The sequence below is a fragment of the Gossypium raimondii genome, chromosome 6 (genome assembly GCF_025698545.1).
Source record: "Gossypium raimondii isolate GPD5lz chromosome 6, ASM2569854v1, whole genome shotgun sequence".
Lineage (NCBI taxonomy): Eukaryota > Viridiplantae > Streptophyta > Magnoliopsida > Malvales > Malvaceae > Gossypium > Gossypium raimondii.
In genome coordinates this window covers 8,767,761-8,911,939 of record NC_068570.1, presented here as the reverse complement: position 1 = coordinate 8,911,939, position 144,179 = coordinate 8,767,761, and the positions used below count along the sequence as shown (strand labels likewise).

Here is a 144,179-nt window from a genome sequence, read left to right as displayed (position 1 = left end):
ATTTGACTTTGTGAGTTGATGAACTCATACTCTTAATTCAGAGATGTAATAAATACTGAAAATTAGGAATTGAATTGCTTGGGTTCATAACTCACGGGTCTTGACAAAGCTAACACCGACCTAAAGCTGAAATGGATTTAGTTGACTAAGGTTTGGGGCATGTTGGAGGTGGGCATATTTGGAGAAGGTTGGATAAATGAAAAAGAAATGTAGGTGGGTGGGTATGGGTGACGCAAGATTTGACTGCTAGTGTTATATTTCCAAGGCTGGAAATTAATAAATGGGAAAATATTAAGAACTAATAACAACAAATAAATTTGCAAGAAGGAAAGAAATATTGTATTCAAAAGATGAGAGCTTGATGAAAAACTTGATTAAAAACTTGATGATTAAATGAACATAGTAGCCCCCTATTTATACTAGTGGCTTTGAACAAACTTGTCAAATTAAAGGCCACTAGCCATAGAAAATCAAGGAAACAAAATATTCCCATGATATCAAAATCCCTACATAATCTCCCACTAAGTCAAAATAAAATTTCAACTAATTACATATTGGAAAAATTCGGTTTTGGCCCGCCTTCTTTGCTCCTTTCTTCAATCTTGCCCAATTATTTCTTTTTTCTTCTATTTAGCCTCAAATTGCACCCCTGTATAAAATTCAATATAAACATGGAAAAATCAGTGGTGTGTTCTCATAAATTGACCAATTAAATTATAGAAAATATGTACTTTTTGCATTTAATCAAGATGTTAAAGATCTTTGTCGGATAATCCACTCTGCAGTTTGTGCAATTTGGAGACTGAATCTTGTTTACGTGATTGTCTCCCTATAGTAAATGCTCAATCAAGCTTCTTCTCTCATGGATTGAAGGAGTGGATAAGTGATAACCAATGTGGGGGACTTGCTCAAGTCAGAAAATGTATTAGAGAATCGTAGTATTAAACATATGTGCTGTCAGGATTGGATGGTTAACTTCCAAGCAGTGCAGATTTCTTGGCCTACTTTGGAAGCGTTAATGATTTACTGCTCCATATACAGGATACACCTCCGGAGGGCTTCAATTGTTTGCTGTCAAGGGACTATATGGCCTAAGCTGTTTTCTCTATTGTATTAGGCTTTGGCCTCTTTCTTTATCAAAAAAATCAATCAATTAGTACGCCCACCTCGTTCGTGGAAGAATTTTTATGCTCGTGAAGTTTATTGTAAAAGAAAAAAAACATATTTATTTTATATTTAATGCATTATTCTTATAAAATTGAAAAAACATATTTTATTAATAATTTCAATATATATATGTATTATCTTTTTCTTGATTAAATGCATTATCATTTTAACTCATATGCATTATAAATTACTGTAACTCAAAAAAACAAAAGAACCGTCTGAAATTGAATGAACTATGAAAATGCGAAAGTACTACGAAACTCTTTCTCCCATAATTCACATGGCAACATTGTCCTTAAGACGCTTTATTTAATCCATTAAAAATTAATATATTTTATAATTCATTCAATTACTATTATATTTACTAACATCATCGCATCGCATTGAAACATTCAAGGACATTATATCTAATAAGATTATCACGGTTAAGGAATTTGTGGTCGATATTGACAAGAAATTTGTTAAAAATGAAAAGGTTGAAATTAATACATTCTTAACAAATTTAATTTCAATTACGTATATAAAGAAAAATAACACGACACTACAAAAGAAATTAATTAAGGATGGTTGTTTCTCTTGTGGTACAACATGTGCGCTTCTTAATTTTATTTGTTATAAGGATAATTTGATTTCGACACTTAGATACACTTGGTGAATAGCTTCTGATGCAACAATTCACATCAGCGTGTCTATGCAAGGTTGTTAGAACTACCGAAAGTCAAATGATGGTGACTTTTTTTTATTAAGAACTTGATTTTATTTAGATTTGAATGTGACTTTTGTTGTGTTGTATTTTAGGTGGAACTTGATTTTTATTTTAGTATTAGACAAATTCGGTTATTCTTGTTCATTTGGAAATGGAAAAATTAGTCTTTTTCATGGTTGGTTTCGTTTCTTTATCAGGTTAGGATGAATTCTTGCATGTTACCGTAATAGGTAAGAAATGAAAATTAACCACCAAGAATTCAACTTGGTTATGGAACAAGAAGGTCATATCTCCAAAAGGAGAATTGAGAGAATTGTGTTCGACGATATCCTCAATTTCCTCAAGAGATTTGGTGCCAATAAAAATTTAGAAGTCTTAGAACTAAAATATAGAGATATTTGTGGACACATTCTCTGTGGCCTCTTGGAATGATTAACAATATTTCATAATGTTCATAGACGCTTTTTTGTGATATGATTACTTTTATCTTATTAATGAGAAATTGCAATCACTGAATATGTTAAAAATTTATAAGGATGAAGTTGAGAATCAACTCGACAAAAGAATTAGAAGTGTTAGGTCTAACTGTGGTTTTGAATATTCCGCCAAATATGATGGTTCAGATGAACAATATCTAGAACCATTTGCGAAATTCTTAGAAGAAAGCGGTATCGTCTTACAATACACTCTACCGGGTTCACCCACTATGAAGGGTGTTGCTGAAAGATGAAATAGAACATTTAAGGGCATGGTAAAGAGTATGATTAGTCATTCTACCTTGCTTAAATTACTTTGGGGAGAAGCTTTAATGATCCTTTATGGAAAGATAATATTTCTAGCTTAAAGCATTTGCCTACTTCGGGATGTCCAACTGAGGCTAGGTAAGCTCAAATAAACTTTATATTTGAAGTACAAAAGAATTTCAGACAAAAGATATGAAATCAATTTAAAAATAAAATGGTACTAAAATAGTAATTTACCCAAATTGTAAATAGAATGTTATGAGTAAAAAAAAAGTAATATGAACATGACTATTTTGTAATCTCATATGGCTATAGTGTTATTTTTTGAAGCTGAGTTGAATTTTTATGGGTATTGGGTATTGAATATTTATTTTTATTTGGGCCTGGATATGATATGTGTTTTGGGTTTAATAATTAATCTTATTCAAATCCATCGAATAAATTAATTAAACCTAACATTAATTTATTTTGTTTATTTAGATTTAAGAATTTTTTACTTAATTTAAAAAAGATTATTATATTTCCAAATAATTGTTGGAACATTGTGAAGGGCACTAGATTAGTTTCAACTAAATAGCAAACGTACTACACACATACACGTTTTCATTTTGGCTAATGAATTCCACAAACAAATAGGAGTGCTAAATGAAGTCCATAATCAAATTATATTTTACTTCTGTATCCTTGGCAAAGTCAATACATGATCAATCAAAATCCTTTTGTTAGACCTTTCCACCAAAGATTTGGACCTACCTAATATTTTCCTTTCTAGCAATCTAATTGATTGAAGCTACAAATTGTTACTTCAGAAGAAGAAGAAAAAGATAACACAATCTTAGAATAAAACTTAACAAATTAGGATCCATCATATAAAATCATTGAGGATAAAATTATATGCGGAAGAGTATCTGAATTTATTGTTGGAGATTGCCCACAAGGTTTTAATCTTCCAAGAAAATAGTTTTTCTCTTAGTAAAACTCTGATGGGGATAGAAAGGAAATACGAAATATATATTATTTATTGGGGACCACTGCTCCTTTTTAAATAATTTATTATTAAATCAATTTTGGGTATTTATAATTTGACCACTCATCAAATTATAAATACAACTTATGGTATCTACACATTATTTTCATTCATTATATATAGATTTTAATCCAACACCCAGGCTTCAAGTCCTTCTCTAATTTGTTTCATTATCTTTAGTCTTCCTTTTCTTGGACCAAAATGGTAAGTGGACTGGGAAGCAACACCTGCAATAGTGTGACATTCCATGTTTGTTTTGCAATGCGCGCATGGGCATGTTTTTTGTTAGAAATCTACAGTGTGATATGGTGAAGCTATTAGTAAACCTATAATCTTTCAAATAATGGAAAAAACCTGGGACAAAAAAGTCAAGCATGCTTAGTTCGAATAAATACACTTTCTGTTTTCAGCATAAGCGGATTGACTAGTAAAGATGAACTTGTATGATGCATGGCTTGAGCATTTCAGTTGAACAACGGCTTCCATTCACATTTAGAAAGTCATATTTTTCTCTCTTTAATTTTATGATTCTCTACCTTTCTTATTGCTCTTAGAGCTACCCATGAAAATGACAAGGAGCTGGATTGATTGTTGGTACAGTTGTTGTGTCATCTCATTATGCAAACATACATGGTTGGATGCTTGAGTAAAACTTCTTTCCATTCTCTTTGGGAACATTTTTTAATAAAGACAAGAGAAAATTTTGGCGTGGGTTGGTTGACTTGTCCAGAGAAACATTAACTGACATGGGTCGCGGTCGTAGATAAAAGAACATGGCACATAAAAGAAATGGAAAACACTTGAGCAAGAAGATTAGTGTGCAGCAATAAATAGCAGGCAGGCTTAATTCAATAGGTTTTTAGAGATAGTTAATTTGCTTTGGCATCAAAAGAGAGAGCAATAAATGAAAGATATGTAGGCAGATGTTGACTAGTTATCGGCATTAACAACGTTAGGAACCGTCTTTTAAATGAGCAGAACTACCCTCATCTCTTTGGGGATATCTAAACTACAGGAGCCGACCTTTTAATGACTTCCTCCCTCCACTTTATTTCTTTTCTTCCTTTTGGCTTTAAATAATAGTCTTTTTCCCCATAACCAATGCTCCCTCTTAATGACAGATCCATTGAATCCTGGGTTACCTCGATCCTCATTCTCTCTTCTTTGCCAGTTTGATAGCAGTATCTGAGGTGGTCTTTCTTTCATGCATTCTACATCATGAAAAGCGTGCCTCACTATTAGGGTTGATAGAGAAAACAAAACCAATTTGAATTTCTTCAATTACAATTTTTTTAATATTTAAAATAATAAAAAATAACTTTAATTTTTTATATAAAAATTTATTTTTCTAAAAAAATACAAGATTTATTATATAAAATATTTTTTATATACAAGTTTTTTTTAAATATATAAAAAATTTAAACTTTGCCACATAATATCAAAAGCCATAAAATAAAGGGAAAGAATTGTGTGAAATAGAGAAGCCACATCATCCTATATCTCTTACTAATTATTTAATGTCATTTCAACATTTTTTTTCATGTCCTTGACATATCATTTTGATAATTTTTTTAACCTGAACTCTCAACCCTAAACCCTGGACCCTAGGCTTTAAACCTTGGACATTGGGTTCAAGGTTCAGGGTTCAAAGTTTAAGGTTCAAAGTTTAGGATTTAGGATCTAAAGTTCAAGGTTTAGGTTAAAAAAGTTATCAAAATGAGGTATCAATGACATGAAAAAATTATGAGATGACATTAAATAATTGATAAGGGATACAGGATCATGTGGCGTCTCTATTTCATACAATCCTTTCCTTAAAATAAATCTCATTTTATCAAGATAAATCTAAAAATTCAAAACCTAAACTAATAAAAATAATATTATACCTGATTTTTAAAAATTAAATAAATAAAAGATTTATGTTTCTTACTAATTATGTTACAAGATAAAACAAAGGTTAAAAATTTTTAATTTCACTAGTGGATTGAAATTTTAGTATGTCTCCTTAAATTGTATTTAATTTAAAGAATAAAAATAAAGAGGATAGGTAGTAATATCTCACCTCTACTTGTATAGGTAACAATTTTAATGCCTATGTACGAATAATTACCCGTTATAATATTAAAAAATAAAATAATAATTTTCAACTATATAATTATTTTAAAAAAAGTCAAGTTTTGTAATTAGGTACATGGTTAGTTATCCTTTTTTTTTTTAAAAGGCATGGATGATTATTGTTTAAAAAGTGAGAAATTATTAGAAAGTTAGATAATAAAAAATTTTTGGTAGAAATAAAATTTAGTACTAGACTAAAATTCCAAAAAGATTAGGCTCCATCAGTCGCCACATGCATTGCACGTTGAATGTCCTCTTCTAACAAACTTCTCACGTATAACGGAGGATTAACAAGGACGATAAAATGATCAGTTTCACCCCCTACCTCCTTAGCGATATAGTTAACAACCTTTATTACTATTTATTAGTTCAAAATTTATTGATTTTTTTTCTTCATTGTATTGATGTTATTTGACTTGTGACATCAAATTTAGGTATACACTTTATTATTAATACAGATATAATAGAATATCATCCCACATTAGTTAAGACTAGACCATGTCACACTCTAATGAAAGTGAAATGTCACACTCTAATGAAAGTGAAAGAGAAATTTTGTATAAAAATATAATTATGGAAGATAGCTCATCAATAAATTTATTAATTTTAGGTCATTAGAATTTTACCTTATTTTCTGGTTTTATTTAAATAATTTATATAAAAATATCAAACATAAAAAAAACTAATATTTATACTTTCTTAAAAATGATTTTTGAGTAAATTTTCTGATTGAATTGGTAATAGACCTGAACATAGGTTAGGTAATTTGTTTAGCCCGAAAGGCTCAACTTGACTTGAATTAAGTTTAAACATGTATTTTTACAACTCAAGCCTGTTCAGTCTAAATTCTATTCGAAAAATAAAAACATTTTTAATTTAAATTTATTCATAAGAAAATATATAATATCAATTAAAAATATATTTTTAATATTTTATTAATTTTTAAACCTTAAAACTAAAACGCAGGAAACAAAATCAAAAGAAAAAGAGGGCGCAGAAAGACAACAGAATCATATAGATGTTTCCTTGTCGTAAAGGTAAATGGAACACCACAAAATTAAAACGTACCATAGAAACCATGGGTGGTGGGTAGCGACACATGGAAGTCATGCAGGAACCCCCCAAAAAAAAAAAAAAAAGGAAAGGTTGAGGTAATTCGACGACCTAACAAAGGATGAGCAGAACAGTGCAGAGCAAGGCTCTAACAGCTTACCTTGTCTCAAGGGATCCTTTTAAAAGGGACACTTCATGCTTCTTTCAGTTGTGGTCTTTGCTTGCCAATGCCCATCAAACTAGATATTAGGGTTGATTCTAGAGGTGATCATGGGTTAAGTCGAGTTTAAATCAGGCTCAAACAAAAAATTAGGTCCATTTGTTAGGTTCAGTCCAAATAATAATACTAAAATTCGAGCCTGGCCCACCCATATTAAAATTTTTTATATTAATTTTTTTACATAATTTTTAAATATATATAATACATCAAAATACTAAAAATATTAAAATAAATATTTTCGAACAAATTGAAAATAAATTTTAAAAATATGTATACTTAAATAATGCTAAGATAAATGTAACTTAACAATAAAATGTCTCTAAAATAATAACAAAATTAACAATAAAAAAATGTAATACAATATTCAAACAATAACAACAAAATAGTAGCAACATAATAGTGAAATGGTAGCAAAATATAGAGAAAACAACAAGAAAATATTATTAAAATGATAAAAAAAATAGTGAATTCGGGTCAGGCCGGGCTCGAGCAAAAAATGTTTTACTTGAGGCCTGACCCGTTTTAAAAATAGGTACTATTTTTTTGCCCAAACCCTCTCACTTTTCGGAGGTCTTCGGGTTGGGTCGAGTGGCCCGGCCCATGAACTCTAGTTGATTCACAACTTTTACCCATATTAGACATTACACCACCCACATCAAAAATATTTTAAAATAATTAATTAATTTATAATATGAAAAATTAGTGTGATTTGTTTTTTAGACTCTATAAACGACTTTAAGGTATGCCATGTGTCTTATAGAGTATAGTAAAAAAATAAAATAAATATATATAAGTGATATATTACTTAATTTAATAACATTAACTTTATTGATAAAAGTTAAAAAAAAACTAATTTTTAATAAATAAATGATATAACGAGTTTTGCATTTTATTTTCACTTTTGCATTTTAAATTCTTTATATTATACATATTTGAAAACGGAGGATCTACTTATAGTCTTTGTTAAATTGAAGTGGTTTTATATTTTTTCGTAATATTTATATGATTAATATTTTAACAATTCAATTGTTGAATTTATCAAGATATTTGTACTTGTCATGCATGTACATTTTTTAATCGGTCTCAGTATTTTTATCATATTAATCTAAAATGTTATCTGTATTAATATATAGAGTAAGCTACAAAAATAGACATTTTTGTTTGCCTTAGATTATATTTTAGTCACTTATGTTTGAAATATTACGTTTTAGTCACTTACGTTATTGTTTTGTTACGAAGTGGTCACTCTGTCGTTAACCTCCATTACCTCCCTAACGACAGTCCTACATGGCAGTCCAAATGAGTTTTAAATGTCAACTTAGATGTCTAACAGGGATGAGAAAATATAATACAAAATTTTGCCCTAAAATCCTTTTCTCCTGTTTAAAAAGAAGCAATAGCTGTGTTTTGGAAAATTACCATTAGAAAAGAGGAAAGAAAAGCACGACGAAGAAGTAGAAGAAGAAGAAGAAAGAAGTTGTGAAATTGTAGAATATATAAATTTCCTGCATTTAATCCATTTATTATTTATCAATATAATTTATTCTGTTTGTTATTTATCGTTTTTGAATTTGTGTTTTGTTTTCTTCTTCATCAACCAATGTAGTTTTCTTGATTTGTTATTTCTCAAACCTGCTGATGCTTAATTATTATAAGATTAATTAAGGGGATGCTACTGGGCATTGCCCTGATTTATCATAAATAATAAAATTCAAAATTGAATAGTTTTGAGTTAGATTTGAATATTAATGCTTGCGAGGATTTATGTCTTTCTTTTTCTTTCCTTCTCCCATATGATTAGAAGGAAATAATAAAATGGCGGCATTCTTCATTCTTGGGTATTCTATACTTGTATCAATGACAAAAACAGTGTTGATAAGAATTGGATTGGGGGAGTAATAGCAAATTTGGATTATCTTCCGATTGATCCTTGAACTAAAACCTATAATAAAAAAAATAATAAAGTTGGTGTCACCACAACAAATTAAGCTTTTAGCGGCGTTTTTAGCGGCGTTTAGATCGAAAACGCCGCAAAGGTTGAACTTTTAACGATGTTTGTATTGACAAACACCACAAATATATACCATTAATGGTGCTAACCGAAAAACGCCGCAATAAGTCATTCTATAGTGGCGTTTGTGGAGATAGCGCCGTAAATAGTACATATTTGACGGCGTTTTATGCTACGTACTGCAAAGGTACACTGAGTGGGAGCAGGGTTAGCGGCGTTTTTCCGATAAATGCTGTGAAAGGTAAAGAAATAGTGGCGTTTTTCCCTAAACGCCACTAAAGGTATAACAAAAATAGCGGCGTTTTTCCCATAAACACCGCAAAAGGTAAAGCAATAGTGGTGTTTTTGCATAAATGTCGCAAAAGGTTAAAAATGATAGCCGATGTTTTTCTTATAAATGCCGCTAAAGGTAATAGCGATGTTTTGCCCATAAACGCCGCGAATATTTTTTAATTTTTATTGAAACGGCGCCGTTTTGATAGCTAACCCCCAACCCTTATTCCCTCAAATCCCTAACTTAGTTTTTCCCCCCAAATCTTTAACTTAGTTTTTCTTTCCCATTCATTTGCTGCTGGTTGTTTGTCCGGTCATCCGTCTACTGCATCACCGTCGATAGTGTATTTGCCATTAATCTCCGTCTCCTTTGTCGATGCTGCTCCGTCCATCGCTGCTCAACAGTCCTCTGCTCATTTAACTCTTGTTTCAAAGCTTGACAGTCTTCTGCTCGATCCGTTCGGATTTCAACAAATCAGGTCAGTTCTTTTAACACCTTTTAATTTTAACTCTATAATTTAATTGAAAAATATTAGCAATCTCCATGTAACTTTGGTTTCTTGCTATGCTGGACGTCGGTTTAGCAGCTATTTTTCATATTTTTGGGACATTGTTTTAGTGTTGTTTGGAGTCGGTTGTGCTGTTGCTTTAGCGTTTGTTAGTAGTTGTTTTCTTTGTTGTTTTGGCATTGGTGTATGTTGTTGTTTTGTTGTATGACTGATTAGTGTTAGATATTTTAGACGCAAACATAACTTGGTTAGTTGGCATTTTATGTGGTGATTTTCTTTATAATTTATGTTTGAGATTTGGACTGTGATTTGCTGATTTTATTCTATTTGTTATTTAATCATAATTAGCATTTCCTTTGTGAGAGTTTTTATTTGATTAGCAAAGCTACCATGATTTTTGGATGAGATTCCCCTCGATAAAACCTGCATTTTTAACCTATAATGAGGATCTTTATTAGTGTTTCTAGTCCGTCTTAGTTTCATATAAAGATTGCGTCTGTATCTGGGAAAGAGACACAGAGGTAGAGACTTAAATACAAACCAGAGAGATTTTTATTTATTTTCATCACTATGATAGAGAATTAGATATATAGCTTGGGAAATAGACACTGAAATTGTAATACCCCGAAAATTACTACAGTAAGAAAGTAAGATAATATCATTGATATAGTAAAATAAGTAAATAAAGTGATAAAAAGGGTAATATTGAGTTATGTCAACATTGAGAAGTATATTATGACATATTAATTCAAGAAAGGATTAAATTGCAAAAGTGAGAAAAGTTTTGTTGCCCAAGAGTAAATACTTAAAATTTGAGGGGTTAAAGTGTAAATACGAAAAATTTGAAGGACCAATAGTGTAAATATTTAAGGGTGGAATAATCTAAAAACTAAGGAAAATGGATGAATTAGGACAAAATTGAAAAGGTGAAGAATTTTAAGGGACTAAATTGCAATTTTACCAAATTAAGTGATGACTCAAGGATGGAATTTAAAAAAATTATTAAGGGCAAAATGGTCAAATAGAGAGAGAGAATTCTAGAAGGTAATGATGATGTTTGTGATATTTTTAATTAATTAATTAGATAAATGTTTTTTAATTAATATTTTATTAAGATTTTTAATATTATTTTGTTTTTAAATGATTAATATGAAAGGGAGGAAAGATGATGAAAAATCATCATCTTTCCATGCAACCAACGTTAGAAGAGAAGAGAAGAAAGAAAATTTTGCTTTCTTTACAATTTGGTCATTTCACCAAAAATTCACTATTTTCACCTAGAAATCAACAGAATTTCCATAGCTTCCAAGAGAGAAAAATAATAAGGAGACAATGGGGAGCTAGAATGTCAAGTTAGATTCAAGAAATAGAAGCTGGAGGAGAGAGAAAATCAAGTTAAAGATTAAAATCAATAGCACAAGGTAAGAACATCAAGATTTCAATATATTTTTAAGTTTGTTATTGTTGAAAAAGCATGGAAATGATGTTATAGTAGAGTTTTCTTAAATAAAGTCTTATCTTCTTGATATATTAGTGAAGGAAATAAGTGAAAATGATGGGAAATATTAGAGAAAGGGAATAAGGGAGTTATAAATTTAGTAATCAACATCTTGCACTAAAACAGTTTTGAACAGCAGCAGTAGGTTAACTTCGAAAAATCACCTTAAATTGTGGAAATCGAATAATAGGATGAAAAAAATAAGGAATTAAATCTTATTAAGTCTAGTTTCTCATAGAAGAAATGGTATAAGTAATGGAATTTTAAATCATAAGATATAATAAAATTTGTGGTACAAGGTCAGAATGAATTCAGGTTCCCCTATTCTAACTTTGGAAAATCATAAAAATTGAATAAAAATAATTAGAGGCTTAAATTTATATTTTAAAATCCTGAATGAGTCTATTTTCAATAGAAACAAACGGAAACATTATCCAAATTCTGTACAAAGAGATAATTAATTTTAGTGAAGAGGGGTCGGAACTGTCAAACAGTGAAACAGGGGAAACTTTAAAGAATAAACTATAATTATTGGATAAGCCAAAAATTCTGAAAATCTTATGGTAATAATATATGTGAGTCTAATTTCATATGAATTTAGCGGATCTTAATTTGGAGTTTTTAGCTCAAGATATAAATAATTTAGTGACTATGACTCAAGTGGACAGCTTTGAATTAATATATAAATAAATAGTGGAATTATAGATAATGTTACATATAAGCATATTATACATTAAGGATGTGGAATGGAGAGGAGGAGGAGGAAAATAAATGATTATTCAACTAGCATGAGTTCTCATTAAAAATAACCAATTTGCATGTTTTAGGTTTAAGGACTAAATTGAATAAAATTAATATTTTAAGGGTAAATTGGTAAAATGTCAAAAAGTGACCAAATTGCATGAAATAAGTTGTTTTATTATTTAAATTAATAAATTGAATAAAATATTAATTTATATCAAGATTGAGTGGAAATTCGAGGAAAATAGAAAATTACCAAAATGTCCCTGAATTTTGGTATTTCTGCAATTTAGCCTGGTAAGTTCGTGTAACTTGAATTATATTCTTAGATGATTGAAATATATATATTGGATTGAGGAATTGATTTGAATTGTGAACATGAGAAATTGTGAATTGAATGAAATGGAAATGAAGCTTTGAATTACATGAGTAAATATCGAGTCTCGTAAGCCCTATTTGTTATGAATATAATATTTCGAGGATTTGTTGTAAAGAATTATAAAAGCACATTAATAATTTAAAAGTTTTAATTCGGATGAAATTTTGTAACTCGGTTTAATACGTATGCAAATGTATGTCTTCTAGTAATGCCTCGTACCCTATTCCGACGTCGAATACGGGTAAAGGGTGTTACAATGTGACATCGCCAGATTCGGTCAAAACGTTTAGACCGGGTTTAAAGTGTTACAGAAATTATATTTACAGCAAGGATGAATTGGAGAGAGAGAAAGAATCGAGAGGGGAGGAAGAAGAGGCCAAGATAAAAGAGCCCAGGCAAAAAGAACTGGAACAGATGCTGGTGCCTTTTTCTTTAATTACTTTTGTAATTTGCATATATACTTTTCAACTTTGTTGTTTTTGTTGTTGTTTGTGAATTTCAAGCACTTCAATTGGTTTTAGCTTCAGATAAATACACAGTGAGCTGAACTTGTGATGAGGTAGAGTTTGGTTTTTCTTGACCATCTTCCTAGATAGTCTGCTACACTAATTATGTACATTATTATTTTTTATTAAGGATGAAGAAAAGAACTGAAGTGAGGCACAACTGTTTGGGGTGGAAAGGCCAAAAAACATAGATTTTTTAAGATTCTTTTCTTACAAAAGAGTTAAGAGCTTTAAAGAAAAATGTAAACTAATGTGTCATTTCAACACCACTGGAACCAACCTATCTTTGGTCTCTGAAGTGCAAACTCAAAGCAAGCTAATTAATGCAAGCTTTTGATTTAAAGAAGGAAACAGAAAAGAATTATGATAAATCGAATTCTATATGAATCAATTAATGAGAAATTAAAAATAGTAGCATTGAATGCCAACTCTTTTCATAAGTTTTAATGCATTGCTTGAATATAATAAATACCATACAGGTTGGCTGCTCTTTTGCAAAATCTTTAAAAGGTCAATTTTGGGATTCAATCCATATATGTTAATTTCATATAAGTTGGTTCCTATCATTATTTAGTTCTAATAATTTTAGCTCATGTGTTGACCTTATCTGGAGGTTTAGAAATTGAAACCCGGTTATTAGATCTCTTCTTCTATCTAATTAGTTTCATGTTTTGATGATACATACTACTACAAATTAGCTTCTTGCAATTTAAATAACATGAATTAATATATATTAATGTTAATTTATCTTTTCATTTACTTATTATGTTTTTATTGAAATAATGAATTGGATCCTACAAAAGAAGTATTCGATAGGCTCATTTGAATTACCTAATCAAACAACTCCATTTTAAGCTCTCATTAATTGCATTTGTAAGTACCTCTTATTACGTACATGTTTTAATTTAATTGAATTAAAATTTGAAATTGCTTGTTTATTTGATTTGGTTGTGGTAAATTTATTACTTATATGTTTTAATTAGAAATAGAGAATTAGAAAACAACCGAATTAGGTACTTGATATATATTATCTATTTTAGTACAATAACATGATTTAAATCTATTTAGAACACTTAGGTAACTGTAATTTATTGTCAACTTTAGACTTTAAGAACTACGAAATGGATAAGAGTTGGATGGGTTTCTCAAGGGTGAGCAACGACTACCAAAATGGGGTACAAACTTTTCTAAAATTTGTATTTCAAAATGCAAGCCAGGAGAATATGATTCTTTTCCCGTGTAAGAAGTGTGGCAACATCAATTGACATATTCATGAAGTTGTCTATGAATATCTAATTGTTGATGGCTTTATTCGAGGGTATAAAAAATAGATTTTCCATGGAGAGTGTACACCTCGTAGAACCTCTTCAACGATTAATCCGACTTATCCTCATAATGCTCGCCATTAGTCTATTAGAGAAGATGACATAGAAGGTATGTTTCGGGATGCATTTAATATGCACAGTCATGGTTTGCAATCATTTCCACCTGAAATTATTGCATCCGATGATTGTGATATTGGTGGAAATGCTTTTACCAAAACGGGAAAAAGTGCACTTGATCAGAAACTTTGTCTTTTCCAGAATAAAACTTAAATGAAACTATCCCTAGTACTAGTACACAATTTCAATGGGTTCGCCAGGATGTGGATTAAGATATTTACGAATCATGATGCAGTAAGATTTTACATTTTTTTAATTATATGTAATACTATAATTTAAATCATGATCTTGTTAAATATATCCATTACATTAGTGACTAATATTTCAACTATTTTATGTGTATTGCAGATAATATGTTTAGAAGAAGATTGTGAGATCTAAATATTATTCAAATTCCTTCAAATTCGGAAGAAACAAATAGTGATCAACATACTGCTATTGGATCTTCGGATGTTCTGAATACAGTTGACGAACCTGTAGAAATTCAAAGTAATGTTAACTTTAATTTACATGCATGTTGACTTTTATTATTGATTTTTGTTTCAAATTCTTGTATTATCATATTCAATTTTTTTAGCTGAAAATAGTGTGAGGCGCAAAACTCGAGGACGTACGCTATTAAAGGATTTATACAATCTAAATTTTGTGGAGCATGTCAAACTATCTAGAAACAGTCATGGTCAGCCTATTGGATCAGAAGCGTAACACCCCTAACCCGTATCCGACACAAGAATAGGGTTACAGAGCATTACCGAACTTATAGATCAAACAATCATACATGTCATATTCATTTCTCATTTAAATCAACCATCATTCAAACTCATTCATATAGTCCCTAATACGAGCTCTTGAGGCCCCAAATAGACATTAAAAATAGTTCAGAACTAAACCGAGTACTGAAGTATTTTTTAGAAAAACATTGAAATTTTTCAAAATGCAGAGGGCATACACCCGTGTGGCCAGGCCATGTGTCTCACATGGCCAAGTGACACACCTGTGTCTCAGGCCGTGTAGGCATTCGAAATGGGAACACACGGCCGTGTCCCAACCCGTGTCCTACCCTGTGTAACTCACTGACTTGGGTCACACAGCCAAACCATATGCCCGTGTGCCAGGCCGTGTACCCTTCGAAATGGCCTCACACGCAAATGTGCTAGGCTGTGTGAAAATTGGAGGGTATACTGACTTGTACCGCGCGACCAAGCCACACACCTGTTACTAGGCCGTGTGAAGCAACTGACTTATTTTCTAAGGAAATTTCAGGGGACACACGGTCGTGTCACCTGGCTGTGTGTCACACAAAGCTGAGACACACGCCCATGTCTCTGCCCGTGTGGACAAAAAATAAGTCATTTTTCAAGCTATATTTTTCACCCAAATTGGTACCAACCTAAACACAACAATTTGAATATGACCATGACATAAATAGGCATGCAAAACCAACCAACATCAAGCTTATAACATGTAATATCCACACATAACAACATGATGCCCATAAGCACCCCAATTGACCACTTATAATCAAGCAAAGATGCCCATAGGCACCCCAATTGACCACTTATAATCAAGCAAACTATGCATCTCAAACATACCTAAATGGTCAAATACATATATGCCTCATTGTGCTTCAAGCTTAACATGTATGTCACTTATCAAAATCAACCACTTGATACTCAAAACACCAATTCACAAACAAGGCATTTACATGGCAACCATACACAACATATAATAAGGTCATTTACACATATATACATACATAATATACCTCAAATACAAGCCAAATCAAATGGCTACAAACATAACAAAACATGTAGGCTATCATTAGCCAAAATGACCTATACATGCCATTAAACCAAATATTTAGCCAAAAATACCAAAATAGTCGATAAATAGTGTAATGAGATCTTCGACAACTTCCATCCCGAACGAGCTTCCGATATCTAAGTACACAAGAAATTAACACAAAGTAAGCATGTAATGCTTAGTAAGTTCGTAATAAAAAAAATAAAGCTTACCACTTCAATTTATAAGCATAATCCATGTAAGTCAATCCAACATGTCTTGGGCTTAGCCTAACAACAATAATCTCTCAATTTTTATATCATAATAACTAGCAAATCATCTTAAAACATCATAACATAAGCACACACTACTTATGTGCATTCATATTTCAAGCATATGGCTAAACATATTTCAAACATCCAAAAACTCATACCTTTCCATACTTTCATAGCAATTCTAATTGAAGCATTTGTCGATCTTTCCTTCTTCTCATATCCGTTGAACCATAATTTAAGTGAGTAAAACATACTATATCACAACTCAATTTGGCCCAAAAGCCTAACACATAATCATCAACCAAGTTTACCATGTATTTATACATCATAAATATATATCATTTTTCACATACTTCGCGTACATACCTGTACTAGTTCGTATCAAACTCATATAGCCTCATAACTAAATTGTGTCCGTTGAGCCACTTAGAATAATATTGGATACGCGAGTATCTCGCACACTATGTACTAACACGTGGTCGAAACCACTACTATCTCATATCTCATATCGATGCTCTCTCTCGAGCCATAACTGTGTTTGCTCACACAAGCTGTCAGTCAAGACATAGCTACACGATGCTGCTCACACAAGCTGTAAAGTAATGGTAAAACATGCCAAAAACTCAGCCACCGGTAGGACGTACGAGACCAACACCCAAAATATGGTAACCCCTAATGACATGTCATTTGTATCCTCTATATTCCTAAGGTTCACAAGGGATTCGATAGTTTTTGAAACCTCGTTTGATTTTTCCGTAGTGTCGCAATAATAATATGACGCAGAAGCATTTAAATCAATTATATTTTAATGCTAATTAAATATACGAACTTACCTCAAACTTGTACGGAGAAAAACGATTGATTAAACCAACCCTTTATCTTTTCGTCGATCTAAATCCGTACGTTACTTTTCTTGATCTATATAATCAAATTTAACTAATTCAAACTTCATTCTAATCAATTTAGTCCAAAAATCATGTTTTGGTAAAATTACTATTTGCCCCTATACTTTTAATTTCTTTACAATTTAGTCCCTAGGCTCATAAAATGAAATTCATACAATTTCCTTCCTAACCAAGCCTAGCTGAATATCATATATATTCATAGCAGCCCATACATTTCATTAATTCACAATTTATACCATGATATTTACATTTTTCAATGTAGCCCCTAATTGACAATTTTAAGAAAAATCACTTTATCAAAGTTGTTTATCTAACAACAACCATTATTTTCCTACCATTAAACTTCAAAACCCTGACATATTCATCAATGGCAAAACTCAAATACATCAATAGTTTTACAAATTAGTCCTCGGGCTAGCTAGATTAAGCTACAACGATCCCGGAAACATAAAAATCATTAAAAACAGGAAAAACGATACTCACATGCAAGCAAAACGGGGTTGGCCGAAAGTTCAAGCTTTCATGGCTTCTTTCTCTTTGAATTTTTGGTTGAATAAAGGTTAAAGATGATAACTTTGCCTTTTTGTTTTATTTATTTTGTCATTTCTAACCAATTTACATAATTAACCTTTATACACATTATTTATTACACAAAATGCCAAGCCATCATATTCCACTATCTATTTAATGGGCTAAATACCAAATAAGGACTCCCACATTAAAGTTCTATAGCTATTTAATACCTTTAGCTAATAGAACACAACTTTTACACTTTGCGCGATTTAGTCATTTTTATCAAATTGAACATGTAAACGATAGAATTTCTTAACGAAATTTTTATAATATATTACTATTATGCTGTAGATCACAAAATAATATTAAAATAAATTTTTTGACCTCAAATTTGTGGTCTTAAAACTACTGTTCCAATTTCACTAAAAACGGGTTGTTACAAGAATCTCGAGTTTTAGCAGGATACTTGGGCATTATAGAACGAAATTTCAATTTGTTGCCAATCAACTATGAGTCATGGAATCATATGCCTGATGGTAACAAAAATCATGCTCTGGATAATATTAAGGTAATAATGTGAATGTAATTTATAATACTTTGATTTAATTTTCATTTATATTTACTTTTTAAATTTGTGCTATTTGCAGGAGAGATTTGTTTTAGGGGTCTCAGATAATTATGTGAAAAAATCATTAGCAAAGAAATGGAGAGACCATAAAAGTACTTTAAAAAATGAATATTTTAAGTAAAATATAAGCCTTTAAGAGAAATTGCGAAATGTCCTGTTGGGAATGCTGATGTACCAATGGGAAGATGCAGTTAGATTTTGGAATTCAAAGAAAGGAGAGGTATTACGTACATCTAAACTCTTATAATTATTTCAGTTTATAATATTTACTATATACGTAATAATAATTTCATAATTTAGGATTGTGAGTGAGTTGGAACTACAAGTAGGCAAAAACAAAATTTCACGCACACGGTTGGGTCGAAAACCTTTGCTTGTGTAGCTGATGACGAGGTATTTTGAATTTATTAATTGTGTGAAATATTAATTACTTTCTACTAAATGATATTTTTCCTACTATATTGTAGGAATTGTCGTTTGGTCAAAAAGTTGGACGTCTTTAGCTTTTTGACATTACACATAGAAAGAAAGATGAATCTTCTATGACTACTGAAGCTGCAGAAATTATGGTATATTTACTTAATAAAATTTGAATTATTTTAAATATTTATCATGTTTAACTATAATGGTTTAATTCATCGTTTATAATGCAAATAATACCACGTTATGTTACATTTGCTTGATTATATATTTCGTTTCTAACTCATTAATTGATTTATTAGGAAAAATTAAAGAATAAAAGGGTGGGGTATGAAGCTATGGCTTCAAGTGATAGTTCTATTAATTTGGACGACATTGATAACTGAGTTATTATTGAAGTTTTGGGTCCTGAAAGGTATGGTCGAGTTTAATTTCAAGGATCTTTCATTAGCCTAACCCAATATTTTGGATCCAGCTCATAGTAGTACATGTCTTCAGCGAATCAGGCTTAAGCTGAAGTTTAGAGGTTAAGAGACCAGATGGCTCAGATGTAAGCGAGCACAGTTGAGCAAATTGCTCAACTTAAAGCGGAGGCAGCATCGAAAGAAGTAGAGGCTAAAAGAAAATATGATGAACTCCAGCTACAACTTAAAGCAGAGGTAGCAGCGAGAGAAGTAGAGGCAGCAGCAAGGGCAGTTGAGGCAACAAGAAAATATGACAAACTCCAGCTACAACTTCAAAATATGATTAAGATGTTTCAACAGAACCAATCACAGAATCCGCCATCTTAGACTTTTGTTTTCTTATTGTGAGAATATCTTTACAATATAACTTTTGAATATATTTTGTTATTTCAATTATTAATTTAGATCATATACATATTTCTTTCGTGATAGTATCATTTCGATTTGAAGATTGTTGTTGGATTTGAAGTTACAAGAAAACATGTTGAAAATTCAGGTTCCATATGAAATAAAATAGGTTGGTAAAATCTGTTAATGCTAATGGCATTTTCCCACAAACGCCGCTATAAAACATGATCTTTAGCAGTGCTTTTACTACAAACGCCACAACATGCTCGACTCTCTTGCAGGATTTTTCCACATAAACGTCACAAATTTTAGCGGCACTATCTAAAGCGACGTTTTTTGCAGCACTTATAAGCTCCACTATAGGGCCAAAAAAACGTCACTAAAACCTGTTTTGCTGTAATGTGGTGTGCGTAATTGAAGCAAGTAACATACCGGCAATGCATTTAATGTCACACCCTGAAATAAATGGGGTTAGTAGATATGATTAAATAAAAAATAAATTAGGTTGAATGCACTTACCTAGGTTCAAGCTTCCTTCCTCCTATTTGTTTTTCCCAATTTCAGCAAGGCTTCGATAAATTTACCATTGTTTCCCTTAAGGTTTACTAACCCTAGATATTTAATCACTTTTTCCTTTTCCTAATTAGGCTTTCACATTACCCCCTTTTCCAATTCCTAATAGAATTTCCCCCCTTCTTCTTCTTCTTTTTCTTCTTCTTCTTCTTCTTCTTCTTCTTCTTCTTCTTCTTCTTCTTCTTCTTCTTCTTTCCTCTTTGTTACAACATATTTTCATCCTATTACTATTAATTATTTTTCTTTCCTATATCGAATCAGTCCCCGATCCTTCATTTTCTTAACGGTGTTAGAGTTATCATCAAATAACATCTGTTACCTTTGCCAATAATTGGTAAGTGCTTCCGTTTTAATGATTAAATCTCATATTTCTGTAAAATTAATGTCTGATGTTAATCTTTAGGTTCGATTAATCTTTTACGGTGTTGACTCAAGCTCGCATGTTGATTCAACCTAAGTCGAGAAAGGAGTATGTGGTGTATAGCGATGCATCTTACACTGGTCTTGGATGTGTATTGATACAATATGGAAAAGTAGTAGCCTATGCGTCAAGGCAGTTTAAATAGGATTAGTGCAACTAAACGAGTATTTTAGGTTGTTGAAAAACATAGACCTTGATTTAATTTTGCATGAAATCTGGTTTTAATTAAAGCTATGTTAAATATCATTTTTCCACTACATTATTATGTAAATGAGATATGAAAAACATATAAAACTCGTAATCAAATTTTGCAAAGTAATCATTAAAATCAACCGATTTTTGAGAGAAATTGTACATTTTGGAAACTCACTAAGTTTTTCTACTAAAATAAGCAAATATTTTAAAAAGACCATTTTATAAACTCCGATAGTTTTAGTAGGTCATTTCGGTGGCTAATGTAACCTTCATAATCTGATTGTAACGTCTAGGTCGGGTTTGGGGGGTTACATTTAAATGAATTCAGTGATCCATACATGAAGCTTCAAGTAGAAAAACAGAGGTGTGGGACCAAAGTGGTGAAGAAGACGTTGAATCCAAGTTGGGGGGTGAGAAATTCATTTTCAAAGTAGAGGATTTTAAGGCAGAGTTTCAAATCTCTATGTTGGATGAGGATAAGTTCTTCAATGATGATTTTGTGAGGATTGTTAAATTCCCAATTTCCTAGGTTTTTTATGCTCACTGAAAATCTCTCTGCACTGTTTGGTATCCCCTTCACCCCAAGAACAATTAGTCCAAGAACAAGGATTTGGGTATGTTTTTTTTTCTTTTTCCTATCTTCATTTTTCAGCATTTACAAAACTTTAGTTGCCTTTGTGCTAGAATTTTTATGTTTATAAGGGTCTCAATGTCCCTTTTTTAGTCTCAAACAGAGGTTAATTAAGTAGTTGGTATGGGCTAATGCTTTACTGATTACCAAGAATTATTATTCTCTTTCAACCTTGGGTACAGGTGAAGTACTTTTAAATATCTATTTTCAACAAAAGGGTTCTTCTATGGACATAAGTTGTAATTTTTCAAAGCCCAACTATTGCTTCTTTTTAAACAGGAAAAAAATTAGATTTTAGGGTAAACTTTTGTATTCTATTTTCATAAAAAAAATTAAAAATTATTCTCATCTCAGCTGGACATCCAAGTTGACATTTAAAACCCATTTGAACTGCCACGTACGAATGCCGTTAGAGAGGTAATGGAGCTTAACAACCACTCCATAACAAAACGATAATGTGAGCGACTAAAATGTAACATTTCAAACATAAGTGACTAAAATGTAATCTGAGGCAAACAAAAATGATTATTTTTGTAGTTTACCCTAATATATATTTAACAATTGAAAGTTTTTTTACATAAAATACATAAAAAAAATTTAATTTACACCAAGCTTAACATGCATGATCTATATGAATGGAGCATGAAATATGACAATTAAATTATTAAAATATTAATTATATAAATAATTACAAAAATATAAAACACGTAATTTTACATCATATAAATTAATCCTCTCTCTTAAAAATATTCTTTTGAATAACTACCTCGGCAAAACCTACCACTTAACCATTAAAAACCACTTACCTTTTATCCATAAAAAACTATCATCTAATTTCATCTTAAAGGCCAAAATAAAGTTCTATAAAATAATTAAAAAAACAATTAAGCACTTAATTTAAAATTGCAATTAATTCAGACTTTGTTTTATACTTTTTTGCAAAACTTATGGGTAATTAAGTAATGGTATGGCAACTACTGTGGAGAAAATATAGCGTAATCGGTGTGGCATTTAACATGAAAAATATTTAATTAATTTTAATTATTTTTCATGGATTTAATTGATTTTAAAATTATAAAAATAATATAGAATATATTAAAATTACAATTACTACTAAAATTTATAAAAGGAGTAGTGAATTTTAATTTTATAATATTTCTATAATTTTTATTTTTATAATTTTCTAAAAAACTTATAATATTGTTAGAATTTTTAAAAATATTTTAAAAAAAATATAGTACTGTTTTCGTCTTCCCTTTGACACTATCCTACATCATACATTGGTCCATCTGTATCAACTTTTCTTACATCACTTCACCTCAATCAAAATTATTATTTATCACTCATCTTAAGTCATCAAACGCTAAACTCATTATAACTCAAATCTTAACTTAAAACCTCATGTAAAGCCGATCATCATGGGACTTCAATCTCATCAATCCCTTATTGCTAAAACTACAGACTTCAAACCTTCAAAATGAAGAATATATATATATATATATATATATAGCGCATATTTGACGCAATTTTGGATAGTAATTTTTGGGCTAATTTTAAAATTTTTATCTATTTTCTTTAAACAGCGGTTTGTGTCTAAACGTGTTACAATGCAATTTGAAGCGTGAAATTTGCTGAGAAGAATTTGAAGTTGACGTGAAAAAAGAAGTGGCACAGCTTTCGGAAGTCTCTCGGATCAGTATTAAGACTTTTCTAGGAGATCAATAATTTGAATAATGAGAATTTATAATTTAAAACATTTAAAAATTACGACTAACAATATGCATTTCAAGCATTTATACTCTAAATTTTACATTTCGCACTTACATTATATAAATAATTACGAAAAATATAAAACACGTAATTAGAGTTTATTAGGTTGATTGAATATTGTTTTGAATAATGTTACTTTGCATTAATTATATAAAGTATGTTAAAAATACTTTAATTTTGATTTTAAAATTTTGTATTATAATATTTTAATAGATAAGTTCACATATTTTAATTATATGCAATAATTCAAATAAAAATTAATATTTTACGTTAATTACTGCAATTAAAAATATAATATTTAGAACTTCATTAAATATTAAACGTGTAAAATCACATGTAACACATGTAACATTAGAAGCTAGTTATATTATAATCATGAACATCTATGAGTATTTGGGATGATTATGACAAAAAATCTTAAAGTTATATTATAAATCCTAAAAAGATTAAAGTTATGGCCAAAAGTATGAACATAACTTATTTATGTGCCCATGATATATATTATAAAAATAATATACTTATTTATAGAAAATGTTAAAAAATTTAACCTAATTTACGTATTATAAAAGAGGTTATAATTTAGCATAAGTTGTTCTGCAACTTAAGTTTATATAAGTATTTTATAATCAAAACTATAGACTATTTGTACCATGAACCCAAATTATGCGTGGTAGATGCTAGTTATTCAAATACAAAAAGGTTTTCTTGTACCATTTGTGGGGTACGATACCACTTAAGAAAATGGAGTTGGATACAAACACTAGAGACACCTTGTGAATTCTTTAATTTGATACATTTAAGTTTCGAAATGTGGTTGAGAAGACTTTTATTGTTCTAAAAATAATTTCACATTTTAACAACATCACCTCAATACAACATAAAAATAAATAAAGTTAGATCGTACTAGCATGTTGCATACTTCATAGCTTCAATCGTAGGTAAACTTAGGATGATCCATACTTTGAAGAATACATGTAAGATCTTGATAGTTTTAGTGATATAGATTCGTATTCAAATTTAGGTGATGAATTCGATTAAGGGTCAACAAATGATGGTAAGGAATATATGTTAAATGTTAAAGAGAGAATAACCCAATTAATATGAAATGTTAGAGCAATTAGACAAAATTAAATGCATTTATATTTATTTTCTCGTTGTTTTTATTAGTAATTGTATTGTCAATTACTTTCTTGGGCTAATATATTACATATGGTGATCGATTTTAATTTTGTTGCTCATCTAGAAATATTTTTATCATACTAATAATTTTATAATAATTAATGTTTTAAAATATATATGAATTATGCAACTGTGTAATTATAATTTGTAATTATTGTTTGTACTACTAAATATGGCATAGGAAATTACAATGTAATTACACCCTGTCAACCAAATATGTTTAGAGACTGTTTGGATAGCACAAAGTGATAGAATTAAAATGTAATTACTTGGTAATTACCTGGGTAGTAATTACTTTTTCTTGTAAGTACAAAGAATTGTAATTCCCTAGACGTGTTTGGTCGACAAAGTGTAATTACATTGTAATTCTCTGTCATGTTTGGTAGTACAAATTGTAAGTACACAATTACATAATTTATATTTTAAAAATATTGATTACTATAAAAACTAATATGATGATAAAATAATTTCTAAACAAGTAACAAAAATTAAAATCAAATCATCATATGTATTGTTAATCTAAAAAGTAAATGATACTACGATTACAATTAAAAATAGCAAGAAAAATAAACATAATATACAATTTTATATAATTGTTCTAGTGAACATTTGTTGGGTCATTCCATCTTTAATATTTAAAATATGCTTCTTATCATCATCTGTTAGTATTTGACTAAGTTCATCAACATTTGTTAGTCTTTGATTAATATCTTCTTCTTCCATGTACTCCTCGAAGTATATGGATCTTCGCAATTCCACCTATGATTGAAGTTATAAAATATACAACACGCTAGTATAATCCACCTTGTTTTTTTATGCTATACTAAGGTGATGCTATTAATATGAGAGATATTCTTTTTAGAACGACAAATATCTTCTCAACTTTGAAGCCTTGAATGTTTCAAATTAAAAAATTTACAAGTTGTCTATGTTGCTTGTGTGATGAAGGATGAGAATGATGAATGCGAAAGCGGATCGTAAAGTTTGTTAAAGTCGTGGATTTGACTTTAGGCTCTAGACGTTCGAAAAAAAACTTAGATTTTGACACAACCTAAAATGAAATTGAATCCAAGTCAGATAACACAATTAAAATAAATAACTAAAATAAAATAATAAATCAAAGATTAAAGAAGCAAATAAAGAAGATAAATGGAAAGATAAAACGTGGCGTATAGAAGTTCTAAGAATCCTTGGAAACACGAAGAATCCACAACCCCCTTCAAGCGGCTCTAATTTTCCCTCCAAGATAGAAACCTTAGCAAGAAAAAATTTGAAGATGATCCCCACAATCTAAAAAGATTGTTAAAACTCTTCTAAAAGAAACTCAAGAAAAATTCTCAAAAAGAAAAACCCACAGAGAATTTATTAACTCAAAAAAGAAATAGAATAATAATAAATTATTTGAATTGTGTACAATGCAAAGGCCTATATATAGGCTAGGTAAATAAATCTAAATAAAACTCTTAAGTATACTAGAACTCTAATTTAATCTAAAGAAGAAGTAGTTTTAAACTAAACTTTCTTGTTAACATAAAACTCCTAAATAACTTAAAATACTTAATAATTATCAAAAATTCGAAATAAAATAATAAGAGATGATAAATACAATATTGGGCTCATATATAATAAAAATTAAGACTAAAACCCAAACCCAATATGATTTAAACTCAAATTAAAAGCCCGAAACTTGTAATTCCCGTCATAATCCCATTCAGAAATTCTGCTCGCGCAGTCTTCACTAAAACGGTCATAACTTGAGTTCCCAAACTCAAAATCGAGTGATTCAAAATGTGTTTCGAAGCTAACAGATAGATATTCAAATATCATGATATATCTCAACCTAGAAATGCCAGGATCCCATCCAAAAATTCGTCGCAAGTCTGCTGATTTCCCAAGCCTGAAAATTGGCAGTTTTGGTGATTGGAATCTAATAAATTTCACCACATTCGTGCATGTATCATTGTGTCTAATATTATTTTCTCAAATATTATCATACCCCACAATATTGTGTAAGAAAACATTTTCTATTTGCATAATTAGCATTGATCGTATAATATTTGGGTTCATAGTCTAAATAACATGTAACTTTAATTATAAAACTTAATTTAGAGACAAACTTATGTTAGGTTATGTCTTTTTTATAATATCGTAAATTAAGTAAAAAAATATAAAATTTATACTATTTGACATTCATATATTTTTTTATAAATTGTGAAAAACTTTTATAACACTTTTATAAATAATATAATTTTTTCTGTAACTTTTAAAAGTTTTTTTATAAATAAATTATGATAAAAAAAGTTATAACACTTTTTATGAATAAATATATTATTTTATAATAAATAGGAAACATGAATATGTCTATACTTGACCATAATTTTTATAAATAAATATATTATAAAATTTTTAAAACATGTAGATTTTTTATAATATACCTTTTTACGAACTTTAGAAATCTTTTAGGATTTTATAATTTTTTATAACTTTATAAAGTACAAAAATTATTTTATAATATAATATTTTAATATTTATAATATAAGAAAATATTTTTCAAAACCATCCTAAACACTCATACATTGATAACACTCTAGAATAACGTATTTTTATGTATTAATTATATATTTATTCTAAGTATGATCCTGCTAATTTGAGTTATTTATGATCTTTTATCTCATATGGACTAAATTTGAGGTAAAAGCAAAATTAAGGGCCAAAAGCGTGAATTTAGAGATAAAATGGGTCAATATCAATGTGCGACACAAGGAAAAGTTGGTGCCAAAAGTGCAAGTATGGAGGACACAAGGGTTGAAATGCAAAAAGAAGAGATTTTATTCTATCAGACTCTATTTTAATTATATTAGGATAATTAATATTAAGATAATTATTAAGGATTATTTAATTTTAGGATTTTATTTTATTTATCTTCAATTAAATGTATTTATCTTTTGGGAATTTAAGTAGGATTAGATTGTCTCCCCTAGCACTATAAATAGGGGGTGAAGTAACTCAAAAGAGATGAATCTTTTTCTGTAAATACTCTCTCCCCTAAAGTCTAAGTTTTTGTTCTTCTCATATTTCCTTTCAATAAAATCTCCATTTTTATTATATTTATTTTCTTTTCCACCACAATGAGCCACTAAACCCATCTAGCCGAAGGTTGTCGATATTTCCCAAAAAGGGTTCTTGAGGCTTAGAGTCCATACTTAACCTCCTCACCGAGTTTTCATCATTTCTCTGCATTACGAGGCTGACGCTTTCGTCCATGTCCCTTAAGAAGTAAGCTTTTCAACGTATGCAAAGGTGGCCGCTTTGTATGTTTTGGGAAGGTTGCACAGTCGGTCTGTTAGCTTACTGTGTCAGAAGTTGACGAGCCCAAGAGACAAAATGGCGTGGGATTCACCATTGAGAAGCGTTGATCTAGCCTAAAACGATCCCATAGAAGCAATTGTTGGCTAGAGTTAGGTTCCACTAAATCGTAAGTCTAAATCCTTGGAGCTGGTGGTTGTAAGCGTCCCCTTCCACTATAACTGGCTTATTCGGTTTGGGAAGGATCATCTAAAAGTCGAGGATTGAACCAAGGCGGAACGAGACAACTGGAGGCTGGAATCTCCCATAAGAATTTCCTTTCTCTCAACTCTATTTTTAATTTCTCAAATTTTCGATTCAATATTCTTAATTCTATTTTTATTTTATTTTTCATTTTTAGATCCAAACCTTTAATTCTGTTATTTTTATTTTTTTTCCAGGCACGCAGGTTTTCTTGGGCAAGATTCTATCGGGATTTCACGGAATAAGATATTGTGTAAATCCAGTCCCTGAGGATTTGACCCTACTTCCCTTTTACTATTCTTTTTCATTATTTATTAGGGATAGGATATTTTTGGTGCTTTCAACGACCGCATCACCTGTCATGTTTATAATATAATTTTATAATGTGTATAAAAAATATTTTTTTTAAAAATTTGGATTTTGGGTGTAACTATTGCATAATTACTGCAACTCTCACCCTCTCACCAATTACAATGGTTACCAAAACATGCTACCATTATGTAATTACAAGTAATTACATTCGAATCCAATTATTATTTGACTTTTCAAATAATTATATTTTTATAATTACAAGAGAGTGTTATAATTACACTCACATCTAATTACATTGTGTTACCTAAATAAAGCTTAAATACACAAGTATCTCAAAATATATAATATATAATATAAATTATTAGTGTATCAAAATTTGAAAAGATATAAATTATCTTATATATGAATTTAATATAATATTAGACAAACATGAAAGTGTGTGCATCAATTTTCACCTACACTTGTATGCTAATTTAATGAGATTTTTATGTAATTTTTTCTCAAAAGTTAAAACCAAAATCATAGCTAGTGGGGAGTAAAGGTAGATAGGGCTACGCCTCTTAAAATAGAAAATTTTTATTTAAACCATTTATAATTTATAAATTTTAAATAAATAATGGTAAGATTATACTCGACTCTAAAAAATAATAAAAATTAATTTAATTTTTAAAAATTATAAAGATATAGTCTATTAAGATAGTGAAATTACATTTTACTATTGTAAAATATACAAATTTTTGACTCAAATCGATCATAGGAAAAGAAAAAGAAAGTATATTAATTACAAATGAATAAAATAATAAATTTACGCTGAAGTTAATTGAAAACAAAAATTAAGAAAAGAGGAAAAATGAGATTTAATATTGAAAGTTGTTTTGCAACGTAAATATGATTCTAAAATTTTATACAATAACAAATTAATAATTGTAATATAGTTTGCCAATCTTCAACAACTTTTCATTCTTCTATTAAAATTTAGAAAAAAAATTATTTTAGCATTTCATTTAATATTTCGTTTTTTATTTTTAAATTTACATTATTTATCAAATCACTTTAAAAATATGAAAATATTAACATCACATCATGATGAATGTCAGGTTAGCAATTAATTAATTTTAAAAATTATAATTTTATACTTTTTAAATAATTTTTAAATTTTAATAAATTTATATTTTTTGAATTTTTATATTTTAAAATTAATTAATTACTAACGTGGCAACCCACGTATATGCCACGTTAGCAAATGTTAAAATTTCCATCTATATTGAGATAATTTAACAAATAACATAAATTTAAAGATTAAAAGAGAAAAATTAAATAAAAAGCTAAATGATTTTTAAAATTAAAAAAACTAAATAAATATTACACCTATTATTATTTATTTCCGAACATTAATTTAATTATAGAAAATATATAAAATTACCAAATTAAATTAAATTTAAAAATAAAATAAAATTCACCATTACTTTTAAATGAATCCACGTGAAAATATTCCTAATAAAAATAAGAACAAGGACAAGACTTGGTGAATTAAAACAAAGAGATAGTCCAAAGGTTCACTTTTATGAGGTTATATAAATTTAGTGTTATTGGGCCCTCCATTTTCAAGACGAGATACACAACACTAAAATAATCTATAAATCAAAGGAAAAAAGGAGGCTAAATTAGGTATAAATGGAGTAGGCTGGTTTTAAATGCCTTTTTCTCTCCCTCTATTTCAGTAAATATGATAAAAATCGACCTAATCACTTTATTAACTTTTAAAATTGATTTTTATATTTAAGGAAATATGTCTAATTAAATATTCTCTATATATTTAATTTTTGTGGGGTTTTGGGATGTCACAAATGCCCCTTACCCTTAATTTAGGGATTCTAATCTGTCTTGTATCTTATGTTTTCTTTCTTTGTCATTATTGCATCACCATGATGCAGATTATTATCAAAATTTTACCCTGCTCTCGTTAATTTATTTCAAAATTTTAAAAATATTAGAAATTAGTGTATAACATTTTGATACATATATTTTTAGCATACAGATTTTCCCCACAAAGCACAAATGTCTTTACCCTTTTCTTTAAAAACAAAAGCCTTTACCCTCAATTTATGGGATCTTTTTAGCAATAATTTATAGGATTCTAATCTACCTTTGTTGCTGGGGTGGAGTCAGAAAATTTTTTAAAGAAGGCCGGAATAAAATTATATATTTTTATGATAATAAAAGTGAAATTTTATCATTTTAATATTCTATATATTTATAGTTTTACCATATACTAATTTAATTTTTTTTTAATTATAAAAAGACTAAAGTGAAATTTTCTATTTTAGGGGAGTCGAGCCCCTACCAATCCCCTGACTCCGCCCTTGCTTTGTTGTATCTTTCTCTTATATAACCTTCTTTTTTTCTTTAGACTTTGCCGTATTATTGCATCACTATGATGTAGCTGTTATTGTAATTAAAATAGACACATCCTATATGACTTTTAAAATCTCTGCTATAATAAAATTTTAAATTTAATTTAATTCACTTATTAATCGAGTCTTATTTCAATTGAAAAATTAATTTTTATTTTATAAAGTTTTATTATTATAACTATGTTTTTATTTTTATTTTTTATAAATCAATAAAATATATATAATGAATCTAAATTAGAAATTTTAAGTCTTCAACATTATCATTTCATCCAAAACATCATTTAAATTTTATATAAGCTTTTAATAAGTATATTTATTACAAAACTTTTTATTCACGTCGTGATTATGTCATAATAATCTACTATTTATAAAAAGTTTTATGTTGATTTGATAGTGTTGGGGATCGATCTATATAAACAACAAGAAAAAAGGAATATAGAAAATTGAGCACATAAATTTACGTAGAAAAACTCCTCTAATCAAGATGATAAAAAACCATGGGAAAAAGAAACTTCACTAATGAGCAAACAAACGAAGAGTACAAAATTGAGAAATTCAAAACAAGCCCTAGCCCCATAAACAAAGCTCTCTCTGGCCAAAATCACAAAATTCCCTTAAAGCTCTCTTCAACTCTCTCTTGATTTCCTCTCTAATGTTATATTATTTTTCCTTATTTTAGGGTTGTTATGGCAATTTAAATAAGCTGAGATTAGAGTTCTAATATTACTTAAATGTCTCTGGAATAATTAGAGTTTAACTAGAAAAAGTAACCCTGTTAAGAGTCTAATACGTAGTTACTTTAAGTTTGGAATTCATCGCGTCATCGTGACGTCCTAGGCTCATCGTCACGACGTCGCCTTTGCTATGCCTCTGTTTCGAACGTTGTCGTGCTGTTGCGACATCTCGTGATTCCTCTCGCAACGTCGCCCCTTCTTTGACTAAAAATGTGAGATACACTCTACAAATCTCCACATTGACTCGTATTTTAACATGCCTCCTTTGTCGAGTCCCTTCACGGGCCTAGCTCAATCCTTGCAAGATATTAACCAAGTCTAAATGATGCTTGAACTTGGAAACTGGAAGACTCTTATTCAAAACGGTCGTACATTTCTTGCTCATATGACCAAGTCGTATATTCCACAAACAAGATGACTCTAACTTTGTAATAGACGAGGAAATTGCTGCTGCACCAGTCATCGTTGAACCTTGTAAAATATATAAACTGTCGATTTTCTGACCTTTTATCAAAACGAGAGTTCCACGAGATATCTTAATGTCGTTTGACTCGATGATAATTCTACAATTGTTCGAATCTAACATACCCAGGGAGATGAGGTTTTTATTTAAATCAGGCACATGCGTGACACTTGACAGTGTCATGATAATCTTGTTATGCATCTTGATATCAACGGTACCAATACCGATTATCTTACAATGTGAAGTATTCTCTATGAGTACAACTTCACCTTCAATTGGACTATACGTGGAAAACCAGTCCTTGTTGGGACACATATGCTAAGAACACCCCGAATCCAGGATCCACTTGGCCGTAAGCTTAGACCTTTCATTTGTAAAAACCATCAACCAATCATCCCTCTTATCCTCAGCCATACTAGCATCGACTACCTCAACCTTCTGCTTCCCTGATGTCTACGAAACTAACTAATAAATCGACTAAAGCAAGTGCATCTATCAATTAATAGTATAGCTATGGTGAGCACAAATAATGTTCCCTCGAGGATTACAATTACTAGTAATTATCGTCTTTCTATTATTTAACCTAATAATTCAAAGGATTAATTAAAACTAAAAATTAACAGGCTAAATTAACTACTAATACGTTAAAGAAACAAAACACGAAAATAATTAAATATCAACCGATTAACAAAATAATACCGGGAAGAATCCACTTAGAATTCATCTAAAATTCTCAATCCACTTTATGCAATTTATTTCCTTAGTTTCCTTGATCCGTAGAAATACTTAACTTATGCTAATATCTCTTTCGAGAATAAAAACAACTAACTCTAGGTTGATTAATTAAAATTTATTTCTAATTAAAACCCTTATTGTCGTATTAATTTGTTCTATGAATTCCCCTATTAGATTTGACTCTAATCCGGTAGATTTATATCCTTCTATTTCTAGGATTACATGCAACTCAATTTGACTACGCACGAACTAATCATAAGCAGGGTCTATTCAACCTCAAACTCATGCATATCAAACATGGATTAAAACCCAAGAAATAATAACCCAAGAACAATTCAGAATTCATAGTTTAAAAAAAACTAAGATTTTATTGCATAAAACTGAAAATCAAATAATAGAATTCATCCTAGGGCTCATCCCTCCTAGATATTTAGAAAACCAGTTCATCCTCATTAGAAGAAACACGAAAAATACAATATAACTGAAAAAAAAACTCATGATAACTTCTTAAGAAATCAATTAGGAATATTTAATCTTGATGGATAATTACTTCAGAATCAAATTCCAATGTGTTCTTTTGGGTAATTTTCGTGCTAAAACCATACGATTGTGTGTCTGCCTTTTTATTTCCTTATATATGCCATCTTAAAGTGCCAAAAACCTAAAAATCGAAAATCCCCACTGGTGTCATACATGGGCACAGGGAGTTACACACCCTGGCCACATGCTCGTTTAGGTCACACGGTCGTGTGGAATATTGTTGACCGTGTATAGCTTCTAAACTGCTCCAATGTTTCAATTTTCACTCCTATTGCTCCCAAGTGATCCATAAAGCTTCAAAATATGAATTTAAAGGATTAAAAGTTTATAGTTCACAATTAATACTACTTAATCACCCAAAAATGCACTAAGAATGAGGCTAAAATATATTACTTTTGACACTTATCAAATATCCCCATACTTAAGCATTTGCTTGTCCTCAAGTAAATTTCTCAATTCACATACAAATTAACTCTCCTTCACCCATCTTATTTAATGATCATTTCTTAGGATAATCTATAAATAATCATGCATTAGAATTTAAACTAAAATGACAATAAAGAGCATAAGCAATCCAAGAAAAAATTCTAATGAATTTAAGGGTTGATTACTATGCACTCAAAAGTCAAACGAGGAATGTTATTACCATAAGCTTGCTTAAGAATCAAGTCTCCACCACTACAATCATGAGATGACACAAAGATTAAGAGGTCTATATGAGGGTTGTAACGGGGCTTAGGTTAAGGGTATGGAAATATCTAAACAGTGAGTATAGTCGAGAGTTGAAATGATGAGCTACTAAACCAAAAGAGTAAGATGTTGAATCCAAAAATAATTAACATTAAAGAAAAATAAGGAATTGGAGTGAGCATTTATACAAGATATGATAATGATGATTTAAGCTCAACAACTAAGATGATGAGGTTCATAAAATTGATATTAACCTCTCAAATAAAAACGAAGTAAGCTAATTTTTTTCTTTTCCTTTTTCGTTTTTTTCTTTCATATTGAAAATTTTAGCAATATGAATGATCGAACATAGTTAGGCAACTTACCAACATCTAATCTCAACTAAATGGAAGCAATAAAAAGGTGATTCACAAAATTAATATGATGCTTAAGATTTTGATATGTTCATATGTGAATTTAAAATGAGAGGTATGCACCTTATTATATAAAGCAAATGGAATCAAGCCCTAGGGGATCGAAACAAATATGAATGAGTCGGTAAACTCCAGAAATGGGATGATTGGTAAGTGCAAGTTAAATAAAGGTATAGATCATGACAACTTGATTGAAGTAATGACATTGTTTGTTATGCATGAAGTTGATAGGTGAATAGAAAAGTATAGCTTTTATGATAATGTTAACATGTTAAACAATTTGGCTTACCTAATGGAACATGCACACTCTTATGTATATGTATGGTCTTATGAAAGTTACAAATCAAGTTCACATGTTCTATGCCATGCTTTTATATTAATGTGTAATCTCTTGAATCATAAAAGTACCATTGAGCCCTATTGCTCAGCATACGATTTGTTTTCTCCATACACATGTTTAAATACTTCTCGAAGCCCCGAGAATTGAAGGCAGCATCCAAACTACCATTTTCGACTCAACAAAGTTTGTAAAGTACCCTTTCAATTGTAAATGGCATGTACCTAGGATTTAAGCCAATTTTGTATCGAAAATGGTCAAATTTAGAACTTAATTAATTAATGTCACTTTGAAGTATCATTTTGGTATATTTTATCTCATATGTTTTTGAAATATTGTTGTTTTGGTTGTGAATGTGGTGTTATATGTTATTACAGGTCTTTAAACTTGTTTCAAACTGATCTTTTTTGAAAACAATGAGTCACTTCTCGACGGCGTACTCCCAAATCATTTCACAATGGCATTTATTTGAGGTCACGGTGAGTACAAAATAGAGAGTTGTGTCGCGACAAGGAACTCCTCCATGTAGTGACATCAATCTAAAATTTTGAAATCATTATAATTTGGTCCTATTTCGAATCGGGTTGGCAAAAGAGCTTTTGTAAGCTCATATAAGACCTGGAAATAATTATGTATCATTTTATACAATTTCTTTAATTACATTTGAATGTTTATCAATTTGTAAATGAATGTAATTTAACCGTAGTTGCTTTGTTAGTGAATGTGGCACATTGTAACTCAGACCCGACGATCGGGTCGAGTAGCAGAGTGTTATAGTTTTGGCACTTCGTGCGATTATTATTGTGAAGTGTTAGGGATTTAAATTTGTGTCTCCATTTTGAGCCCATATATGGTTAATAGGGGCCACAAACCATTTAATATGTGATTGATTATGTTTGTTTATATGGAAAAAAATGAATAAATCATGTTGATTCGATTAATTGAATGAAAATGTATATATGATGAACAATAGCTTATGAAAGATTATGTTGATTGAGTATTACAAGCCCTGAAAGTCGATAATGCTGTGAAACAAATTAATGGATTCCATTGGTAATATGAGATAAGATTTCAAATATGGAAATATCATATGTATTATGGAATTGAAATTGAGATTACATTAGTATTGTATTTGAATATTAAAATTGATAATTGAAAGATAATGAAAGCCTCGAAGGCATATTGAGATAGTGATTTAAGAATGTCATATGTTTATAAATGAATTTGGAGATAACATTGATGTTATAATTTGATTTCAAGTATAGATATTAACTATAAAATGTAAAGCCTTGTAGGCATAATGTTAAGTTGGCATATAAAACTTAGATTGAATGGTGAATCATATGAAAGCTTAAATGAAATAGATTAGAGGACAACAATAGATAGTATAAGCATATTCATAAATTATTTGATAACTAACTTATGTACTTGATTCAATTATGCATTTCTTTCAAATTATGTTAGCACCACCAAGCATCCTTGCTCAATTTGTGGATTTTTTTATTTTCGTGCGCAAGTATCGATTAGGTCTCAAGGATTCAATAAGGTTGGCAGCATCTAGGGCTCAATTCTTAACTAAGCAATATTTGTATTGTACATTGAATGTTAAGTTTATGTCAGCATATATATAGTGTTAAACTTAGCGTTGGAGTCCATTTTGATGATTTGGTACTTATAATACTAATGAATTGTAATCGAAATATGTTTGTATATGTGTTATGGTATTTATATGATGGTATGCATGATCTTTTATAGTGTTTGTGTTACTTGCTAAACTAATTTGATGATTCAGTTTGGAGATGTTGTATTCATGTTAGTATCAATGTATTGGAATGTGTTTAAATAAGCATGAATGAGGTTTAGAACTTGTATTTTGAGTCCTAGAAGTTTAGAAAATGATTTGGTATTATTTTGGGGTCAAAATAAGAGACTTTAGGGGTGATTGTTGGGTCCTGGCAAACTTGTTTTGGTACAAGTAGTCAAATGTATCGGAACAAATAATTCAGTAGCCAAAAATATACAGTAACAAGTACTTGTAATAGTGCAACTACCCATTTGTATCGATACAACTGAGTTAGATAGGGATCCTCCCCTTTTTGAGTTGTTTTGATCCTTAAGGACCCGTATTTAATCCCAACCACCCTCAAGCACCAAGAACCCATTTTAAAATATTTCTAAATTGTTTTAAATGACTTGTAAGTGGTTTTAATCAATATAAGTATATTGATTTGAATTAGTTAATGTTTGGCAAACTTATTGAATTTGAAGTAAAGGTTAATTTAAGTTGCTCCAGCAACGAATGTGATATCTCATATTCAGGCTTCGTGATCAGGTCGGATGTGGGATGTCATAGTGCATATGAATATTCAAATCTTCACAAAGATTGATTTTCCATTGCTCCTTTTCCCCATCATTGATACTCAAGCCTACTAATCCTCCATTATCTCACAGATTGAAGCTTATAAAAAAACATAAAAAAGAGAAAATTTTGAGTTAAAAAAGTGCTACAAGAGCAAACAAACGAGAGAGAAAACAATGTGCTACAGGTTATTTATTTTATTAATATGCTATTATTTATTTTGAATTCAAGATAATAATTTGAATATTTTAATTTTAAATAAAATGAGGATATAGTTTATTTCAAAAATAATATTTTTTAAAAATAAGATCAACTTAATATTTTCAACATTAAGTGATAAGTAATTATTCGCTCACTTATCTTATTAAATAAAAATTTAATATGATTATCAATTGAAAAATAAAGAATTTCAATGATATTTCAAATACACCATTAGCCTATTTTTTAAAAATAAATCGTTAATTGAGAAGAAGGAAAAAATTGTAGAGCAACCGGAAAAGCATGATGTAGAATAAAATGGTATGATGAAATATTTGTAATTTTGTATAATAGAGTGGTAGGTGTGCAAGAAAACTACTCCAAAAGACTTATATGCGATTTGTCTAATTTGAAAAATACCATCCTATGGTCAGCTTTGAAATTTCTTTTATTCTTTAAATTTCCACTACGATTAGGTTTTCATTTCACTAAACTTACTTTTGCCAACGCAATACCCTTTCAGTAAACATGTTAGATTCTTAATAGATTTCATGTTGACCAAATCTTCACAATCCATATTTTATACTTTTATTTATCATTCCACAACTTATATTTCAATTATCATTTTTTAAAAATAAAATGATTTTAATGATATAAAATACAAGTCAAAATATTTTGATAGCATGTTGCTGTCGTGTGTGATGGATCTAGTTATGTGATGATGCTTGTTTGATAATTTATTATAATATTTTTAGATTGATAAATGTAAATTTTAAATTATGTTTAAATAATTTCAAATAAAATTAAATTTTTGATGGGAAAATAAAATTAAATTTAAAAGTAATAAAATGGGATAAAAATCATTGAAAATACTTTACATTAGATGGTAAATCCAAAGTTTTTAAAAAATTAAATCGGTAATTGATTTTTAATTATTTCAACAAACAAGGGTTAGTGAGGGAAAGATTAGTAGTTTGGGAAGGTGTTTTTTTTTGCTAACTTAAGGTGCTAGTTGGTTAAGAGAGAACTTGCAATCTTTTAACTGAAGTAGCAAAATAAAACTAGAATAATTTTATGTTTGTCTTTGTAGTGATTTATTGTGCTATTAAATTACGATAGAGGGATATTCTGGCTAGGAAAGACTTGGTACTTAAGCGATCCTCGTGATTCACCTCTCTTTCCTGGGAATTGAACTTAGTGTGATTTTTTAGTACAATAATTTTACTCTTTTACACGCTTCCGCACAACAGTCTTGCTGAAAAGAAGATGGAGATGTCGCAAGGAAGAAATGGTAGTTAAGATGGGTATGTGGTAAGCTTATGGCAGAGTGCAGTGAGGCATTGTAGAAGCAGTAATGCATAGAAAGATTTTTTTTGAGAGATGGAAGGCTTGAGCTATAGCATGTTTCCGAAATGTTCCTAAGAATTTGAAATAAATGGACATTTTTCTGATGTGATTTTCCCTTTCAGGGAGATCCAACATCTCCCATTTGAGGGTTTCCCCACTTTAATTTCAAAATGCTACTCAGACTGTCTGACACTGTCGATGATGTGCTCTTATTTGTGTGGCTCGTCGGATGGAGGTTTTTGTTTTAAAATTGATTTTTCGACTCTATAAAGATTGCTTGGGCAAAAACAGTTGGCCAGGGTGACCTCATGAATGGAAGAAAGTCCAAGGTTGGAAGGATAGACTTTTATGTCAAAAAAGGGGGGCCCAAGACAAGTTGCAAAAAAAAACTTGCTTTCAGCACCATATTCAAGCTCCCTAACATCCTAAAACCTACTCCCAACAGAAAATGAGGGTTTGATAACAGTCAAAACTTGCTCTCTTATAGCATATTGAGGCTCCATAGCAGCCCAAAACATGCTCCGTACGCCACATTAAAGCTCCCTAGTATCCCAAAACCTTTTGAGCAGCAAATATAGGCATACAAATGCTTTAGAGCAACAAATACCAAACTTTCGACACATAATTTAAATGATTAAATGTGATATTAGAACATCCTCTAGAGGATACCACCAACTCGATCAGCTAATTAACACCCAGCATTACACTTGGTTAAGCACACATACATCCGGGGATACATCCAAATAAAACTACAAGATTCATACAAAAATAAAAGCTTCTATATTCCCCATGCATTCAAACTGCCTAATATGCAATGAGCTCTAGCTCACAACTTTATGTCCTCACCTATCCACTTGTTATACTAGCTTATAAGCAAAGTTAGTAGCTATCTAGGGTCAACAGCCTTGTGAGAAAAGACCCTAAGCAACCCAGGTTGCAAGACCAACAAACTATTCACTAAGTAGACTAGTAGCTAACATGGGCAGACAACCGGCTAATAACAGTCTGTGTGCAACCCCTCTGGTAGCCCAGAAACCAAGTACAACCCCTTTCTCTCACCATCTACGCTCGCAACTTTACTACTAGCTTTAGCTCTCATGCTTCCTTATCTCGTGGTACACATTTTACGATGAATTTGGATGGACGGTGTGTTTAACTGCGATTAGTATAAAAACAGCGGTAGCGGTGAGATTAGACATTGTAGCAATATTGTAGCGTGAGACAATAAGTAAACTAAATGCACCGCACCCAATCTCCCACCCTTAATAACTTAAATATCAGTGCGCGTTAAAAACACACGTCTAATTTTTCTACCTCAAAAACTGCCTTCTAACCTGATTCGCCATACAAAACATTAAATCAACAATGTATAAATATTTGATTTGACAAATAGCTTGAAAGATATTGAAATTGCTTTCACTTGGTGGAACCCATTTTTTAAATTATTTTATGAGTTTTAGATGAAATTATATTCATCTTATAACCACTGATTCCATTGTCATCAACACAATTAGTTGGATGGCCGTTATTCATTCAAGACAGATGAGATGAGAGACTATTCAAACAATTTTTGCGCTTACTTTCTGGACCAAATTAGTTGCATTAAGGGCAAAGCAAAAAAAAAAATTTTGGGGGGGTTAAAATTCATTGCAAAAACATAGCATAATGGAAATAGTAGGTAAAGGCAAGTAATTAATTAAGAAAAGCATTACTTTTGGAATGCGTGTACTATCACTCAAATTACTATTTTATTAAAAAAATATACAAATTTATTTTATCTCAATTTATTCTAAAAATAATATTCACAAGTATAGATATAAAATGAGACTCACACAATTCTATTAAACATCATACACTTTTTAACTAAAATAAACAAAATTAATAATTTTTATTGTAATCGAGTATCTATCGTTAATAACAGTAATTAATCTTTTTATCTCGGGTATTTTTCAAAAAAATAAACGGTTGACTATAAAATATATTTCATTTCCCGTAAACGAGAATCAAACCCCCAACAATATAGGTAAAAGATAAAGTGAATATCCATTATATCACACGTTATGGTTAACAAAAAAAATTTTAAATTCACATATTAAAAAATAAAAAAGAATAAGGTGGGAATTAAAAAGAGAGGGAGAACGTGGTGGGGGCGGAGGAAGTTTAATGGGAGAAAAAAGGTAGGGCTTGGACTTATCGCCAAACTCTTCCTCACTCGCTCACTCACGCCATCAACGAATATAATATTATCCAAATTCTAATGTCCAGACACACTACACGACAAACGGCTCCTTTTTAACCTAACTCCACTTCACCTGTCTTCTTCCTTTCCTATGTATGTGGTCCCCCCCCCCCACCAAGGCGGCAATTGCCCTCATCCCATTTTTTTTAATTTCATTATAATATCGTTTACGTAGTACGACTTATAAAATAACATACTCCATTAATTTTTTGTATTTCTAATAATAACCCTATCTTCTTCTTCTTCTTCTTCTTCCTCTTCTTCTTCATCATTTTCATCTTAACCTGTCAGAAACGGAAACCTCAATTTTTTGACCATTTTAGTTTATTTTATTTTATTTTCGCATGAGAAAAGCTTGGAAGAAATCTAATGCAAATTCCATGTTTTTCTTTTCCTTTGAATTTTTGAGGAATGTTTAGGACATAAAACAGCAACAAATTAGATATATGCAATAAAATCCACAAAACATGTCGGTGGATATGGCCTCCTTTTGGCGGCCGCAAACAAGAACAGAAAATGGTTCACAAACACAAGAATTAGATCACTAGAGTAGGTATATGTATATGAGGGAATGATATAAATAATACATAAATGCTATATATAGGTTCTTTTTAATGTTATTAATACTATGTTTAGACAGTACAACAAGACATGAGTTTAATTATTGGTGATATAATACAACATGAATTCTTTAGGAGTGGGTATATTATATTTTGGTTTTCATGAAGAAGCAAACCCTTCCTTCTCTCGTGTGACTGCAAGCAAGCATTTATCCCAGAAAGAAAGTCAAATGAACAAATTTAGTAAGTTTTTAAAGCCACCAATTGCTGAATTTTGAAGCTAAGCTGATGCCGAGATTGACTCCTCTTGGTTGAATTTCATACTCATTTTGTTTATCACCGCCATTACATTAAATAACACTACATCATTACCCTGCAGTAAAAAAGCTTGAACTTGTCATTTCATTAATTTAAATTGAATGCCCCCATACTTATTTAAAATAGAAAAAGGCTGAAGTTGGATTGAACCACCCCCTCAAAAAAACCAACCATTCATTTAATTATCTTGGTGGGGTTTTGATGATGGATTAAGACTTCAACTGCACCTCTCAGCTAAAGCAAATACGTTGTTTTCTCCTATATATAAAAAAATGGTCATAATCTATATAAAAATGTTAAAATACAATGCGACTATTCGAATAGAACCGAACCCGAAATGTATCCGAATTCGAAATAAATCCTGTGAGGCTGTGACTTTTCTATATAACCAAACCCGGACCAACAGGACGCACCACCAAAAAACAGCTTTAGCTCTCCTTCTCTCTCTCTTTTTGTTCTCTCGCTTAACCCTGTGGAAGATGGTGGCGTTAGAAAGGAGCCTAGAAGCAGCCATGAATGCGAGGATAATAGGGAGTGGGAGTGAGACGATGGTGCTAGCACATGGGTTTGGAGGAGACCAATCTGTGTGGGACAAAGTCCTCCCTTGCTTGACAAAGCATTACCAGGTTGTCCTTTTTGACTGGACTTTTTCAGGGGCTGTAAAAGATCCCAACCTCTTCGATCCTTTGAAATACTCTTCTTATGATGCCTTTGCTGATGACTTGATTGCTCTTTTGGATGAGCTTCACTTGGAATCCTCCCTCGTCTTTGTCGGTCACTCCATGTCTGGTATGATCGGATGCATTGCTTCCATTAAAAGACCTCAACTTTTTAACAGGCTTATACTTGTTGCTGCTTCTCCTAGGTATTTTTTTTTTTATTTCCTTTTCTTACTTGTGCTATATCTTTAATTTTATAGATTCAAACCCCAAACCCATACAATTATTAAATATATCTTTAATTATGGCACATACTTCTTCTAAATATTCTTTCAACCTGGAGTTTAGTTGATATTCAATCATTCGTCACTTCATATATGATTAAGTACAAATCTGTATACTTTGTATCAAAAAATAATCCTCCTTTTTCATCCAATTTGTAGACTTTTTTGGGTAATTTATAGAAGAATTGAATCTATTTACCAATTTAACCTATATGTGTATATGTATATATAAAGAAATTGGATAATGGGAGAGTAGATGTGAAAATTAAATCAACCTAACGGCAAAATATGTGGACAGGAGGATCTGGGTCGGTTATCATAGACAGTGCTGTGTTCTTTGTCTTGTACTTTATATTGTGTGGATGATTCAACTTTATATATATACTCAATTATTTCAGTATCTCTCTATTTCTATGCTCAATTATATTACTTTTTGATTAAATAACAAATCCAATCTTATCTTATTTTCTGCTTTCTTCTTCTTTGACATTTTCTTATTACAAGCCAAAACCAACTTTTTAGTTCTATATTTTTATTGTTATCTTTTAATTTCTATAGAAAAACATTATATATGACAATCTTGTTGTTGTCGGCCGAAAACATGAAATTTGGTTCGCTTGTTAGATGTTATATGTGAACAGTATATGTACTCATCTATATATTATTATAATCCAAAGTCCTAATTTAGTTATACTTTTTTAGGGTATTTATGCCTTTTCCATAAAGCTAAATTATATATATGTAATAAGACTTAAACCCAAGACTATATAATTTATAAAACATTAAATACTATTTTAAGGGTTTCTTTTTAAAATAATTTATTGAAATGATGACGAAAAACCTTAAAATGATCGAGTACATTCACTTTACAAAGCGAATTGGTGTTTCCGATATTTGCAATGTTTAATTTTGCAGGTACATGTATGGTTTCATGTAATTGTCTCATACTACCAAGTAATTTGCAGGTATATCAACATAGATGATTACGAAGGTGGATTCGACGATGCAACAATCGACGGCATCATATCGAGCATCGAATCCGACTACGAAAACTGGACATCAAATTTCGCACTACTCGTCGTCGACAATTCAGACCCGATATCGGTCAACAACCTTGCAAAATGCTTGAAGAGGATGAGGCATGAATTTGCAGTCCCTTTAGCCAAAACAGTGTTTCGCAGCGACAAAAGGGACATCCTAGACGAGGTAACCACACCATGCACCATTATCCAGACCACAAATGACATTGTCGTGCCGGGTTCAGTTGCCGACTACATGCACAAGAAGATCAAAGGGAAATCAACGGTTGAGATTGTCAACACCAATGGTCATTTCCCTCAGCTGACAGCACATCTTGAGTTCCTTGCTGTGCTTGCTGGAGTTTTAGGCTTTGAAATTTGAACCAAAAAATAAAAGATAACATCAGAAATAAATATATGGTCATTGGAATATATACATATTTATGGCTTTTAACATGTGTGTGTGTGGGGTTGGCCTTTGTAGAGTATATCTAGATTTTTTATTAGTAATATTTGTTTGGTCTTTATTTTAGTGTTATTGTTGTACTTTTCTTCTTCTTCTTCTTCTTTTGGCTAAGCAATATACTTGGGAAACAATTAATGGTGTTTTTGTTTTTTATTATTAGATTTTTGTTTTAAGGAAAAAAATTAAATATAAACATAAGAGAATGTTTTGGTACATTCAGCATTGGATCTCTTAAACTATTAAAAAGTTTTTAAACTTTATAGTTTTACTTAAGTTTTTATTATTTTTATTGTACTTAAAAAGATATTATATTTTAATTTGCATTCAAATAAGCATTTATATGAAATAAAATACTTGTTTAAATAAAATTTAAAGGTGAATGACTTTCATATAAAAAAATTAATGCCTATTTGCAAGGTTGAGGCCTTATATTCTTAAATATTCAAATTTGAGTCCTATTATAAGTAATTTTGTAATTTTATTTTAGATTTTATAGTTCATAAGACTTATTCGAATGTATTTCAGATTTCAGATTTTAAATATATCATTTGTGATTGTACTATTAAGTATAGTTGTAAAACTTCCTTAAAAATTAAAGATTAGCAGCTTTTTAAAGAGCAAATTTGAGTGTAACAAATATGTAGTGATTTAAACAAAATTTTAGGATTTTTTTCTATCATTTTAACATCAAATAAAACAAGGATTCAGTTGATATTAGCAAAAACAATTTACTAATTTATATGTTTTATGTGAAATATTGTGATTATTATTAGTTAAGAATATGTTGGGATGTAGAGGAGCCACTAAGAAATTGGACCTAAAATTTTTAATAAAAACCTTATAATAAGAATTCAAATCTATATAAAAAGAAAAGAAAACGGATAGGATAGGATAGCAATAATAGTGTAACCCTAAACCTTCTTTTATAGTAATCTAGTTTACAAAGATAAAGGTATAAGATAAATTTCTTTTGTTTTTTAATAGAAATACTCACTAAAATGTTAAAATTTTTTGAATTTTTAATTTTGAATAGTTTTATAAATTTTAAATTATTAGTCGACATGGCATATAAAATAAACAAAGTCATGTTAAGATTAAGTACACGTGAATTGCCATGTGAATTATCATGCCAACATCGTTGAAGAATTAATTTTTAGTCAATATTTTTATTAAAAAAGTAATTTAAATATTTCTAAAATATTAATGAACAAATGTAGATATTCACTAAGAAAAAAACATCAGAAATGGGGAGATGATTCAATTCTGAACTTGAATGGGCTCTGCAGCCGAAGTGATCCACTCAGCCAAAATGATAAAAGAATATGGCCCAAAATAATCCACCCACAATATCGAACTGGGAGGGGGGGTGGAAATATATAATATAATTATAGGAGGAAAAAAGGAATTTATAATTGATTGATACATCATACATGCGCTATGGAATTGGATAGTTAAACGGAGTTAAAAGGAAAAGTTTTAATCAATCAAAATGTGGTACATTACATATCAAATGTTGACCATTGATGTAACTGTTGATCAGTCAAAATTTTAAAATATATATAAAATTATTAAATATTATTTTAAAATTATAAAAAAACATAAAATTTATTTTTAAAATGTAAAAATATTTTAACATAATTATAAATTATAAATTTAGTTAAAAGCCAAATTTTTCGAGTTATTTCCACAAAAATCAAAGCTCTTCTTTTTGAAGGCAAAATGAAACAAAAAAAAACTAAAAGAATATATTAAACCCCATGGTTAGAAAATCTTCAATTTTATCCTTTTTGGAAGTAAAAAGTTCTTTTTTTTTTTGTAGTTTGCGAGGTTTTCTTGTTGCATAAGTCGACGGAACTTAGCCTGAGCCTCTTTCTCAGCATACTGTGGATAAAACTATTTTTTCAACTCCTTTTAGAACTCTTCCCGAGCTCTAATTGCGATCTCACCTTGTGTCTCATCTGTGGGCCTACAATGCCACCACAAAAGAACGACATCAGTAAAATAAATTGCAGTTGTATTTACCTTAGTGGCATCATCCTTAGTGCCAATTGTACGAAAGTATTGTTCCATCCCCTTATAGAAAGTTGTCCACGTCCCTCGCGGACATCATCCCCTTAAAGTCTTTCAACTTGGGGATATCCATTTTACGTTGCTTAGGGATCGAAACCAATATCCCTTTACCCACAACAGCTCTACACATAACGAGCTCACCCTCGAGGCCCTTAAAGTCTTTCAACTTGGGGATATCCATTTTATGTTGCTTAGGGATCGAAACCAATATCCCTTTACCCACAACAGCTCTACACATAACGAGCTCACCCTCGAGGCCCTCAATTTTCGACATCATGGCATCAATTTCCTCCTTCAAAGCCATAATCATAGCTTCGAGAGCATAATTCCTCTTAGTCATCTTCTTTGTCTGATTATCCATAGCAGTATTTAGGGCCCTTTTCATCACATTCAGATTGGAACTGAGAGCCTTTGCAACATATTCCTTGAGTTGCTCTTTCATTGAGTCCAACTCATCGGCGCATCCCTCAACAACCTCAAGTGTTTCCTTATACCACTCATGGATTCCTCCAAATTAGTCACTCGACCTTACAAAGTTGACAAAATATCCCTCGATCTGCTAGTTTTCCTGCCTCTCTCACAAGTCTCCCTAGGCTCAATCTACTTATCAACTCCTTTCTTTATCTCAACTGGTGCCTTCGAACCTTGACTCTAATACCAACTATCATGAGCTAGAACTTACGTCTGGCAAACCGAATGGCCTTAAGCGATTTCTTTACTTCAAATTCTCCTAAGTCGACTTATCTCTCAAAAGATGAGAATTCTCAAGGGAAATCCTCTAAGGCATTAAAATAAAGCGAAAGCAAACTCAAAAGACAAAGAAGCAACAAGCTAATATGTTTGAGTAAATGCTCTCAAATATATTCAATAACTATAAATGGGATGATTACAAATGAGAAATTTTTTATTTATAGTTGAGCTCTCATAGATCCAATGGTACAGTTTAAATTACATCGATGATCAAGATTAAAACTTATCTATAAGATGAGAGTCCTAAGAGATTTAAATTCTATACAATCTTATCCCTTAGGATTTACAATATTTAACATGGTAACTCTAGTTTTACTGAAGTGTTTTATAGGGCCACAAAGGCTTCAAGTAGATGAGTTTCTCCATGTGTTACACGAATCGAGCCAATTCAAGTGAGTTAAATGAGCCACATTTAATTAGTTGACCTCCATGAGACATTCTGTGTGCATTCGTCACAGGCTTTGAATTGCGGCCTGTGATAATTGGAGCAGGTTAGATTAATCATTATTTTTAAACAAACCTTTATTTGTAAAAATGCCCACATTTGTAAAATTTATTTGTATATAAAATTATGTGAACAATTTTCTCTCTTTTTAAATTATTGTTTATAAAGATACGTTGAAAATTTTATATCATAATTTTAATATGAAAACATATTTTGAATAATATGACCAACTCATGCATTGCATGGGTATGAAAACTACTATTAATATAGAGGCATAGCCAAAAAGAGGCCGACATGGGTCTTTCCCCCTTCCCCCTTCCTTTTTTTAGAGTAAAAGGCCATAAAGTTCATGCATTCATTCATTCATAACTTGAAGCATCATAAATCACAAGACCCTGAATAGAGGGCGGGTAATCCAGAACAAACGTGAGAGTAACCTCACACTCTAAGCCCACACCCCATTGGTTAAAGGGTATAACAACTTTTTTTAGTCTCTTTGAAAACTAATTATTCAATTTAATATTTTTTAGCTCTTTAATTATATGAAAAAAATTTGTTTTTGACCATTCTTAAAAATTAATAATTAATTTTCAACCATTTTGACACAAATAATTTTAGCTTTGGCCCTTCCAAAATTTTTTAATTTCATTTTGACCTTCAAATACAAAATTTTTAACTTAATATATTACAAAGGTTTTATGTTTTTAATGTTTTAACACCATACAAATTTGACATGTGGCAAGAAAAGAAAGAAAACATTTGTGGAGGAAAATTGCAACATAAACCCTTTGTATTTTTATATACTTTTTAATGACGTTTTGCAAGTTATATTTTCATAATAAGCCCTTAAATTTTGTTTGTATCCAATAATTAAATTTACAATTTTACATAATAAGTCACATTAAATTTTAAAATAGTTTTAAAAGATCTTTTAAGTTTTTAAGTTTATCATTATTTTACAAATTAAATACACTATTAAGATTGAAATAGATATTTAAAAATATAAATAATGTTACAATAAATTATTTAGTGTCCACAATATTTAAATTTAATTAATAATCTACATTCACTAATTAATAATTAAAATCAAGTTAGAAATTATATAAAATATAATTTCATACAATACATATACTATTATAATATTTATATTTTAAAATAATTTTAAATTATTATTTATTTAAATTTAGTTTAACATAAGTTATCGTGTTTTTAAACTTAAGTTTTATATTTTAATTTCGTAACCATACATTATTAATGAAACGATACAAAATTTAAGAAATAATTAAATGTAATTTAATTAATACATACAATCAACTCGTACATTGCACGGGTAAGTTGGTTAAGCCCAACGAACCTTGCACCATGGTATAGTGGTGAACCTGTATAGGGTATATAACCTTTGTTGAACGTAAGTGAGATGCACATAAAAGTTCAGAATCATTGATTACCCAACTATCCTAAAAGATCATATCTTAATACTTCACGTCATCGTCACTACAAAAGAACAAAGAATGATCTCATTGTCAGCAGTCTCTAAACACGTAGACAATCATGTCCCTTGGTATAAAAAAACCCATAGTAAAAGTTGAAGACACCAAATCTCATTCCATACTCCATCTCTATCACCCCAAAATAAAGGACACCACAACTGTCTTCAATGGCTCTCTGCCTTATCTGAAGGTGAACCATCGTACAAATCATCATTTCAGGCTCTTGTTAATCCCACTAGTTAACAAAAATCAATAATTTTTATATAAATATAAGATTATGCATATATAAATGTTCTTTATCATATCAATATTTTCGCTTGTTATTGAAATATGCATGGATATATTAAATACAATAAAAATATAAAATTAAAATTAATTATAATTCTATCCATAATTAAGTTAAACAAACTATAAACAAATTGTCACAAATATATGTTTAGTAAGTTTTAATTAGCTTAAAATATTTTTTAAATAAAGACACATTTTAATAACATTGATTAAATTAAATTTATATTTTTTTCAAATATCATTAATTTATTTCTCAAATCATTAATTAATTTAAACAAAAATAAAATTATAAAAATATTATAATATTAATACATAAATAATTCGTGCATCACACGAGAATTCAGACTAATTTTATATTTAAATGAATATTTATTTATTTTTAAAATTTTAATTACAATTTTAATAATTATTTAAAAATAAAATAATACATCAAACATATAATAGATAATTTTTTTTTTTTTTAAATTGATAACAAAAGCAGACTCAAGTCTTAAGGCTTAGAACTCAACGGAGGAGTAAGAAATGCAACAGTCTCGTCCTTCTCTAAAAGATCCAGAACTTGCATCCGTGGAGTGGAAAAAGAATAGTATGTTGAACATGAGGACTAACAAGTCATACTAAGCAATCTGCTATCAAATTCACCTCCTTGCTAATATGTTGGACCACCATAGTCCAATCCCTTAAACAAAGGCTCCTCATGTCAGCAACAATTGGAAGAAGAAAACCATCACTTGAGCCATGTAGAACCATATTCACCATATCAAGAGAGTCACTCTCTACCTGAACTTTCTTATATCCATGCTCCCATGCAATTCTAAGCCCGTTGTACGTTGCCCATGCTTCAGCTTGCACAACTGAACGTTCACCGAAGCATCGACCATACCCAAGGATCCAGGTCCCGTTTTCATCTCTTAATAGACCTCCTCCAGCTGCTTTTTCCACCATGCTCTGCACAGGACCATCACAATTAACTTTGATCCATCCAGGGTTTGGTAATGTCTAATGATTAACCCTTGGGCTAGACTTGCAACCATGACTCCTTGTATGAGAACCATAACACCTAGCCCGGGCCAAACTAGTGAGAATAATGTTATAGGCAGAACAGTTGGCAACTTGGCACCATTAAATATAAAGCCATTCCTGCTCTTCCACAACTTCCAGCACATCATGCCAAAAATTGAACTCCAAAGAGGAATATTAAACCGCCAATTCGCAGAGCTCCCAATATTAGAGACCAGCCAGGATCGAAGATGCTGATTGAAAAAAAAAAAAAGAAAAAGAATGAGCATTATGGGGAATAAGATTTAATCCAAACTGCCTTAGCGATGGAGCAATCCCTTATGATATGGATGCAATTCTCGGTCAAAGCACCACACAAGGAACAAGAGGGGTTGTCAGCCAATCCTCGCCTAACCCTCTACTCATTTGTTAATAACCGATTATCAAGAACTAGCCACAGGAAGTTCTGAACCCCATGAGGACCTTTAAGCTTCCAGATAAGTGATCAAGCTGAAGCGAAATTGTTGTAAGTATCAGAAATTGAAAACTTGCCAGTTTGTGACCAGCGCTAACCACAACAATCGTGTCCCGTAGATAACCTGCGAAGATAAGAGCTAGCAATATGAGAAAGCGTTTCTTGGGGAAGAAGATGAGCTGATAAGTTCCAAGCCTGGTTGTCGTTAGAATCAACCATATCCTTCACCTTACCCTCAATAATTGACTCCATACTTTGAACCACATGTGTAAACAAGGGCCAACTTTCGGGATCCAGTTGTCACTCCAAAACTTGACTATCTAACCATCACCAATGCACCAAAAAACACCATTACGAACATCATTCCACACCTCAGACAAAGCTCTCCAAACATGTCAGCATCTCGCGCAAGATTTATTTTCGGACAATCTTCCCTCACTTCGTATTTCCCTCAAAGGACACGCATCCAAATTTTCAACTGTTGAGAAACAATTTGGTATTTGAGTTTAAGGAGAAAGGATTTATTCCAAAAGCGCGCAGACTTAAGACCTAAACCCCCATTCCCAGTAGGCATTCACACTTACTCTCATATGATGAGAGGTAATTTCCCACACTCCAATGTAGAGCCCCAAATAAAATTCCGCGCTATCTTCTCATTTTGTAGACAAATACTCAGTGGAGTAGAGAAAGTTTGCATAAAGGAATTTGGTATAAAAAGTAACGCAGATTGCGTAAGAGCTACGTGCATTGGCAACCCAATTATTAAGCTTATTATGAACCTATAACGTTTCCTTCTTGACCCTCGAATGGAAAAGAGGCATTCCCAAATACCTTCCAAATCCAAAAATATATATATTCAAATTAACTGAAGTAAACCAAGCTAATCCAAACTCAACTTAAAATAATCATAAAAGGAATCCGATGAGAGCCCACCCAAACATGCGGTTTGCCAGCTCTATTTAGCGCTTTTTAAGATTAATAGTCAAATTTAAAAAAAAAAAAAAGGGTAAAAAATGTCAAGTATCAGGTATCAAATCAAAACGGCACTCGAAGTCTTTATTTTAAGATTATTATTCTCTTCCGTCCTGTTGCCAATTTTCGTTTGCTTTGCCTTCCATTTCAAATGCCTTCCCTTCTATATAAATCGCTTACTGATTACAACTCCCCCCTATTTCGCACTCAATTCCTCAACGTTTCCGCCGCTTCTCCTCCCTCTCCGCCACCACCCAATTGGAATCTGTCCTGCCGGATTACGTCTCAAAGCATGTCTTGCTCTTCCGAAACTCCTTTGCCAACTCTCCGTACAGTTACTATACCTTATTACGAGCTCAAGGTCAGTTCCTAATCACTTATGCCTTCTCCGAGTTGACTCGTTTGTGTTGGATCTCTGACAGAATTGACCGTGATCATGTGCTCTAAAATTCTTAGTTTCCTTGAATTTTCCTGCAGTTTCTTAGCAACCAAACCGAGTTAATGACGTGTTATTTTAAAATTTCTTGGATTTTGCCTATACGTATCTGCATGCTTCAGATTTTAGTATTATTAGTAGTATTGTTATTTTCCGTCTCGTTTATGGTAATGTATTGAAACAGGACAAGGATGCTGATCTGTCGTTGAAAATTGAAGAAGGGTTTGGACCGAATGGACTTGGAATTCTATCAATTACTGATGTATGTTTTTCTTTCTTTTCTTTTTTCTTTTAGAAATTAGTTTGTTTATGAGTTGATTTTCCTTTGCTGTTATTCCTTCACTGCGTAATCATTGTTAGTTTGTTACAGGTTCCAGAGTTTCCTTCACTGCGTCGAAATCTTCTATGCCTTTCATCTAGGTATGGTATGAATTTCAAAACAAAATTTTCTCATGATAAATGATCGAAGAAAATTGAAAAATATTTTATAAAATTCCTTCTTAACAGATTAGCTGCCCTGCCTGAAGATGTGAAGAAGGAACTTGAGGATCCTCAGAGTAGGTAATATTTTGTTTTTCTTTTTGCTATTATGTTTTTATCGTAATTCTTAAAAGGAAAGAAGCTATGATATCATGTTAGAAGAAAAAATTAAGAGTGAAGGTAACATAATAATAACACAAAGGACTACGTTGTTTGACTGTGGTGGTCTACATCCATAGGAAAATTTCCAAAGGGTTAATTTGTTGATATTATGAATTGTTGTGTTTGTATATATAAGAGTGCCTGCTTATATAGAAGATTCTCACCAATTTAGGAAGGAGTCAAGCAAGGAAATTGTATGGTTATCTCTTTTTTATTATATCAGAATTGCAACGCAATCTTAATAATCTAATTACATTTATCACTCTTAACAGTATTGTTCCTCTGTGAAATTTATTTCTTAACAATGCATATGACTATTGTTCTTAAATAGAGTTTCAAGGCATAATGTTGGATACTCTTGGCTTTGTGCCATGTTGTTCATAACTGTCTTTTACCTGTAGGTACAATTTTGGATGGAGTCATGGGAAAGAGCAGCTTGAATCTGGGAAACCTGGTAAATAGTTGCACACTTTGAGTTTTACAATTCAATATGATTAAATATGAGTCAATAGCTTGCAGTTTAATTGTTTTTCCTTGCATTTGTATGTAATACTAGAACAAAAAGAACCAAATAGCTGATATAAAGTAGACCTCACTGGCATACTAGTTTAACTCAACGCTAAAACATATTAACTGCTTATAAACGTCAACCTTGTATAAATGTCCTGTTTGTTTGTGGGAAAGTGTGTTTTCTTTTTCATCCTCAAATCCCAACATTTATGGCAGGGGAGACTATTTTCACTCTGCTTCCCATAATAGTGAAATCATGCTCCTAAATTACAGGCAGAGAAAAGGTTCTTGTTTGAGAGATATTGTTTTACTGGATTGAGGAAGGATCGAGTAAAATTTTGCTACAGATATGTTCAACTCTAAATTACATTTAGAGGAGAAAGGCCCTTTCAATTAGTTTGATTTCAGATCTGAAACAAAATTAAGAGACTTAAACGGACTGTACTTGTTGCAGGATTTTAGATCCGAGTGCTTTTTTTTCTGTACTTGAAATGGTGTGAATTTCCTTGAAAATGTCTATTTCCAATATAATTGATTTTGAGATATATATATATCTTAGGCTCAAATTGTGTTTCTTTTTCTTGTTGGGTTGTCTATTTTTTTTCCTTTCAATGAGTTAAACATTTTTCTCTTTAATGCCATGCAGATCTTCTGAAAGGTTCATTCTATGCAAATCCCCTAATTGATGTGCCTACCAATGACACATACTTGATTCAGAGGTAAATGTGGAAGAATGCAGCATAGATGAGTACCATATTTGCAATTTTCCTGTGTAGCATCGTCTTAGATTGGCTCAGAGAACAGTTCCTTTTTCTTTTACTTAATGTGTAGGTTCTTATATTACATAATACTTAGACTCTTCCATTTGTGATATATTTGCATCAATAGGTACCATACATAAAAGGAACATTAATGAGTACCATATTTGCATTGTCCTTATGTAGTATTCTCTTCATTTATCTCAGAGACCAGTTCCCTTATTATAATGTCTGCAGGCTCTTATATTACAAAACATTTGCATTATGTGGGTATGCCATAGGTGATTGTGCTTATGTTCAATTTCTCAATGATCACCCTTGCTCTGCCTTGTAGATATCCATCGTATTGTGGAGCAAATATTTGGCCTCTGGCTGCTTTGCCAGAACTTGAAGTGGGTATGTCCACTTTTCTGCTTAGGAAAATAATGGAATTTAAAAATGTCATGATCCTTTAGTAAGTTGATGAATTGCTGTGAGAAAATTGTCATCTTATATTTCTCTGACATAGGTTTCTTTGAATGTTGATTTGCCTCTGCTCTGTAGCTTTCAAAGCTCTGGGAAAGCTGATCTTTGATGTTGGGTTGATGGTGGCATATCACTGCGATCAATATGGTAAATTCCCCTTCAATTCCACTTTTTAAATGCAGATAATATGAAACTAGATAGTTGTTTTTCTAGACCTAAGTTATACATACCAGCTTCACCACCTAAGCACCATAGTCTTTTAATAGTTGAGATTATACCTTTGAAAATCCAAAGGGTGGCCACATTTCAATATTTTGAATTTCATATACATAGATCTGGCCCTACACCATGATGTATGAGCTTGATTGAGCCTAGTCCTTTATATGTAGTTCTTGATTATATAACCTGTTAAATTTATCTTAAACAAAGAACAAAGTCTTTTTGTTTACCATCTTTCTCACTTATCATAATACGGTCAGTATCTAGGGGGATGAAAATGCGAAAGGATGAAGGTCTTGAGCAAATTCTTCTTCGCTCTCGTTGTCATAAGGGACGTTTGCTTTATTATTTTCCTGCACAACTGAGGTTTTTTTTCCCCAGTTGCTTTTGGATACGTATCTTTTTTTTCCATAGTTGAACAGTTAACCTACTTTCTCTAGCTTCTAGAATGTATCAAGTAAAATATGATGTTACTTGCAGTAATCATGAAGAAAATGGTGACTCCATGTCATCTTGGTGTGGATGGCATACTGACCACGGCTCCTTGACAGGTGATAAGTCTTTCGTCTAAATCTTATTATTTTTCTCCCTTGAGCTTATCAGCTACCTCATTCATAACATGTTGCCTTACATCAATAAGAAGGTTTTATTAGTGAAGACCTTACTAATCCCTTTATGCCTGTTTAACACCATTAACATACCATCGTCTATCTTGGTCTGTCTATCATTCTTGCTAATAATTTAGGAAGTAAATTATATTTGCTTTCAAGGGATGTCAAGACTAATCCGCCCTATATAGGTGCAATGAACTGATCCATTTCATATATTGAAAATGAGGGTAAGCCTATTTCAGGCATTAAGAAACTTATGTGGGTTTTGAACTAGATGTTAACTCTTTTGAGGTTCGACATTATTTTTTGTCCACTTCTTTTTGTAGTCTTGCAAAAAGATTGATATGATAGTTGTGAGTTTTATGTTTATCCTTGATTTCTGCTTCAATTTAATTTGTAGGTCTGACATGCGCCATGTTTAAGAGGAACGATGTAGAAATATCTTGTCCTGATAGTGCTGCTGGCCTTTATATAAGAACACGGAGTGGTGAAATTGTCAAAGTATACATTCTTGGTCACAGAACTTTTACTTATCAATAATTGCATTACATGATCATTCAAATTGACTTGTTTACATCATAATTCCTTGCCTAGTGCTTGTAGCCTTTCATAACTAAAAAAAGGCTTCATGTTACCTGATGTGTTAATCTCCTCAAGTATGATGATCTTTGAGAAAAAATATTGGCAGATACTTCAAATAATGGGGATATTAAATAAACAAATGCTTGCAAATGGTAATATATATTATTGGTAATGCGGAGTAGCATAAAATTGATCATTACTGATAATATAAATTACTGATATTGGAGAGCACCACAAATTTATATTACTGTCAAGAAAGACTTTTTATTTTTAATAATTTCTCTATCAAATAAACAAAGTTTGGTTATGGATGGAATACAGAATGGCTTTGAAAAATGTTAAGTAAGCTAGAAATCGGTGCTGTACATTTTTACTGTTCTATATTTTGTGAAATCTTAAATATTCCCTAGTCTGTGTTGGGCTTGTAACTGGAGAAACCAGAAAAGGCTTGCGGAAGCAATAGTGTAGTTTTAACCAATTCCTTCAAGTAACAGCCAAAACGTTGACCTACTATTGCCATGATTTTATCAGAAGATATATTTATTCTGTTAACTTTGGTTTTTATTCTAGGCTACTTTTGGAGAAAATGAAATAGCATACCAAATTGGTGAAACCACTGAAATTCTTTCTCAAGGATATCTTTGCGCAACACCTCATGGTGTTCGGGTATTTTCTCCTCTCTCTCGGGAAAGATCAATGTTCGGTTTCCATTATACAATTATCCTGTCCTTCCTCTATAATTTATTCATGGATTCTCTTAGGCTCCAAAAGGAAAGGAGGCTTCCGGTGTTGATCGATCAACATTTGCATTATTTATGCAACCTGATTGGTATGTTAATCGTCGATGGTGTAATACCATGTTTATTGACTTGACATATTTGGGATTAGTTTTAATAGTAGAACAATGAGCTACGATGGTGTGTTTCTGTATTTTCAGCTTAGCAGTTGGTTATGTTTTCATATGCTATTCTCTGCTGTGTAGAAATGAGTTATTAGCATTTGGCTAGGGAAATCAGTTCCATTTAATGAATTTTTTTCCTTAAATTGTAGGGATGAAAAGCTCAATTTTCTTTTTAATTGTAGGGATGAAAAACTCAATTTTTCTGAGGACGTTTATATTCATAAAGAGGTATGTTCTCTATAATTCTACTATTTTTGAAAGTGAAATTCAACTGCACTGGTTATTGGATTTAGAAGAAACTTAGTTCTAAAAGTCAGCTTTAACTTTGAGAATTATTTGCATGACATATAACTATGATCTTAACTAGAACATTGAACTTTTATCAGCCATCTAAAACAGAGGTGTAAATGAGACACCTATGCTAGCAAGCTATTTGGATTCAACTTAAAAATAAATAAATAAATTGAATCCAATTGGTCATCGTCTAGTTGATCTTGAATAGCCCGAGTTATTGAGTGAGCCAAATTCAATTCAAGTACCATGATATTTTGACTTGAGAATGTTCTAAGCCTAATTGAGATTTTTGTTTTTTGTAGCTTTAATCAGCATTTAAGAATCTAAATTTGAGCTCAAAATAAAGCATAAATAATTGAGGTTTGAGTATAGGAATTGAGCTCATTGTTTATTAAGTAAAAACCTAATCGAGCAAGCTTTAACAGTTTGATATTTATCAATTGAGCTCAAAATTTTTACAGCTTGTGTTTGTTTTGATTGCATCCCTAAAGTCTAAACCTTTCTTTAGAACCAAAATAGAAAATTGTTAGTATTATTATTAATGTGTAAGGGGTCTAGTTAATGCTGAAGTTTTGTTGTTTCAGCTGATACCATCAAATGACAGTCTTACTTTTGGAGAGTATTCAGAGATGCTCCTTGACAAATATTACCACAAGAAAACATAAAGAACTGTAAATATTTTCCTCTTTTACCAACTTTAATCTTTATTTTATCCTATAACGCTATAGGTACACTATAAAATACAATAAGCAATAATATTGCTTTGTAAACTTCATGTTATTTTCATAAGGAAGCAAACAAATTTATAGCTGCTTGGGTGCAATTTGATTTTGATATATATATAGGTCAACCAATCTTCTATGATCATGAAAATCAAGTGGATATAGAAACTAAGACAAATGGTTATAATCATTCTTTTAATGGCCTATTTTATAATGAAAATGAAGAATTATTTCATACACTTCATAGCAGAATTGAAATGATAACACGTCTATGTATAGTGTAACAAGAAAAACATACGATATAAAAACTCCACTTATGAGCCGATTGAATCTTAGCTTAGTTGGTTTGGGTATTATTATCAGTGAAAAAATATAAATTTTAATGTGTTAGCGTTTATCCTCTTATTTAAAAAAAAATAAGTGTTAAAAGACTTTTGTATAAAAAATATGAAATAATTAAAACATTACTACTGATTTTTTTGCAAGGAAAGCAAACACTACTTTATATTATATGATGGTAGTGTAAATGAAAATGGAATGCACATCAGGGGCCCCACCCCTCGGCAAATGAGGTGAGACGCAATGTATTCTGGTACATAAACAGCCTAAAATTTCCAATCAAGCAAACAACGGCGGGCGGCGGCAGCCGATAATATGAAAATCTAATAAAAATGTACCAACTTTTATTGGATAAGGCTGGCCGGCTGACACCAAATATAACGTATATAATTAACAAAATAAACTTATTGAATGACGGACGAAAGACATGTAAAATATACTACGTACCAGTCAGCGTGCATAAAACAAGTTGTACCGTACCAAAGTAATACTAATAAGCCCCTCCTTTTACTACACGGTCACATCTATATGTGAGTGTGGCTGTTTAGGTGGGAATATGTAAATGAAAGAAGACAAATGCAAATATGTTGGTTGAATTAAGAATCCTAATTCGATTTAATGAGCTTTACTTCGTAAGAATCAAAACCTAAAAGGACCGAATTGAAACTTTACTCAGATTTTATTTAGTCAGATATTTAATAACAAGAAGTATCAACATAATGTGGTATCTTTGTTCTTTCTTTAATCGCATTCTCATTCTCAAACATAGTAGAATTCATTTTCTGTTGTCTAGAGAATCAATCCATTTTCACTTTGTGATGTAGATACTCAGCAGTGAAGAACTAATAACAAGAAAAGTTTGGGAAAAATGTTGCCGACGTGAAGGGTGGAGACGAGAATTGAAGGTTTTTTTCTATGGACCGGGGAAGTTGGAAAAAATTTTAGGGGGAGTTAAAATTAAATTATATATTTTTATGATAAAAATATAATTTTATCATTTTAATAGTTTATATTTTTATATTTTTTAAAAAATTAAATTGAATTTGTATCATTTTTTATAACTAAAAATGTACTTTTATCATTATTAATTTAAATTTTTATAAATTATAAAAAAATTTAAATAAAAATTTTTTATTTTAGAAAGAACTGGCCCTACCAAGTACCAGGCCCCTTGCTTCGCGACTTAAGGTGCACCTAGTTTTCCCCCTTCGCGACTTTGCTAGTATGGGGCCCTTGGTAAGCATACTAAAATCTATCTGAGTTGAAATGTTGTGTTTGATTTTACTTTAATTTTATTAAATTCCAATATTTAAGAGCATTGAATTGAGTTAAATTTTTATTTATTACTTTAGAAATTATGATTATCTATAGTAAAACAAATAAATATTTTATATTTAAAATAAATGAAAACATGTTAAAAATATTAAATGAAAATGATTTAATTTTCTTTTTTAAAGAAAACCGAATTATTTACAACAGTTGGATTTAAATTGATTTGATTTAATTTTTTAAAATCAAAATACTATATATTTTGGCCTTGTAAAAGCAACGGTGACTCCTATATTCTGTTTGTATATTTTAGAAAATTATCCCAACATCATTAAATTATTAATAAATTTATGATTTTAATTGTTAAATTTTAAAAACTATAAAATAATTATTCATTTTTTTTTGAAATTTTTCGTTTAAGTCAATAAGTTGTTAAAATTGCCTCATATGGCCTTCACTCGTACCATTGACAATAATCAAAAGCTCTCCTTCCCTCTTCTTCTATGGTTTAATTTTTTCAATAAATGACTTTAAACATAATGAATTTACAAAGTAAAATCCGAACAGCTTTCTTCTCCTCCAATCTTCGACGCTAACTGTTAGATCAGCTTGGATATGAGATATGTTCTTCTACTTATAGATGGATATCATTTTACCATACCGATCATCGAATCGTCTCTTGGAGCTTGTCGATTTGAATTTTTTTTAAACAAAAAACTTAACAACCTATTGACTTAAATGAAACCTTCCAAATGGTTTAATAACTATTTTGTAACCTTTTGAAATTGAATTATCAAAATATAATATTACTAATAGTTCAATGACCTTGATGTAGTTTGCCTTTCTTTTCTTTTTTTGGCAGAATGACTTATTTAGTTCTCTAACTTTACAAAAAAAAAGTTATTTTAGCTCTCCATTTAATCTTTCGTTTCTTTTAGCTCTTGAATTTGTATTGTTTGTCAAATCACCTCAAAATGGATGAAAAAATTAACATTTGTTAGCTTTGTAGACATGGCTTTCGCGTGGATTGCCATGTGCATGTTACCTCAACAATTAATTAATTTTTAAAATTTAAAATTTTCAAAAAGAAAATAAAAAAATATATTTTTAAAATTAAAATTATTATAAAATATAAAAATATTTTTAAAATTTTAAAACTAATTAATTGTTACTGTGACATACACATGGATGTATACCACGTCAGCGAAGTTAACAAACGTTAACTTTTTCATTCATTTTGGAGTGATTTGATAAATAATGCAAGTTTAAGGGCTAAAAGAGGCAAAAAAATAAATGAATAACTAAAATAACTTCTTTTTTTTTGGTAAGGTTTGATGGTAAAAAAAACTATTATGCTTCTTTTTTTTCATGTGTTTGATTCAATGCCACTATTGTTTTTAGCAAAATAAATGCTCCTCCGCTAATAAATTTATTATTGGATCTTGCCTTTTGTTTTAGAATCAGACAATAGTCATAGGCTAAAAAATTTATAGAAAAATTGTTTTTTTTAATGCAATCATTTTGGCTGATGAAGGGGTTAGTGCCATCGATGTGTCTGGCGGCACCGGCAAAAATTATAGGAAACGGATTATTCATATACATGATTTTTAAGTTGAGTAATTTTCATAATTAATCAAAAATTTAGGTTAATTTCGGGAAACCTAGTTTTAGAAAGCGGTGTTTGTTGATGGGAAAGCAGCAGAAAACTGAGTTTTATATTGTGGGACGTGTATCTCCATGCTTTTGTGTTCCCATCATCCTTCCATTAACATTCTTATTTCAATACTTAAAACTACTCATAGTCACTCCCCAGCCCATAAATAAGAAGGTAATGCACTTCAACATACTTGAACTCATGTCCTCCTACATTAACAATAATGCCCATATCAGTCGACCACTTAACTATTTGTTGAAATATTATTATGAATATATTTTTAATATAAAATATTTTTGCATACCTACATTATGGGAATAATAAAGTCTAATATTATGTGATTACATAAAATAAAATTACAGTTAGTAATTTGATTTTTTTAAATAAAAATTATTTAAAAATCATTAATCCACTCTTACTTAGGAACTATGTTTTGAAACCATAAAACAATTATTCACATTTCATTATTTCTTATATTTTTTCTATTAATTATTTATTTATACAAAATATTTATAATTTCAGGAATGAGTCTCCATCATACCAATAAAAAATAATATTATTTTACCGATTGAGCCTAAGCTCGATTGTTATCGATATTATTACCATTGCAGAAAGGTGTAGGTTCGAGTACGCTAAAGCGCATTATCCTCTTATTTAAGGGTTAGGGAGAGGATATGGGTAGTTCTAAGCATTATATTAAAAAAATAGATATAATAAAAATCTATAATAAGATTTATGTTAAAAAAATAAAACTATTTTTTCCATGCATTTCATATTAAGAAAATCATAAATATACAGAGTTAAAAGAATATTAAGAGAGTAATTGATTGATTAGATAAGGCCCAATTTCTTCTCCAAGTCTGCCATATTCGGCCTTTTAATTTTGCTAATGATTGGGTAAAATTCCACAATCAAAGGCCAACTCAACAAATTAAGCCCGCTCCACTTTGTTCAACTAAAACGACGTCATTTGAATCACTTTCGTCAACTTCCATGCACGCAAACCATAAACCCTAAAACGCTAAACTAAAAAAGTTAGTAGTTATAAGCACCAAAGTTGATCAACCTTACTCTCTTTTTTTTTCCCCCTTTTTTTTTGGAATTAACATCAATTATTTGGAATTGGGTTATTCATTGGAGTTCAAAATCAATAAACTTCCAATTCAAACAATGTTGGATGAAAGCAAGTTCGATGTGAATTTCAAATTGTTAGCACTTCGAATCCCTCGCGAACTCTGCAAAACCGCCACTCGTTTGCTCAATGGGTATGCCTAATTGTTTTTTGGTTTGTTTAATTCTTAATTTCAGTTGTTTTTTAAGCTTAAATTTTTGGTATTGTAGATACTTGCTGGACAAGCCTCGTGTTAAACCTATAACTGAAGATCCCACAAGTGAGAAGACCCGTTACATGATTTTGTCTGAGAAAGTTCAAAATCCTGGTAAGAAACATGTCAATGTAATTTCGTTTATATATATATATATATATATATATATATATATATATATATTTAGCTTTTTTTTCCTAACTAGAAAGAATTTATTTTTGGAATAGAACAGATTTATCTGATATTCCGAGTCAAAAACTTGATGAACTCAAGAAATTATGTGAAATTGAAGTTGTTCCATATTCATTGACACTCGGATATTCCTACTGGACTGCTGGTTGCCTTCTTCTCTTTAATTAAAATCCATTTCATTTGATTTATATATATATGTTCAGTTTTAATCTTGAGTTTAAAGGGTGTTTTATGAATTTGTAGATCATATATTGAAGCAAATTCTGCCACTTGGGGTGGAGGTACCTTCATCTTTCGAAACAATAGTTAAGTTTTTAATTAACCCTGCATTTCTTTCTTGTTGCTCTCAATACCTTTGTTACCCGAACTCAGGGGTGAATGCCAGATACGGTATTTATCCAATGTGGGTATGCTTAATTATTTTTTGTTAGTTCTTTCATATAATTGGTTGATTATATGGTCGTACTCATGTACGAATATATGTCCAGCACGGTTACTTGAGGGAAAATGATAAATCCAGATAACATGGTTCAATACCATTGACAGCTAGCATTTCGTCTGAACTCTGCAGGTCATGTAGCCCATCTGAATATACATGATGAATTACTTCGTTTCAAAGATGTGATTGCAAAAGTCATTTACGATGTGAGTTTTCATTTGTCTCTGACCTGAGCATTTCATCATTCTTCACTTGGATTGCCAGTAAATAAGGTGTTATAGCTTACTTTAATGTTGGGCTTGGACCCATTATTTGCTTTTGATTTCCTTTATCATTTTCATCATTTCATGCTAGCCCTTCACTTTGCTTCCTACCTGTTAAAACTATCTTTTGTGGCACGTAAATCTAAAAGTTTCCCTTGCTAGTAGTTCAAACCTTCTGTCTGCAGAGATTCCTGAATTAATATTAATACTACTGGGATCTGTTTCCCTGTTCTTTTATTTTGATCTTATCTTTGTGCTCTCCGTATAAAGCTGTCTTCTTATTCTCCATAGTTTTTTAACATTTAGTTACTGTTGTATTATGGTTTTTATTATTGCTTTGCTTCTAATTGTCCTTTTCTGGTACTGATTGCTGGAAACTTTATCCCTTGGCAGAAAAATTACCCAAGAATTAAAACAGTAGTCAATAAAGTTGGAACGATTACAAATGAGTTTCGAGTGCCAAAATTTGAAATTTTGGCAGGTGAAAGTGATATGGTTACCGAAGTGAAGCAATATGGGGCAACATTCAAGCTAGATTACAGCTTGGTTTATTGGAATTCAAGATTGGAACATGAACACATACGGCTTGTGTCCCAGTTCTGTCCAGGGGAGACAATTTGTGACATGTTTGCTGGTATTGGACCATTTGCTATTCCAGCAGCACAGAAAGGATGCTTAGTGTATGCAAATGATTTAAATCCAGACAGCATTCACTATTTGAAGATCAATGCCAAAATTAATAAGGTTGATGATTGTGTTGTTGCATACAATATGGATGCTAGGAAATTCATTTCCCATTTGATGGCAAAACCCATTTGTGCAATTGATTTAGAATCTGATAATTCCATGGTCAAAGCTCATGACACGTGCAGCACAAAAGCCATTGATGATGCAAAAGCAGAAGGCACAGAGTTTGGTGGTACCACGTTATTCTTTTATGCATCATCTTCCTTTGAGCCGTGCATAACTTCATCTGAATATTCCTTCCTTTTTCAGTTTGGGAGAAAGCAGTAGCTGGTAATGATGTCAAAAGTGAAGCAGAGGATGTGCAAAATTCTACTAGGACCATAGATGGTTCTGTAGTTGCAGGTAAAAGACCTCCAGATTGTTTCACAGAAGGTATGACAAGAATGGAAATCAGGCATTAGGTTATAACTGAAGAACTTGCAGTAATCACTTATTTGCATTTTTTTTTAATAGCACCAACCTGTGAAAGCTTGAATAGCAATATAGGAAGTTAGTTTTCACTTTCTTCTTAGAATTAAAAGAGAGATTTTTTGCCCTGATATTGCAGAGAGTGGAAATGCCCACAGTGGTACTAAGAAAAAAGGAAATGCACATAAGAGGATGAAAGGCTCTATTCTGCAAGCTAAGCCCTGGGAGCATGTTGATCATGTGATTATGAATCTTCCTGCTTCTGCTTTACAATTTTTAGGTACATATTCCGTTCTAGTGTGATATTTATGTATCAATATATGTGCAATTATGTCTTCATGTGTGTCTGCACATGTTCTTCAGACCACTGATCAAGCATTCCCTATTATGTTACGTTACTTTGGCTGATTGGGTGGACAGGTGTTGATTTTATGGTACCTCAACTCTATCGTCTAGGATTGTAATCGTTAATGCTCTATTTTCTTGAATATTGATTTTTTTTGCTATTATTGGGTGTATATTACTTGTCCTTTTCATACATTCTACCGGCTTATCATTTTTGCTGCATGATATCCTTCTGTCCTCTGCTTGAAGATTTAGTCAAAGAAGTTACATATATATATTTTTATCCCCAGATGCTTTTAGAGCTATTATCTCAAGGAAGAACTGGAGAGGGCCTCTTCCATTGGTTCACTGCTATTGCTTCATACGAGCAAATGAAACTCAAGAATTTATAACATCAGTAAGTCTGCTTTGCAATTATTTATATTTCTTTAATAACTTGTTTCAATAGCTTCATAGGTTTTCTGGCCAAGTTTTTGGATTTAGAAGTCTTGGGTCATTTCATTCTTTTACCTACTACGTGTTGTTGCTTTTCAGTCTGCTACATCAATGACATTCTCTCCCACCATTATCTTGACCTTTACATAAAGCCACTTTGAATTCAAGTCATTTGGCAAGGTCCATAGGTTGTGAAAACTTATCGTTAATCATTCATTGTTTTATTTATGCTGTTTAACCGCATTTGATTTCTCAAATCTTTGACAGGAGGCAGAGTCCGCCTTAAATGCCAAAATAAAGGACCCAGTGTTTCATAAGGTTAGGGACGTCGCTCCTAACAAGGTACAAACTACCAAGTCTTTTTTATCTGTTGTATTTTATACAATCCACGTCTCTTCCCATCAAAGCCCTCGTTGTCATCAAGGGTAGAGGAGGAGTTTGCTCGTATTTGCGATTGTGTTTATTGAACCATATACTTGATGGTGGTGCAGGCAATGTTTTGCTTAAGCTTTAGGCTGCCAGAAGCATGCTTTATTGAAGATGTCGCTAACTCGACCTGTCATAATACAGGTGGATTATGAGTTATGATCTCAAAAAGTATCCAATTTTCTTCTAGCTCTTCAACTCTTGTAACTTGTAAGAAGGCATGCAAAAATGAAATATTAGTATTAGCTTTAGCTTTACCACTAGGGGAGAAAACTCTTTCATGAAAATTTCACCATTTTCCCCCTAACAAAACAGGTTGCAGCTTAGGGATAAACAAAAGGTCTATGGATGTTAAAAGATTCAGATAAATATCATTGTTAGATGCCATTTGCATGAACCAACTGGATCCAAATCTCAGATCATGCCGCGAGTTTTAATATATTTATGGTTGGGAGACCCGTTTCATTGACTTTAAAAAAATAGTTAAGTCACCACAGGTATAACTTCTTTTTAAAAGTAAATATTGAAATTGAATATTAATAAACAAAATGTGGCATGATTTTAAACTTGTAATTTTTTCCCTTAAAATTACCATTAGTATATGCTTGTAATGTTTTTTTTTTGAATAATTTCTAATCATATATGTCCTTTTTGAGACAATGTCTAAAATTATTTATTTCTCTTCTTTAACTCAAAAACATGAGGATAAATGCGTTTTAACATATTTGAATTTACATCTTTTGTATTAGCAACGATGTTTATGTCAATCGAGTTAAGATTCAATCAGTTTTAATATTTAAAATTTTGAAAGGTGTTGGAAAGTGAAGTATCTCATTGTTAAGTTAGCATGTTCCATTTCGGGAACATGGCATTTTTCCTTGTGAAAAGGATCTACGCTGCCCCATTATCATTTTACAACATCACCAAAAAAAGCTACTTTTGATTAGAAGAAGAAAAAGACTAAATATGCATGTAACCTTACAACGTTTATTATTATTATTTTATCATTGGTGTGTTTAAATTTGAGCCTAGGGTAATTTTACTATTATGAATTTAAAATTTTATAAATTTAAGGAGTTTAAATGAAAATTTTTTAATTTTTAGGAAAGGAAAGTGGGGCCACCACCTCGTGGCTTCGTCACTTCTCTTTACTTTTATTCTATTAAAATTCTTCTATTAAATGATATTTTTTTTCATTTCAAAATGTAATACCAACAAATATAGTCGAGTTAATTTTAATAAATAAATATAAATTTTGAAATATAAAAAGTGAAGAAAATTTAAAGGGTTTCTTCAATTAACCTTCTGAGTCACCAAACTGTATAGATGAACTTAAGGTGGCCTTTAAATACCATCATCAAACACCAAGTCCCAAATTTGGGTGGAAACTTACAACATATTAGCATTAGAGGATTCTCTTTATATGTTGTTCAAAAGAGCAGTCAATGAGAATTCTTCCCCGCCCCCCCCCCCTTTTTTTTTTAATAAACTGAAGCTGTAAAGTGTCTTCTCCAACTTTTTGGATTTCCCCTTTACATTCTTTTAATTTCTTTTATTTTCACTGTGCCTTGACTCCTAAGTCAACAGCACCAACCTTAGGTTTTTTCTTAACAAACCACATTTGTAAATAATTTTTATATAATATTATAAACGAAGATAAAAGTAACACGGTTTAAATTGTACAAACGAGTATCGATATTATACATACAATATGTATTTATTATTCAAATATCAGGTGAAGATAAAATTATGGTTATATCAATCATATGTGGTTTAATTATATAAATATTATTATAACCCCACAGTTTTTGGTAGAATATGAAAACCAAATTGTTGTGTGGTACATAATTTCACTCTCTTATTTGCAACAAAGGAATATTAAATTAGTTTTACAAAACTTAGATCTTAAGCATATGACAAAATTAACATTTTGTTTTTGCTTAGACACTTTGGGACACGTATGAGTAAAATAGATTTTAACCAACTAACTGAATTAAGGAACGAATCTTAACGTTCTTTTTGTTTTTGTTTTCCCTTTTTCCTGCTTTAATTTGGTTTATTATTATAAAACCCAAATATTCAGCTTTCCCATGAATGATGAATTTATGTCATTTGTCATGTTTATAGTTCATATTGTATAGATTTTAAGATATTTTAATTGAATTTTTTTTATGAAAGTGTGAACATAGTGTATTCACACCATACATGACTGGTTTTCTCCTTTTTACAAGGGCTATAAAATCACGAATAAGCAGCAGAACCATTTCCCTTTCTCTCTCTCACTCTAATTTGCATGTCCCAATACCTTGACCTCCCAAAACCCAATCATCTTTTACTTCTTTCTTGATTCTTCCAAGAAAGATTATAATTTCAAGAGAACCCCATTAAAGGATGTCAGGCAGGCAGTTTTATAATCATCTTTTGGCACTGTTGTTGCTTGCCATAATGACACTGGTTCCAAATGGAAACGGTATTGGGGTGAACTGGGGAACCATGTCAACCCACCAACTGCCACCAGGTAAGGTGGTGAAAATGCTGAGAGATAATGGGGTTCATAAGTTGAAGCTTTTCGAGTACAATGAGGAGATTATGACGGCTCTAACTGGGACGGATATCGAGGTGATGGTGGGGATTCCTAATAGCATGTTGAAACTGATGAGCGTGGATCCAGCGGCTGCTGCTTCTTGGGTTTATAATAACGTTACTGGTTATTGCTATGATGGCGGAGTCAATATCAAGTAATGATGTTTCTTGCCAGCATTTCTTCATGCATGCACTGTTCAACTCTTTTTTTCATTCATTTTTGGCCCATTCTTAATATTCAATCAACTTCTTGATTTAGGTTTCTTTTCTTTGCTAGTGATGATATTAGTTTTTTGTTGGCCTGATTTCCCTATTTCTTGGAAATTATTCTTCCTCCTGGTTTATAAATGGTTGTTTTTGGCAGGCAACTTTTATGGTCATTTTTAGCCTTTTATTCTCTATTATGACTATGAGACTAAGATATATGTTACTCGAGTTTGGATGTGAGCGCCGGATTCGGATATGTATATACAGTTATAATTAAGTTTCTTTTTAAACTCTTTTTATATATTTGAAAGTCATTTATATGTATTGTGTTGAACATAAATATTGAACACAAATATTTAAAAAAAAATGAATAATCAATTCCTAAGCTTAGGGGATTTTAGGGAATGTTGGGACGGAATTTACTACTAAAAGAGGTGGTTGAACCATTTGGAAGGCTAAACCAAGATTCTGGGAATATGGAGTCCACTTTTTCCTTAAAGTGGATTTTCATGTTAGTGGTCCATCTCTTTAACTGTCATTCAATATTGGCAATTTGTGTGAGGTCCCCTCAAGCATTTGACAGCAACACACTCCACTTCTAAAAGTTTATACACATTTGCATAACCCCATGCATCCAGTCAAAAGGCAACCTCTACCCATGCAAATGAGCTGGAGGTGACTCATTTCACTTGGATGGCTGAGTTTATTTACATACATGGTTAAAAAGGAAAAGGGGGGTTGGAGGGTACATCTACTAGTATTTGTCTAGGATTTATAACAGTTTAGCTTAGTAAAACCTTTCATATAATCATTTCTGAGCATTAGAACAAGCTGCATGCATTTTGGATGTCCTATTAGTTATAGTACTGTCATTACATGTGAACTAAACCAAAACAAGTTTGGGTTTTGTGACATGAATTTACTTTGAATTGGTTTGGCAGGTATGTTGCAGTGGGGAATGAACCTTTCCTTCAAACATACAATGGCACCTATCTACAATACACATTACCAGCTCTCAAAAACATTCAGAGAGCCCTTGATGAATCCGGGGTTAAATGCCGGTACAAAACTACAGTCCCTTTCAATGCTGACATCTATGACTCCCCGGAATCCAATCCGGTTCCATCTGCTGGTGACTTTCGGCCCGAGGTCAAGGACCTTACAATTGAAATAGTCCAGTTTCTATATTTACATGATGCACCTTTCACTGTCAATATCTATCCTTACCTCAGCCTTTATGGGAATGATTATTTCCCTATAGAGTTTGCATTTTTTGATGGATTAAGCAAGCCTCTTAGAGATGGTAATAATGTTTACAAAAATGCATTTGATGCAAATCTTGACACTCTCATTTATGCTTTGAGTAAAGCTGGATTCCCTGACATGGAGGTCATAGTCGGAGAAGTCGGCTGGCCGACTGACGGTGACAAAAACGCCAACACCCGAAATGCAAAGAGGTTTAACCAAGGACTAATCAAGCATGCTTTGAGTGGAAATGGAACCCCAGCTCGGAAAGGAAACATTGAAGTTTATCTATTCAGCCTCATTGATGAAAATGCTAAAAGCATTGAACCTGGTGGGTTTGAGAGACATTGGGGAATTTTCGAGTTCGATGGAAAGCCGAAATATCAGCTCGACTTAACCGGTTTAGAACTCGAAAAAGGACTGGCTCCGGTGGAAGACGTGAAATACCAAACCAAAAGATGGTGTGTTCTGGATGCTACAGCAACTGATTTGGATGAGTTGCCTGAAAGTGTTAGCTATGCTTGCAGTTTATCAGATTGTACTGCTTTGGGCTATGGTTCCTCATGCAATCAACTAACTGCTAAAGGCAATGCTTCATATGCTTTCAACATGTACTACCAAGTGAACAACCAGCACGTTTGGGACTGTGATTTCTCTGGTTTGGCCATTGTCACCGACGATAATCCATCGGAGGAGGGTTGCCAGTTCCCTGTCATGATAGCTTTTGCTCATTCTTCATTGCTACTTCATAACAATGGTGGTCTTTTGGATGTTTTACTGAGAATTATTGGAGGATTTATTGTACTAATTTCATTTCTGATATAAAAGAATTTCCTTGAAAAAACAACACATCTAAAATTATTATGTTAAACAATCAATGTTACTTAAAAAATTATAGGCAGAGGATATCCCCCAGAAAATCTTAAAATTTTGTTCCATTATGATTCTCAATTACCCGAAAAAAAAATCATAATGAGGTTGTGGGAACATTGGTCATGCAATTAAATTAACCCATAATTCTCCTCCAAATTCATGGTGGGTTTTCTCCAACTAACAGTCTTTCTTAGATTCTCTACTCGAATGTTTCCTTTACAAGTGGCATTATATATGTATATATAATATATATGTATTGCAAAATGGAAAGGGGTTGTCTTCATTGACTTCATCATGAAACCTATGGACATTTGGTTTCAAATAAATATAGGGCCAGTATGCCACAATCTTGGATCCATTTCTGTAGAACATGAAGATATGACCATCAATTGTCTCACACAAATAGTGCTTGAAAATATCCTGATATAATGTAAGCATTCTTCAAGTCAATTGCATTACCTCTCCCATCTATGGCTTCTTGTGTTGAAGAACTTCATTTCTCTCACATACACATCCCTGTAACCATTGATCAAATGATTCCAGTCTTGCCGGCCGGTCCCATTCCTGCGGTCCATGGAAGCAGGTTGTACTTGTCAAACCTTGATAATATGATCGGAGCTCGAGTTTTCACACCAACTGTGTATTTTTACAAATCAAATTATATGAGTTCCAATAGAAAACCAGTCACAAAAACTCTGTGTGATGCACTATCCAGAGTTTTGGTTCCCTACTATCCTTTATCCGGTCGGCTCAGAGAGGCCTCGAATGGGAAACTCGAAGTGTTTTTGGGTCAAGAACAGGGTGCACTTATGGTGGAGGCACACTCTGATATGGGTTTAGCAGAACTAGGGGACCTTGCAGTGCCAAACCCTACATGGGCGCCATTAAACTACAGGTTCCCCAATGAAGAGCCATATAAAGTACTTGACATGCCCTTAATTATAGCTCAGGTAACCCTTTTTGCCTGCGGTGGCTTTAGCCTTGGTCTGAGACTTTGTCATTGCATATGTGATGGCATTGGTGCTATGCAGTTTCTTGCTGCATGGGCTGCTACTGCAAAAACAGGTACATTGGTGACAAACCCTGAGCCTTGTTGGGACAGGGAATTTTTCCAGCCCCGAAATCCACCGACGATAAAATACCGACATCCCGAATTCATGAGAATCGAAGAAGGTTCGAGCTTAACAATGAGCCTATGGAAATCCAAGCCTGTTCAAAAGTGTTACAAGGTTAGCCAACAGTTCCAAGCTCAACTAAAATCTCTAGCTCAACCTAATGACATGCTAGGGTGCTCCACCTTTGATGCAATGGCAGCTCATGTTTGGAGATCATGGGTGAAAGCACTGGATGTAAAACCAGTCGACTATGAACTTAGGCTTACATTCTCAGTCAATGCTCGTCCCAAACTGAAAAACCCACCATTGAAACAAGGTTTTTATGGCAATGTAGTTTGTGTGGCATGTGGAACAAGCCCTGTCAACAACCTTATCAAAGGGAGTCTCTCGGAGACGTCACGGTTGGTTCGTGAAGCCAGGCTCAGTATATCGGAGGAGTACGTAAGATCTACGGTTGACTATATGGAAATAGACAGGCCAAACAGGCTTGAATTTGGAGGGAAATTGAGTATAACACAATGGACTAGATTTTCATTGTATGAATCAGCTGATTTTGGATGGGGAAGACCAAGTTATGCTGGTCCCATAGACCTGACACCAACACCACAGGTTTGCGTATTCTTGCCGGACGGAAGCGCTGAATGTAGTGGAGCAACGGTAGTTTGTATCTGCTTGCCCGGCTCTGCCACCCATAAATTTACTGAGTTTTTTTTATGTTTGAAGGATTTGATTCCAAATGATGAAAGTGAATGAAAACTTCTCTAATAATATGTTTATGCCATAGTTTTCAATGTATTAGCTCTGCTTAATCACTACCATTAATAAATTCATCATGAAATTATACTACAGGCCCATATTAAACCACTTTGTACCATATTCAACCATTTTGTAAAATGTATATTTTTTAATATTAATGTCTAAAACTATTCATATACTCTCCAACTCTTAAATAGGAGCATGATACGTTTCAAAGACGCTCAATTTATATCCTCAAACTAAGACTCAATATTCGATAAAATAATATTTTTTTAAATCATTGGTTATAATAAATTAAATAAAATAAAAAATGAAATATTAGGTTTTTACATTTCTTTCCCTAAAAGAAAGAGTTATAGTCATACTATAGGCCATTTTTAACTTTACCATTTGATTTATGTTTGTCATTTTATTTCGAGAATATATATATGAACAAAATTGACATGTGGTTGAGTTTTATTTAATAATTAATAAAATTAAAACACAAAATTATTATTTAAGGAAAGAAAGATATGGAAAATATAAAATACCAAAAATATTTATACAATAATTATTTTAATTAATTTAACATTATTTATATTAAATTAAAATTTTAATAGAGTTTGATGTCACAATTAACAAAATATCAATTTAATTAAAAACATAAATAAAACAAAGTTATAAGAAGAAGAAGTAATACATGAACAAATTTAAATAATAATTTAATTTAAAAATATAAACCAAAAATATTCACACTCTGTTATAAAATTATAGAAATTAAAATAAGAATGTTTTTTTTTTTAAACACTAATCTCATTACATGTTCTTTATCATATCTGCTCTTTATGATACAAAGTCCAGAACTACTCATAGTCCCTCCCTAACCCTTAAATAAGAGAATAATGCGCTTTAGCGCACTCGAACATGTCATCCTACACTGACAACAATGCCGATATCAATCGAATTAGTAATCAATCGGCAAAAAAAAAATTTGTTATTGTATTTGAATCAAGATATTGTCTACTTTGTTTAATTTAAGATGTATTCAGATATTGAGCCTTTCAATTATAGTCTCTCCGTCCTTTATACCTCTTATCTTTTTCTATAAACATTTTCATATCATGTGACTCATTAAGTTACCAATAACTGCAAAACAACTCTCCTACGGGCAATTTATGCCATAAAATTCAAATTGTTATGAAATTAAGATAACCTCAACAAAAAGTCTCATCAATCGGTCTAACAATGCTTTACGATCCTTCTATCAAATATCATTGATAATCACATGAGATTGGTGCAATGTCACCTATATGATAAGACATGTTGGATCTAATAATCATGGTTAATTAACCATTTCTCTCAATCTGAAATGCTCTGGTTAAAGTATTGATGAAATTAACCATAGCGAATGAGATATGTTTATAGTATCAGTTTGAGTGATAGATCCTCTCTCTAGATTACCTATCCATCTTCAAATGGTTCATGTTATGAATCAAAGTATTGATCAAATTAATCATGGAAAATGAGATATGTTTATAGTATCACTTTGAGTGATAGATCTTCTCTCTAGATTACTTATCCATCTTTAAATGATTCATGTTATGCCCCAAAGTATTGATCAAATTAACCATGGCGAATGAGATATGTTTATAGTATCACTTTGAGTAATAGATCCTCTCTAGATTGCTTATCCATCTTCAAATGATTCATGTTATGCCCAAACATCTTACTTTAAATATATGTCATTGAGGATTTGTTTTGCTATGAATCAAAGCGTAACATTCCTCATATAAGATGACTTGTAAGTCTAAAAGTTAATTTACAAATCAGTCACATCAGAACATATTTCTTAGGCACTTAATGACTCTCATAGAGGGTCATTTTTTATTAACTTATTTCACTAAATAAAAACCAATTGTTATCCTCAAGTATCCTCTATATTCCAACCTATGGAACTAATTGCATGCATCCAATGCATGAAAGCTTAAAATGTAATACCCTTTATCCAAGTAAACTCAAGCAATGAGTGTTACATTTAACACTAAACATTCACTTACAAATTCAAATACTTTTAAATTGGACTTTAAAGAATGATTCAAGGGCCTTATTATGCTTTTAGGAACATAATTTGACTAATATTAAAAATTAATTTCATGTAAATTTTGCTTCGAGTCTTATATCACCTAATTAAAAATTTAGCCTTACAGGTCCGTATGTCTCGAGACCATGGCCTTCATGTCTTGAGACATTGCCATGGAACTATAGAAATTTGACTCTAAAGTTGCCCTATCTTGAGACAATAAGGTGTAGGTATTGAGGCAATAGGGTTTTTTTCTCGAGACAAAGTCCAATATGTCTCAATACATGACATTGTTACTGTCGATTTTAGGTTCGAAATTTTGATGTATTGAGACACATTTCACATGTCTTGAGACCTGAGACAGGGGATCTAAAATTTCTATTTTCAAACACTTCTAAACCAAACCAAATTTGCTCATAATCAATCCAAACATTAACCAAGGGTAATATATAATACAAGTATAACTAAACATCCCCTTTCTTATGCTATTGCTCACCTATGTGTATGCCATTAACCTAAACCAAAGTTTTGAAGATTCCATACTTCAAAATTACAAAAAATATTTAAAATTGCAAAATTTTAAAATTTGTAAAAATAGAAAAAAATTATAAAATTACAATAAACATTATAAAAATACTAAAATTTACAAAAAAATAAAAATATATATTAGAAATTTTAATATTTTTAAAATTTTATAAATCAAATTTACTAGAGCTTGAATAGGAGATCATTGTTTGTTGGAAGGATATCAATATCACCTATGACAGTTGTTTTATAATTTAACCAATCATAATTTATAATTGGTAGATCTTTTAGGTGATAAATTTAGATTGTTATAAAATAAATAGACAAAAAGTAAAGAACAAAGAAAATGAGAGAACAAGATAGAGCGTCTTTTATTGATCAATTGTAATATTTACAAAGTTTCTCCAAAGTATCTATTTATAGACATAAGAAGTATAAATGTAGAGATCTACTTCTAATGACTATAAGAATTTAAAGTACATCAAAATTTATCTTGATTTTGATGGACATCCACTTAATAACGTATCTGTACAAGCCCATTTTGCCCGGGGCCCAACTAACCCAATTACAACCAAAAACCCAATAGCTTAGATCAAAACCCGAAGCCCAACAGGCCCAATACCCAAACCTAGACCAACAGACCCATTCTCAGAAAAAAAAAAAGAAACATAAAACGGCGCACCTAGGGTCTTCTGCTATTGTCCCATCACCCCACTTGCCATCGCCTCTGACTAGCGCAGCACCTACTCCTCTGCCACCGCCTGCTACTGACGTTACCTGCAAAGCAAAAGAAACAAGCAACCAAGAACAGAAACAAACCACAAACAGGGGAAAGAGGGATTTATTCTTTTTTTTTCCTCTTCTCTCTTCGTCTTTCGACTATAAAGCCGATTATTGTAAAAACGAGAGGGGTTCCCCTTTCTTCTCTTTTTTCGGAGAGAAATAAAAAAAGAAAGAACATATTCAAAAAAGGGTTCTGAAGTTTTTTTTTTTAAAGTGATGGCTGAAATGGGTAAAAAAATTTTGTTGGCTTAAATACCCTAAATGAAACGACGTCGTTTTGATTTTAAGGGTCAAGTGCCAAAACGGCGTCGTTTTGGGCTTGACCCGAGATACGACCCAGATGCCCTCAGATTCACGTGTTTCCATGCTAATGGGATATTTGCTTGGCAAGTCCTTCCGCTTCTTTCGTGGTTTTCGATTCTGTCCTTTTTTTACTTTTCTATTTTACCACATAATTTTAATTCTTTTTCAATTTAGTCCTTCGTATGCTGACCTCCCCCAGTGAATGGCGCGTGTGCGGATTTGGATTTTATTGCCTATTTGGACCTTGTTAGTTGTCACGCATATCATTTTGGTCATTTTTCTCTTATCTTTTACTAATTTGCCCTAAGACTTTGTCTAGTTTCATTTTAGTCCTCTGTTTGTTATTTTAATTATTCTATTACTAAATTAATTGTTAATACTGTTATTATTATATAATATCACTAATATTGTATTATTATTATTATTATTATTATTATTATTATTATTATTATTATTATTATTATGTATATCTTTTAATTCCAAATTTCATTATATATATATATACATACATATGTTTCTTTTACATATTTTATGACTTCAAAAATATACATATATACACGCATACTTTTTATAATATATATATATATATATATATATGTACATATTTTAACTTTTGTAAATATATACATATACACCTACTTTTTTTTATATATTTTTATTATTTTCATATTTCATAATTTTATATACCTACATATTTTACTTCATGTACATACTTATATATTCTTTATATTTTAAAATATATTATATATATATATATTTTATATATATATATTTTATAATTCACATATACATACATATTTTTAATTTATATCTATATACATATATATCTCTTTACATTTTTATTGTTATTTACATGTTCATTATTATTTTGAAAGAATGTCTTAATTCTATTCGCTTATTTATTTGCAATTATATGATTGATTTGTCTCTTACATTTATTTATTTCATTTTGGATGATTGTTCATATTATTCATACTTACATCATCGTATTCATTATTGTTTTGTTACGAGTGTTAACATCATTTTTTTTCTACTATTTCGTGTTAGATTAATTTTATTCAATGCATAAATTATGATTTTTGAATAAGCAAAATCTCATGTTTAGATTCGAGAAGATCGTACCCTAACTTACTGGGTTTCGATTTTCACGATAAATCTAAATACACGAATCTTTTCAAACTCATGTTTTAAACGACCCCGGGAATTAAGAAGAAATCGTGTCCTAACTTACTGGGCATGATCCATTTTTTTCCCAAGTTTTAAACGATCTCGGGAATTAAGAAAAGATCGTGTCCTAACTTATTGGACATGACCCCTTTTCTAAACCCGAGATAATTAAATATATTTTTAAATAAGTAAATTTTTGGCATTCATTCGTGCATCGGGAGTTCAAGACATTGTGTCCTAACTTACTGGATATAATTTTTGGCATTCATTCGTGCATCGGGAGTTCAAGACATTGTGTCCTAACTTACTGGATATAATTTTCTTTTTCGATTAACGTGAAATATGTCATTTTCTCGAAAATTTTTAATATTTCAATAAAGGATCGTATTTTAAATCCCTTTAAAGTTTTAAATCTTCGACATTAAGCCATTAATTAATCAATTAGGTACCAATTTTGAGTGTTACGAGGGTGCTAATCCTTCCTCGTGGGTAACCGACTCCCGAACCTGTTTTTCTGAATTTCGTAGACCAAAATCGTTGTTTTAATAAAACTAAATCGTTTATTAAAAACAACCACTTTTCGAGGTGATTCGATCACACCTCATCAAAATGGATTGGTGGCGACTCTTATTTTCGTTTTCATTTTTAAAATCCAAGTCGACCCCGTTTTAACAAAAAAAATAGTGTCAACAGTATTCATAATATGAATAATTTTTTTCAAATTATTTAAATAATGAAAAATAATGTTATTTCAAATAAATAATCATTTAAATAATAAATAAAATTATTTTTCATTATTTAAATAATTTGAAAAAAAAAATCCAAAATTTATCACCTAAAAATATTAAAATTTCTAATATATTTTTTAAAAAGTTTTTAGTAATTTTTTATATTTTATATACTTTTAGTAATTTTATAATTTTTTCTCTATTTTTAATAATTTTGTAAATTTAAAAAATATATTTTAAAGATTTTTAATGATGATGACATCATCATGTAACGTGTCGAATATTCAACGTCCATAAAAATAATCGATAATACAATTACTGATGAAAGTAAAACTTTAGAATTGAGAAACGGTGGAGCAGTGAGTTGTGTGCACATGGAAATAAATTGGGCAGGAGTGCAAGAAGCCCCTATTGGGTAGAAAAAGAATGGTTTAATTAACTTAAAAACCTTTTAAAAAGTAATGCTCAAAAGAATGAATGAAAGAAGAGAAAGGAGGGGACACTTGGTGGTTGATTGGTTTGTTGGTAGCTCAAACTCAGTATAGTAAATTTTTTTTATTTTGGTTTATTAGACCTTTTTAGTTTAGTTTAGGGTTTTGAAGGGCTGAATGAAAGTTTAACTTTTTATACTCTATATCTTTATAATTTTTAAATGATTAAATTAATTTTTTATAATTTTAGTAAGGGTCAAAGTGCAATTTTACTTTATTAATTTAATTTTTTTTTAAATTTAAAGGCTTAAATAGTAATTTTACATTTTAGGGGAGGCGAGGCCCCTGCCAGCCTCCCTAGATTCGCCTCTGGTTTAGTCTTTTGGACATTAAAAGCTAACAATTGTACATGATGATGACATCGCCTTAAAAAATCTTTAAAAATGAAAAAAATTATAAAATTACAAAAAGTATATAAAATATAAAAATTTTACTAAATTTTTAAAAACATATTAGAAATTTTAATATTTTTAAAATTTTAGGTGATAAATTTTGGATAAGTTTTTCTTTTAAATTATTTAAATCATGAAAAATGGTATTTATTATTTAAATGATTATTATTTGAAATAATATTATTTTCATTATGTAAATAATTTGAAAAAATTATCCAAATTTATCACCTAAAAGATCTACCAATTATAAAACAACAATCGTAGGTGATACCGATATCCTTCCAACAAATAATGATCTTTTGTTCAAGCTCTAGTAAATTTGATTTATAAAATTTAAAAATATTAAACTTTCTAATATATATTGTAAAATTTTTAGTATTTTTTTAATGTTTATTGTAATTTTATAATTTTTTTTCCTATTTTAATAATTTTTTTTCCAATTTTTAAGGGTTTTTATGATGACATCATTGTATGACATGTGGCAGCATATGATTAGCTGGCTAATTCTTTTAGCGTCCAAAGGATTGAATTGAGAATGTCTGATAACATTAGGGACTAAATTGAGAATGTTTGATAACGTTATGGACTAAAGTGGGCAAACAAATTTAAGGACCAAAGTTTGAAAAGTGGTATACTTCAGGGACTAAAGTGTGAATTAAACCTATTTTTTTAAACAATGAATGGGACTATATAGGGAGAGGAGGAAGGAGGGCACCAAACGCTGATCATTGGGTTAAGCATCAGTGAGAGTTTGAGTGTTTGATTCTCTAATCTTTTGTAGCTATTTGGTTTCTAAATTGGTGTGCTCGATTTGAGAACAAGTAGGAATTTGTAAACCCCAGTTTTAAAAGTTGAAAGTTTTGGTTGAGATGTTTGAGAATTAAATTGATAAAATTTACAAATATGATTGATTAAATTTATTGAATTATTAAGAATTAGGATCAAATTGATAAAATATATATGTATTGATGACTAAATGTGTTATTATATTAGTTAGAAAAATGTCATATCATTATTTCCGTCATCAATTTAATGACGAGTAACCAAAACAGGAACAAATACAAACGTTAGTGTCTAAATTGAATATTTTAAAAGTTGAGTGGCCAAAACAGGAACACAGGTACAGTTGGGTGACCATTTGTATAAATTTTCTTAAATTTTTTTATTAGAATGAACTTGAACAACTTAGTGTCTAGGTTCAAACCTCGACAACCATCTATTAGTTCATTTCAAACTTCAATTTTTAAATTATAAAAATTAATCTTTAATTTTTATAAATTTTTAAAAAGTTATTAAAATTTATACGAATATTAAATAAAATTTAAAATGTTAAAAATATAAATTAATAGAAATAATTTAAAAGTTAAGTGCATAACGAATTATATAGTTATCTAAATTCATTCAACACAAATTTTCTAAATTATATAAAGTCTAAAAATGTTTTCATTTAAAAGTATTAGATGTGTATCAATATTTTAATTATATCGGTATCTTTTAGGCTATATAAAAATAAAAATATTTTAGAAAATAAATATATAAATAAAATTTTATTAATTGTATGTATAAAGTTTTTTAAAAGTGTGAATATATGCAATTATTTGAACCTTTTAAGCCTACACATGTAATAAAATAATTGATACATTTTTTAATTGGATATATTCACATTTTTAAAAAAATTATATGTACAATTAATAAAATCTAAAATAATTTTATCTATTTATTTTCTAAAATAATTTTTTTGTTGAGTCAAAATTGTATTTAAGGGTTGATACTAGCATGCTACAAATAATGCTTAAAAGCAATGCCAATTGCTTCACGTACTAGTAATGAAAAGTGCAGAAAAATAAAGAACACTAAGATGTTACACACTGCAGTTTCTCTACGTCTCTAGGCTCACAGAGAATATTTACTATCTTAGCACATCGTACAACTAGGGGTGAGCATTCGATCGAATCGAATCGAATCGAAAATTTTCGAGTTAATCGAGTTTTTAAATCTCATTTTATCATCCTAACTTTATTTGAAGTTTTCTCGAATCGAGTCGAGTGAGATGAAATTCGAATCGAATCGAATCGGATATATTTGTTCGAGTAAAATTTTAAAAAATAATTTTGGATCTTTGTAACTATTGTTACCCATCGTAATAAAATTTGTCCACCTTGATCAAATTTTTTATTAACTTTCATCACCTCATAATTTATTTATTAATTTTTTATATACTGATTAGCTTCTTTGCTTGGTTAGTTGTTTCAATTATCTTGATTTTTGTCACTATGTATTTTGGAATTAAAAATATATTAAATGTAAAAATATGATTTTTAATAAAAGTTATTTTAAAATAAAATGTGAAATTGATACCAATATAAAATTTTAACACGAATATTTTATGACATAATTAATAATTCAATTTTAATATAAATATTCAATACGACTAAACAATTCAATAATATAAATAATGTAAAATGTGAAATTTAATTTAATAATATAAATAGTAGATATAAATAAAATTATTACTATTTATGTTTAGTGATTTTTGGATAATTTTGATTTTTTATTTGAGAGTAAAGGGTGAGAAGTAAAAGTTGAGGGGGAAAATAAAAAGTTTTGGGGAATAAAAGTTTGAGGGAAAGTAAATATGGGGAGTAAAATTTTGGAGGGAAAATATTAAAAAAAATTTGTAGGGGGGAGGGTTTGGGGTAGATGGGAGGTGGGATGAGAAGAGAATAAAAGTTTTAGGGAATAAAAATTTTGGGAGAAAATAAAAGGTTTTGAGGGTTTTTTGGAGTAAAATTTTGAGAAAAAGTAAATGGGAGAGTAAAATTTTGGTGGGAAATGGATTTTGGGTAGATTGGGGGGTTGGGAGGGGAGAGGAGTAAAAGTTTTGGGGGAAAGTGGGAAGGAGTAAAAGTTTTGAGGGAAAAGTAAAAAGGTTTGGGAGTTTGGGGTAAAAATGTAAAATATTATAGTTTAATATTCGAATTATTCGAGTTATTCGAATTCGAAAACTCAACTCGATTCGAACTCAAAATTCGAAAAAAAAATTCGAGTTGATTCGAATAACTCGAATAACTCAATTCATTTAACTCGAAATTCGATTTTTTTTTCAATTTTTTCCAGTCGAATCGAGTTTTTTCTCACCCCTACGTACAACAAATGTTTTTAAGCTTTTAACACTCACCAATTTAGACTTCTCATTTTTGTACCTAAAATTTAAGTATCTCTTCGCTAAGTCCTCTCATTGAAAATTTAGAACTCTAACCAAGTCACTTACTTGGTATACAAGTCCCTAAACAAATTAAAGTGTTTTCTCTCCATATAAATCGTATACAAGTCCTCACCGTATATAAGTAAATGAGACTTGCTAACATACTAAAACTGTTACAATAAATTATCCATTCAAATTAGCAAGATAAAATACACAACATAATATCTTGTAAACAACATAAGATAAAGCCTGAATCAATTGGATATCCTTCCTTTTATAGCTTGATTTGATCCGATTCATAAGTTAAGGGATAATAATTGCTCCGATCCAATCCAAACAAATTTTCAAGATCTCTTGCTAAGTGAAGCATGGATATCCAGGATTGGCTCACATATATATCCCAAGTATCAAAAGAAATTACAATCTTAAGATATTTATTGCCAAAATTTGCCAACAAAAACATGACAGATTTTTGTGTAGCCAATGCTACTCCCAATTGGCATTGGTCTAAGCACTCGTAATGTCTCCACAAATTTTATATATATATCCTAAAAGGTACCAATATAATTGAAACATTGATACGCATCTCAAATTTAAAAAAATTAATATTTTTAAACATTATATAATTTTAAAAAATCATCTTTAATAAATCTGGACATATAGTTGTCTAGATTCATTATATCTAGATTCATTTTGGATTTAACTTTAAATGATTTTTATTAATTTTTATTTTTTTGAATGTTTTGAATTTTATTTAATATTTTAAAATTTTATAATTTTAAAAATTTAAGTTTGAAATGAACTTGGGCAATACCGTTTGTTCCAATAAAAATATTTAAATAAGTTTTTTAAATTTTTTTATTTTTTTTAAAAAAATATAAAATTTTATTTTAGCAACTATCGTTGACGTAGAGCACCACGTCAACGTTGTAATGATCAAAGATTGAAAACGTTGGTCAAATGATTTAATTAATATAATTTAAGAGTTTGAGAGCTTAATTGAGTGTGTTTTTGCGAAGGGGCTCGAATGATTTTTTCGATAAAGTTCAGGGGTTTATATACCCCTTTAGTCTAAAACTATTAATTAGGTTCAATAGTTAAATAAATATTAATTTTAAATGTAATCATAGAAAATTTAAAATGGTTATAATGAAAATTTTAAAAGTTAATTTAAAATATTAAAATTTTGCACCAACTAATATGTATTAGAATTGACAAAAACGGACCAAAACACACCAAAATTTTACTTGAAACAAAACATAAAATACTTAATACTAATTTAGAACCGAAACCATACGTCGATTTATACGGTCGACACAACTACCATGGTTAGTGGAACATTAGCTTGAGCTCAATACTCATAAATCTTGATGCTAGGGTTAATTTGTATTAGGTTTGTTAGAAATCTGAAAAAGAAAGAAAAAACTCTTACCTTGACACCAAATATAATATTTAATTTCTCAATAAAAATTCTAAAAAAGAAAGTGTGAGTTTTCTCTAAATTAAGCTAAAAACAATATTTAAGTACAAAATAGTGATTTAATTATGAACTTAATTCTTTTATTTTATGGAAAATGAAAATTTAAATTTTTATTTTAAATTGTCAAAATTTATTTCTCATACTTTTGAAAAGTAAGAAATTCGACCAGATTATTAATAGCTGACTTAAAACTAACAATTTAATTATTTATATGAAAATTTTAGTATTTAAAAGAAAACAATAAGTATACTATTACTTAAGTACCTAAATGGGTTGATGTTACTAATTAATCGACTATCAACTTAGTTAGAAAAATTATGAAAATATCATTCCGTAATTAAAATAAATTATATTATTTAAATATATTTTATTCTTTTATTTTAAAAATTTAATAAAAATTGTATGTGATTTAATTTGAACCATAATATGTATTATTATTAAAACATTAACTTACCACTTAACTAAAGATTTATTTTAATATAATATTTATATTTTAATTGTATTATACATATTTTATTATCTCTATCAATTTTATATGTTAATAATATTGTTAAATGAAATAATATCACAAATTAACTCGATACTAATTCAAGATTAATGATAACATGATAAATAATTACAATACATTTAATATTGTTAATGGGATATATTTAAATATTTAAATATTATTTTACTTAAAATTTAATTTATCTTTTATTTTAATGTCGTACATATTTTATTTTTATTATTAATTAGCTTTAAATGGTATGTGTTATTATATCTTATTTTTGAACTAGTGTAATTTAAGTATTAATCAAGTAGAGAAAAATCATGACGGGAAAGACAAATATAATATAAAAGAAAAAGCCGTGAGTCACCGAGCCGTAACTTTATGTGGGAACCGCAGTATTGTTGTTTCGATAGTGTTGAAGGTCGGTCAGAACAACAAAGCAAACAACTCCTCCGAGCTGTCCATTCTCTCTCTTCTCTCTTGGCTTGCTTCAATCCCATTTCTCTTGTATCTTCTCATTTTCCTTTGAATTTTAATCCTTAATTAGCAGTTTTTTTAATCCAGAAACATCTTTCAAGCTCATATCGCACACTCTGAGAGCCGGATCTCGTTTCTCCGATGCCAATTTAGGGTATAATTGATCGGAAAAGAAACAAGGAACTGGCCAGAGTGGCAGATTTGGTGAATACGGTTAGAAGCTGGGGGCTAATCAGTCACTGCCTCACCGTACCCACCCCGCTTCACGTGTGGGACTCTGGTACTTCCTCCGCCCTAACAATGCTTCTCCTCTCCACACTCTCCATTACCTAGACTCCGTGTCAACTCGGCCCTTGCCTACAACCCGATCCGATCCCCGGCCCACTTCTTCCATGGACCAACACCATCACTCAGCAAACCCTCCTCCCCAGGAAGAGCCTGAGTACCTTGCCCGTTACATCGTCATCAAGCACTCTTGGCGCGGCCGTTATAAGCGAATCCTTTGTATTTCTAATGTCGCGATTATCACGCTTGATCCCTCAACTTTGTCAGTAACGAACTCATACGATGTCTCTACTGATTTTGAAGCTGCCACGCCGATTATCGGCAGGGATGAGATTTCTACTGAGTTTAATTTGAGCGTCAGGACTGATGGAAAAGGGAAATATAAGGCTATAAAGTTTTCTTCGCAGTATCGGGCTAGTATTTTAACTGAATTGCACAGGATCAGGTGGAACCGGTTGGGTGCTGTGGCGGAGTTCCCAGTGTTGCATCTACGGAGACGCCGTGCCGAGTGGTCTCCTTTTGTAAGTTTTTGCTAGATTTAAGTTTTGCTCTTGCAGTTATTGATGTTAAAATTTCGATGAAATTAGTTACTAATTTGACTTAAATTGGCTCTTGTCTTTAGATGATACTTTAACAGCTTTATTAGTCTAAAGTGACTTAAATTGCTGCGAACTTTGATTTTGGAATTGTGAAACTGTCGCTTGTGCGATAAGGGGAGAATGATGCAAAGATAAATAGAAGCTGATCATAGAATTAAATTTTGTTAGGATTTTATTTGATTAATTAAATAGTATTTTTGGTTATATAGGTTTAGGGTTTAGCTTAGATTTGCTTATTTTGTTTTGATTTCTGGTAGCTTTGGAGTATTCGGAATCAGTGGGACTTGAGTTATTGATGTTTTGAATGTTCACATTGTTGATAATGGGAGATATTAAGACTCAAGATTTGACTATTGAGATTTTGGTCATAGAGATTAATTATCTTGTAATTAGCCAGAAAGTATCTTGTTTGAGGATCAATTGTATTTCTAAACGGAAGAGGTAGTTCTATAACTATCTATGGTATCTATTTACTACTGGTTACTTCAGTTTTTCGTTTTAAAATTTCATATTCAAGCTTTTAACTACTGATTGTCTGTATAGAAATTGAAGGTCACGTGTTGTGGGGTTGAACTTATAGACTTAACATCTGGAGATCCTCGCTGGTGCTTAGATTTTAGAGATATGTCTTCCCCAGCCATTGTTCTGTTGGCAGATGCTTATGGGAAGAAAAACGTTGATCATGGTAGTTTTGTTCTTTGCCCTCTGTATGGGAGGAAATCTAAAGCCTTTCAAGCTGCTCCAGGGACAACTAATTCTGCTATCATTTCAAATCTGGTATACTAACATCTTTAATTTACTTCTATTAATTCTTCTACCTTGGTTGCTTTTGGGAAGTTGAATTTGAAAGAAGTGATTTAGATTTCCAATCAGTACACATTAGGTGAAAGAGCACATAAAAACACTTTCTTGATTATATTCAAGTTCATGGATTTGCTAGGTCTCTCTTTATAGTGAATTTGGAATACCCTAATAATTCCAGAAATTTGAAATTCATCTAATATACTATTCCAAATACGTACGTGTATTTAGATTTAACTAGTTCTTCCCCCCTCTTTTTTAGACCTATAGTTTTAACTAGTTATTACTATTAGATAAGGGTAATTCTTTGGTACAAAGACAGTGGGATTAACTCCACAAGCGGAGTTGAGATTTTTCCACATGTCTTATTTATTTTTTAATTTTTAAATACAATTTAAGGACACATGTCAAAATCTCAACTATGCTTGTGGAGTCAAAATTTCCACCGCAAGTGTACCAAATAATTATCCATTAGATAATAGTTAACCGCTATCTTGTTCTACTTATAAAAGAAACCAAATCCAGATCCATTCTCCAAAATTCATATTTCCAAATGTAGCACTCATGTTTGCATTTCTCTTGAAATCTTCCAATTTAAATAAGTTGCTCCATATTGAATAGTTAAATATCCCTCTCAGTCATATCATTCTCTTTACATTTTACATCGATAATTAATTATTATTATTCTCTTTACATTTTCCATTGATAATTATTAAATATATTATGCAGACTAAAACTGCAAAATCAATGGTTGGAGTGGCACTTTCTGTAGACAATTCACAATCTCTCACTGTAACAGAGTATATAAACCAAAGAGGTACCTTACTAAAAAGAACATTATTCTGTTTCTTCCTCATCACCTCTTTTTTGCCTACTCTTTCTTGGATATAATTGTTTTAGTGTTTATTAATTAATATGGAAAAATATGTAATTCACAGCCAAAGAGGCCGTTGGAGCAGAAGAAACCCCTTGTGGAGGTTGGTCTGTGACAAGATTGCGTTCTGCTGCTCACGGAACTTTAAATATCCCTGGATTGAATTTCACTGTTGGCCCAAAAGGAGGACTTGGAGATCATGGTGATGCTGTATCTCGTCAACTTATCCTCACAAAAGCCTCCCTTGTTGAAAGACGGCCAGATAACTATGAAGTAAGCTAACGCGCTTCATCCATTGATAAAAAAATAGAATTAGTATATTACACTCATTGTGTAGATGCTGTATATTACCTGCATAACTTGCCTTACGAGTCTATTTGGGTTACACTTATTTGATTTCAACTATTTCTCTGGTTGGTTGTAGTTATAATTAGGAATTGCTTGATGTAGGACTAGCTGAATGCTAGACATGACCGTCTTTGCTAATATGTTAAGCGAAGACAGAGTGTGGTTGACCCCTGAATCATTGAACAATCATTCAGGTTCTTGAGAATGTTGCTGGTGAAGTAAGGCTTTTAAGAACTTCAAAATTGAGAAAGGCAATTCTCCATTTATGGTTCTAAAGGCATTACCAGATACTTCTTTGGATAATATAGGGTGCAGCAAAAATTAATTGCTATGTTGCATGACTGATAAAAGTGCCAAACTGATAGTTCAACATTTAGAGGGAAGTGTTACGTGTCACACAATGTATATGGCTAATGTTATGTGCTTTATCTTTTTTAAGAATTGTTTGAAGTAGGATTAATCACATGCTGAGAATATTCCTTAGATGTTTGCAGGCAGTTATTGTTCGTCCTTTATCTGCAGTGAGTTCACTTGTTCGATTTTCAGAGGAGCCCCAGATGTTTGCAATTGAATTCAATGATGGATGCTCTATCCATGTGAGAATAAAATCTCTATATTTGAAAGCTTAATATGTTAGAGCTTGCATCTTACCCGTATTTTATGGCTCACAGGTCTATGCAAGCACCTCGCGAGATAGCTTACTTGCAGCAATTTGTGATGTGTTGCAAACAGAAGTAGGTATACCTGTTCTGTATAGCATACGAACAGGGTTCTTTTCTCTAATCATCATGCTTTCTATTTTTGGTTCTATAATTCCTAGATAAATGGTTAATGTGGTTTGCTTGACCATATGCTTGTCCAGGGTCAGTGCCCAGTACCTATATTGCCAAGGCTGACAATGCCTGGTCATCGCATTAATCCACCTTGCGGGAGAGTTGCTTTGCAATTTGGAAAACAACGCACTTTTGCTGATGTGGAAAGTGCATCCATGCATTTGAAACACTTAGCTGCTGCTGCCAAAGATGCTGTTGCTGAAGGCGGTTCTATTCCTGGTTCAAGAGCTAAGCTATGGCGCAGAATTAGGGAGTTCAATGCATGCATTCCATATAGTGGGGTGCCTCCTAATATTGAAGTTCCTGAGGTGACTCTGATGGCCTTGATAACAATGCTTCCAGCAACACCAAATCTTCCTCCGGAGTCCCCTCCCTTGCCGCCTCCTTCTCCTAAAGCAGCTGCAACAGTGATGGGTTTTGTTTCATGTTTACGTAGATTGTTAGCTTCCAAAAATGCTGCTTCTCATGTTGTGTCTTTTCCTGCTGCTGTTGGAAGAATAATGGGCTTACTCAGGAATGGATCTGAGGGTGTAGCTGCTGAAGCAGCAAGGCTTGTTGCGGCACTCATTGGAGGTGGTCCTGGGGATACAAATGTGCTAACAGATTCTAAAGGAGAGCAACATGCCACAATTATGCATACTAAGTCCATACTGTTCTCTCAGCATGGTTATGTTATTATCCTTGTCAACAGATTAAAACCCATGTCTGTATCCCCATTATTGTCCATGGCTGTTGTTGAAGTTCTGGAGGCTATGATATGTGATCCACATGGTGAAACTACCCAATACACAGTTTTTGTTGAGCTGTTGCGCCAAGTAGCTGGTTTGAAGCGCCGTCTATTTGCCTTGTTTGCCCATCCTGCAGAGAGTGTTAGGGAAACGGTTGCAGTGCTAATGCGTACAATTGCGGAAGAAGATGCAATTGCAGCAGAGTCAATGCGTGATGCTGCTCTACGTGATGGTGCTCTGTTGAGGCATTTATTACATGCATTTTTCCTTCCTGCAGGTGAGCGCCGTGAGGTTAGTCGCCAACTTGTTGCCCTATGGGCAGATTCCTACCAACCAGCTCTAGACTTGTTGTCTAGAGTTTTGCCACCTGGACTTGTTGCATATTTGCACACACGATCTGATGGAGCAGCTGAAGAATCTATCCAGGAAGGATCATTGACCAGTAAAAGACACAAGCGTTTACTACAGCAAAGGAGAGGTCGTACAGGGCAGACGATTACATCGCAAGAGCAGTCCTTACCTTCTGTTAATAATTTTGAGGCAGGTGATGCAGTTAGGCAGATGAATTCTGGTTTTCATAGGGTGGCAGATAACTATCACAAATCAATTGCAGACCCTAACTCCAGTCAAGTTTTAAACCAATCTTCTGCTGCTCACACTGTCGAAAGTTCGACAACTGATGCATATTCCACTGGAATTTCTCAAAATGGGCATTCAGTTATATCAGCTTCCGCTGATGCTCCATCAACAAATGTGCATGGAGTATCAGAAACAAATCCTTCAAATTCAGTTGATTCTGGTGGCAATGCTGTTGGGTCACATAACACTGGTCTTCCAGCACCTGCTCAGGTTGTTGTGGAGAACACGCCTGTTGGTTCTGGTCGCCTACTTTGCAATTGGCCTGAATTTTGGCGTGCTTTTAGCCTTGACCATAACCGTGCGGATTTGATCTGGAATGAGCGTACTAGGCAAGAGTTGCGGGAAGCTCTGCAAGCTGAGGTTCATAAATTGGATGTTGAGAAGGAGCGCACTGAAGATATTGTTCCAGGAGATGCTACGGTAGAGAGTATGAGTGGCCAGGATAGTGTTCCTAGGATCTCTTGGAACTACTCTGAATTCTTTGTTAGTTATCCTAGTTTGTCCAAGGAAGTTTGTGTTGGTCAATACTATCTGCGTTTGTTGCTTGAGAGTGGCAGTAGTGGTAGGGCACAGGATTTTCCACTTCGTGATCCCGTTGCCTTCTTCAGAGCACTCTATCACCGGTTCCTATGTGATGCTGACATAGGCCTTACAGTAGATGGTGCTGTTCCAGATGAAATGGGTTCTTCTGATGATTGGTGTGATATGGGAAGATTAGATGGCTTTGGAGGAGGTGGAGGCTCTTCAGTTAGGGAGCTTTGTGCAAGGGCAATGGCAATTGTTTATGAACAACATTGCAATACAATTGGCCCTTTTGAAGGGACTGCACATATTACTGTTCTCTTGGACAGAACAGATGACAGAGCTTTGAGACACCGTCTACTACTACTTTTGAAGGTAACTTCCCTAATGAATTTTAGGTGCATTACATATTTCAAGCCTTAAGAGAATCTTTGTAAGATTTGTGATGGAGCAAGTGATGGAGAAGGCTTGATCTTAATTCCAAAATAGATTTTGATTTCTAGTCTTGATCATTTTGAAAGTAATAGCAACTGTGTATTTCTGTATGTGCAGGTTTTAATGAAGGTTTTAGCAAATGTGGAATCTTGTGTTTTGGTGGGAGGGTGTGTGCTAGCTGTTGATTTGCTAACTGTGGTTCATGAAGCTTCTGAGAGGACTGCTATCCCTTTACAATCAAATTTGATTGCTGCTACTGCTTTTATGGAGCCACTCAAGGAGTGGATGTATATTGACAAAGATGGTGTGCAAGTTGGACCTTTAGAGAAGGATGCTGTCAGAAGATTGTGGTCAAAAAAAGCTATTGATTGGACAACGAGGTGCTGGGCTTCAGGTATGCTGGACTGGAAGAGATTACGAGATATTCGTGAGCTTCGTTGGGCACTATCTGTTCGGGTTCCTGTCCTTACACCCACTCAGGTATTGTCTTTCAGATTATCTTGTCTGCATTCTTGCACAAGTACATTTGCATCATGGAAGTTGTTTGCAGTGTCTACTTAAATAGTGATAACTTTGGTCTATTAACTGGTTGCAATCTACTTATTATTCAACTTCTGCTTGTCAAATGCTTGAAAATCTACACCTTTTTCTTCTAATGATTGTGATCATCTGTTGAGTTTCTTTATTCCTTTTTATATTTCTTTTCTTTATGGCACTTTCAATTATGCTTGGATTTCTTCACTCTATTATATAGAATTTGGCTTTGGAGATGTTGTATGTACTAGACTCACTTAAAAAGCACTTTTAAGTGGGCATTGATGATGTGTTGCTTGTATTTTAGTTTCTTATGTGATGGTTCTTTGAGCCAATTTAATGTTTGGGGAAATTGAAATGGTATGATTGTACATGTTTATGATGCAGCTGCTGTATTAAGCACTAAATGGCTGATGTACATGTGTTGCTTTGACTGTTACTGTAGTAGTAGACTATCTTCGTAATGTTCGTATAACCTTGAATCATTTTCTTGATACCTTCTAATTGGTAATCCTGTTTGCAGGTAGGGGAGGCTGCATTGTCTGTTTTACATAGCATGGTTTCTGCACATTCAGACTTGGATGATGCTGGTGAGATAGTTACCCCAACTCCTAGGGTAAAACGGATTTTGTCAAGTCCACGTTGCCTTCCACATATTGCACAGGTATTGTTTTAGTTGATATTTAATCATGTTTCCAGATGTTGCAAATAAAAGGTTGCACTCTACTTCTTAGTTTTCAGGAAAGAATGATAGGATGTGTTCCCCTTATAAGAAGTATAATTTTTTGTCTTAAGTGTTCCACTCATACAGTTGCATGTATTTCTTTTTCCTTAAAAGGCTATGCTTTCTGGTGAGCCAAGTATTGTAGAAGCTGCTGCTGCATTGCTGAAGGCTATTGTTACCAGAAATCCCAAGGCCATGGTGCGTCTGTACAGCACAGGTGCATTTTTTTTTGCCCTGGCCTACCCTGGATCCAACCTCCTTTCGATTGCACAACTCTTCTCAGCAACTCATGTACATCAAGCTTTCCATGGTGGCGAAGAAGCTGCAGTTTCCTCTTCATTACCCCTTGCTAAACGTAGCGTATTGGGTGGGCTTCTCCCTGCATCTTTGCTGTATGTATTGGAGCGTAGTGGCCCACTTGCATTTGCTGCAGCAATGGTTTCTGAGTCTGATACTCCAGAGATCATTTGGACACATAAAATGCGAGCTGAAAATCTGATTCGTCAGGTGAATCATATTTTTAATTGTGCAATAGTATATTATCTCGATGTCTTTACTCTGCACTTCCACATGCAGAAATGATATATTGGCAGTATAGAAGTAGGATTTTCTGTAGGGACCCATCTGAAACATAAGAATAGTCCTATAGATTATAGTGTAATATAAAGTAGCTTGGAATAGTCAATGGTTTATGATATTGAAGAATTTACGCTCCCAAGTATATCATTTATTGACACATAAGCAATTGGTTTCCTGAAGTAAAATAGATAAACTAGTTTCTGTATAAAGTTAGAAACTGGAGCATGTAAATGACTAGGCGAGACAATGGAAATACTTATTTCTCTTTTCCCCAAATTCTTTCTGCCAGTCTATATGTGTGTGTGTGTGTGACAGATTCTTTTGTTCTCCTTTGCTTTTTCCACAAACAATTGTTCCACCTTCTTTCCCTTTTTCCCCCTCTCCTGAATGCAGAAACCAAATTATGTTTAGAAAATAGATGAGTGGAAACTGCTTGCTTAACCAAACTATGGCTAGAAGATATAATATCTTTCAAGGTCAATTATAAAGGATAAAGGTTACTGTTCTACTTACTACAATTATATGATACATTGTTTATTCCTTTCCAAAGGTTTTGCAGCATCTTGGTGATTTCCCCCAGAAATTGTCACAACACTGTCATTCTTTGTATGAGTATGCTCCTATGCCACCGGTGACTTATCCAGAGCTCCGAGATGAAATGTGGTGTCACCGTTATTACCTTCGAAATCTGTGCGACGAAATTCGGTTTCCAAATTGGCCGATTGTTGAGCATGTGGAGTTTCTACAGTCCTTGCTAGTAATGTGGCGAGAAGAGTTGACACGGAAACCAATGGATCTTTCTGAGGAGGAAGCTTGCAAAATATTAGAGATTTCCTTGGAAGATGTATCCAGTGATGATGCTGATCAGAAGTGTTCTCCCAATGAGACTGGAGATATATCTATCATATCCAAGCAAATTGAGAACATTGATGAAGAAAAGCTTAAACGACAATATAGGAAACTTGCTATGAAATATCATCCTGACAAAAATCCTGAAGGGAGGGAGAAATTTCTTGCTGTACAAAAGGCTTATGAACGACTTCAGGTAGATGCTTGCTCCTAAGAGAAATGCATACTGACGTTCTTGGAATTAAATTAATCATTCCTCTTTATGTAGGCTACGATGCAAGGTTTGCAAGGTCCTCAGCCTTGGAGGCTGTTGCTTCTGTTGAAAGGACAATGCATCTTGTATAGAAGATATGGAGATGTGTTGGAACCATTTAAATATGCAGGTTATCCCATGTTGCTCAATGCAGTAACTGTTGACAAGGAAGATAACAATTTTCTCTCCTCAGATAGAGCACCTCTTCTTGTTGCAGCGTCAGAGCTTGTTTGGCTTACGTAAATTCCTCTCCTACCAACATATACTCTTGTAAATCTTGTTTTACTAGTTAAATTGGGCTTGGAGATTTCATCTCTTTTTCTTTTCTTTTCCCCGTTTTACTGTTAGGTGTGCATCTTCCTCATTGAATGGTGAAGAACTTGTTAGAGATGGTGGGATGCAACTTCTTGCTACACTTCTCTCTCGTTGCATGTGTGTTGTTCAACCAACTACTCCTGCAAATGAACCTTCTGCTATCATTGTTACAAATGTGATGCGAACCTTTTCTGTTCTGAGTCAGTTTGAGACTGCCAGACTTGAGATCCTTGAGCTTTCTGGACTTGTTGATGACATAGTGCACTGCACTGAACTTGAGGTTGTGCCTGCAGCTGTTGATAGTGCCCTCCAGACTATTGCTCATGTTTCTGTGTCCCCTGATTTGCAAGAGGCCTTGATAAAGGCTGGAGTGTTATGGTAAAGTAGCTTATCTTTCAGTATTTGATCTATGTACCATGATTCAAATGCATGTTTGCACCACTGTCGATTAGTTTATCTATGGCCATATTTTCGTCTAGGTCCTCTGGGAAATACGTGATCTCTTCTTAGTCTTTTACAAAGTTACACTAATCAAAGTATTTACTTTGCATCTTCTATTTAGCCTTCCATTGCTAAATAAATATTAAGTTTATACAGAGCCGCCTTCTGGGACTATTTCTTTTCTACTTTTTTTTTTTTGGAGCCAGTTACTCTTTATAAATTCCCAGGGATCATCCTCTTCACTGTAGAATATAATAGATACTAAATTGTCTGCTATTTGTTTCTTGTGGCTGCACACTTCATGTTCAAGTCTTTTTGGTGGCATTACTTTCTCTATATTCTATTATTATAAATTTATTACAAATTTTTTGTTTGTACTATGCATGTAAAACCTCTCTATTGGATGTGCATGAAAATGGCACTGTAGACAAGAGACTAAGTGAGATAATTGTTCGTGCCATTATCAGTTTTGCTTTCTTGCTGCTGAAGATGTTATTCTTTATGTTTCTACTAGTTTGCTAACAGGTTTTAGATGTAATATCTTGATAAGATATTTGGCAATCTTATGAGTTAAATCCATAATCCTCTATTACTTAACTTGTTTCGTTTGGATAATATGGTTTGGCTAGGTACCTTTTGCCATTGTTACTTCAGTATGACTCAACTGCAGAGGAATCTGATACAGCAGAGTCCCATGGTGTTGGTGCTAGTGTTCAAATTGCGAAAAATATGCATGCTGTACGAGCAGCCCAGGCATTATCTAGGCTTAGTGGGTTATGCTGTGATGAAAATGGAACACCTTATAATGAATCTGTAGTCAATGTACTCAGAGCTTTGCTAACTCCAAAACTTGCCAGTATGTTGAGAGATCAAGTACCGAAAGACCTACTGTCGAAGTTGAATACAAACCTAGAGTCACCAGAGGTGGACAGTGTACTTTTTCTGTTGTTTCATTTCAATTACCTTGGTATTGGTTGAAGTCTAACTTCTTCTTTGTCATAGATAATCTGGAACTCTTCAACTCGAGCAGAATTGCTGAAATTTGTGGACCAGCAAAGATCTAGCCAAGGCCCAGATGGTTCGTATGACCTGAAAGATTCTCATATCTTTGCCTACGAAGCACTGTCAAAGGAACTTTTTGTTGGCAATGTTTATTTGAGGGTTTATAATGATCAACCTGACTTTGAGATCAGTGAACCAGAAGCATTCTGTGTGGCTTTAATTGACTTTATAGCTTCTCTGGTGCACAATCACTCTGTGGATTATGATGTTCAGGAAAAACTTAACATCAGCAACTCAACTCTCGAGTCTGAGCATCAAAGTGACGCAACTGGTGCATCAGTAGAAGAACAGCAAGTTCATGATGATTCTCTGGCTGCATCTGATAATAAAGTGAAAGATAAGGAAGAAAATGTCCTGATTAAAAACCTTCAATCTGGACTTACATCACTGCAGGTAACTTACTTTCTTGTGTCTACCATGTCATATAGAATTTAATACATGAGTTCTGACACTTCTCCTGTTGCAGAACTTGCTGACAACATATCCTAATTTGGCATCCATATTTTCCACTAAAGAGAGGCTATTACCACTTTTTGAATGCTTTTCCGTGCCTGTTGCATCAGAAAGCAACATTCCTCAGCTTTGCCTGAATGTTCTCTCTCTTTTGACTACATATGCACCTTGCTTGGAGGCCATGGTTGCAGATGGATCTAGTCTTCTTCTGCTGTTGCAAATGCTCCACTTTGCCCCAGCTTGCCGTGAAGGGGCACTTCATGTCCTCTATGCTTTGGCAAGCACACCTGAACTTGCTTGGGCAGCAGCCAAGCATGGTGGTGTTGTGTACATTCTCGAACTTCTCTTGCCTTTACAAGGTAATTTTGTATTCATGTATTTTTTTTACCTTTTCTAATAGAAAGACAATCATTTTTATGTTAGAAATGGCTGTGTGCAGAAGAAATTCCCTTGCAGCAAAGAGCGGCAGCAGCCTCTTTATTGGGTAAACTTGTTGCGCAGCCAATGCATGGGCCTAGAGTTGCTATAACATTAGCTAGGTTTCTTCCAGATGGCCTAGTATCAGTCATAAGGGATGGGCCTGGTGAAGCTGTTGTGTCTGCCCTTGAACAGAACACAGAAACACCAGAACTTGTATGGACTCCAGCCATGGCAGCATCACTGTCAGCACAAATTGCTACTATGGTATCAGACCTGTACCGTGAACAGGTGAAGGGCCGTATCGTTGACTGGGATGTACCTGAGCAAGCTTCTGCGCAGCAGGAAATGAGAGATGAGCCCCAGGTATTACTTGATATTATCTTGTCAAAATTTTCTATTGTTATTTGCTGGGGAACTAATGAGTTCATAATCATGCAGGTTGGTGGAATCTATGTCAGGCTATTCCTTAAAGATCCCAAATTTCCTCTTAGAAATCCCAAGAGATTCCTGGAAGGGCTACTAGATCAGTACTTGTCATCTATTGCTGCCACACATTATGAGTCGGAATCTGTTGACCCTGAACTTCCTTTGCTTCTTTCTGCTGCTTTGGTTTCATTATTGCGAGTGCACCCTGCACTTGCAGACCATGTGGGTTATCTCGGATATGTGCCCAAACTTGTTGCTGCCGTGGCTTACGAGGGAAGGCGAGAAGCAATGTCATCTGGGGACATGAAAGATGGCGGTAATATGGCAGACAGAAAGTATGAATCGGATGAGCAGCCTGCACAAACTCCACAAGAACGTGTGCGCCTTAGTTGTTTGCGGGTTCTGCATCAACTTGCTGCCAGCACTATATGTGCTGAAGCTATGGCAGCTACTAGTGTTGGAACAACACAGGTATGTGTTCTAATAACAGCCTTATTTGTTATTTTCTTACTGTTTGTTGCAACTCAACCCTTTTAGTTTTATCATTTAAGCATTCTTGATTGTAATAGGTTCTCATGGTACTTTGTTTTGTCCTTGTTCTTTAATCTTCTTTGAAATTTCCGTTAATAAGGAGATTGGGTTGTTTAGCTTGTCTATATACTTTTGGTCATTTTATTGAATCCGCCCTTGAACTTTTTATTCTCTTATTTACCCAAGAAAATATAATTGCAGGTTGTTCCCCTTTTAATGAAAGCTATAGGATGGCAAGGTGGAAGCATTCTAGCCCTAGAAACATTAAAGCGTGTTGTGGGTGCTGGAAATCGAGCTAGGGATGCACTTGTTGCCCAAGGACTTAAGTAAGCAGTAATTTTTAGGCATTAATTAATGTGAATAAATGGTAAACGAGTATGTGTACATGTATGGGTAATTTCTCTTGTAGTTGAAGAAATTGTTTCCCAGAATTATGGCATTTTACTTAGAAACTTTCGTGGTGAGTTCCATATTTGATTCGTCTACTAATAATTATGCATGCAATACTAACAGATTTGCTCGGGTTCAGAGTTGCATATTGTGTGTGTTATCATTGGATGGTTTTATGTTGTGTTAGCTCTGTTGTATAGTTTCTGATGTTGAAACAAAATCGGTAAATAATGCAGGGTTGGTCTGCTTGAAGTACTTCTGGGACTTCTTGATTGGAGAGCTGGGGGAAGGAACGGACTTTGCTCTCAGATGAAATGGAATGAATCAGAAGCATCCATTGGCAGAGTGCTTGCTATTGAGGTTAGATTGCTATCATTTTTGGCGAACTTTCATCTTTTGTCTGAGTATACCATCATTGTTATCCGACTGTCCTATGTTTTGTGCTTAGTTGTTTTATTTTGGCCATCTTTTGTGATTAATTGTTTAAAGTGTATAATTCTAGGAGGAGTTGATTAATTTTTTATCTACATTGGAATTCTTTCTTTTCTTTTCCTTTTGAAGCTGATTTTTTATTTTCATTTCTTTGAAGTGCTGGAGTTAATAATCTGAAATTACGTATTAAATTTTTTCGATCCAGGTTTTGCATGCATTTGCAGCGGAAGGGGCTCATTGTATTAAAGTGCGCGAAATATTGAATGCATCTGATGTAAGTCCTCACGCATGGTTTCCGTAGAATCTTTTTTTTTTGGGGGGGGGGTGAACCTCTAGAACGGACATTTTATTGACAGTTTGAATGTGTTTCTCGTATTGTTTTCATCTATTCATTCTGTGCATCTCATCTCTAGTGGTTATCATGTGTTCTGTAGGTTTGGAGTGCATATAAAGATCAGAAACATGACCTTTTCCTGCCTTCAAATGCCCAATCTGCGGCTGCCGGAGTTGCTGGTCTGATCGAGAGTTCCTCATCCAGACTGGTTTATGCCATCACAGCTCCGCCACAAACCACACAGTCAAGAATACCTGCATCAACAGTATCAGATTCAAATGGAAGCCAGGATCAGCTTTCTTAAGGCAGGGATTAAAGATAAATTCTTTTGAGAGGCATGAAAGAGTATATTCAGTGAAGAATTACACATTTGTATAGCTCAGTGTACAGTCTTTAATTTTTTTGTTTTTCTTTCTCTTTGATTCACTCCGTCAGCGAAGGTTTGATTGAAGCAGAGGTGGGTAGTTGGAATTTTTCCAGTGAGAAGAAGGATGCTTTATATTCTATATGTTAAAAAGGAGAAGAAAGGATTGAGTTTCCCTTTTGTAAAGAAGAAAAAAAGAATTGAAGATATGATTGTAAATTGAAACTGTTGTCTGTGTTGTCCAATAATATCATCAAATTAGTTGAGGTCATTTTTTGTTGAGTTTATTATAGCAATTTTTGCTTCGTTTGAAGAATAGGAACTGGGGCAATATCGTAATTTTAAGATTTAAAGTATTCCAATAAAATTATTATTATTTTTATCCTAGTTTTGAGTTGTTTTAGATTATTATTTTGTAATTATTTATCTTTACTTCTGTTAATAAATAGAGTGGAGTTATCTCATAAGCTTTTAGTACTTTAATGACATGGTTTTCAATTAGAGATAGTCAAGTGGACTCATGTCAATTTAGACCAATTTCTTTTTTAAGTTTGGATACTCAAGAATGGGAACCAATTTAAAAAAATATAATATACTAAAAATATTAAAATAAAGGGTAAACTATAAAAATAATTATTTTTGTTTGTCTTGTATTACATTTTAGTCGCTTATATTTGAAATGTTACGTTTTAGTCACGTTATCGTTTTCTTACGAAGTAGTCATTCTGCTGTTACCTCCCTAACAACAATCCTACGTGATAGTCTAAATAGGTTTTAAATGCCAACTTGGATGAGAATAGTTTTTTCAGCCAAAATAGAAAAGAAAATTAAAAGAAAAAAGAGACGAACGGTTTTTCTTTTCTAGTTCAATGTGTAATTAATTTAAAATTTTTAATTAATTAAATTTATTTAATTAAAAACCTCTTATCGTTTTAGTTGGACATTCAAGTTGCCATTTAAAACCCATTTGGACTGCCACGTAGGGTTGTCGTTAGGGAGGTAATGGAGCTTAACGGCAGAGTGACCACTTCGTAACAAAACGATAACGCAAGTGACTAAAACATAACATTTTAAAACTAAGATGTAATTTAAGGCAAACAAAAGTGGTTATTTTTTTAATTTACCCTGAAATAAATGTTATCTATCACATTAAAAATACATTAAAAAGTATTTATATTTAAAAAATACATAATAAATGTTTTATAGAATAATATTTGGTACACTGCCAATGCAGTTTTTCAACTCCACAAGTAGGGTCAAGGAGAGTGTCCTACAGGTGTAGTATGATATTAAAAATATAAATATTTAAAAGAAAAAAATATGACAGTATATTGCCTCTATACCAAATACTAACCAATGTTTTATTATATTAAAAAACACAAATAAATATAATAAAATTTTACTTTATTAAAAAATATTTTTTAAGCTTTATATTTTAAGTTAAGTTATTTAGTTGGGTAGGACTTTTTGAGTTTTGGATAATGAGTTTAATTGTTTTGGGTTAGTGATTCAATATAAATATATATAATTATTATTTAACATATATAATTAATATAATTAATTTTTATAATATAATATATTAAGGTCGAGCTCGGGGCAATAAATCTTGTTCAAGGTTGGGCCTATATAGAAATAGGTCATAAATTTTAATCAAGCCCATTTTTTGGGCATTGTATTTTTGTTCAAACCCTCTTATTTTTCTGGAGAATCTTCAGTCCTAGGCTAGTGGCCCGACCCATGAGCAGCTTTATTTTCGATATATACTTTTCTTTTACCTTTTCTCTCAAACGATCCTATTTTTGGATCTTCATATATTTCCAACTATTTATCTCTTGTTTTTCCAGATGAAGCAATGCTCTTATTCCTCAAAGCCAACAAATTGATTTTTTTTTATTACCAACCAACCATCGGCTTTTATCTATTAGTTCAAAGTGGTGAGGTTCGTGCCCAATCGGTTGAGGGACTTTGCCTAATGGATGTCAAATCACGTCTTAAATTAAGTTTTATGCTACCATAACTAACAATAAGAGTATGTCATTTGAAGTCCTCAGTTGGAAAATCTACTTTTATTTTTATCGTAATCGTCAGTCGAAGATCAATCTTGCAGGACATAATAATGTAATTTTAGGATTTCTTGTCATCATCTATCCAAGATTGTTGCTCTATCGACCATCATTCTTACGGGAGCATAATAACGTAATCTTAAAATTTAAAATATTCAAGTACAATTGTTATAATTTCATATCCTAATTTTGATCTATTTTATCGTATTTTTATTTTAATTGTCTATCTTTAACTTATAAATAAAATTTTCTTGTAATTAGCCAGAAGTTATAAAATGTTATTAATTATGCTCTGGCACTGGCACGGGACTGCTGAAAAAACAGAAAGCACCCGCATTTTGTAACTTGTACATTTGTTTCACATAAAATGAGTAGTGAAAAATATTTTCTGCACTTTTCTCAATGTTTTTGAAATCGGATGGAATTGGTTGGTTAAATCAGTTCTGACAGTCCGATCATCCTCATAGAACCAAAAATCAAACAAACAAGTTAAACCGAGTTAAAAATAGGTTAGACTGAGTGAAAAAACTTATATGATATAATATTGATTATATTCCTTTCACTAAAATCAGTTTGGTTCTTCTTCTTCAAGCATTAGACAATGTGACTCCTAAACCTTCGGTTGCATGATAAGAGAGATTTGAATAAAATAACACAAGATCAATAGAAAAGAAGTACTGAATATGTGAGAAGAAAAAGAAAGTGTTTTTGAGTTTATAGTACTTAGTAAACAAGAGGAGAAGAGGAAGAAACAAATAAAAAGGGCAAATGAAGGGTGAAATAGATGAGAACAAGAAGAGAAATGGAGAATAAAAAAAATTAGAGAGTTGCACTAATGAAATTAATTTATTAACATCAATTCCAACAAAAAGCCTTCATCCATATAATTAAGAGTCAAAAGAGATGGGTTGTCTATTAAAACAAGAGTTGTTCAGCATTTATTATCAATGTTTTTACTAGAATAAATAGAAAGTAGAAACAAATGAGAAATCGGGAAGCAGTGATCTGATCGGTTTGATCACGGGTTCGGTTTTAAAGACATTAAATTTTCTTTCTATTTGTTTCATGAGAATTAATTTATCAACAAAAAATGACTTACACGTCAACAAAAAATAAGTCTATTTTCTTGTAAATTAACTTATCATTTTAAAAAAGTATATGTCATTTTTTAAAAGATAACTCTTTTACGAGTAATTTTATTTTTATATAAAAATAACTTCAATCAACCTTAATAATATTATTAAAACTTTTAATATTTAAAATATTAAAATATTAATATCAAATATTATAATGTTCAACATTATTAAACATACATATTTAATTATTTATATTTAATAATAAAATTTAAAATAATAATTTTATATTTTAAATAATATTCTTAATATATTATTAAAATTATTTATATTAATATTCTAATAATAAATATATATTACAATTTGTAAATATTTAATAATAAATGTTGTATAGTAAAATATGAATATTTTAATTATATAAATATGAGTATTTGTTTAAATCATGCTTAGTTTCATTTATCCTAATGTGTCACTATTCACTCTCATATACGTAATATATAAGTTTTAATTAGACATTATTTGTTATTAAGTTTATATACAACATTAATTATTATAAAATATTATCTTGTTATAAAATAAATTTTGATGTCAAAAGGAAATACTTCTATAGGTTTTTTTTTTGGTAACAAATATATTAATGTTTGGTTTGTTTCATTAAAAACAACTTTTAAAAATAACAAATTTATTAAACAACGGAAAATATTTTACATAAAATCATTTAAAAAAGTAACAGTTTTTCTAAAAAGAAGTAATTCATTTTGAAAATTTGTTATTAAAAAGAATAACAGTATACTATGGTACCTTGTGAAAATGATGTAAACAACATTTAATGTGAACCATATATTTTCATTTATATAAAATTCAAATGAAATTTTAAAATGGTTAAATTAAAGTTTTTGAGATAATAGTATTTTAGAGTCAAATATTATTATAAAAATATTTTTATGTTAATTGTTAGTTTGTAAATATAATGGGTTTTAGTTAGTTTTCAATTGAAATGGTGTTTAATTAGTTAGTGACACTAATCCTAAGTAATAATATAGATTAAAGGCATAAAGGTATCATAAGCTCTCCAAGTATTTAAAAACTCTTCTCAACCTTTTAAATCCTCTTTAACCTATAAAATTGACCATTTAATCCTTTTCACCGTTCAATTTAATGATTGACAATCAAATTCTAATGGCCTTGCTAGCGTGATCGTTAATGGTTGGAGTTATTCGTGATTGTTGACATGACACCCTATATGCATCAATTTACCGGCATGTCATTATTGTCTTAAGCCATATCAATTACAAGTTAATAAAACTATTTTAAAAAGTCAAACAACCATAAAAAAATATTAATTAAAAATATATTTTTATTTATTTATTTATCTCATTAACACTATAGTTCTTTAATATATATTTTTTACTTTGATATTGTAGTCGTTTAATATTATATTAGGTATTTATAAAAGTTATTTCCTAGAATATGTTTTTAAGGGGTGCTTTGATATTTATGGGTATCGAATTCCTTTAATGTCCTTATGTCGTCCAGTTTATTTTTTAGAATACGCTTTTTTTTTTATCTCATCATAACCCGTAACGTTACATTCCAAAATAAGATTATTTGGATTTTAACATTCCGGTCATCTCATAATTTCACATTATGGTCATTTTATAATATAAGGTGTAACCTCATTCAGACCTCTTTCTTAGGTAATATGAGATTTCAAGACAAAATTACCACAAACTAAGTTTGCAAATTCAATGCCTGAATTGTTTGTCAAATTTTATGCAAACTCTGGGGAGATGCCTAAAATGGAGGATGGCATGTCTTCCAATTATTCAAATTTTATTTTATATTTCTGTTAATATATTTTTTTGGAAATTTAAATTAGATATATGCACAAACCTATTAGAAGGTGTGGTTTTTTCCTCCTCTTATTAGTACAAAATAATTCCAATTTCAAGAACAGTTCAATTATGGTACACTTGTTGGCTTTGGATTGCTTTCAGTAACAGTTGAAAGGGCTCCATCAAGAATAGTATCGCTACAGTATTTAATTTCACCGCCACCGCAGTTTTTACACTAACCGCACGTAAACGTACCGCTCATCCAAACTCACCCTAAATTTTGCACATCATTGGGTCATAATCTTACCAAATAAACACTTTCCGAGTTGTCATTGCATTTTGGTTGAATGCAAACAAAACATATTAATATTTATCAAACCACGTAGCAATTTTGATATTCATATAGCTAACTGGGTGTAAGCATAATATTAATATATTTTATGTTTGTCTAAATTCGGTCCGACTCGAAATCTAGACTTAAAGTTTTGCTCAAACCCGTCTATATTTACAAAAGACTAACCCAAACTTATTTTAGGCCGCCCATATTATTTTTAATTTTTTTAAAAAATATTTATATTGTATTATTTTAATATTTAATAATTTTATACGCTTTTTATTTATTAAATTTTTTTATATAGTCATCTTAACATTATTTTAATATTTATATTAGAGTTGTATTATATATTTAGTATAGGTTTATTTTTTTAATCTGTTCTAAATTATATAATATATAAAAACAGCATAATTCAAGTCAGGCCGGGCTTAGGCCTTGAATGTTTAAGCTCGAACTCAACCCATATTCAAATAAGCCTAATTTTTTTTGCCCAAGTCCATTTTTTAGACCTAATATTTTTACCCAAACCCTCTCAAATTTCAGTCGGGCCTTAGGCTTGAGCGGGTAGCCCGGCCCATGAACAAGTCTATATCTATATATATCTCAATATAATATAATATATATAATTTGCTTTTAGATAATTTTACATTCTTCAATTAAATGAACCAAACAAATAATATATTATTCCAGTTATAATCTTATATTACGGAATATAGATTAAGATTGGAAGAATCAATCGTTACATTGCATCGTCAAGTGTTCATCTTCGAATCAAAGTAATTATAATGGAGTGATTGAAGTACCTTGACACACATAAGTAGGTGTCACGTATTTGCATTTAATTTTGATCGGGAGTTAATCCCTAATGGAAGTTGAGATCCTTAGGAGTCTGACATCCTTTAAATTAATATAATTATCCTTTAAAAAACTTAATTTGGCTAAATGTTTAAACAATGGCCTAACCTTTTTAAGGTTGTTTGAATAAGGGGTAAATATTTCAAAATCATCATATAACGGTAAAATATTTTTGAATATTTAAAATACACAACCTATTTTTTTAATAGTTTCGAGATCACAAATCCAATCAGTAAGTTCGTAAAATTAATATTTAAATTATGCGATCAATAATAATTTTTATATTAAGTTTTGATTTGATGAAATTAAGTTAATTGGATTTATGGTTAGTATAAGGTTTAGTACCAATAAAGGTCCATTTCCGAAATTATTTACGAAAATGGGCTGTTTCTAAAACAATAACGGGCATGGAGCAAAAACCCAAAAACGCGCTGACGTGGACTCGTTTTCAAGAGATAACCCAAGGCTTCCACGTCAGCGCGCTTTTTCCTTGTGTCAAGGAAAAAAGCGTTGACGTGGGCGCGCTTTTGGCCGTGTAATCCCCAATAGGCAATTTACAAATTAGGATCTAGGTTTAGGGTTTTGGGGTTTGATTAGGGTTTAGGAAAATTTAAATTAGGGTATTAGGTTTTTAATTGATTAGGGTTTTAGGGTTTAATTTTTTTAATTGCTAAGTGTTGTTCTGGAAAAAATAATTTTGACAATATGGGTTCTAAAAAATAAATTTAACATAATGTGTTCTAAAAAATTATTTTGACGAGATGAAATTTTTTTGACATATTAGAGGAAATTTTCATAATTAGACACATGATTTGTTTTTATTCAGCCACACAACCAAAAATACTTGAAAATTTAGTTAATTATTTTTAAGCAATAATAAAATTATATTTTAACAAAATGCTTAAAATAACTTTATAAAAAAGCGATAGTAAACAACAACGATATCAACTAGGACTTACTAATAATATCATACCAAATTAAAAATATATATATTAAAATCTCTAATTTTGACATAATAAAAGGACTAAAACTATAATTTAACCTAATTCCATACACAAGGCTCCAAACCACAAAAATCCACTCATTTTATTGGGCATATTAGCTCACACAGCTCTAGGCAGATAAAAACTAAAAATGAAAAATAAAAGCTAAGTGCTCCTATAGAAAGAACAAAGGTATTCAATTTTCAATTCCCTTTTTCCTCTTTTACAACAATTTTATGGAAAATTTTAGATCCAAGTAGGGAAGGCTTGGCTCAACAAATACAGAGCAAGAATGGCATCAATGGCATGCAAGATCTAAGGTGTTACAGTGCTTCCAATGGTGGTTCAACAATGAACAATGGACAAACCCAAATCCCGTGTAACATCGATAAGTTCAAGAAAAGCAAATCCAGTGAGGATTACACAGCCAAAAGCGCGTCCATGTCAGCGTGCTTTTGCCTGACACAAGGAAAAAAGTGCTGACGTGGAAGCGTTTTTCTGGGTTATCCCCTGAAAAGGCATCCACGTCAGCGTGTTTTTGGGTTTTCGATCCACACCTGTTATTATTTTTAGAAACGACCCACTTTCGTAAATAATTTTGAAAATGAGCCTTTATTGGTACTAAACCCTAGTATAAACAGTTTAGTCCAAAAGTCAAGTGGTTGTTGAAAATGAGGTATTAGGACATTGTGTTCATAATTTTAAAGTCGTAAATATTTTATTAAATACTTACAGAGTCATATTATAGGTGAATTGAAGTTTGGTCCGATAATTTTTATGAGTAATTGCTTAATTAAGGTAAAATGATTAAATTGTAAAAGAGGTAAAAGTTAATTGCTATAGATTTAAAATACTAAAGGGACCAAAATGATGATTAAACCATGGTCAAAAAGTCCAAGCGGCGGTGGCGTGATTAAATCCACTAACTTTTTCACTATTTGCTCATTTAATCCTAATTAGTTTAAGGTTAAATTGAAATTAAGCTTGTTTAGTTGGAATTTAATATAATTGAAGAGCTAATTGTGCAATTAAACCTTCCTTGGATGGTAATTATACCATATTTATATGTTATGGACATTTATGTACATAAGATAGTAATTTTATAAGTGAAAATTAAAAGGTTAAAATTGTAAATAGTTAAATGGTAAGTTAAATTTAATGAATTAAAGGTAAATATCATCATTTTTCTTTCTTCTTCGAGTGAAAAGAACCAAATAACCATTGTTAGGGCTTGAAAAACTTCGGTCAAGCTTTGGTTTCATATTAGATCAAGAAATAAATCGATTAGGCTCTAATCGCGAAAAGGCTAAAGTAACGAATTGATCATTGTCTCGTTGTCTCGATTTCAACTTTGTTTTTTGTATCATGTAAGTTCATTTAATATGAACTCAATTATATTTCTCATTGTTTATGAATGTTAGACCTTAAATGATATAAAATTACTAGTATGAAATTGATTTGTTGATAGAATTGGAATTATAAAAAGTTACGAAAATGATAATTCCTGATATCAATGGAGGCAAGCTGCATTCGTACTTAAGTCCATAGCGAGGCTATGGAAACTATTCAGACTTAAGACCATGGTTGGACTATGGCAGTGTATATATGTAAGACCATAGCTGGGTTATGGCGTCCTGATGATAAGACCATAACCGGGTTATGTCACTATGAAAGTAAGACCATGGTAAGGTCATGACAATGCACATGTAATACCATAGTTGGACTATGGCACAATATGAAACATGTAACTGGATTTCAATCGTCTTTCCAATATGCGTTGGATGGAAATACATGAGGATCTAAATGCGAGGTGCGAAACAGTAAGCAGTTCGTAATAGCATATATGTGTAAAGGTGGTAAATGTTGTATTATCTTTATATGTTAAAGACATTATGCATTATGATAGTGAGAAATGTGAATGTATTGAAATGTGGAAAATTGATTTGAGCTAATGTTTAAAATTACTCACCTGTTGTGAGCTGTGGTTGATGGGAATTCTGATAATAACCTTATTGACAGGAACTCTGTTCATTTATCTTGTTATTTGAATTATTATATTTAATTAAGTTTTATTGTTTAACTGAAGAACTTACTAAGCTTTATGAAAGCTTACTTGTGTTTTTGTCTTTTCCTTGTAGATCACATTTTGTGAAAATCGGATCAACTTGAAGAATTCACACTATTTGAGGATCTTTTGGTAGATTTTGAATTCTTATTGGTTTATAGGGTATGTAATAGGGGAATTTGGTTATGGTCTGTAATAGTTCCTAAATACTTATATTATATAGTTGTGTGCATATGATGTTGTGGTTTGAATAACTTTGTTAGGTATGCATGCTTAATTCTAAGCTTGAGCATAATGGATGAATGTGATATAATAAGATTAGCTTGAGTTAAGTATGACATTTTGAGATTCATTATAGGTCATTAGAAGCATGTTTGTAGTTTCTATATGTAGTTAAGGAAATGAATTAGGTAAGTGTTGCATCGTGGTGCCATTGATGATACATTGGTTAGGTTTTAGGTTGATTGTCTTAACATGCTTTGAGTGTCATTAAAATGCATTTTTCAGGTCTTATACTCATTTGTTGAAAGTTGGTTTAGGTACCAAAGCATTTGGATATGAAATGAACAAGTTTTGGTCATTTTTGGGCACACATGGCCTGGGACATAGGTTGTTAGACAGCCATGTGTCACACACGAGCAACCCACACGGGCGTGTGCCCTGAACGTATTAAGTGCATATTTCACATGGGCTGACACACGGCCTGCGACACGATCATGTGACCCAACATCGAATTGAACATGGTCTACCACATGGCCTACAATACGACCGTGTGAGGGTATTTCGAATGCTACACGGCTTGAGTTATGTCACACGGCCTGACCACATGGCCGCGTGACCCCTATTTTGAAAATTTTTAGTTTTTTCTCTAAACTTTTTGATTTGCTTCGAATTGGTCCCTGATTGTTCTTAAAATATTTTTAGGGCCTCGAAGGCTCGATTTAAGACCTATAAGAGTATGTTTTACTTCAATCTTAATTATTTATGAAATTTTGTTAATTAATTTGGTAAACTTGATTCTATCTATTATTGATTGTTCTGAATTGTACAATAATACTCTGTAACCTTAATCTAGTGACGGAAGCAGTTATGGGTGTTGCACGCCTTTAAAAAATTGAAATTGAATGGTGTGGAAGCTGACAACTCATATATTAATTGAAAAGGAACTCGACATCCATAAATCTAACCCTAATAAATGCTTCCAATGGAGCTTGACACCAATATGTGTTGAATTTGATCTTAATTGAATTTTCATCATTTATTGTAAGTCTAACCTTAATAAATGCCTTCAATGAAGCTTGATACCCATGGATGTCAAGTTTAGTTTTATTTAATTTTTTATTGTAACAGCCCGATTTTGATCCTAATCGGAACGGTGGTTTCGGGACCACGAATCTGAGTAAAAAAAATATAATAATATTTTAAAATTATTTTTGGTGTTTATAATGTGTGAATTAGTATGTGCTAAAATTTCGTTTAAAAATTTTATCGTTTAGATGTCCGATTTAATAAAAGGGCTTAATCGCGTAAAATGAAAATTTGGTGGTTTAATGTGCAAGGGCCGAATTGCATTTGTCTTTTTAACATGGAGTGTTTAAGTTGAAAATTAGCCATAATTTAAGTTAGTGGACGGTTTTGACTTATTTATATAAAGGTTTTATATTTATTATTAAAGGTTAATTAAGTAAATGATTTAATATATTATATGTTATAATATAATAAAATGAAAGTGGTCATTCATTTTGTCCATTAACTAGCCGAAAATACTAAGAAAAAAATAAGAAGAAGAGGTTCATACATTCGGCCATTGTTGGAGCTAATTCAAGGTTAGTTTTGTTTCGCTTTTGATAATTTTACGTTTTGAGATCGTTGCTTGAATACTACGACCCATGCTTCAATTTCTAATTTTGATGAATATTTTGAGTTATGCCATTGATGAATAATTGTGTTTTGTGATGTTTGATGATGAATTATTGAAGATATGTTTTGGGTTAGTATGTTTTGTATTGGAAATTTTGATGAATTTGAGTAATTAGGGCTAAATTACAAAAATAATAAATTGAGGGACTAAAATGTGAAATAAATGAATTTTGTGGGCTTGTATGGGCATAATGAATATTCGGCCAAAGCTTGGTATGTGTAAATTTTGTATGTTTTGTGTTTTATGCAAATTGGACTAAATTGTAAAAAGTATAAAATGTCAGGGGTAAAATAGTAATTTGATTATTTATGTGTTTTTGGATTAAATTGAATGAAATTGTGTTTAAATGAGCTTAATTTGAAATTGTATAGATCAAGAACAAAAGAAATCAAACTTGGATCGGGGAAAAAAATAGTAGTTGAATAGTCGTTCTATATACCCGTCGATATCCGAGGTAAGTCTATAAGCAAACATATATTGTTTATTTTAATTAAATATGAATTTTATATGCTGAAAGGAAATATGTGAAATTATACATGTGTTAACCAAATGAAAATAAGCTTGGAAGCTATGTTTATGAATTCGTTTCGACTGAGTTACGACGTCCGAAAGCCCCGTACGAACCTTAGAAATAGCTAGGATACATATGTCATGACATAGGATTTTCGATATGTGTTCTCGTGTAAGACCACGTCTGGGACAATGGCATCGATATATGTGATTACGTGTAAGACCATGTCTAGGACATTGGCATCGTATTTGATTCGTGTAAGACCTTGTCCGGGACAGTGGCATCGATATGAGATAGCATGTAAGACCACGTCTGGGACGTTGGCATTGTTCGATATATGTGATTATCCGAGTATCCTATTAAATTCTGAATGGTTCAACGGGCAATGATAAGTTGTGATCGAAGGTGTAAAACGAGCTAAAATGATCAGGTATGAGTTACTTGACTACCTATTTAAAAATAAGGTAAGTTGGCCAGTTGGTTTGTGATACAAATTATATAAGTTACTGATGTGAACATATGTACATTGGTTAAGCATATTCGGCCATGTGTTATGTATTTGCATATGATGTTATATTTTGATTCAAAATTATATGTATATGTATGTAAATATATATTCGGATATATAATGATATTATGTCTTTGAATTGAATGACACTTTGAATATATATATATATATATATATACATTCGGTTAAGATAAGATTTACTTAAGAAAACACATGTTTTATATGAAACGTTAAGCTTGAGGTTAAATGTGATTATGCTAGTATAATTTAATTTGGTTAAAAATGAGTTGATAATGTAGTTTATATTCGGTCAAAATTGATATGTAATAATGAGGTTAAAATGAGAACGCACATGTGAATGATATTATATATATATATTCGCCAAATGTTAAACTTATGTGTATTCGGTTAAATATGGATTTGATGTATAGTATGTGTTTGATAAATGTATTTTTCGATTATGGAAATGGATATGAATATTGAAAACATTATTTGATTTTGTTGTAACTAATTAAATGTTGTTAAGTTATTTAATTGCTCATGACTTACTAAGCTGTAATAGCTTACTCTGTGTGTTTTTCCTATATTTTTAGAGCTCCAAATACTTGCTCGAGTTGGAAGTCGTTGGAGTTGCCATCACACTATCCGGTTATCGCTTTGGTAAATTATAACTTTGAGTTTTTGGTTATGTGGCATGTATAGGCTAGTTTTAATTTAGTTGTTGTATATATATTCAGCCATGCGAAAATGACTTGATCTAATGCTAATGATCCAAGGTTTAAGTAATTTTGGTCATAGTAAAGGCGTGGGGTATGCTTGGTATATGAATTTGGTAAGACGTAATGATATATATATATATATATATATATATATGGTTTATAATTATTTTATTTTGGTAAGCTTGATATGGATGAGGGATGTGTTATGGTTGTGGTTTGTTAATGATGCTAATGATAATGATTTTCATCATGTATTAGCTTAATTTGTAAGTATGAATTATGGTCTAATTTGTGTGATGGAATGGTATTGAGATTTGACTTGATTAAATAGGTAAAATACGATATATATTGAAGATGAAATAATGGTTATTTATATTTATGTGATGTAAATATAGGTGATGGTCATAATCTAGTTTGTGATTCGGCATTGGTGATCAAATCATGTAGTTAAGTACTTAGTTATATGTTAATTTTGAATTTGGTTGTATTCATTATGTGTGGACTATGTTATGCTATGAATATTTGGTAAATTGAAATGGTTAATTTGAGTAAATTTGTAATGGCATGAGTACATGAGTAAACAAATGTATATATGTCTTTGATAAGCTATTTGATAATTCGGTATGTAAAGGACTAATGGTTTTAATGTTTGAATTAAAAAAAAAAGGTGCCTATTTGATAAGGTTAAATGCATTTGTGGCTAAGATGTTTATATGCTAAACTTGACTATTTGGTGAAATTGATTATGCTGCATTTTCTAATGGACAATAAGCCGAGCGATATAGATTGTTTGGTTTTATGCACATGAATAGAAGTATGAATTAATATGTTTGATATTTAGCTTAAGAAGTAAAAAAAATGCTTGGATGTCTTAATGTATGCGCATGGAATTTGTAATGTGATGAGTCATCTTATAATTTGATTTTTGAATTATAGGAGTAAGAAGTATATATGTTTCGAATGGTGGGATTTTAAAGCATGTGTAATATGTCTATTTTGAGCCGTGTTTTATATGGTAATGCCTTGTAACCCTATTACGACAATGGATACGGGTTATGGGTGTTACATTTATCATTTACCATAAATCTAATCCTCATAAATGTATTTATTTAATATCGATGCCTATAGGTGTTGACTTCTGCAATAAATTTCTTTTTACTATGTCTATATGATAACTCAATGTAACACCTCACACTTGACCTGACCACCGAATCCGAATGTACGATGTCACATTACATTGCCGAAACAATTCAAGCTAACTTACTTCTTTCATCACATCATTTAGAGCACAATCATTCATATCAAAGCGATCATTCATTTCAATCACAAACTTACATTCATAGAGTGCAATAATCTAAATCATCGAATTATGAGGTGATACTAAGTCAATTTAAGAGTGGGGATTTGAATCCAAACTCAATTATCAAGTTTCAATATTATGTCCCAAGATAAGAGGTTTCGTGTCTCGAGCCTGTCTTCAATTTATTTTAGGTATTTCTATTTCGAAGTTAGATTATCTCGAGACATTAAAAATTGTGTCTCGTGTAATACCCAAAAATTTTTACAGTAAAATATTATCTTTGATATAATAAAATAAGGAAATAAAGCGACAAAAAGGGGAAATTTTGGAGTTATGTCAACATTGGGAAGTATATTATGACATATTAGTTCAAGAAAGGATTAAATCGCAAAAGTGAGAAAAGTTTTGTTGCCCAATAGTAAATACTAAAAAATTGAGGGGTTAAAGTGTAAATATGAAAAATTTGAAGGACCAGTGGTGTAAAAATTTTAAGGTGAAGAATGGATGGATTATGACCAAATTGAAAAAAGTGAAGAATTTTGAGGGACTAAATCGTAATTTTACCAAATTAAGTGATGACTCAAGGATGAAATTTTACAAGATCATAAAGGGAAAAATGGTCAATTATAAGAGAGAGAAATCTAAAGATAATGATGATGTTGGAGATATTTTATATTAATTAAATAAATAAATATTAGTTTATTAGTATTTTAATTTGATTTTTAAATGATATTTTATTATTTTATTATTATTTTATTTAGTATATATATAAGAAAAGGAAGATGAAGATGCATGCAACCCACCATTTTTCCATGAACCAACGTGAGAAAAAGAGAGAAAGAAAGAAAGTTTTACTTTCTTTACAATTTGGTCCTTCCACCAAAAATTCACCATTTTCATCTAGAAATCAAAAGAATTTCCATAGCCACCAAGAGAGAAAATTGATAAGGAGACTATTGGGAGCTAGAATATCAAGTTAGATTCAAGAAATAAAGGCTGGAGGAGAGAGAAAAACAAGTTAAAGATTGAAATCAATAGAGCAAGGTAAGAACATTAAGATTTCAATATATTTTTGAGTTTGATATTATTGAAAAAGTAGGGAATTGATGTTAATGTAGGGATTTATTATATAAGGTTCTATGTTCTTGATATGTTAGTGAAGGGAAACAAGAGGAATTGATAGAAAATATTGTAGAGAAAGGAAAGGAGGGTGTTATAAATTTGATTATCAACATCTTGCACTAAAACAGTTTTGGACAGCTGCAGTAGGTTAACTTTGAAAAATCACCATAAATTGTGAAATTTGAATTAGAGAGTGAATAAGACATGAAATGAAATTTTAATAAGTCTATTTTTACATAAAAGAAACAGACCAAGTAAAAGAGTTATATATTTTGATATATTTGAATTTTAGTGAGGCAGGGTCGTATTGATTTTGGAATCCCCTGTTCTAAATTTGATAAATCATTATAAAATTGTAAAAAAATAATTGTAACTTTTAATTTATATGATTAAATTACTTAATGAGTCTAGTTTCAAGAGAAATAAACGACACTACCATCAAAATTTTGTACTAAGAGATATTTGATTTTTAGTGAAGAGAGGTCAGAAACGGCAAACAGTAAAACAGAGGAATCTTTAAAGAATAAACTGGACCAATTGGCTAAAATAAAAATTCTTAAAATTTCATGGTAAAAATATATATAAGTCTAGTTTTAGGGAAAATTAACGGTGCATAATTTGGAGTTCTGTAGCTCTAGATAAAAATAATTTGGTGATACTGACTCGGATAGACAACTTTGAATATACTTAAGGGTGAATAATGAAACTTTAGAAAATGTTATTTCTAAGAGTGTTAACTATATTAAGGATGTGGAATGGAGTGGAGGAGGAGGAAAATATATGTGAATATTCTGATAATATGAGTTTATTTTAAAAATAGCTAATTTACATGTTTTAGGTTCAGGGGACTAAATTGAATAAAAGTAAAATTTTTAGGGTAATTTTGTAAAATGGAAAAAATGACGAAATTTCAAGAATTGAATAGTTTTATTGTCTAAATTAATAAATTGAATGAAATTATTAATTTAGATCAAGATCACGTGGAAAGTCGAGGGAAATGGAAAATTTCCAAAATGCCCCTGTATCATGGTATTTCTACAATTTAGCCTAGTAAGTTTGTATTACTGTAATTCAAATCTAATTATTATTAATTATTGTGTTTTAATTGAAATACATGGTAATTAAATGGAAATTGCTAGTGATATGATTTGAATTGTGAGCATGAGAAATTGTGAACTGAATGAAATGGAAATGAAGCATTGAATTGCATGGGTATGTATCGGGTCTTGTAGGCCCTATTTATTATGAATATAATATTTTTAAGGATATATTGTGAAGAATTATAAAAGCATGTTAAAAAAATTGGAAAGTTTTAATTTAGATGAAATTTTATAACTCGGTTAAATACGTTTACAAGAGTATGTGTTCTAGTAATGTCTCATGCCCTATTCCGGCGTCGAATACGGATAAATGGTGTTACATCTCGAGCCATGATCTCTTATGTCTCGAGATTGGGTCTCGAGATCAACCTCCTCTATTTTTTTAACTTAGCTTCGATGTTTGAATGTCTCGAGACAAGTGGTTTTTGTCTCGAAACTAATTTAATTTCAAAATTCCTCCCACTGTTATCGACTTCTTAAGCCAAAAATCACCTCAATCATTTTTTTTAACTAAAATCAATTTTTAAAGGCTACTATTAAGGTTTTTAGGAAGAGAATCATGTTGCTCTAGTAGCCATTGATATGATAATTTTTATTAACTTATTAAAGTAGCAATTATTTATTTGTTATTAATATTTAATTTTAATATTAAATTATTGTATAATTCAATATAAAATAGTGATTTATTTTTGTTTTCATTTTCTTAGTAGGTTAATGTTTAGAATATTATAATGGGATATTATTTTTAATTATTTGATTCTTAATGGGATGTTATAGGATATTGTTATGGGATATTATTTTTAGCAACTTGATTCCTACGTAACTACTATTGTATAGATATATATACACCATTGAGGTTTATCAATAAAATTTAAGAGATTACCCTATTCTTATCAGTTAAAGAATGAAATCTTCATATCGATAAAAATGTAAATTATGTTTTTAATTGTTATGTTTCCCAGTTGTAATAAGATAAATTGTATTTGGAAAAGACAATTCCAAAAGTTTTAAATATAGAAGTAGATATAGTTTATTGAAATTAATTAGGTAATTTCATCATCTTCCTTTGGCTGCTTTCTTTTCTACAATAAAATTAATACTACAAAATTAGAGTAAGAGATTTACAATTTAAATAATGTTAATATCTAGCAAATATTGTAAATACTTATAAATTCGAGCTCTTTTAATTGAATTGGATATATATTATTTTTAAGGGTAAATTATATCAACAGTCACTCAACTTTAGGGTATCTAACAAAACAGTCACCTAGGTTTCATTTCAATCACTCAACTTTTGGAAAATAAAAAAACAGTCACTAACGTTATAAAAAAAGTGACAAAACAATCATTGAATAACAATTTTCGTTAGTGTCTTAACAGGACCACTGATGTGGCAAGTTAATTGCTGATGTGGCCAGTTAACTTGCCACGTTAGATGTCCACAGTGGAAACCCACCCAATTTAAGAAGAAATTGAAAAAAAAAACCCTAAAACCCTCTTAATAACAGAGAAGAAGAAGAAGAAGAAAATTCTATAAAAAAAAGTCTTCTTTGCCTAATTTGGTGGGGTCTGATTCTTTGCCATTGAAACACCATGTATTTGCTCTTCTTCTTCTTCTTAGCTCTCTTCCTCTGTAACCTTCCACCATTGAAACACCATGTATTTCCAAGATGTTATGCAACCACCAAATAGATAAATCTCAGCTTCACTAAAACACCCAAAAACAAAGATAGATAAAATTTTTTTTAGACCCGAATCAATAAAAAAGAAAAAAAATTGACCCATCAATTTGAATCAGTAAGGGAGTTGAATAAATTTGGAAAAAAACCCAGAAAAGAAAATCTTGCAAAAAGTGGGTCATTTCTTCAAAATTTGAAGATTTGAACATTACCTGCCATGATCAAAAGTGAGGAGAAGCTTGGGTAAATTGCCTTCCCCTTGTGTTACTGTGACCCCCAAAGCAACAACATTCTGATTTGAAGCTGCAACAGCCATGCCTAAGTAACTCCAGAAGAATATGAAGCAATTGGGTTAAAGCTTTGGCCCTAGATCGTTACCTTTGAAGTTTGGAGGAATCACTTGCAGAGATACAATATGAGATTGATTTGAAAACTGGAGGCATCTCCATTTTTTCTCTTCTCTTTCTTCTTCTTCTTCTCTTCTTAAACCCTAAATTGGTACTAATAAGGCTGTTAAATTGGTGGTAACCGGCCAACAGGAGGGTTTTTTGACACCAAGCATGCCGTCATTTGTCATGTCACTTTACCGTGACGTCTGTAACGGAAAACGACAAAAAAAACTGTTTTGTCACTTTTTCAAAGTTGAGTGATTGAAGTAAAACCAATGTGACTGTTTTGTGAGCTACCCCAAAGAAGTGACTGTTGGTGTAATTTACCCTATTTTTAAAATTAAAAATTATTTAATAAATTATTTTTAAATTGAAATTGAAAAAAATAAAATTATTTTAAAATTAAAAATGATTTAAAACTTAATTTTTAAATTTATCTATATCATATATACATTAAGATTCCAAGCCATTAATTATATTTATTATTAACAATTTTATTTTATTTTTCTCGTATAAATTATATTCATAAATTATAAATATTTATATTTAAAAAACTTAAATATATTTATATATTTTAAATATTATTTTGTCAATTATTTTAATGAAAATATTATTATTTAAATAATAAAAATTTATAAAATATACTAGTGTAATAGAAAATTAGTTTTAAAATATATTATCAGTGCTGTAATAAAATAAAAAGACAGAAACTACAGAACAAAAAATGGAAGAGTAGAGAAGAGAGTGTATTTTATAATTAATGAAAATATTTATAATGCTTTTCTAAAATTTATATTTATAGACATAAAAAATATAAATAAAATAGAATTGTACTCCTAATTATTATTAAAATTTAAAAAATTTAACAAAATGTCATTATTAATAACAGAAGCAAACGAAGATTCTAGATATTGGCAAGAGAGTAAATAAGAGAAAATAAAGGTGATAAAATTGGAAAATAAGTGAGAGGCAGTAGGGACAGGTGTACCAAAAAGAAAAAAGTAGTCACCGCTGGCCCTAAATTCCACAATCTCTTTGTGCAAACCAAAAGAATTTCTTTTCACTATTTTATTATCATACTAAACTCGGAACGAGGTTTCAAAATTATAAATTTCTTTTAAAAAAGCCAGAACAAAAGAGGGAGAGACGCAGCGAAGAAGAGATGAAGGAAAAGTAATGGTAGATCGCAAGCGCTAGAAGTTACCGAGAAGAGTCTATAGATCCCTATGTAACGCACTACTTTCTCCATTTTGCGTTTTTTCTCCACTACATTTCCCTTTTTTATTTTGGTTGAGGTATACTTGTGAATTTTTAGTTTACTGTTTTCATTTAAACTTAATTTTAATTTCTCCTATTTTCTGTCTGATCTGCGCATTCTCGTTGAAATGTTGCCGAGAAAGGAAAGGAAATGAAAAGTGCCTTTTTTTTTTCGTTATAGTTAAAAGGAAAAGATTTTGTGTGTTGCATCCAGTGATGGTGGTGGAAATAGGAGATCTATTTTTTTTTTTCACATTTCTCAGTAACCAAATGTAGCTAAAAATCAATTCTTCTTTTTTCGTTTATCTATTTTCTCATCGCCATTTCCATATTATGTTTTTTGGTTGTAATTTTCTTATGAAATGGAGGGCGAAATGAGAAATGAAAAAGAAGACGATGTTCCGTGCTACATTGTAATGGATAGGAAATCGTATACGCATTTATGAATTGTCTGCTACTTTCTCTGTCTTTTCCTCAAAAAATTTTTGGCCTTTTCTTGTTTAAACCTTTTTACGTCTGAGATCTGCTTTGGTGTTTTTTGTTTCATAGCGATTCCGCTTACATTTTGCAATATATTTTCGTCGTCGTTGGTTAGGAATCTTTGTGGCATAGTTACCGTGACGCCACTGTTAAATTCCAGGTTTATTTTTATTATTTAAATTAGAAGAGAATTGTTCCTTTTGAGTATCTGGTAAATCCTTTATCTTCCTTCTTTTTTCACTAGGTTTTCAGAAATGAAGAATTTCTTAGATTGATAATATTTATTTTGGTTAGATTATGTAGAACTTTAATAGGATGCTTTTTTCTTTTTAAATGAAGAAGAAAGAATCCTTTACCATTTTAGAATTTCCTTCCTTTTCATGGAAAGAATTGAAGTTTTGAATGTGCCTTCATTATAGCCAAAATTTAAGGATTTTGTGATTATCCAAGTTTTTTAGTTCATCTTTTTGAAATAATCTGATTCTTACTATATGTGATACATTGCAGTATCGGAAAGAGGGGATTTCAGCGGATAACTGAAGTTCATTTTAATTTATAAAATCATGGTTGCCACTGCTGCTACATCCTCATTCTTTCCAATCACTTCTTCCCCGGACTCCATTGACTCAAAAAACAAGAAGCTTGGAAATGGATCTACTAACCTTGGAGGTATAAAGTTGAAACCATCTGCTTCTTCTGGAAGTTTGCAAGTTAAGGCAAATGCACAAGCCCCCCCAAAGATAAATGGTACCACAGTTGTGATGACTCCAGTAGAAGGTTTCACGAGCGAAGATGCTGCAAGTTCCCTACCTCCCAGGACGTTTATCAATCAGTTACCTGATTGGAGCATGCTTCTTGCTGCTATCACAACCATTTTCCTGGCTGCTGAGAAGCAGTGGATGATGCTTGATTGGAAGCCAAGGCGGCCTGACATGCTCATTGACCCATTTGGGATAGGGAGGATTGTTCAGGATGGTCTTGTTTTTCGTCAGAACTTCTCAATTAGGTCTTATGAGATAGGTGCTGATCGTACAGCATCCATAGAGACGCTAATGAACCATTTACAGGTGTGCTATAGTTATTGGCTAGAATGTTTGAGCAATGAATCAGGAACTAAAATTTGCAGGTTCACATATAGCTTTTTGCTTAGTATCACTTGTACCCTAAGCTTGATTTTTGACTAATACATCTTTTCTGCAGGAAACAGCGATTAATCATTGTAAAAGTGCTGGACTGCTAGGAGATGGTTTTGGTGCTACCCCTGGGATGTGCAAGAAAAACCTAATATGGGTAGTCACCCGGATGCAAGTTGTGGTTGATCGTTATCCAACTTGGTAAATTATACTTTCGTGTTCTTGGTTTGCTTCTTTAGCGACAAGATATACACATGATAAGCCACCTTTGTTTTATCTGTGTGGTTGTAGTTTTATATGTGTATCATCAAGAAAGCATGCTGATACAGTGCATTATGTGATGTCATTGAGGCATGTAATTTGGCTTGAATTTTACCAATTTGATACTAATGAACATTCTACCTATGTATATGTCTTCTAGGGGTGATGTTGTTCAAGTAGACACTTGGGTCAGTGCATCAGGAAAGAATGGCATGCGAAGGGATTGGCTTGTCAGCAATAGTAAAACTGGTGAAATTTTAACTAGAGCCTCAAGGTAGGGCATTGTTTATGAAGTCGCTTCTTGTGGTTATGGTTATTATTTTTTGGCTTATCTTTATTCAAATGATGAGATGATCTTCTGACACCAGTATGAAAGGATCTCATTCAGTTGAACTATCTCATGATATAGCATGATGTTCTGCCATGATTTTGTTCTTATAAGAAAATTTGGAATAGCCCAAAATCCCAAGAAAAAATATTTGTTTCCAAGCTGTGGGTCTTTGAAGGTGTTTGAGTGTTAAATTAATTTCATTTTATATATCTTAATATAGATAAAATACTGATTAAGGTAAGGATTCAAATTTGTGTATAATATATTTTAAATCGATCCTAGCCCTTGAATTTTGAATTTGATAATGAGCCTTATTTTACTTTTTGGACTTTGAATTTGATTTTAGGCCCAATTATTGGTTTTGGGCAGTGATCTGATTTGGGCCATATCCATTCCATTTTTATATTCATTATTTTGTTTCTTTTTCTTATTTACTTTATTTTCATTTTATTCATTTTTCTTTTTTTTTTCCTTTAATCAGAAAAATTAAAAATCATAAAAGAAAGAAAAATCTGAAATAGAGACTTCAGTCTATGACCAATGCCTTTTGGTGAGTCAATATTTTGGTTTTCCAGGAAACAAAGTTACTGTTCTTGTTATGTTATGTGTGCTTGTACTTTATTGAATGGTGTTTCGGGAGTGATTTATCCTGGTTCTCTGTTTGATTTTTGGTTTTGCCGACCTGCAGTGTGTGGGTGATGATGAATAAACTGACCAGAAGGTTATCTAAAATTCCAGAAGAGGTCCGAGGAGAAATAGAACCTCATTTTATGAATTCAGATCCAGTGGTGGCTGAGGATAACCGGAAATTAGTGAAACTTGACGACAACACAGCCCAATATGTGCGCAAGGGTTTAACTGTAACCACTGGTTGCCCCATCTCTTTCTTCAGTATAGTTGTAGCTGTGTCCATTTGTAAACTTCCTATCTAATCAATTGTTGCATTTCTTAATTTTTTATTTGCAGCCTCGATGGAGCGACCTGGATGTGAATCAGCATGTCAACAATGTGAAGTACGTTGGTTGGATCCTTGAGGTAAGGCTCACTCTAGTAACACTTAATGATTGTACATACTTCGTTCTGTTTCTTCGCCCATGATAAACATTTGAATAAAATAAATAACCAGTTTATTTCAGATACCTTAATTCATTAATCTTACCTGTGATCTTATCTGCTTATGATTTAATGGTCTAGGAATCTGATATGCGATTTTGAGTTCTGTTTTATGTTGCATGCATTGTGATTGCAGAGTACACCATTGGGAATTGTGGAGAGTCATGAGCTTTGTTCCATGACACTGGAGTATAGGAGGGAGTGTGGGAGGGACAGCGTGCTGCAGTCACTAACTGCGGTGTCTGGTGTGGGCAACCTCGGGAATATGGGGGAAATTGAGTGCCAGCACTTGCTCCAACTTGAAGAGGGGTCTGAGATTGTGAGAGGGAGGACACAGTGGAGGCCAAAGAATGCCAAGAGTTTTGGTAAAATGGATCAAGTTCCCGCACAAAGTGCATAGATCCGAAGTCTCTTTGCTGCGTGTCAAAACTAGCAGTCAATGCATTGTGTAGAATCTTTCTTTTGTTCTTTGAATCCATAATATATATATATATATATATATATATATATGATATTAGCTTGTAAGCTTTCAAAGCTTGCTGTAATTAGCTCTTGTTTCATTCTTTATTTTATTTTATTTTTCAATTTAAGAGGCTACTTTTAGGTTTATCAATCTTATTTTGCAATTTGAGAGTATATGAATATTTTGGTAGCCAACATCTTTTTCTTAGCTTTATTTTTGTATTTCATTCATTGGATTTCTCACCTCTTTGATATTCTTGGAATTAGTTAATATGGAGTCAACACAATTCATAACCGCAAATTTGGTCTGGTTAAATAAGACATTAATTTTAAAATTACTTAATTTAATATGTAATTGTCTGCATAAATTTTAATTTGGTATATTTATACATATGAAATTTTAATTGTGGTTTAAATATATTTTATATTAGATAAATATCATTATTTATGTGTAATATATAAATATAAAATGATATATCAATAATTGTGTTAATGATTTACAAGAATTGGATTAAATTAAAATTTTATTGTATAAAATTATATAAAATTAAAATTCATTTATGCTATTGCACATTAAATTAATCATAATTTATATATAATTTTGAAATTTATCTTTTAAAATAATATAATGATGTAAAATATTAATTTAAATTTAAGAATAAATAATTGAGTGCCATACAAATAAGTTTTAGGGAGTACATTGAATTAGTTTGGTTTTTCTCAATAATCGAGTGTAAACGAGTTTTGGTTATTAACATGCAAACAAGTTTCGCGGGGCAAATTCAATTAGCTTGAACAAACTCAAATTATAAAATTATAATCCAATCGAGTTGTTTAAGATCAGTTTGACTTCATCGCCTTAACCAAATGAATAGACTTTGGGAAAGAATAAAATAAAAAGGATTTTGATTATGTATATGTATAGTTTAGCATAAATCACAAAATTTAACTCTAAAAAACTTTCAACAATTAAATATATATTCATATAAACAACATTTTAGATCAATGTGATAGAAATAGTAAATCAATTTAAAAATTACATGCATGATAAATACAATTATCTTAATAAATTTAATTGTTAGATTGTTAAAATATTAAAACTATAAAAAGTTACGGAATGGTATAAAACCACTTAAGTTTTACATCAATGTAAGTGAATCTCTTATATATATATATATATAGAGAGAGAGAGAGAAGATTTAATTATGCTCCAGTCTTTATATTCTCTGTACATTTGAAATTTAGTTTATTTATTTTGATCGTAAGAATTTAATCGCTCTACTCTTATGATTTAATAATTGTAGTCTAATTAATAACATCATCGAAAGACTTCTATTAAATTGGATTATGTGGCATTTTCAACGTAAAAAAATGTACATGTGAGCAATATTACACTTGGGGAAGGCCGAATAAGCAAATATACAATGTTGGATATGGGGTTGTAAAGTTTATGATTCTAAATCATGGGTTATAATGTTCTTCGTGATACAAATGACCCAACCTAATTCAAGGCCCATGGTAAGGATGAGCTCGGTTTCGGTTTCCCTCAAAGCCTAATAACTAGATCCAAATCCAAATAGTTGAAGTCAAAACTCAACTTATTCAGCCAAAACTTTATCACAAAGAAATTTTGTGAAGAAAAGTTGAAGCTTCAAGATGATAGACTTTGGAGTTCAATATGGATCGATGATGAATTAAAAGGGTCCAAGTTTATTTCTGGGCTTAAAATCTCAATCCATGATGACAAGCACATGTGGAAGATGTTAACAAGCTTATACATTACACTTCAAGGAGCCCAATTAAGCCCACATGCATCTCATCTTTCTCAATACACCTCTTTTTTCTCAATCTCGAAATTCAACACTACCTTTGTATCAATAACCTTCACCGAAGTCTCATCATCTCTTTCTCCATGACTTAATTCTTCTAATTTATAGACAAGTTTTCCTTGATACCTTCCCTACTAAGTCTAATTTGTTGAGCCCAATTTTCCAAACCTCTTTTAAGGGTTTCCAGCTTGCTCAATAAATCGCTTGAACCAAATAATCTTTACCTCCTTAAGGAAAGATTCCTCTAGCACCCACTATGACTTGAAACGAAATTTGTTGCTTATACGCCTATTTCTAGATTGAGTCGTATGAATAAGGAGTGGACAATGATCAAAAAAGGAGTTAGGGAGATGCTTAACCAACACATTAGGGAACATAGACATCCAATTAGCATTCGCCGCTCATTTATCAAGCCGTTCTCGAATATTAGTTTCTGGTAAATTCCCTTTTTCCCATATGAACCAAACCCCAGAATAACCCACATCTAATAGTTGACATTCCTCCCAAGCACCTCTAAAAGCCTCCATCCTCTTTTCATCTCTCGGCAACCCTTTAATTTCTTAAAAGCATACAATATCTAATTAAAATCACTGCATACTAACCATGAGAGATCTTGAACGCACCCCAAATCTTTCAGCAACCTTCACGAATCAGTTTTGTTTTGCGCATACAGTAAACCATAAAAATTGGTAAGCCTCTAATGATTTTTCACCCTATCAGTAACAACTTCCATGTCAATATGGCTAGAGGGGAAAGTTTAGAGATTAATTGTAATATCACCCTTCCAAACCAAACAAAGACCTCCTTTTGAACCAACAACAAAGACATCAATACCATTCCAAAAATCATAACTTCTTCTCACACGTTCCATCTGTATTTTACAGAGCTTGGTCTCTATAAAGAAGACTATTTGGGGATTATGCTTCTTCAGCATGTGCCGAAGTCTTCTTACAGTCCGTGGACTCCCCAACCCACGAACATTTCAGCTTATAATTTTCATTACGACCGGTAGGCTTGCCCCTTAGCAACCGCCGATATAAAATGGTTATTTCTCAACACCTACCTATTCCTAACTATCGAAGAACCCTTTCTATCCCTATCAGTAGATTTATCGCCCTCCCATTTAGGTCTCTTCTTCCCATCCCCCCTTCAATCACACATCTTCCCATTGTTGATTATCCTTGCTTTTTTAAAGACCCCCATCCCCTTCTAGATTTACACCCAATATAGGATCAATGCTCATGTCAAATGATTATCTCCAAAAGTAGTACCCAATTTCACCCCTTCCCTATCTTCTTGTAACCACACACTACTCATTGCAAGAGCTCTATGAGTTTAAGCTTTTAAATACATGTCCCGATCCATCTCAACTATTTCAAACCCCAATGTCATTTTAGCCTAACAGAAAGAGTCATTGTGCCTAACCGTCCACAGAAGAAACAAAATAGAGTGAAACGTTCATACTTAAAATTGACATAAGAACATGCTTCAGCGAAAAAAATCATTTTTTTCTTTCTTTTAAGAGGTTGTCTAACATCTAACTGTACCCTTATTCGCAAATAATTACCAAAACCCTTTTCTCAAATTAGAACCATTAAACTCCAAAAAAAGTCTCAAGAAAACCCCCTAATTGATGCGCCAATGCCTCAGTGAAAAAACCTTGGGGAACTCCATGAATTTGAACCCAAAAAACCACAAGAATTAGTGGCACTCTTAATGGATCTTCTCCCTCGCTAAGAAGATATAGCATCAAGAGGTGATTGTTAAAGGTCCATGGAGAACTTTTTATGACTCTCTCCAAACCCATTCTATGAAAAAACTTGAACATAAATCTTTTCTCCCCTAGATCTGAAATCTGGACCCCTATGCCATAAATTTGTCATCGTGCTTTTCATTGCCGAAAAGTGAATAACACTTGCTGCCAAAAAATACCCAATCAAACACAAATTAGCAGCCTTAAGGTACAGAATCAGGAACGAACTGTGCCTTATGTTATGACCTCCTCCGTTCAATCTTAAGGGTTTTTAAGGAGCTTGTTGAAATTATCCTTCAACCAGTTCATCGATATCCAACCACCTTCGAACTTGTTCGAGTCCTTTCCCAATAGTGATTGGTAGAGGCTCGCAACGATCACTAATCCCACGATAACTAACCCATCCACTGGCAGACCGAGTTGTAGCGTTACGTCTTTGAGTGTGATTTTACACTCACCGCATGGAAAGTGGAAAGTGTTTGTTTCGTGTAACACCCCCTAACCCTTATCCGTCACCGGAATAGGGTTACAGAGCATCACCAGACTTTTCAGATCAAATATGAACATTATATAATCATCTAGCATACACATCATAATTTAATCATATTGTCCCTTTTATGAGCCCTCAAGGACCAAAATATGTGTTAGAAACAAATCGAGACTAAATCGAGTACTCTAAGAATTTTTTGCAAAATTTCAAAAACTTTCCTAGGTGCAAGGGACACATGCCCATCTGTTAGCCATGTGGACTCAAAATGAACCTTAAACATCAAATTTACCTTTTCCTGCAACCTTGAACACCAAGAAACTCAAAAACCAATCGTTCAATCACTTTAAAACACAATTTAATACCTTTAAAACATGTCAAAACAATCATCCTAGTTTCCTAACTAATGTACCCTCATAGACACTTCACTTATATTATCAAAGCAATCAAATAAAATACCATTTAAGCCAATTCTAAATTCATACCAATTTCAACCCAAATTTGCCTATATCATTCTCACTTATGCATCAACTTAAACGTTCCATATTAAACCTCAACTTAACACGTATAATCAAGTATATAAGTAACCAATATCATCTTATAACATCATTTACATTTACTTCCCAAAATGACAAGCATAAGACATCCTAGGTACATGCCAACAACAAAAGAAATATACATCACGACGTTTTGAGTTCAAGATTGTTGATGGATGCTGAATCGGTAATCTGACTGTAACACCCTTAACCTTTATCCGTTACCGGAACAGGGTTTCAGAGCATTACCAAACTTTACGAATTAAATACAAACATTTCCCAACTTTTGTTACACATATTAAGAATCAATTATATAACACTCATATTGTCCCTTAGATGGGCCTTCGAGGCCCAATATTCACCTTAGAAGTGAATCGCGACTAAACCGGGTACTCAGGGAATTTTTTCCAAAATTTTAAAAATTTCTTAGAAGCAGGGACACATGCTCGTGTTTCTGCCCATGTGAACGAAAATAGGTCATTTTAAGGCCACTTTTCTCACCCATTTTGACATTAACCTGTACTCAACATTCACATACACCAATATATCCTAACCAAGCAATCAATACAAGCTAAGACATGTTCTCAACATGACATAACATCACAAATATATCATTTACTTATACCTACCTATTTAACTCATTTCATTGATTTATCAAATTCTACTACTAATTACATGCATAAAAACATTTAATATTCACGACTATAATTCAAACTATTTCATTGTCAAACCAACCCTATACATGCCATATAAACCAAAATTTACATTGCAAAAACTACCGGAATAAACTGGATAGTGTAGCTTGATGTGTTGATCCGATCTTCCGACTACACGTTAATCTACAAGAACATTAAATAACATGACTAAGCTTAATAAAGCTTAGTAATTTCAATAGGTTAAACATTGATCTTACCAAACTTAATATTATATAATAAATTAAATTTTAAATAAATCATACATTTTTCCCTGTCAAATACAATATAATCAATAAACACACTTCCTTCAGATAAATATCAATAATAATCTATAAATCTTTCAATTCAATTACATAAGTCTCTTACCATTTCTTACTGAATTGAAGAACGGCTTACGGATATGAGTACATTGTTCTTTTTGTGCCATAGTCCAACTATGGTCTTACACATGCATTGCCATGGCCCTGCCATAGTCTTACATTTATAATGCCAAAACCCGGTTATGGTCTTATCATCAGAATGCCATAGCCCAGCTATGGTCTTACACATGCATTGCCATGGCCCTGTCATGGTCTTACATTTATAGTGTCATAACCCAGTTACGGTCTTATCATCAGAATGCCATAGCCCAACTATGGTCTTACATTTAAACATTACCATGATTCAACCATGGTCTTATCCGTCAATTCATTCTTTTCCACGAAACAATCGTACTAAATCTTGCGTTCTACTCGTTTTAAACATTCAATTCAATTTTCATACTTTTACAATAATCTTAATTTCACCAACAAAATATGAATAAACATATTATATCATTCCTAAATTAAAAAATAATCATGAAAGTTTTACCATATGAACTTACCTTGGTTGGATTGTAAAATTGGTATTAGTTTAGAGACTACTCGGCTAATTTTCTTTTTTTCTCGTTGATCTACGAGCTCTTGATCTAGAATGTAATTTTTTCATTCATTATCATATATTTTAATTTCAGTCCACTTCACAATTTATACCCCTTAATTTCGAAATTACACAATTATCTCAACTTTTACAGTTTTTGCAATTTAGTCCCTCACCAATTAACCCATCAAATGAGATTATTTTTCTCAATTAACACTTTATCTAAATATTATAAGCTATTACACAGACCTTAATAAACATAATTTAATACCAAACCCTAAGATTTAATCTTTTTACAATTTGGTCCTAAAATCAATTTATATTGAAATTACTTGATAAAATCTTCATATAACAAAATTAAAACTTAAAATACATGTTAATTCATTATAAACATCCAGAACTCATCAATGGTAACTTTCAAAATTACCCATAGAATCAAAAACTAATGAATTAGATAGTTGGACCTAATTGTAAAAGTCTCAAAACATAAAAATTTCAAGAGAAAAGTAAGAATTAAACTTACATGAACTAAAAATATAAAAATCAGCTTAAAAATCTCTCTAATGGCTGTTTTTTGCTGAGAATTGAAGAAGAATTGCCTAGAAATCTTTTGATTTCTTTTTATTTAAGCTTAATTTTACCAAATTTACAATTTTGCCCCTAAATCACCTAATTCCAAGATTTTTTTTCTTCTTATGCCGCCTCAGCCATTCCTTGGGTGTCTAATTTTCCTTTTAGTCCTCCATTATTTACCACTTATGCTATTTAATCACTTTATTAAGTTTTGCATAATTTTCAATTTAGTCCTTTTTAATTAATTAACTATCGAAACGATAAAATTTTCTAACGAAACTTTAATACTACCTTAATGATACTCCGTAAATATTTATAAAAATATTTACAGCTCGGTTTATAAAATTGAAGTCTCGATACTTCGTTTTCAAAACCAATTAATCTAACAAATATTTCTAAAGCATAATTCAATAATTCATAAGCCTTCCTAAATTCACAATCAACTCATAAACACTATATAATAAAATTTACGAGCTCACTTGTCAGATTTAGTGGTCTCGAACCACTATTTTCGACACCACTAAAAATTGGGTTGTTACACTGACTTTAACCTAACCTGCGCACGGAAAACAAATCGTACACTGAGTATAAACTTAATGGTATTTCTATAATCCGAATGCTTAAAAGTAAACTATTATAACATACAATAACTATATTCATATAATTATTCAATTCATAAATAAGGTATTTATAGCACATTCAATTTTTATCATTTACTATCCCAGATAACTTTTCACAATATGAACACAAATCATTTGAACAACAATATTGTTCATTCATATTCAATTCATAAATACACAAATCATGTGTCTTTAACCATATTTCAAATCACCACTCAATATCAATCATAACACTATTTTATTCAATAACCCCTATTAACATGACATGGACTTAGACGGATACACGGATCCAACCAAAACACACCAGTTTGGCACCCATTGCCTCATCGGATAATTTGAAGCAATAAGTTGACACCCAGTGTCTCATCGGCCATGCAAAAGTAAATTGGTACCTAGTACCTCATCGAATTTATCCGAAGTAATAATTTGACACCTAGTATCTCATCGACTCGAAGTCGAAGTATCCCTGAACTCTTCTCATCCTATGGCATGCCATCTATATCCGACTCAGCCCGATACAATTAATAGGGTTTCAATTCACTTTTCTAATGCCACAATTATCCAATACTCAATTATCACATAAATCACAATTTCACATACATTCAATTCAATATAAAAAAAATGCTAACACTTACCTTATTTACTTACTATAAACATTTAAATCAAAATACAACAATTAATAATTAAATTCGGATTACAGAAATACAAATCAGAATTTCTGAGCTACTCCTCGTCAACTTTATCTTTTCCTTTCTTAGTCGAAGTTTTCGGTACAGCGTTAGCTACAAAAATTAAAGCAATTAAAATTCATCAATACAATACAATTTCACATTGAATATTTCAATTTTTATTTAACTTTTGTCTAAATTCCAATTTAGTCCCTAAATCGAGACTAACTTTATTTCTTCAAAACTAATTCCATATTTTCATTCAATTTTCACTTTAGACTAAATTCAACTCTCTAATTTCACTCAAATCCCTAAATTTTGAAATTTTTACAATTTAGTCCATAATACTCAAAACTTATAATTTATTTTACAATTCAATCCCTTTTCATTTCTAACTTAAAATTCTATCAATTTAATCACAAATACTTAAATTATTCAACATGAACAACATCTAAAAATTTAATATTTTCTAAAATTTCAACATAGGTTAAGTAGTATTTAATACTAGGATTCTAAAAACATAAAATTACAAGAAAAATGACTAAATTAACTTACCAATTAAGCTTTGAACCCTTGAAAACCCTAATTTTTTTCTCCTTTTCTTTCTCTCTTTTCTTCTCTGCTTTGTTTACTTTGTTCTTCATTTTCTTTCATTTATTTTATATTTTAATTATTATAACAATATAATATAATAATATAATAATATTTACTTAAATAATAAGTAATAATTATTATAAATGTATATATTTAAATGTTACACATGTTATTACCAAATACCAATACCACACACTTATTAATTTGAGGTTTAATTGCTTATTTAGTCCATTCACTTTTCTCTAATCTATAATTTAACTTTCTTCCTATACGGAATCTAGTCCTTACACCTAATTACTCTTAAATTAAGCAAATTCACCTAATCAAAATCTAATTAACCACACAACTAACTTCGTAAATATTTTTAATATTTACGAATCCGTTTTTCGAAAACAGAGACTCGAAAATACACTTTTCGATACCCGTAACTATCGGGTCGTTATATTTCGAGCCTTCTTCTTTCCACCAACGCGCTGATTAGTGCCAAATCAAGTTTGTAGCCCTTGGACATTCGAGACGCATGTAATATTCCAACCGCTTGCAAGTGGCCACGAATTTCAAGGATCACAGGCTTTTCCATATTATGAATGAAGCCTTCTAGAACACGATTAGCCTATTTATATAATAAAAACAATTTAAAATTTAAAAAAAATTAACATTATTAAAATTAACAAAATTTAAATTTCCGACTTACCATTGCTAATTGAGTGGCAAAAATATGTTTGTCATCGAAGTGGATTAGAAATGCAGTCATTCGTGAGAAATCGATTTAAACGACTAAAAACGAGATAATTAAAAAATAATATTTTTAAATTAAAATATCGAAAATTTTGAAACGAGAGAGTTGAGAGATGGATGTGAATGAAAAGAAAATGAAATTTTGGGAGTATTTATAGGGTAAAAAAAATTAACCATTGGAAGTACTTTTTTTTTACTGTTGGCGCGATAAAATTCAAAAAGCCGTTAGTTTTTTTAAATCAGTCTATTTCCCTAATTAATTTTAAAACTGACCTAAATGTCTAGAAAAAAAACCCTTTTTACTAACATTAACTATAATATCAAAATAAAAAAAAATTAAAATCGTTTAAAGGAAATGTCACAGCCCCTGCCATCTCGTAAATTGGCCTCTGTTGTGAAAGTTGGTGTTGATTGAAGAGAAAAAAGAAAGTGAAAGATCAAAGGAAAAGTTTCTAGGTTTCTCCGGTTAAATAAAATCTAAGAGGAAGAAAAAGTGAAGGCAAAAGATTGATGTGATTTTGATTATGAAGATGAGAACAAGATTTGGTTTTCCTTAAAAGAGAAAGGAAAGCTTTCACGATTTCATTGAAAAAGAATCTATATTTAGATTTTATTTTATTTAAATTATTTGATTTTATGCTATTTTAGAACTGTATTTTTTTATATATTTTAAAATTCTTAATATTTATATTTAAACACTGTTTAACAGTACAAAGTGTAGTTAATTGTAATAATAATTTCATCTTTGAAATGGAAATCACATGTCCCATGTGGAGGGTGATTACTGGCAGTGCCTTCAATTTTCTCAGAAAATGCCTCACCAATCATTCTCTTCAACTCAGGAACCCAAATTGTTCATCTTTCATGTTGTCTTTATATAAAATCTAAACTCCAAAGCAATTTCGGGACTTTAAAAACTTCCTTTTTGGTCTTCCATCTCCCAAGCTTATCCTTTGACAGCTCAACCGATTCAGGTTTTCCCCCCTCCTTTTGGCCTAACTACATGATTCGTTCATTTATTGGTGCTTTTGGGCCAATTATTTAGCTAAATTTATTATGCTTGATGATGACATTTTGTGTTAGTTAAAAAGTTGCTATATTAATGTTTTATTCTGAGTAAGATCTGGGTTCTTTTTTCCATATGTCATATGATCGTGAATTGGCACTAGATCGTTGGTGGATTTACTCTCTTTTTTCGCTTTATTTTATCGGATCTGAAGGTTTTCTTATGGCTGTTCTGTATTGAAACAAAAATTCTATCTGTTATTTTATAATTCATCAAAATAGTGCCGTTGTTATGCCCCTTATTTGTTTATTCCTAAAAGTGTATGATTTTCTTTCTGGGAAACTTAGTTTTTTGAAGTGAGTGCTTTACCATGATTTGTTTTGCTATCTCTAAACAATAATGATGGTGGCAGTTGTGACACTGTGATTTGGGGGTGATATCAATCGCTTTACTGAATTTGTTATTTGCTGCATTGAGTATTGTGTTTTGTTGGTATTTCCTTTGAAAATATACTTGTCAATCAGAATTATAACTTGTTAAGAACCTTAGCATCATTTCTCTTTCCAGCTGCTGAATCAAATATCAATGCCATCCCTATTTCCACTTACAATTTGCAATTGTATACTTTCATCGAATCACTATTAGTCTGTAACTATTGTAATTCGATTTCGGCAGTCTGTGTTGCTGGAAGTTGCTTTGCTACAATGCTCAAACAAATTTTAATCAAACTCCCGCGGAAGTTACAAAAATCTGACCTATTAGATTCATCTGGAAGTGATTCTGGAAACCATACTTCTAACTCAGGGAATGGAGTTCAATGTACAAATATCGGGAATAGTATATCAAGTCGTCTAAGTGTTGTTAAACGGGTGTCCTCAGCTGTTTTTCCTGCTAGCATCATGGTTGGTGTGGAGGCAGTAGAACCCTATTTATCTTTCACAGATGTTTCAATTCTGCAGAAACAGAGCCTCTTTATTAGTAAATTGAATCTGTGCTGCGAGGTTTCTGATTTCAGTGATCCTGATAAAACTAGCGCCGAGCAAGATCTTAAACATCAAACACTGATAGAACTAGTCGATTTTGTTTCTACGGGGTCTGCAAAGTTCAATGAACCGGCAATTGCCGCAATGTGTAAAATGTGCGCCGTTAACCTGTTCAGAGTTTTTCCACCTAAATATCGGTCTAATAGCATTAGTGGTGAAGTGGAAGATGAAGAGCCAATGTTTGATCCTTCATGGTCAAATTTGCAACTCGTATATGATCTACTTCTTGGGTTTATTACGTATAGTTCTCTTGATGCAAAGGTGGCAAAGAAGTACGTAGATCATTCTTTTATTTCGAGGTTACTTGACCTCTTTGATTCTGAGGACCCCCGGGAAAGGGACTGTTTGAAAACAATTCTGCACAGAATTTACGCGAAACTCATGGTGCACAGGCCCTTTGTACGAAAAGCTGTTAGCAATATCATGTATCGTTTTGTTTTTGAAACTGAAAGGCATAATGGTATTGCTGAACTCCTCGAGATATTCGGAAGTATTATTAGTGGTTTTGCTGTACCATTGAAAGAGGAACACAAGATGTTTTTGTGGAAATCCCTTATTCCTTTACACAAACTGAAACTGGTGGGTGTTTATCATCAGCAATTAACATTTTGTGTTGTACAGTTTATAGATAAGGATCCGAACTTAGCCGATAGCGTGATTAAGGGACTGTTAAAGTATTGGCCAGTTACAAATAGCCAGAAGGAGTTAATGTTTATTAGTGAGTTGGAAGAGGTTTTGGAGATGACTAGCATGGCCGAGTTCCTAAAGATCATGGTTCCACTGTTTCGGCGTATTGCATTTTGCTTAAACAGCTCCCATTACCAGGTATATTTTCCTTTTTCTAGTCACTCTGAGAAAAATGTTTAACTTGGACTGTATCTTTATCGATTATGAGTGTTGCTTTTGTTTTTGGTTGACTGAAATCATTATGTCACGCGGCAACAGGGCAATATGAAACTGTTTTCGACTTTTCTCTTTCCACTGTTTTCAGGTGGCTGAACGAACTCACTTGCTATGGAACAATGAGCACATCCTTAATCTTGTAACACATAACCGTCAGGTGATATTTCCTCTTATCTTCCCTGCCCTCGAGCGAAATTCTGAGAACCATTGGAACCAAGCAGTGCTTAACCTGACACAAAGCATAAAGAAGATGTTGTGCGAGATGGATGAAGAACTTGTGCTTGCTTGCCGGCAGAAGATGGAGGAGGAAAACTCCCAGTCGAGTGAGGCAACTGAGAAGAGGAAACTAATATGGGAACGCCTGGAAACTGCTGCCAACGTGATTCCTCCCGCTGCATGCCCGGTTGCCTGTTGAACACTCAAGTAATCATGTTGGGAAAAGAAAAGAAAATATACGTAAATATATTTGTAGCTGCCCTGATTGTTGGATGTTGTTTGGCGAGTCAATAGGATTTGTATGTCATCACCATCAAAAGATTTAGACGCATTGGGTTTCAAGCATATGTATCTGCTACACCTCTTGTATCCATTATATTTTTCTTTTGTCTATACATTCAAAGCCATACAAATTACAGGCAATGAAACTTCATATGAACAGCAATGCCTCCTTTAGTAAAACCCTGCCAACTTATGCTTAAATGTTGAAGGGGCAAACCTCATCTTCCTCCAACTAAACTCCATGTCTAAAATTTGCTGAAAATTCTTGATCTTCTTCATCCTGTCTGTGATGGCATTCTCTTATGCTAGTGGATCGCGAGCCCAACAAGAAAGTTGGGTCATGTACTTCAATACTGCATTGCATGTTGTTCTTGTCAAATAATAATTGTAAGCCCTTTCACTTCTTGATTTCCACCAAGTGAGTAAAAGTGGCATACAATTTTATCAATTTTAGTTGAGTCAATTTTATCGATTGCTTATCTATTATTGAAATACATAATTAAACCCAACTTAACCCACTTAATACATATATATATATATATATATATATTATGTCTATATTCCATAAAAGTTTGTAAAATCCAGTACAACTTATATAAACTATAAACTAGTTTACCTTTCCTTTTCTTTTTATTTATAGTCTATAATATATAACAATACGAGTTTGAAAAAAAATTAAATTGACGAGAATATTTTTATTTTTATCATATCACTAAATAATTATAATTCAATTTAAAATATTAATTAAAATAGTTATATTAATTTTAAAATAAAGTTATTACTTGAAAAGAACACTAAGCATAAAATATAGAAAAAATTGTAATAATTAGAATTTAATTTATAATTTATAGTTTTTTAAAATTGTTTTTAATTATGTAAAATAAAATTATTATGATATTAATTTTTTAAAATTTTTAAATTATTTTCAAATCATATTCGAACAACAATGGCGTCAAGAGTAATTGAAAATCATATTCATTGGTTATGATATTATGATATTAATTTTTTAAAACTTTTCTATAAGTTTATACTAGCAAGAGCTCTTAATTTTTATTTATTTATTTATATGTTATTTATTTAGTACAAAGTGAAAAATGTTCTGTGAATTTAATTTGAAAAAGAAAATCAAATTTCAACAATTTTCTTTAATCACTATTAAGTTAGTTTAAACATCTTTTCTATTTATCACAAACTATTTAATTAGAAGCTAGTTATAACAAATCTATATCTTCTTCAGTTCACACCTGTATACGAATATTCTGAAAATTTTCAAAAATGAGATTCCAATCCCCAACAAAACTATGTACCATGTGGCAAGCTATGTTTCATAATAATATACTTTCACATGTTCATTGAAGGAAAAGATATTGGGTAGTGTAGCCTTTATGATCAAAGCATTTCATTGTCATGTAATGTTTCTCTCTGTTTTCCCTTAAAATTGGGTTGTATTGAGAAATTAAAACATTGAGAAGCATAGCACAAAAAGAAGTTGCAAAAGATCATTCCACCATAAGAACAACTCGCCTCTCAATTTATTCTAACCTAGCCAGTGGACCAACATGGTAATCTTTATTTCCAGGCACAAATGGTAAACCGTTTCCCCTTATGTTGATTACACATCACATACGAAGTTTTTTATGGGAATTGGATCCTTTTCTGAGATTTTTTTCGACTTTATCAAAACATACACTGTCTAAACTGTTTGAAGAGTATTAAGGAATCAGAAAATGTACACACAGGCAAATGAAGTCAGCAGTGTGGTCAGTAGTATCGAGACGAGGTTCACCGCATTGTTGTCAAGAAAGTTAAGACCTGAAATCCTCTTCACTGTTGGTCCAGGTTTTCCAACAACCTGCAAAGAGATCAAACAAAAAATATTCACGATGCGGGCAGCATTGAACGGTTCGTTTATCATGGCATGATAGGAGCTTGTTTTCAATTTTGAAGGCCTAAAAATCTTCAGCATTGTGTTCAACAAACCTTATTTCGGACAGAGCAGAACCCACTGAATTGAAGGGTTGCTCCCAACAGAGAATCTATGATACTTCCTAAAAGTCCAGCCACTGCAGAAAGGGGTATTACCAACAGCTGCTTCATGGCCATTTCATTTGAACATCTTGTAGTGAGAAATCCAACCAGAACAAATGTTAAACCAATGACACTCCCTGCTGCCAAAGCTGCTAAAAGTCCTGTTTTTGTCACACCTCCATTGGTGCCCCTTCGAACAGACTGATAATCATTTACAGTAATATTAGTAAATACACGCACAAAAAAAAGAAGCAAAGTCTTTACCCGCTATATCAGGTTGGTTATATGGGTAAGATAAATGCATTAAGACCGTATCTAAGTGATCAAGAAAGCTAATCCTTTCTAATAGTTCCTTGAAAAAAACAAATCAACTTCATGAATAACATGAAAATAAAAGTTACAAACATCATAACTATCAACTATGTGGTTTGCATAGCAACCATAAAAGCCTAGAGTAGAATGCAAGCTGGATAGTTGCTTTGATTTATGAGGAAAGATCTAAGCAGCTGAGTTGATCTTCAGAGAAACAGGATATTATCGGAAAGTTGTCGCTAAGTTTGAACAGGATGTGATGACATTGTAGTGTGACTAGATATATAACCATCCAAAACAATATGTTGTTAAATCAAATTAGGGAAAAGAATATCAACCTTAAAAGTTGTGATCAGCCGTGGCTGGTCATCACTAAGAACTCCGATCTCTGACGACCAAGTGTCACCGTTGCAGCAAGAATAGTGACCAATAATACCACCAATTAAGGAAGTGATAAGAACCGAATCATTCGAGTCTAGGCACTTGTCCTCCCATCCAGTCAGGTTCCCAATAAGAACAGACAAAACTGCTGCAATACCACTATTATATAAAACTTGTATCCTGAAATGAATAAATTGGGAATTACCCTGTCAAATAAAGAATCTACAATCCAATATAACCTTGCTACTCTACACATATCGCAAGTTCTTACTTCTATTCATCAACAGATTGAAGTCCAAATCATTGTCCCTGAATATTTCCTCTTATTTGTCCCATCAAAAGTTTCATCCCTTACCCACCAAAATTAGTTCATTTGATTTTTGCCAAATTCTTTTGAGCATCAGAATTTCAACATTCTATACCCTTTTAAATCCCAGAAAAGGGGGGGGGGAGAAAGAAAGAAAAAACTCCAACCATAGCATTCAAAGAAGATTTCCACTTCTATCCATTAACAACACTGACTTGTTCCCACTTGTCTTTCACAACCAATCAAGAAAACTCTAATTTTTTTTTCATTTGAACTAAATTAGTTAGTTCATCAATCTTCAAATATAAATTAAGATGTATATTGGTTTATTTGAAGAGAGAATTATAAAAAAAAAATACCAGTTTCTTTGTCCACCTTCCTTAAAATCAGCATCAACTCGCCGCTTCTTGTCTTCTCCAACTTTGGTAAGCATCGATGAAGTGAAGAAAAAGACAAGTAACATTGCCCCGAACCTAAAATTCCCATAAATTAATAACATTCTTGGCATGCCAAACAAAGAAACACCATATAAATGTAAAAAGAAAAGAAAAGGACCTGTATCCAGCAACGAAATGAATAGTCATGACGAGAAATCCGGCAAGAGCTCCAGATAAATCGAGAGACTTCCTTCTGTAGGATCGAATGGCGACAAAGGAAGAGATTACAACAGCGGTTAATGAGTGGGTTAGAGTTCTCTCCATCTTCTTGTTCTTCTTGACTGGGGAGAATAGAATCGGAGAGAATCGAACTGAACAGGGATGTATATACTGTACCCGATGTTTTTCAAAGTCAAAATTACACCACTTCTAACAAAGTGTGCGTTGATATATATATATAATATTATAGGATAAACTACAGTAGTGGTAATAGAGTAGCCAGTTAATTAACTATAGTTAGCAGTCGGTTAATGTGGAGTTGGGAAAGTGTGTATAAATAAATTATCACATTGCATTATTTTGATTTCAAGTGTAATTTAATTATCGTTTTTCAGTGCATTTCTCTTCCCATGTGTTTTGTCTCCAACATATTTTTTCATTTATATTTAAGTAGTTATTAAATTATTAGTAATTTTTGTGATTTAATGATTAAAAGTTATAAAATAATTATTTAATTTTTTAATTTTTATTTCTTTTTAGTTTTCAACTGCCAAATGATTAATGGTGATAGTTTTAATTTGACATAATATCAATTTTAGCCTTCAATGTTTATATATTGTGTCTATGGGTGAGTAAAACTTAATTTGACTCAAAAAATCAAATGATTTTTCATTTTCGAGTTAATCAAATTGAGTTATTTGATTTTTTCGAGTCAAATCAAATACATAATTTGAGTTTCAAGTGCAAGTTGAGTTGAATTTTATAATTTGAATAATTCAAATAACATATTAGTGTAAATGCCCTTTGATTCCTATTAATGTTCGAAATGAGTAAATTGGTCTCTCTTACTAAAATTACAAAAAATACAAAATAATTTTCAAAGATTAGAAATGAATTTTTAAATTCTGTCGAAACCATTTTTTTAAAAACAAAAAATTTAGGTTGTCGACTTTAAAAAATAAAAATTGGGAGTCGCCACCAATCTTTTATTAAGGTGTGATTGGATCACCTAAAAAAAGGGCTTTGGTCTACGAGTTTTAGAAAAACGGATCCGGGAGTCAGTTACGTACGAGGAAGGATTAGCACCCTCGTAACGCCCAAAATTGGTACCTAGTTAATTAATTAGTGTCTTAATGTCGAAAATTTGAAAAATATAATCTTTAGCAAAAACTTAAAAACGTTACTTATTAAGACCCTTATCAGTTCGAAGAAAGAAAATGTCACACCCAATGCGTTAGGGCACAACATTTTAATTTCCTAAAAAATGAATTAGCCTAAAACTCGTGTAATAAAAATTTAAAAGAATATTCATTTGTTTAAGATTTAAGAAATCGCGGCCCAATACGTTAGGGCACAATTTCTCAAAATCCCAAACTTGAAATATTTCCTTTATTATTATTTTTTCAAAACATCTTTGTCTCGAGAAATCAATACGTCACATCCAATACGTTAGGATACAACATATTTAACTCCCCAACAACAAGCTTTTTATTTTATATATTTTTTATTAATTAGCAACCCTCGATCGTTGGATTTAACGAAGAAAATCGGAACCCAATACGTTAGGGCTCAATTTCCTTGAAAATCCTAAATATGAGTGTTATCTCAATTTTGAAAATTTTAAAATCGAAAAAAAATGATGTGATGCTACATTAAATATAAAATGTAATAATAAATACAACAATGGAATAGAAATAAACGAAATTAATGAACACAAACAACGACATGTAAAATATCAAATGAATATAAATGAAAATATAAATCAATAAGCAAATGAAGGAAATAAATAAAAAAATATAAAGAGAAAAGGTACAAAATATATTGAAATTATGAAGAATAAAAGACATAAAGATAATTTACTCATAAAATTTTGGGTTATAAAACTTATACATATATAAAATACATAATGCATTTATGAAAACAAGGAAAATATAAATATACACATATAAAATATAAAATATATTCATGCATTTACAAAAAATGAAATATATAAGTATAATATAAAACGTGGAAAATATTTATAATAAGCTTTGAATGGAGTATAAATATATGTGTATATATTACAAAAATGTATAAACATATAAAAATCATAGAATATGGGCAAACGTATAAATATTATGAAATATAAATGTGTATATATATATATATATGTATAAAAACTATGAAAATAAAATAATAAAAAGTATGTATATAATATGTATATATATCAAAACGTTTAAAATATATATGTATATATATTAACATGCATATGCGCACATATATGTAGGTATAATAATAATATATAATATAATAATAAAAATAATAATAACAAAATTAATAAAATAGACTAAAAACCTAAAATGAAAGATTAAGGATTAAATTGAAAATCAACATAATTTAAAAAAAATGAAGGGCCCCAATTAAAAGGCGCGAATAACTCATAGGGCTCGAATGAGAAAATATCTCCATCCTTTGAAACGCGTCACTTTATTAGGGCTAAATAAAATAAATAAACAAAATTCGCAGTGGTATCACCTTCTCCCTTTTTTAAAATCGTAAATAAGTAAAAAATAATCGAAATAGAAAAAAAAATAGTAAGCCACCTTTAAAAAATTGTCAATCGTTCTCCCTTTTTTATTGATTCTTTTTTTTTCTAGACAATGAAGGGAGAGGCCTCTATTTATAGCTGTGCCTCCCCAAATCTAACGGTACAGATCAATTACATCAACGGCTTAGATTAAAGGGTATCTACAAATTAAATCTCTAATATTACAAAATCATATCTTCTAATATTGTATATATCATATCTAAGATTGCATATATCATATCTAAGATTGCATATCATATCTAAGATTGTATATCCTCGAAAATTATGTTTCCATATGTGAGCCCGGGCTAAAATTGGGTATTACAGCTGCCCCTCTTTGCTCGTTGTCGTGTAACAGGAACGAAGCAAAGACTTTAGAAATGGCCAATTTTTGCCCGGTCACGCTGGATCTTGGTGCTCTTCTTCTTCAAGCAGCCACATCCATCCTATTGCATCTTCAGAGGTGTAAGAATTAGTGTCTCGATCCACTCCACCGCAACATCGGAGAGATAGGATTGGTGACTCGTAACTTTTAATCTGCTTAACTGTAATTTCAGAGAGATAAAATCCATCACTCTAATCCACTCCACTACAACTTAGGGAGACAGGATTTGTTTATTTAGTCTGTCTCACTGCAACTTCAGGAGGATAAGACTTGTTTACTTAGTCTGCTCTACTGCAACTTCAGAGAGATAAGACTAGACGCGATCTGCTCTCTGCAACTTTAGAGAGATAAGATCCAAGGTTTTGATCCGCTCCACTGCAACTTCAGGGAGATAGGATTATCGGCTCTAATCTGCTCCACTGCAACTTCAGGGAGATAAGATTTGCCATCTTCAGTCTACCTCACTGCAACTTCAGGAGGATAAGACTTGCTTGCTGAGTCTGCTCTACTGCAACTTCAGAGAGATAAGACTAGATGCGATCTGCTCTCTGCAACTTCAGAGAGATAAGATCCAAGGTTTTAATCCGCTCCACTGCAACTTCAAGGAGATAGGATTATCGGCTTTAATCTGCTCCACTGCAACTTCAGGGAGATAAGATTTGCCATCTTCAACCTACTCCGCTGCTGCTCAGGGAGATAAGGTTTGGTAGCTTAAATCTGCTTCCCACTATCTTGGAAAGATAATATTTGCCGTCTTTGATTTGCTCCACTACTGCTTAGGGAGATAAGATCTACAATCTTTAACCTTCTCCGCTGCTGCTCAGGGAGACAAGGCTTGGTGGCTTAAATCTGCTTTCCACTATCTTGGAAAGATAAGATTTACCTTCTTCGATCTGCTCCACTACTGCTTAGGGAGATAGGATCTACAGCCTACTTCGCTGCTGCTCAGAGAGACAAGGCTTTGTGGCTTAAATCTGCTTCTCACTATCTTGAAAAGATAAGATTTACCATCTTTGATCTGCTCCACTACTGCTTAGGGAGATAAGATCTACAATCTTCAACTTACTCCGCTGCTGCTTAGAGAGACAAGGCTTGGTGGCTTGAATCTGCTTAGAGAGACAAGGCTTGGTGTTTAACCGGTTTGTTCTCTGGGGAACATGACCTGTATAATTCATTTTATGAACCTAATCATGCCTAGTGATTAGGCTGTCATGATCAGAATGAGTCAAATGCTCCTAACTAGGTATGTATGAATGATGTTTGCATGAATCCGAAATGTCATTTTTTTACAGCGATCCTTCTTTATCATTGCTCGACATTTATTAAGGTTTTATCACTGACGCGCCGTAACGCTTTCGCTCAGCTGGCATTTCTATTTAGTCAGATTGCCCCTACTGTAAACTTCAAAGTTCAATCCACTAGGACGCAAAATTTGTACCATTATTCTCCTACTGCAACCCGAGGGTAGACATATACAGCTTTTTCTCAATTCACTCCTATCACAATTCAAGGCTACAAAATATGAATTTCTTTGGTCCTTTACACTATGCCTATGGTGTTGTACCAAAGGCTTATGCTCAAATGAAGGCTTTCTTCTCCGAGGGAACCTCTTCCTATTGCCTGGCGATCATTGTTTATTTAAGCCTTATCACCGACACGACATCTTGTTATTTTGCTCAATCGATGCTTTTTGACAATAAAATCTGAAGAGAAAGTCCTTGTTTAGGCTCTTCCTTCTCAAATTTCCAACCTTTAAACTTGGTGCATTCTAAACAATAGTCATGTTTCAGGTTCCTGTATTATTTAGAAACTTCTAAAATAATATGCAAAACTTCCCTTGTAAAATTTTTATTAGTCCATAATCATTATTCCAATGCAACATGCTTGCAAAAAGGTCATAACAATGGATAATAATAAAGTTAATTTTGAGCATAGCTCGAAAGGAATAGATTATAAAAAATAGTAAACAAAGAAATTGATTGGGAATATGTGTCTTTGGAAAAGAATGAAGTATTCCAAGAACAAAAAATTTAATATAAATAGTATAAAAATTGGGTGCCCCAGATATCGCAGCTTGAGCTTCTCTGTACAAACTTTCTGAAAATCATTCTGAGTTTGGCATGTGTTTAGGAGATCTACAGTGCTTTATCGATGCCCCAATATGTCGCCTACCCTTTCCTGTTAATTCAGGTATAGCAAGATAATCATATGCCCCAATCAAAATCTGAACTGCTTTGATTACCTCATGCCCCATTCTGATCAAATATTTGAGCCGCCCTTTTCGGGTTTTCAACTCAAATCCTCTTTGGTCTCAAGGCGTCCTTTGCGGATTTTCACCTTGGCCTCTCCTTTTGCTTTTCTTTTCCTTTTTCTTTCTTTTTCTTTTCTTTCTTTTTCTTTTTTTTTTGAAAAATTTGAACCTGAACTCATAGGATTTGGCATGTCCCTGTTATCCCTTCTGATCAAAATCGACGCTTTTCAGATAAGGTCTTCCACATAAGATATTTTCCAGCTTGGGATGAAGTTCTTCTTTGTATGGGAAGGATCTTCTTCAGTACCAGGTCCCTCTCAAAGATTTTTATAGGGCGGACCTTTTTTGTGAGCTCGTATCATTTGCTT

At 31.6% G+C, this 144,179-nt stretch overlaps 9 protein-coding genes across 20 annotated transcripts; 8 read left to right on the top strand and 1 right to left on the bottom strand.

Moving 5' to 3' along the window:
* Window positions 1-42,024: 42,024 nt before the first annotated feature.
* On the top strand, window positions 42,025-44,261 carry LOC105774245 (strigolactone esterase D14). The gene is made up of 2 exons (XM_012596663.2): window positions 42,025-42,567; window positions 43,611-44,261. Exons 1-2 carry the CDS (start codon window positions 42,182-42,184, stop codon window positions 44,044-44,046), a joined length of 822 nt encoding a protein of 273 aa, XP_012452117.1. The 5' UTR covers window positions 42,025-42,181; the 3' UTR covers window positions 44,047-44,261.
* A 7,390-nt stretch (window positions 44,262-51,651) lies between these two features.
* On the top strand, window positions 51,652-57,848 carry LOC105774099 (hypothetical protein). Of its 2 annotated transcripts, none has more exons than XM_052632918.1 (15): window positions 51,652-51,980; window positions 52,240-52,317; window positions 52,426-52,475; window positions 52,563-52,616; window positions 53,099-53,151; window positions 53,854-53,926; window positions 54,300-54,361; window positions 54,509-54,577; window positions 54,910-55,015; window positions 55,130-55,200; window positions 55,661-55,761; window positions 56,413-56,508; window positions 56,604-56,671; window positions 56,893-56,971; window positions 57,622-57,848. In XM_052632918.1, exons 1-15 carry the CDS (start codon window positions 51,771-51,773, stop codon window positions 57,700-57,702), a joined length of 1,251 nt encoding a protein of 416 aa, XP_052488878.1. In that variant the 5' UTR covers window positions 51,652-51,770; the 3' UTR covers window positions 57,703-57,848. The 2 variants fall into 2 exon arrangements, with proteins under 2 accessions (XP_052488878.1, XP_012451897.1); XM_012596443.2 differs by having other exon boundaries at window positions 51,658-51,980; window positions 56,926-56,971.
* Window positions 57,849-62,042: 4,194 nt separating this feature from the next.
* LOC105774150 (tRNA (guanine(37)-N1)-methyltransferase 1) lies at window positions 62,043-65,998 on the top strand. 7 transcript variants are annotated; one of them, XR_001127279.2, is made up of 12 exons: window positions 62,043-62,286; window positions 62,363-62,460; window positions 62,579-62,683; window positions 62,782-62,844; window positions 63,110-63,183; window positions 63,634-64,159; window positions 64,237-64,359; window positions 64,535-64,675; window positions 65,031-65,137; window positions 65,275-65,355; window positions 65,443-65,517; window positions 65,667-65,790. XR_001127279.2 is itself a non-coding variant. In XM_012596530.2 (11 exons), exons 1-11 carry the CDS (start codon window positions 62,192-62,194, stop codon window positions 65,754-65,756), a joined length of 1,464 nt encoding a protein of 487 aa, XP_012451984.1. In that variant the 5' UTR covers window positions 62,043-62,191; the 3' UTR covers window positions 65,757-65,998. The 7 variants fall into 7 exon arrangements, 5 of the variants coding, with proteins under 5 accessions (XP_012451984.1, XP_012451981.1, XP_012451983.1 ...); XR_001127278.2 differs by having other exon boundaries at window positions 65,275-65,363; XM_012596530.2 differs by lacking the exon at window positions 65,275-65,355 and having other exon boundaries at window positions 63,634-64,156; window positions 64,237-64,329; window positions 65,667-65,998.
* A 1,886-nt stretch (window positions 65,999-67,884) lies between these two features.
* Window positions 67,885-70,461, top strand: LOC105774152 (glucan endo-1,3-beta-glucosidase 8). The gene is made up of 2 exons (XM_012596532.2): window positions 67,885-68,339; window positions 69,333-70,461. Exons 1-2 carry the CDS (start codon window positions 67,993-67,995, stop codon window positions 70,459-70,461), a joined length of 1,476 nt encoding a protein of 491 aa, XP_012451986.1. The 5' UTR covers window positions 67,885-67,992.
* Window positions 70,462-70,979: 518 nt separating this feature from the next.
* Window positions 70,980-72,377, top strand: LOC105771736 (omega-hydroxypalmitate O-feruloyl transferase). Its single transcript, XM_012593138.2, has one exon. The coding sequence runs from the start codon at window positions 70,980-70,982 to the stop codon at window positions 72,375-72,377; it is 1,398 nt and encodes a 465-aa protein (XP_012448592.1).
* A 12,014-nt stretch (window positions 72,378-84,391) lies between these two features.
* On the top strand, window positions 84,392-98,922 carry LOC105772644 (dnaJ homolog subfamily C GRV2). Of its 2 annotated transcripts, XM_012594040.2 has the most exons (22): window positions 84,392-85,286; window positions 85,908-86,141; window positions 86,895-86,982; window positions 87,104-87,312; window positions 87,882-87,983; window positions 88,059-88,121; window positions 88,250-90,484; window positions 90,662-91,024; window positions 91,602-91,742; window positions 91,917-92,309; window positions 92,932-93,426; window positions 93,499-93,722; window positions 93,832-94,176; window positions 94,869-95,163; window positions 95,242-95,694; window positions 95,768-96,113; window positions 96,194-96,537; window positions 96,613-97,071; window positions 97,333-97,457; window positions 97,758-97,881; window positions 98,159-98,227; window positions 98,388-98,922. In XM_012594040.2, exons 1-22 carry the CDS (start codon window positions 84,873-84,875, stop codon window positions 98,589-98,591), a joined length of 7,725 nt encoding a protein of 2,574 aa, XP_012449494.1. In that variant the 5' UTR covers window positions 84,392-84,872; the 3' UTR covers window positions 98,592-98,922. The 2 variants fall into 2 exon arrangements, with proteins under 2 accessions (XP_012449494.1, XP_012449495.1); XM_012594041.2 differs by lacking the exons at window positions 84,392-85,286; window positions 85,908-86,141 and having other exon boundaries at window positions 87,872-87,983.
* Window positions 98,923-118,140: 19,218 nt separating this feature from the next.
* LOC105773608 (palmitoyl-acyl carrier protein thioesterase, chloroplastic) lies at window positions 118,141-122,327 on the top strand. Of its 2 annotated transcripts, none has more exons than XM_012595635.2 (7): window positions 118,141-118,403; window positions 119,353-119,912; window positions 120,046-120,179; window positions 120,400-120,513; window positions 121,259-121,430; window positions 121,537-121,605; window positions 121,820-122,327. In XM_012595635.2, exons 2-7 carry the CDS (start codon window positions 119,409-119,411, stop codon window positions 122,081-122,083), a joined length of 1,257 nt encoding a protein of 418 aa, XP_012451089.1. In that variant the 5' UTR covers window positions 118,141-118,403; window positions 119,353-119,408; the 3' UTR covers window positions 122,084-122,327. The 2 variants fall into 2 exon arrangements, with proteins under 2 accessions (XP_012451089.1, XP_012451088.1); XM_012595634.2 differs by having other exon boundaries at window positions 118,142-118,336.
* A 9,942-nt stretch (window positions 122,328-132,269) lies between these two features.
* Window positions 132,270-135,142, top strand: LOC105773107 (serine/threonine protein phosphatase 2A 57 kDa regulatory subunit B' kappa isoform). Of its 3 annotated transcripts, none has more exons than XM_012594775.2 (3): window positions 132,270-132,509; window positions 133,217-134,409; window positions 134,576-135,142. In XM_012594775.2, exons 2-3 carry the CDS (start codon window positions 133,246-133,248, stop codon window positions 134,900-134,902), a joined length of 1,491 nt encoding a protein of 496 aa, XP_012450229.1. In that variant the 5' UTR covers window positions 132,270-132,509; window positions 133,217-133,245; the 3' UTR covers window positions 134,903-135,142. The 3 variants fall into 3 exon arrangements, with proteins under 3 accessions (XP_012450229.1, XP_052488797.1, XP_052488796.1); XM_052632837.1 differs by having other exon boundaries at window positions 133,109-134,409; XM_052632836.1 differs by lacking the exon at window positions 132,270-132,509 and adding an exon at window positions 132,524-132,755.
* A 1,393-nt stretch (window positions 135,143-136,535) lies between these two features.
* Window positions 136,536-138,825, bottom strand: LOC105773108 (protein PGR). The gene is made up of 5 exons (XM_012594779.2): window positions 138,569-138,825; window positions 138,373-138,486; window positions 137,664-137,886; window positions 136,966-137,214; window positions 136,536-136,837 (listed from the first exon to the last, which is right to left on the bottom strand). The coding sequence occupies exons 1-5, from the start codon at window positions 138,712-138,714 to the stop codon at window positions 136,706-136,708; spliced, it is 864 nt and encodes a 287-aa protein (XP_012450233.1). The 5' UTR covers window positions 138,715-138,825; the 3' UTR covers window positions 136,536-136,705.
* Between the last annotated feature and the right edge of the window lie 5,354 nt (window positions 138,826-144,179).

Coding starts and splice junctions, on each gene's coding strand:
- LOC105772644 (XM_012594040.2), top strand. CDS start 84,873: ATGGACCAACACCATCACTCAGCAAACCCTCCTCCCCAGGAAGAGCCT. Junction 86,142..86,894: donor CTGCTATCATTTCAAATCTG/GTATACTAACAT, acceptor TATATTATGCAG/ACTAAAACTGCAAAATCAAT. Junction 98,228..98,387: donor AAATATTGAATGCATCTGAT/GTAAGTCCTCAC, acceptor TGTGTTCTGTAG/GTTTGGAGTGCATATAAAGA.
- LOC105774245 (XM_012596663.2), top strand. CDS start 42,182: ATGGTGGCGTTAGAAAGGAGCCTAGAAGCAGCCATGAATGCGAGGATA. Junction 42,568..43,610: donor CTTGTTGCTGCTTCTCCTAG/GTATTTTTTTTT, acceptor AGTAATTTGCAG/GTATATCAACATAGATGATT.
- LOC105773107 (XM_052632836.1), top strand. CDS start 132,677: ATGTCATATGATCGTGAATTGGCACTAGATCGTTGGTGGATTTACTCT. Junction 132,756..133,216: donor TTATTTTATCGGATCTGAAG/GTTTTCTTATGG, acceptor CGATTTCGGCAG/TCTGTGTTGCTGGAAGTTGC. Junction 134,410..134,575: donor TAAACAGCTCCCATTACCAG/GTATATTTTCCT, acceptor CACTGTTTTCAG/GTGGCTGAACGAACTCACTT.
- LOC105773108 (XM_012594779.2), bottom strand. CDS start 138,714: ATGGAGAGAACTCTAACCCACTCATTAACCGCTGTTGTAATCTCTTCC. Junction 138,487..138,568: donor CATTTCGTTGCTGGATACAG/GTCCTTTTCTTT, acceptor TGGGAATTTTAG/GTTCGGGGCAATGTTACTTG. Junction 137,215..137,663: donor GGCTGATCACAACTTTTAAG/GTTGATATTCTT, acceptor AATGATTATCAG/TCTGTTCGAAGGGGCACCAA.
- LOC105771736 (XM_012593138.2), top strand. CDS start 70,980: ATGGCTTCTTGTGTTGAAGAACTTCATTTCTCTCACATACACATCCCT.
- LOC105773608 (XM_012595635.2), top strand. CDS start 119,409: ATGGTTGCCACTGCTGCTACATCCTCATTCTTTCCAATCACTTCTTCC. Junction 120,180..120,399: donor GTTGATCGTTATCCAACTTG/GTAAATTATACT, acceptor TATGTCTTCTAG/GGGTGATGTTGTTCAAGTAG. Junction 121,431..121,536: donor ATGTGCGCAAGGGTTTAACT/GTAACCACTGGT, acceptor TTTTATTTGCAG/CCTCGATGGAGCGACCTGGA.
- LOC105774099 (XM_052632918.1), top strand. CDS start 51,771: ATGCCTTCCCTTCTATATAAATCGCTTACTGATTACAACTCCCCCCTA. Junction 54,578..54,909: donor ATATCACTGCGATCAATATG/GTAAATTCCCCT, acceptor TAATACGGTCAG/TATCTAGGGGGATGAAAATG. Junction 55,201..55,660: donor TGACCACGGCTCCTTGACAG/GTGATAAGTCTT, acceptor TTTAATTTGTAG/GTCTGACATGCGCCATGTTT.
- LOC105774150 (XM_012596526.2), top strand. CDS start 62,192: ATGTTGGATGAAAGCAAGTTCGATGTGAATTTCAAATTGTTAGCACTT. Junction 62,461..62,578: donor TGAGAAAGTTCAAAATCCTG/GTAAGAAACATG, acceptor GGAATAGAACAG/ATTTATCTGATATTCCGAGT. Junction 65,138..65,442: donor CTCAAGAATTTATAACATCA/GTAAGTCTGCTT, acceptor AATCTTTGACAG/GAGGCAGAGTCCGCCTTAAA.
- LOC105774152 (XM_012596532.2), top strand. CDS start 67,993: ATGTCAGGCAGGCAGTTTTATAATCATCTTTTGGCACTGTTGTTGCTT. Junction 68,340..69,332: donor GATGGCGGAGTCAATATCAA/GTAATGATGTTT, acceptor TTGGTTTGGCAG/GTATGTTGCAGTGGGGAATG.